The following is a 113,805-nucleotide window of genomic DNA, read 5'->3' as shown; positions in this document are numbered from 1 at the left end:
ATACATTCAGTTTTTTTGCCTAAAGGGCACTAAAACTATGAATACTCTTTGATCCAGTGATACCACTACTAGATCTATAAGAAATCACAAAAAAAGGCAAAATACCCATATTTACAAGAATATTTATAGCAGTTCTTTCTGTGCTGGCAAAGAATTGGAAATTGAGAGGATGCTCATTCTTCAAAGAATGGCTGAATAAGTTGCCATATATGAATGTAATGGAATATTATTGCTCTATAAGAAATGATGAACAGGCAGATAGAAAAATCTGGTAAGACTTACATGAACTGATGTTGAGTGAAGTGAACAGAACCAGGGAACATTGTACACCTTAACAGCAACATTGAATGATGGTCAAGTATGAGAGACATTGCTCTTTTCAGCAAAACAATGATCAAGGACAATTCTAAAAGACCTGCAATGAAAAAATGCCATCCACATCCAGTGAAAGAATTACAGAATTTGAATGCAAATCAAAGCATACTATTTTTAAAATTTTTTTACCTTTAAAAATTTTACCTTTTATTGCTTTTTTTCCCCTTCTCAAGGTTTTGCCCTTTTTATTCTCATTCTTCTTTTACAATATGTGACTAATTTGGAAATATGTGTAACATGATTATACATATATAACCTGTATCAGATTACTTGCTATCCTAGGGGTGACTGAGAAAAAAACTTTACAAAAATGAATGCTGAAAATTATCTTCACTTATAATTGGGAAAATAAATAATAAAAAAAATTAGTGTAGGAAAGTGATCATAGGGTACCACAGTGGTAGCAAAGTGAGTAAAGAGATGGGGACAGATGGGAGAGGTATTAAGGTTTGGTTTTACTTATAACTAATCAGATCCTTGAAGGAAGGTAAAGAAGAATCAAACTGTAATGCCAGTGCAGTCTTATGTATATGCAGAGTAGGTGGATGCTTCAGTAGTGAGTTTTAGGGGTTGTGAGACTTATGAGGTACTCTATCTATTTAACCCTTCCCCTTAATAATTGATACCTTTAATGTCAAAATTAGAGATGCTATTATCTTTGATTAATTCTCTTGTTAGAATATAATTACCCATAAGAATACCTTTATAATCAGACTAATTTATATTGTAGTAAATGAGGCATCAAGATGACCAATAGATTGTGTATTGGACTTGGAGCATGGATGACCTAAGTGTCAATCCTACCATATACAGTTGCTCTCTACACTTTAGCTTTCTCATGTGGATAAAAGAAGGTACAATCAAATAAGACAACATATGTAAAGTGTTTTTTTAAACCTTCAAGTGCTATCTGAGAATTATTCTTGTAAAAATATGTGATAGTCTACTGTACATCTGTCATATTCTTCTGAGAAGGGCATTATAGATTCTATCCAGAAGGGAGGCAAGATAAGGAGGTACATGTCACTCTTAGGTTCTGACTGGAAAGATAGCAGACACCTTTGTCTGATAGGGTATGCATTGAATTGAAGATCATCTTCCTATCTGGCAGAGGAAGATGAAAATTATGATTCAGTCCTAAGTGATTGACATCCTGAATGGATAGCTCTAGAAGAAAATAGAGGATTTCACAACTTAATCCTCAGATGCCTTTTCTGTTTTTCTCTTTAGGAAGTACAACTGAGTATCTTCCCTGTGTAGGACTGATGGAGCAGTTGGTTACTAGAAAAATGAAGGCTGAAAGAAGCCTGAAGGGAATTAAGTTTCCTGCCTCTTTACTGTGTTTTTAGTCACATCCAACTCTTGGTGACATGTTTTGGGAGTATTTGGAGTGATTTGTCATTTCCTTCTCCAGCTCATTTTTCAGATGAAGAAACTCAGGCAACCAGGGTTCAATGGCTTGCTTACATAGCTACTAAGTTTGAGGCCATACTTGAACTACCATTTTTCTGACTCCCAAGTCCAACCCCTGATCCACTGATCACCCACCTCTCCTTAAAATATAAATACTGTCTATACATTTGTCATAAATATATGAAATAAATTTCTTCAACAAATCCTAATATATCCGAACAGGAGACAGTGTAAGGCTTGAAAGATAATTAAAACAAATGAAACAGCACCACTAATTCATACAGAATTCTAATTTACAGAGATCATCCCTCCAGGGGTAATTCATAATGAAAAATAGAACTTGACAGCTATTTAATTTATATAAATTGAAGACTAGAGGTACAACCTCCAAGGTGCTTTTCTAACTTCTTGATGGGAGAGAAAAAATCATTCTTTTTCTAAAGTCTAAATTGAGAGTTAAACAGGTAGCTGTCAGGAATGAGTAGAGTGTACTGTTTTTAACCTTCCTATGGCAACGCATTCCTGGAAAGGATCTCAGGGATTTCAATCACGTGCAGATTGTTCTACAGGGGTTACTGGACCAGCGTGGCGGTGCTGGGTGCTGACCACTGTATTAGCAGGCAATGTTCATGCCTCTATATATTTGTCACAATAGTCATATATAGCCAAATGAGCTACAGAATGTGTTCTACAGGGGTTACTGGACCAGGGTGGCGGTGCCGGGTGCTGACCACTGTATTAGCAGCCAATGTTCATGCTTCTATATATTTGTCACAATAGTCATAGATAGCCAAATGAGCTACAGAATGTGTTCTACAGGGGTTACTGGACCAGAGTGGTGGTGCCTACCACTGTATCAACAGCCAATGTTCGTGCTTCTATATATTTGTCACAATAGTCATAGATAGCCACATGAGCTACAGAATGTGTTCTACTGGGGTTACTGGGCCAGCGTGGTGGTGCCCACCACTGTATCAGCAGCCAATGTTCATGCTTCTATATATTTGTCACGATAGTCATAGATAGCCACATGAGCTACAGAATGTGTTCTACAGGGGTTACTGGGCCAGGGTGGCAGTGCCCACCACTGTATCAGCAGCCAATGTTCATGCTTCTATATATTTGTCACAATAGTCATAGATAGCCACATGAGCTACAGAATGTGTTCTACAGGGGTTACTGGGCCAGCGTGGCGGTGCCCACCACTGTATCAGCAGCCAATGTTCGTGCTTCTATATATTTGTCACAATAGTCATAGATAGCCACATGAGCTGCAGAATGTGTTCTACAGGGGTTACTGGGCCAGGGTGGCAGTGCCCACCGCTGTATCAGCAGCCAATGTTCATGCTTCTATATATTTGTCACAATAGTCATAGATAGCCACATGAGCTACAGAATGTGTTCTACAGGGGTTACTGGGCCAGCGTGGCGGTGCCCACCACTGTATCAGCAGCCAATGTTCGTGCTTCTATATATTTGTCACAATAGTCATAGATAGCCACATGAGCTGCAGAATGTGTTCTACAGGGGTTACTGGACCAGGGTGGCGGTGCCGGGTGCTGACCACAGTATCAGCAGCCAATGTTCGTGCTTCTATATATTTGTCACAATAGTCATAGATAGGCACATGAGCTACAGAATGTGTTCTACAGGGGTTACTGGGCCAGCGTGGTGGTGCCCACCGCTGTATCAGCAGCCAATGTTCGTGCTTCTATATATTTGTCACAATAGTCATAGATAGCCACATGAGCTGCAGAATGTGTTCTACAGGGGTTACTGGGCCAGCGTGGCGGTGCCCACCGCTGTATCAGCAGCCAATGTTCGTGCTTCTATATATTTGTCACAATAGTCATAGATAGCCAAATAAGCTACAGAATGTGTTCTACAGGGGTTACTGGGCCAGGGTGGCAGTGCCCACCGCTGTATCAGCAGCCAATGTTCGTGCTTCTATATATTTGTCACAATAGTCATAGATAGCCACATGAGCTGCAGAATCCGCACACCTATCATGGAGAACGGCTAGCATTCTATAGGGCTCCATCTCACAGGCTGGAAGGGAACCCTTATTTATGTGTTTATTTGTTTATGGTTTTGCTAGGCAATGGGGTTAAGTGGCTTGCCCGCGGCCACACGGCTAGGTCATTATTAAGTGTCTGAGGCCGGATTTGAACCCGGGTCCTCCAGACTCCAGGGCCGGTGCTCCATCCACTGCGCCCCCCAGCCGCCCCGCGGCCCCGTTCTTTAGCAGGCGCGGGGCCCCTCGGCCCGGCCGCCCTCGGGCGGCATGCGGGCCCGGGTCCCTGGGGCCTCGGCCCGGCGCTGCGCTCCGCGGCCTCGCTCCGGCACGCGGGCGCCCGGGGGAGGCGGGACTCCGCTGCGCTTCCGCGCGGGCCCGCACGTGCGCGGCTTTGGGGGGGGAGGGGAGGGCGAGGTATCCCCCGCCGCCGCTGCCGCTGCCGCCGCCGCCGCCGCCGCCGCCCCTCCCCGGAAGTGACGCAGGCCCGTCCGGAACCTCCTGGCCCGGCGGCTGCGGCGTCACCAGCACAGCCGGTGCGAGGCGGGGCGGGCGGAGTGAGGGATCCGGCAGCCAACGAACCGGGCACCGCGCGCGAGGCAGCGACGCCGGCCGGGGGGGAGGGGGCCCAGCGGCCGAGGGCGAGGGGGCCGACGGCGGCGGCGGGGGGCCGGAGAGGCGGCGGCGGCGGGCGCGGAGGAGGAGCCCCGAGCGGGGGTGGGGGTCGGGGCGGGTTGGGGGGAGGGGGTGGGGGGGTGTCCCCGGGGTCATGGAGCCGCAGGAGCGGGCGGGAGGCGGGGAGCCGCCGGAGCCCGGCGGGGCCCCGGGGCCCTGCTCGCGGGGCTTCGTGCCCCAGAAGGAGATCGTCTACAACAAGCTGCTCCCCTACGCCGAGCGGCTGGACGACGAGTCCGACTCGCTGCTGGGCCAGATCAAAGGCAACCTGGGCCGGGCCGTGCAGCTGCAGGAGCTGTGGCCGGGCGGCCTCTTCTGGACTAGGAAACTCTCCACGTAAGTGCGAGCGCGGCCCGGCGGGGCGAGTGGGGCGCGGGTGCGGGACCTGCCGAGGGGAGGCCGGGGCGCCTTTGTCCGGCCCGGGCCGGGCCCCGGGGCCGCCCGCAGCAGCAGCGCCGCCTCCTCCCGGCCCGGCCCCGGGGCCGCCCGCAGCAGCAGCGCCGCCTCCTCCCGGCCCGGCCCGGCCCCGGGGCCGCCGGAGCTCCTGCGCTCCTTCCCTCCCCGGCCCGGCCCGGCCCGGCCCCGGGGCCGCCGGAGCTCCTGCGCTCCTTCCCTCCCCGGCCCGGCCCGGCCCGGCCCGGGGCCGCCCGCAGCACCCGCACGGGCCGGGGGAGGGCCGCGGCTTGGAACCCCTCCTGGATGACTTCTCGGCTTGGGGCCGAGCCTCGCCTCGGCGCGCCCCGGGTGTCCTCGGGCTGTTGTCTTTCTAACTCCTGAGGCCCGGTGGTGGGGAGGGAAGAGAGCAAAGGCCCCCCTCTCCTAGCACTTGTGAGGAAATCCTCTACTTTGATTTCCCTCTTCTTTCTCAAAGGTAGCTCAGATCTCTGACAAAGTCTGTGCTACCAGTGCCTCGAGAGAGAGAGCTGTGGTAACAGCAACGCTCTGTTCTCCTTTTTAGTCCACTCCAAAAAGTTTGACTTCAAAATTCACTCTTGAGGCATGAGTGTTGGAATAGTGAGTCTACTGTTAGAAGTGAGTGAATCAGCTATTAACTAAGGCAAGCCAAACACTGCCTGCCTCTCTGATGGGATATTTTCCTTCCATCTGAACTTATTTACTGAGGAAAAGTGGGAAAGGTATTCTGTAGCCCCTGGTTTTTTTTTTATTATATATCAGGATTGTGTTAAGTTTTATGAAACTCTTAAGATGTATATTGTACCTAAATTAGTAACTTTGAGTAATTAGTTGAAGTTTTTCAGTTACACAAAATATTCAGCTGCAATCTAGAAATGTTACTTAAATAAAAGTCAGTTTATAAAAACAGTGGAAAAGCATAACACATTTTTCCAACTTTTCTGTGATGGAATAAACTTTTAAAGTGAGAATTATTTTTTATTTCACAGCAGCCTCATTTTAAACTTAAGATCCTTTTTAAAAAAAAATCTTCTGGCTTTATAGCCAAGTACAAGTATGGGTGAGTGAGCCCAAGAGATAAGTCACTTGGACAGTGTTTACTAAAATCTGCTGGATACATTGAATGACTCAGGATTTTATAATGTAATGATCCTTTAAATTTTGCCATAGAACCTCAGTGAAAAAATTGCCTGATTTGGGAGCAGTGAGCATCTCTCTTAATAAAAAAACAAAACCAAAACAACATCAAAAGCAGAACTTGGGAAAATTTGCTGCTTTTTTTGAGAAGCTGTAATATCAAGATTAAATAGATCTCACTTGACTAGAGTATGTGAAAAGTTTGCAGAACTGTGACTTAGGAAATCTTGTTCTGGACAAAAGTACAACAGGTAGAAGTATCAGTTACTCAGAAGTTTAAAAGCAAACAACTTGCAGGTGATTAAAATCCCAGAGATTTTGTCAAATGAGCTTTACAGTGTTGTTATACTTTGGTATAATTATTTATTGATGATAGTTTTCTGTTTTAATTTTTCCATTTAGACTCACCTAAAGCATACCATTTGTATGCTAGCAAAAGCAGTTAAAATATGTAATACATAGCCATATGTAAATTGATATGTAGTTTTGAGTTTGAGTCCAGAGTCCATATGGATGTGAATAAGCATTGGTTTGCTTAAAGTTTTGATTGTCATATTTGGTAAAGGGGATATTTTGGAATTATCTTGTTTGTGAAGTGTCTTTTAACATAAATAGGGCTAAGATGAAGGCTGAATAGATTTTCTGGTACTGACAGAGAATTATCTATATTTGAGAGCATAACAGTAAACATTTTACCACTGACAAACATGCACATGTTTACCAAGAAATAATCTCGGGTAGAATTCTGTTTTGGAGCAGTGGTTGAATCTTGCAAACTGATTCTTGTGATTGCATTATGTGACATTTTGAACTTAGTTGGACACATTGAGATCTAGGGTGTACGTTTTCTCTTCGTCATCTGTTAAGTCATAGTTTGCAGTTAGACTTATTTTTTGTTTTGCTAGCTATAGTGTATATACAAATACTATTGAAACTTGTGCCGGCTGTCAATTACTGAGTGTTTCCAAATTTAGAACTTTGCAGAAAGATGTTAATAAAGTATACTAATGAGCTTTGTGACTTGCCGCAAATCATTTGTCCTCTCTGTTTCTACTTCCTCATCTATAAAGAGAGAGATGGTTAAAGGTTGCATAAGATACCCTTTTGTTTGAAATTTCAAGATTTTTTTTTATCTTACTGCTCTAATAAAAACTTAATATATAAAATAATTAGTTTTCCTGAAAAGTTTTCTTCAAGTAGAATTTATATATTTAACCCTATTTCCCCAATTATATTAAGGACAGTAGCTAGCCAGAGCAGAGTGACTGCTGGACTCAGATTGGAAGAGGGAACTCAGGAACCAGTGAATGGAAATCCAGAGATGCTGCATTGATTCTATTTCTGACCCATAAATATATTTTCCAGATTGGGTATCATAGAGCTTTTCAGTCATCAGTTACACTTAGAAGCTATTAATTGGTTTCTGGATTTAATTCTAGCTTAGGAGGTGCCTTCTAGTCTCTTTTAATTCTGTACTTAGTCTTAGCATTCAATATTTTAAGTTCTGATCATTTTGAAGGTGTAGTTCCTGGAATTTGCTCTTGATAAAAGAATTGTTGGTTGTCTTTGGGAATAGGTCTACTGAAATAAATGTGGCCTATTGCAAGGGGCAACTAAGGTTCAATGAATAGAGCAATGGACCTGGAGTCTGGAAAGCTCATCTTTGTAAGTTCAAGGCACTAACTTTGTGACCCTGGGCAAGTCACTTAACCCTGTTTAGTATAGTTTTCTCATCCATAAAATGATCTGGAGAAGGACATGGTAAACCACTCCAGTATTTTTGTCATGAAAACCCAAATGGGGTCAGTAAGCCATGGACATGACTGAACTATAACAGCAAAAGTGATACAGTAAAAAAAATAGTAAGAATGAATTTCTTTCTTTTTTTTTTTTAAGAAAATGAATTTCTTAAAGGAAAGCTAATGGTACATGGTTAGAGTACTGGGCCTGGAATTGGGAAGAGCTGGTTTCATATGATACTTACTAGTTATGTGACCCTGCAAGTCACGTGACCTCTGCTTCAGTTTCTTCAACTAACTATCTATCTATCTATCTGTCTATCTATCTATCTATCTATCTATGTAAAATTTTTTTGCAAGGCAATGGGGTTAAGTGACTTGCCCATGGTCACACAGCTAGATAATTATTAAGTATCTGAGGTTGAATTTGAACTCTGGTCCTTCTTACTTCAGGACCAGTGCTCCATCCACTGCACTACCTAGCTGCCCTTGTTAAGAGATTTAAATGAAATAATAAATGTAAAGTCAATGCTATTTGAGCTTTCTTCTCATAAAATGTGAGCTCCTCGTTTCATTCTATGCATTCTGTGTATCCTTTGCTCCAGCGTATCTTCTAATACAGAGCTGACACTTAAAAAATACTTTTTGCTGGACTCTATCCACTGCACCACCTAGCTGCCCTGTTTCAACTATAAAATAAGAATAATAATAGGACTTAACTTCACCTTGTTACTGTCAGAATTAAATGAGATTTTTTTTTTTAAAGCTCCTTCCCTATCCTTAAAGTTCTAACAGGCTGTTATATGATGTGTGTACAGAAGTAAATAAAAGGGTATTTTCAGAATGGATCAGAAAAAACTCCATGGAGGAGATGGCATTTGAACTTGGCCTTGAAAGAACATCAGGAATCTAAGAACCAATTCAACCTAGGTGTTAAGGTTAGATTGGGGAATAGGTTGCAGTCCACTGTTCCTGGAAAAGGGAGTATGTGATGGGGGGTGGATTATGAGCTAAGGTTAACAGAAAGATGAGCTGGAGCAAAATTTTTCAGGGCCTTTAAATTTCAGGTTTTTCCCGAATTATCTTAGAGGCAAAAGATTCAATTATTTTCTTAGTTGAAAGAGACCTCAAGGGTCAGCTAGCCATTCATAATTAAACAAGAATCCTTGAGGACATACCTGGTAAGTGGTAATCTGTCTTTACTTGAAGTCTTCTAATGAGAGGCAATTTATTACTTCCCAGAGTAGCCAATTCCATTCTTGGAATGGAAAACAACTAAAGGTTTCTTTAGTTCTAAAATGAAAAGATTGGCCTATGTGATCTTTTAAGGACTCTTGGCTGTAAAAATCCCATGTTTCTGTGACTCTTTAGCTAGACTTAGTAGATGGAATGGGAGCACCAGCTATTGCCTAATCCAGGCACTCCCTTCCTTCAAATTGTGAACAGTGGTGAGAACACAGTTTACTTGTTCAAAGAGGACTTTTAGAAAAGTAGAGATGGAAAAAGCACATTTTTTCCTTCTTTCACATTTGTGTTTTTCAAATTCTGGAAATGTGAAGTTGATTCAGTGTAACAAATTTAATCTGTTAATGGTACAGTGAAATTTTCTTACCTTGAAGTGCTTTATAATAAAGTATAATTGTATGTACTATATTCAAGAATGATTTCATTTATTAATTAAAGAGTAGTTCCTTTCAGAATGAACCACCAATTGTTTAATTATGATCAAGAGCACTGTGTAGCCTTCTTGAACAGGAAATAGATTATCCAGTTGAAATGACATAATTCATTTAATTAGATTATATAACTACCTGCAGTTTAGTCAAGATAGTAGTTAACAAATACTCCTTTTTGTGAAAAGTTAAAAGTAATAGTGGCTGCAGAGGCTCTGAAAATCAGAATCTTGGATCTTAAGTGACATGACATCTTTATCATCATTAGTCAAATCATATTAAGCTGTTGTTTGGTTCAGCACTTGGAGGAAGAGTATAGTAGAGCAAAGTGATGGACTTAAAAAGAGGCTAAAGGTTTTTCACTTAAGTTATAGTTCAGCTTTGCAGTTTGTGAAGTTCTTTTTCTCCTCACATGCCTTAAAGGCACAGGGGAAGTATTATACACTGAGAAAACTTAGACACTGAAGAGAAAAGTGAATTGTTCAAGGTCACTTAATAGTAAGGATTAATGGAAGGAACTGAACTCTGGTCATCTGATTTCAGGTTCCCCATGGTCTTTTCACCACACCATGCTGCAATAGAATTTTGAAATAAACAAAATAGGCAATATTCTAAAATTGAAAGAATTTTCTAATAATTGATATTGTCTAGGAAGGGAATGCAACAGCTTTATGAAATAATGGATTCCCTTTCCCTGGAGGTCTCCATACTTTCTTACTCCACCTATCAGAAAAAGATATTCTAGAATAGTATGGTTTTGAACTTGCTGCTCTCTGAAGTCTGTTCTTTCATTTATTCCCTAGTGCTTTAAAATTTTTATTGTCATACTTAATTTTTGAAAATAGGGTAGGTGCCATTATACTTTTTATTAATAATGGACACTGAACAACAAAGATTTCAATGATTTGCCCAAGGTCACACATAAGTTAGCAAAGCCAGCAGTGGAATAGGCATCTTTTCTCTCCCAAGCCAATATTTTTTCAGCTAGACTTGATGTTCAGAGGCAAAATACCTGTTTTGAAAAAAATTTAAAATCAATTTTGGGTTGTAAAAGCATTCACTTTTTATAAACCTTCATGAATGAGACATATTTTAGGTAAAGTGATTTAAAATGTTAAAGGAGGATACCAAAAGTAGTAGTATTTAAAAAAAATTATGGTAAAGGATTTCTGAAGTTTCCAATTGAGTTGCTGTAATTTATTTAGTGCATTAAAAGCTCTTCAGATAATATTTTTTCACTTGATCTTCCATAACGTAGGGAACAGGTTTAACAGATGGGGAAATCTTGGCTTGCACGTGATTGATTCTAAGAATTGCCTTAGTGATTCCCTTAGTTTTTAACATGTATAGGTGTTCAAAGTGGGATTTGTCCCTAGGTTTCTGGGACTTTTGGGATTAGAACTCCTTTCCTTTATACTACTTGAAAATATTACAATAATTTCCAGTTTCTACTCTGATAAATAGTTATTGAATGAACAAATGAAAAACCATTATTAATGTTGCATATTGAATAAATGAGATGGAAGGCACCAAGCAATAACACATAACTTAATTATTTTGAAGTTTGGATGTGTTATTTTTTAGCAGTACATTGTCCTAACTTCCAAACGTATGTCTTTTGTTCAGTTCTAATTGTTTCGCTGTTGTTAGGGATACACAAATGGCGAAGACATTACTAATTTTTTTTTAACTGTTATTATTACTTTTTAAAATGGTAGACTAAGAAGAATTGTTAAATTTTCCATCTGTTGATTTTTCAGAGTGCTGGCTTTATTAAATTGACAAACAACTTCTAAAATAATTAGATTCATTTTATTTTACTTTTTTGTATTAGATTGTGAAATGAGATTTGTATTTTCTATGTATAAAGTAAGGAATGGGCTTCTAATTGACATCTTTTTCTTGACAAAATTCAGTTTATTACCTTAGTTTAGATTTTGATGCCCTGGGCCAGTCTTGACTATATTCCCAACAAACTTCTTTTTTTTAAAGCAAAATAAGACCAGAAATGTAATTATTTTCCAATATTCTGGAGTCAAAATGAAGAAGTCTTCCTCTGGGAAATTTTTCAGGAAGTTTCTGGGTTAAGATTCATTTTGAGCCAACTTTTAGGTGATTAGACAAAGAAGGAGGAAGAGGGCATTATAAGTAGAAAAAGTAGGGGATGTATTATAGCATTGACACTGGAATGAAGTGATAGAAAGCAGAATAATTTAGAGTAGAGCTTGTTTATCTTGTAGTAAATCAATTGCTTTTATGAGAAACGATACTATTAATTTACAATTTTAAAAGTTTTATGGTTTTATGATTTCATTTATTTAAAATTAAATGAGAAGTAGATTGTGTATTATAAACAGTCTGGTTTACTCTAGATATATGCTTTTTTTAAAGAAAAGTTTTCAGTTATTTGTTTTGGGAATTTTTTTTAGAACAATGACAATACTACAATAATTCTATTAAAAGGTATGTGTTTGGTTTTTTTTTAGTGTACATCAAACTGTTAAAACATAGATATAATGTTTGCCGTTTTACATTTTCCCTTATTGGTTTTATGTTCTAGTTTTAAAAGGATAATGTTGAATTTATTAAATATTCACTTTTATATTTATATATGGATATTGTAAATAATTTCTTCCCTGAAATCCCCATAAGCCTTATTTTGGCATGGAAGTAACCAAAGGCAATTGAAATTTGTGCTAGTGGAATGTGAGCTCTGGGAGGTCTTAACAAGCTGAAAAAAGACTTCTTGTTCAAACCTGGTGATAGTCTGTCATGCCTTAGGTCTAACCTAGTTGTGTTTTGAGTGACTCATCACCACGTTAAGGTGCAGAGTGATGAAATTTTTTTAGCTACCATGAGTCTCAAAAACGGTCTACCAAGTTGTATATTCTAAGTCATTCATTCAGTGATTATTTATTATGTATTGTGTTGGGTATTAGATTATATACGATATGAATAGTTGACCTCTTTGTTCGGTTGCCTCTAGTTTAGTTGGTAGGTAATAGTGTTGCAGTGGATAGACTATTGGACTTGGTCTCAGGAAGTGCTGATTTGAAATCCACTTCTAGATTAGCTATATGAACCTGGGTAAATCATTTTAACTTTTCTGTGCCTCAGTTTGCCTCTCTGTAAAATGAAGATGGTGATGATTATAGTGCCTGCCTGTCAAAATGTCTGTGAGGATAAATTTTTTTTTTAAGAAATATTTTATTTATTTTGAGTTTTACAAATTCCCCCCCCCCCCCCGTTCTTGCTTCCCTCCTCCCACCCCCCAGAAGGCATTCTGTTAGTCTTTACATTGGTTCCATGTTATACATTGATCTCAGTTGAATGTGATGACAGAAAAATCATATCCTTAAGGAAGAAAAATAAAGTATCAGATGGCAAAATTACTTAATAATATATATATTTTTTCTAATTTGACGGCAATAGTCTTTGGTCTTTGTTAAAAGTCCATAATTCTTTCTCTGGATTCCCCATTGCAAATAGCCCAAAATTGCCCTTGCTTGTTGCACTGAAGGGATGAGCAAGTCCATCAGGGTTGATCGTCACCCCCATGTTGCTGTTAGGGTGTACGATGTTCTTCCGGTTCTGCTCATCTCGCTCAGCATCAGTTCATGCAAATCCTTCCAGGCTTCCTTGAATTCCCATCCCTCCTGGTTTCTAATAGGACAGTAGTGTTCCATGACATACATATACCACAGTTTGTTAAGCCATTCCTCAGTTGAAGGACATTTACTTAATTTCCAAGTTTTTGCCACCACAAACAGGGCTGCTATAAATATTTTTGTATAAGTGATGTTTTTACCCTTTTTCATAATCTCTTCAGGGTATAGACCCAGTAGTGGTATATTGCTGGATCAAAGAGTATGCCCATTTTTGTTGCCCTTTGAGCACAATCCCAAATTGCTCTCCAAAAAGGTTGGATGAGTTCACAGCTCCATCAACAATGTATTAGTATGTCCCAGATTTCCCACATCCTTTCCAACATTGATCATTGTCCTTTCTGGTCATATTGGCCAGTCTGAGAGGTGTGAGGTGAGCATCTCAGAGATGCTTTAATTTGCATAAAATGAAATATTTGTGAAGTGCTTTTGCAAGCCTTACAATGCTATTATTACTAATGCAAGATCAGTTGAATATTAATATCCAATTGATACATGGCCCAGTACTGGGTACTGACAACATAAAGATAGATAGTTTTTGTAATCAGGAAAAAGAAATCTTTCTTATCTTTCTTCTATTATCTTCATATTATATTATATATATACATATAAGAATGATAACTGGTAGAATGTGCTAAGGGCCAGGGTAGAGGTCCAGATGACATACTATAAGAAGGTTTGCGAAGGAAGAGACTCTATTGAGCTTGGGAAATCAGAGAAGGTTTTGTGGAGGAGTAGAATTTGAAATGGACTTTGAAATAAGAGGATTCTAACAGAATGAAACGGAAGCTCCAGGTATCAGGATAATCTACTCAGTATGATGGTATAGTAGATTGGGATTTGAAGACAGAGGACCAGAGTTCAAATTTTAGATCTGTTATTTATTTCCTGTATATGTATTTGATCTCTAATGTCTAAATCATCTAAAGAAGATTAAATCATCCTTAACTCTTCTTTTCTCCAAAATAACCTATTAGGCTTCTTTAGACCATCCTATATTTATATTGTTCATAAAAATTGGATGAAAATGGAAAGCACCTACTAAGCCCAGTTTGGCCAAAGACAGAAGTTATTAATGGGAAATATGACTGGAAAAATATATAGTGAAGGACTTTAAATCCTGGATAAAGTGTTTTAAATTTATCTTATACATAATAGAAAGCCACTGAGTGTTTCTGGAACAGAGTGCCATGGTCACACTCAGACCTGAGAAAGACTTAGCTTTTAAAAAACCAAAGTCTCCCACTACATCCAGGGGCAGTTGTCCTGATCCTTATCTGGCTACTGGACTCAGATGACTCTAGAGGAGAAAGTGAAGTGGTGACTTTGCATAGTACCCTCTCATGGCTTTACTTCCCTGATATCAAACAAACAACAAAAGCAACAAGATCTGTAAGCTGGCCATTGCCATAGTATATCAGAGGTGTTCAGTACCTAAACTAAGGTCACAATAGTGTTGAATGGAAGGGAGAGGATGGCTGAGAAACATAGGTAGAATGGATAGTATTTAGGGACTGATTTAATGTGGAAATGTGGAATAGGGAACTGTCAAAGATTTTAAGTTTTTCTTGACAAGGATACTTGACAGTATCCTGTGTGACTCTCAGGAAAGTGGTGCCCTTAGGAGAGATAGAAAAGTTAAAAGGAAGGACAGATTTGAGGGGTGATTAGTTAAGTTTGAGTTTTTTGGGATTGTGGTTCCCAAGGGAACCATGTGGCAATCATTTGTAAGATAGAGCATAGTTAAGTTAAACTAGATCAGTGATATAGATGCCAAATATCCTAATTTTGGGAAGCCTTATTGCCTGGAGACTTCTTTTTGAAAGAAGTGGGATTTGAGTCTCTTGAAAAAGATATAGCATAGGCAGCTAGATGGCATCCTAGATAGAGCACTGACCCTGGAGACAGGAAGACTTGAGTTCAAATTTGACCTCAGACACTTAATACTTAGATATGTGATCCTGGGCAAGTCACTTAACCCCATTGCCTTGCAAAAAAAAAAGAAATAAGATTTAGATATATGATTTGGGGATTGTAGTGCTGGGAGAAATTGAACAGAGGAACATAGATTGGAATATATAAATTGAACAGAGTTGGAATTTTGCAAGATTTGGAAGATAGTTCAGAGTCCTTGTCTAATCAGAAAGGAGTCCTCTGTACAACATCCCAATAAGTGAGCATAATACTTGAAGACTTCCTTCAAGTTAAGGGAAACTTATTCCTGTCAAAGCTGTTCATTCTACTTTTTCATGCTCTAATTGCTAAGAAGTTCTTTCTTATACTTAGCCAAAATGTATCCCTCTGCAACTTCTACCCTATTGTTCATGGTTCTACCCTGAAAGACCAAGTAGAACAAGTGTAATCCAGTTTTCCATATAATAACCCTTCAAAAATTTAAAGATAGCTATTATGGGGCTTCAAATGTTATCTCAGTCACTTTGCTAACTGTGTGATCCTAGGCAAGTCACTTAAACCCTGTTTGCCTTAGTTCCTTATCTATAAAATGAGTTGGAAAAGAAGATGGCAAACCACTCCAGTATCTCTGGGCAGCTTGATAGCACAATGGGTAGAGTGCAGCCCTGAAGTCAGGAGGATCTGAATTCAAATTCAACCTCAAACATTTACTAGATATGTGACCTTGGGAAGATCGCTCAAATTTGATTGCTTCACATCCAGTGCCATCTTCAATTGTCCTGACTCATATCTGGCCACTGGACCCAGATGACTCTGGAGGAGAAAGTGAGGCTGGTGACTTAGCACAGCACTTCCCTCTCAAATCCAGTTCATGTGCTTGTCATGGCATCAGCTCTCTGATGTCATGGTTTAAGGACAAACATCATCATCACTGCCAAAGTGGGGGTCACAGAGTCAGACATTACTTAGCAACAGCAAACTCCCCAAGTCTTCTTTTCTTGACTAAATATTTCATCAGTTTTCATATGCCCTAATCTCTAGTTTTCCCTCTGTTCCAGGGGAGGATTTTGTAGAAATTGCATTTAAGCTTAGACCTTAAAGGATAAATGGGATTTGGAGAATGATGAATAAGTTAGATGATGTCGAAATGATTGATTGATTGATTGATTGATTGATGTTTATCCTTCATTCTCAAAGAAGAACATGACATCAGGGAACTGATGCCATGACATGCAAGTGAATTGGAATGGGGATCCCCAGGCTCACTTTCTCTTCCAGAGCCATCTGGGTCCTGTCACTGGATAAGAATCAGCATGACTAGAGATGGCCCTATATGTAATGGGAGACCTTGGCCTTTTAAAAACTAGTTCTTTCCCAGGTCAAAGTTTGATTGAAGCAATGAGAAGAAGCCAAGAATGACAACTTCCCCCTGAAAAAATCTGGGAAGGGAAGACTCTACATGGTTTCTGGCCCAAACAGAAACAATTGCTTGTTTACATTCACTCTGAACAATGCAAGAAATCTTGCTAAGCCTTTGGGCAGAGCACTCTTCCATATGGCACGAAGGAAAGGAGGGGGGAAACTAGGGAGCTGTGAAGCCCAATTTGTTAGTATTGCTAGTCAAAATGAATAAATTGCAAAATACCTGAGAGAGATGAAAAAATAAAACTTCAATGGGGTGCATGTTTTAATTTTTAAAGCATTTGTAGAAATAAAAATATATTTACTTTATTTGGCCTAACCAGGAGAGATTGATGAGGTGGAGAAATTACGGGGAAAATTGAAGATTATCATTTCAGTAGTTTATGAATACCAAATGGCTAAATTGTTTTTTCTCCCCTACAGAACCTTCACTAGAGGTTCTTATGAATGTTTGTAATTATAAAATTGTGATATAAGCTATTGAAGTGCTAGTAAACTAGTATACTTAACCAACTGTAGCCTTTTTGTAATTGTTGAACCAACATTGAATTCTGACCTAATTGTTTAACCAGTAATGAAGTCTTTTGCTGTGCCAGATTTGATAGGCTTCAAAGTAACTTCTTTAAAATCTTCCCCAAAATAATGGACCTGTTTGAATGATGTGTTGTCTTTGAAACATACACTGTGTTCCTATGATGACTTTTCCTTATTTAGACATATTATTCTTTGTTTTCAAGTCTGAAACTTTTTAAAAAGGAAAACAGCGGTCCTCATGAATTATTTATTAGTATTCCAAACTGCTATATTGAATAAATGACAAAAATCTTAAAATGATGACTTTGTTGTTTTCTTTTACTGTACTATCCTATTATGAAGCTCCCCCTTGCCCTCTTTGCCCCTAAGGTGAAAGTTTTATTATTGACATTTTTCCTTGGCTTTAGTTAGTTTCCTTGTTTGACAGTGTCTGCTCACCATATCTTGGATTATAACTATTTGTGTTTTAGTACTGGTAAAGGCTAGAGGCCAGAGAGATCACAAGTACTTTTGAACAGTCACATATCTATTGATATCTACAAGAAAGACTCTTCATGAGATCTACAACAAGAGACACTAGCTTACTATGTTCATCTTCCTTAGTAGAAGGAAACCAAATTAAGAAGTTTAAAATCATCTCCATCTTCTTCATTATGGAAAAGAAACTAAGACATCTAGAAAAAAGTAATTTGTTAGTAGCAGAACTGGACTTAAAAATAAATCAGTCTCTTTTCTCAACTGCATTGGTGTCAATGAAACAAAATGTCCCCAGAGAATTGTGTCTTTTTTTTCCTTTTGAAGTGTCTATCTTTTAATGATCTTTCTGCTGGTACTCATTTAAACTTCTTATTTTCTTGATTATGATTCTGTTCCTCCAGGGTCTTCCCAGCTTCTGTCCCCTAAAATCATTTTGTGAATAGGAGATAAGAGCAATCATAATATTCAGATTTAGCAATAATAGTTAAGTGTTTCTTAACCTTTGTAAAATGTGCTACTGTTAGATTTTTTTTTCAATGTACTACTGTTAGATTTTTTTTCAATGTACTCAATGTATCTCTGAAACTTCAGGGTATAAATATAAAGCACACTTAAAGGTTTAATGATTTCATCAGTCTGTATTGCTTCTACCACTATAGATCCCAGACTACTTCACTTTTCCAGTTCTTCATTGTTACTGTGGTCATTTCTCTTAACTAATTCATATCACTGGGTTGTAAGGTATTAAAGATAACTTGGATCTTCTTTCAGCTCCTGCATGCCTTCAGGCAACAGTGTGTTCTCAAAGAATTTAAGTCCTAATGACTAACAGTTTATAAAGGACATTTGAATAAAAACATAATATTAAACTCCTAATTATTTTGTGCCTTTTTCCTCTTTTTCAGCTTATTTTTGTCAATTTACTACTAATTGAAATTTCAAACTAGAGGTGGACGGATGAATAACCAATTAGCAATAATTTATTAAATATTTTTTATGCCCCAAACACTTTGCTAAACAATGAGAATACTATGGCAAAAGTGTAACAGTTCCTGAACTCAGAGAGCTTACTTTGTAATGGAGGAGATATATAATAAGGATGAAAGCTAGTTTTGGGAGGAAGAGACTTGATAGCTGGGGGGGGGCATGAAAGGCTTCATGAAGGAGGCTTCATGAAGGTGTCAACTTCAGCTGAATTTTGAAGGTCACTGGAATTCTAGGAGGTTGTCATGGGGGACAGCCAATGCAAAGGCACAGAAATAGGACAGTGAACATCATGAATATATCAACTGATAGGGCCAGTATGACTGGATCACAGAATGCAGAGGGGAATGAAGTTAGGTGAGAACCAAGTTGTTAAATCTTTAAATATTATCAAAAGAGTTTAAAATTCTTCCTTATGGTAAAAGGGGATGTTTTCTGGAGTTTGTTGAGTGTTAGGAGGAGGGGAATGATGTAATCAGATATGCACATTTGGAAAACCATCTTGGCTGTAGTCATATTTAATTGGAATAGGAAGAGAGGTTTGAGGCAGGGAGATCAAATAAGCTTTTGAGGAAGTCCAACCTGGACTAGATCAGGCAGTGTGAGTAGAGTAGTGTGGGGAGAAGAATGTGTAACACTTGGAGATAGAAACAAGATTTGGTTGCAATAGTGGAGTGAGAAAGTGAGCAGTGAAGGGCATGCTGAAGTACAGTTCAGTATTTGGGAGGATGGTGATGGCATCAGCCATTGTTGAAAGTTTGGGAAAAGAGTGGGTTTGAGGGGGGGGGAAGCTGAGATACTTCCAGGAAGAAAGTATGTTTTGAAATATCTAATAGCATATGGTAATGAGGTACTAGAGCTTGGGAGAAAAACTGGGTAGGGCTGGATCTGTTGAAAGGAAAAATAATCTATATCCAAGTGATAAATCCGTGGGAACTGATGAGGTTACTAAAAGAGGATTTAGAGAGAAAAAAGAAGTTAGTCAGTAGTCAGTAGAAGTCTGAGCAGAAGAGACCAGGAGAATAAAGAGGCCATTAGATTATTAGATCATTGGTAACTTTAAAAAGATTAGTTTCATTTGAGTGATAAAAGATTGGAAGTCAGATTGAAAGAGGATTTTTAGATAGAACTGGAAGAGAGGAAGTTGAGGCATTGATTACAGGTGGTTTTTTTTTTTTTAACAGGAATTTAGCTGAGAAAGGGAAGAGAGATTTAGGACTATTGTTACTGTGAAATGGTAACAAGATCTCTTTTGGATGAGGGAGACTTGGGCATTTTATATTGCAAGGATATTGCAAAAACCAGTAAGTAGGAGAAGAGTGAAGATTAGAAAGAGAGAAAGGGAGTAATAGTAGGTTCTATCTTCTGAAGGAGACAAGAAGGATTGGATCAAGGCTGCATGTATAAAATTGATCTTAAGAACAGGTTCCCTTCTTCATCAGCACCTTGAAGAAAGGAAAGAAGAAAAAGAAATTTTCTTTCTTTTTTCCAGTGAGAAAGTATAAAGCAAGGACTTTGGCTAAGAGGATGATGATAGGGTGTGCTAGTATGAAGCTTGAAAAGAGGTTTCCCAAAGGTGAAACTCGTTTGAACTAGAGAATCAGTTGGGGAAGGGTTAAAAGATTATTGAGATAAAGTAATAAATTTATAGTGGATCCAATCAGCTTGGTTTAACCTAGAAATTGTGTGAGTAGTTATCTGATTTTCAAAAGTTCTACTTTATTCTCATTGGGATTAATTTGTTGATTTTTTTAATTGAATATTCACTTCATTGCTCATTTTCCTTCTTTTGCTAATATATGTGTTGAGTGATAAAATTTTTTCTTTGAAGGTTACTTTAATTCTCTTTGAGATTTTGAGTTAGAAGGGATTTTGGAGATTGAGTACAAAATCCCTGAAAGTACTATGTCACTGTACCGTGTAAAGCATTTAAGATACAAAGGAAGATATACACTCTAGAAGCCAAGAAAATGAAACCTACAGAGGTGACTTGGGCTAAGTATACAATAGAATTTAGAATCAAACTCTTTTTTGTTTTTTTTACTTTTCCTCACCAGTACTCTGGTACCACTATTCCTCGCTCTTAAAAAAAGATAGGTGCATTTTAAGCTGTTTTGAAGTAAAGAGGGGAACTTGGCCTATTTTCTCACTTTTGACAAGGTAGAAAGAGCATCCAACAAGTAGAAGATTTGGGTTTGAGTCCTGGCTCTGCTACTTAGTACATGAATGACCTTGGGCAAGTCAGTGCCTGTATAGGCCTCAATTTTCACATCTAGAAAATTAATGTCTTTCTTTGCATCCCCAACACTAGGACAGTGACTGGCACATAGTAAGCGTTTAATAGGTGTTTGTTGATTAATCAACTAACTGAATGTATAGGCTAAATGGAGGACTTAAAAAGGTCCCCTACAACTTAATCTATGTTACTGCTGTCATAAAACTTGCTCTAAAATTAAATAATTGCTTAATTGTATAGTTTATTGTAGAACTTTACTCCCAGTATGGGCTTTTAGACTACTAGCAAAAATTTTGAATTTCATTACACTTGACCATTTCTACATTGTGTTTTAATTTGATTCGTGTATTAGTTTATTTTAATATATATTCTTTTTAATTTGTTTCTGGGTTTGTTTTTGAGGTTTTTGCAAGGCAAATAGGGTTAAGTGGCTTGTCCAGGGCCACACAGCTAGCTAATTATTAAGTATCTGAGGTCTGATTTGAACTCCTGACTCCAGGGCTGGTGCTCTATTCACTGTGCCACCTAACCACCCCTAATATATATTTTTAATCAGTATTCTGAATTAGGCTAACATCCTCAATACATAGTAGAAACAAATATTTCGCTGCATTCAACATTTTATTAAATAGTGACTTTCTGGCACACATTTGAATGTTAACTTAATTGAGACTAAAAAAGCATTTGCTAAATTCTAAAAGGTTGTAAGGGGGTGGCTGATAAAAAGTGCTTTGTCTGTCACTTTTTTATTGTGGGAAGGTAGAAGATAATGAACTTGTCATCACTGACTTTGTGAAATATTTTATGAAAATTCCTCCTAATTATCTTTAGGGCTTTCAGATATTTCTAGGTAGGCAATAGTGTGAGGATCTTTGATTAGGCTATATATAAAGACAGGAGTCACTTTAATTGTGGAAAGGGAGAGGAGTATTGTAGAAAACAAGGGAAGACTTAGTATATCTCAAGAGTCTCAAAATTCTGTATTTTAGCAACAAAGTACTACTAGGCTTCAATTCTCCTAGTCATCTTGAAGTTGATTTTTTTTTTTTTGCTTTGAGACCACTTAGAACCCAGAATTTGAATTCTTTTCCCTAATAAATGAGGAGGTAATGTGTTTCTATAGATTTCTCTTTTAATGGCCTAGTAAAATTCATTTCATGTAGGTTTGTGATGTTTTAAGAAGGGGGAGATCCTATATTACTCAGTTTTAAAAATGTAGGTTTTACAACAACTCCTTTTTTAATGTCAAAATTTGTGCTTTAAAATCTTTTTTGATCTCATCTCTGAATACTGATTCATTCATTTTTACATAATTATTCTCCTTGAACTTTATTATCTCTTTTATATGATGTTAAATATTATATTGTATATGTGTCATAGTAATTAGCCGACTTAGTTGCATCATTTGGTTTAATAAGCTAACATGAATAAGGTCACCAGAACAGAGAGCTTGTTGAAGAGTTAACTTCATGTTGTTCATCTAGTGATAGTTGTGCCCCATTCTGTTTTGCATACAGTCAATTGACTTTAGTGAAAGTGGCATTGGGAAATGATCAGCGTTAATTCAATTATACCATTACTAGACTTATGTGCAAAGTAATATATACTAAATGTTTATTATTCCAAGGGACCACATTTTCAATACTTTTAGTTAGTTTAAGATCCACTCCTAGAAACCATTATAAACTCTTGACTTAGTTGTCTGAATCTTGGGTTCAAAACTCAACTTCACAAGTACAGAATGGAAGAGACATGACAGTTTTCCTGAAAAATATCTAGATCCCTTTTTGTGTGAACTCTTTTATTTGGGGGGGGGTGTTATGAGGCAATGGGGTTAAATGATATCCATGTTAGGTATTGAATAAAGAATTCAGCAAGAGGCTATCAGGTATGACTGTTAGCCTGGGCACAAGAAAGGACAAACTATCGGGAGGTGGTGGATGGTAGTTCACGGTGGCTAGAATTCAGAGTACATGAAAAGGAATAGAAGACAGACTGAAAAGCAGGATTGTGGTGGAGTTAGAATATCCTCAGGGGCAGCTAGGTGGCACAGTGGATAGAGCACTGACCCTGGAGTCAGGAGAACCTGAGTTCAAATCCGGCCTCAGACACTTAATAATTGCCCAGTTGTGTGACTGGGCAAGTCATTTAACCCCATTGCATTCCCCCCCCCCCCCGAAAAAAAAGAATGCCCTCCTAAGAAATTAATGCTTTATTCAGAAAGCATTTGGGAAGCCAGTAACAATATTGATTTTGAGTACAGGAATGATGTAATCATTAATTAATGATGTAATCTTAAATTAGGAAGATTTTGTAGCATGATGAAGACAGGGACCAACGAGACTGCAATGTTTCTAAAAAGAAAGGTAATGGAGTCTTGACCCTGAAAGACAGAATGGAAACAGAAAAGGATTGGAAAAATGTTAAGAAACTGGCAACTGATTGCATGTGGGTCCTGAGGGAATGTAAAGGCTCTAAAAGCCTGGGAGAATGACGAGAAAACCAAAATGTTAGAGACCTGGAGAGAGGAGGGAAGCAGGCCATGGAACTTGGAAAGTGTGCCTATAATGTGCGAGCTGCTGGGCTAATATTATTATCTCATTTGATCCTCACAAGCACCCTAGAAGGTAAGATCTGTTTTTAATTATCATTTTAGTTAAGGAAATAGCTAGTAAGTGTCCAAGGCCACATTTGAATGCAGGTCTTTTTGACTCTAGTCGCTATTAAAAGGAAGAAACAGAGTTTCTGGGGAGCTTAGCTTACAAATGTAGATTTGTTGATTTCTTTGTAGAAATGATGATTAAAATTATAGAAGTAAATGAGATGTGTTTTAAAGGAAAGTAAGACTAAGGACAGAGCCTTGGGGAATAGCTATATTTAGTGAATTGAAGGATGAGAAGGAACTGGACAAAGTGACAAAATTAACCATCAGGAAAGAAGGAAGCCATGGGAATTAGAAGGTTAAAAAAATGGATGACTTTCTTCACTAAGATGAAGACTGAAAGAAGATCTATTAGATTTGATGATTTGGAAATCATTAATGACTTCTGAGAAGCAAGAGTATTGAAAATAGAAGTCAGATTGTAGGGTTTGAATAGTTTGAGGTAACACGTATAGATTTGCTTTTTGTAGACATTTAGTGAGTTAGCATGGAGCAATATCTATACAGAACTGGCACTGAAAACCTGTAATCAAGTTCTGCCTCTGACACACTATGTGATCACAGATAAGTCTTGGAATCTCTCATTGCTTTTAAGACTACATGTTATTGAGAAAGTGCTGGTCTGCATTGGTAGAAATTTCTTCATCTGAGAATTTGCATCACTAGTGAAACTCTTGTCAAACTATCTTTGGCAATAGAGGAGAGGAATTATTTCTTGGGATGTGTCTGGAGCAAAATTACCTTTTTTTTTAAGGATATAGATACAGATATATCACCTTAGGTCTTCTGTTTGGGGTTAAAGAGAAGCCAGTAGAATAGGAGACCGAAAATAACTGATGAAGCAAGGTTCTGAAAGAGAAACTAGATGGTGCAGTGGAGGGCTGGAGCTCAAATCCAGCCTCAGACACTTGGCTCTTAGTAGCTGTGTGACCTTGGACAAGTCTACTTAATTGTGATTGCCTTGCATCCAGGGCCATCTCCAGTCATCCCGAGTCATTGTCCTGGGTCACTGGACCCAGATGGCTCACTCAAATAAAAAAAAAACCCATCATACAGGTTTAGTAATATCAAGGAAAAGGCCATCTTAAGGCAGTGGTTTTTTTCTTTGGCCAGAAGGAGGGGACCACATCATGCTGTATAATATTGTAATGCAAGAAGAGATGTAGTCCATTCATTGTCCAGTCAAAATTGTTTTTATTAATTATTGACAACATTCTATAATCAATTTTCATTGATAACCTGCACTTCTCAGTCTGTTCTTTTTCTTCCCTCTCTCAGAATGCCATCCCTTATTAGTAAGAGAAAAAAAATTCAGCAAAACTCATCAAAAGATTGAAAATATCAAACAGAATATGTAGTGTGGCATATCCTTAGTCTCCCCTTCTGCAAAGAAGAAAGAAAGGGTTGTCCTCCTTGGAAGAGCATATGAAATTTTTTGACCCTCCCTTCATGTCAGAGAACTCATTGTAAAATTCAAATTAAGTTTTTGTTTCCTAAGCTTAGTGTTGCCTGCTAACCTTCTGGTGTCCTCTGGAGCTTCCATAGAACTGCCCCCCAAATTCCCATTTAATTTCTTATGCCAACCTGTGTTATATCAAAACTGTCAAAGGGAAGGAATAAGTAAATTTTCAAGGATAAAACGAGGTGATCCTTTACATACCTTAAAGTGACACAAATGCTGTTGTACTTATGTTATTATTAAATGTCAAGTAATAATTTACTTTAAAGAAAACCAAGATACTTTTGATGACTTGTTAATGCTATTTGAATTCAAGCAAATTTAGAGGGGGGAGATTTGAGGCTTTTAAAATTTAAAATTTTTAATATTTACTGTATAATTCAAGCATATTTTTTTCCTAAAGTTCAGAACCAGCTACTAAAATAACCAAATAATTGTATTTTAAATATGGTTTAACATTTGGAAATCAGTACCCCAGATATATATAATACAGATATGATAAAATACATGATAAAATCATATGCATACTTCAGAGTTCCTGTCATAGGAGATTTAAATTGTGTCTTCCACATTTACTACTATGTATTCTCTTCACAATTTGTATTATGAGATATGATTCCTATGCATCGACTTTGTTTTTAAATCCTTCAGGAGAGGTCTACAATTATATTATTCACTTGAATGAAGTTTTGTCTTTTAATGAAAATAATTCTGAATTTATGTTTTCAAGAAATCTTGGAGTAAAATTAAAATTAATCCACAGAAGTAGAATTTTAAATTTTGCATTAATTAAATGTCTGCCTAGCATAATTAAATCTCAAATACTAAAATACTTTAACTACTTAAAACTAGAATCACCTGCAAAAAGGTAAGTATGAGAATTGTTGCATGTTCATATTTTGAAAGGAAATGGAATTAGGGAAAAATTATATGGGAATAAATACATAGAAATGAAATTGTTACCGAAATGATTAGTCAGACATACGCTTTTTTTAAAAAAAGTCATTATATTAATTATATGTTTCTATAATATGTTCTCCCCTTCTTTAGATATATTCGGCTTTATGGAAGAAAATTTAGCAAAGAAGATCATGTACTTTTTATCAAGTTATTATATGAGCTGGTATCAATTCCAAAATTGGAGATCAGCATGATGCAGGGATTTGCCCGTCTCTTGATAAATCTTTTAAAGTAAGTTGGAATCTGCCTGGGATTTTTTCCCTAGAAAGGTTTTAGAAGATGAAATACATAGTCTCTGATGGGGAGACCAAAGAAAGAATTTCTATTTGGAAACTCTCTGGTGAATACATAACTTTATTAGTGTACTACAACCTTTTATCTTATAAATTCATCTATTTTATACCCTTCCTGCTTCCTCCAGTGAAAATTCACTACTTTCTAAATTCCTTGACTCATAGGCATAGTTTCACAGAATTGAAAGGAATGTCAAAGGACATCTAGTTCAAACTGTGCTCAAGGCAAGCACCTTCTCTGTGGCATACTCATTGTTATTTTTCATTTTCCATTTGATAACTTTCATTTATGGGACAATTTTACTCCATGAAGCTGCCTATTCCACTTCTGGGCAAATTTTTTTTTTCAATACTTTTTCCCAATAGTAAGTAAAAATAATTTTTAATATTTATTTTTTAAAATTTGAGTTCCATATCTTCTCTCTTATTTAAAGGCAGAGAGTTTTAAAGTTATACATGTGCAATCATGTAAAACATATTTTCATTTTAGACACGTTATAAAAAATAACACAGACCAAATTTATAAACCACACAAAAAAATAAAGTGAAAATAGTACGCTTTGCTCTTCATTCAGACTCCCATCAATTCTTTCTCTGGAAGTGGATGCCATTTTTCATCTTGAGTTCCTTTGAATTGTTCTGGATCATTGTATTTTTGAGAATAGCTAAGTTATTCACAGTTGAACATTGTATATGGTCTTGCTGTCTCTGTGTACAGTGTTCTAGTTCTGCTCCCTTCACTTTAGATTATTTCATGTAAGTCTTTCCAGGTTTTTCTGAAAGCATCTTGCTCCTCACTTCTTACAGTAAAGTCATATGCCATCATAATCATATACCACAAGTTTTTCAGTCATTCCCTAGTTGATGGGTATCCCCTCAGTTTTCAATTCTTTGTCACTACAAAAAGAGTTGCTATAAATAGCTATGCACAAATAACATTTCCCCCTTTTTAAAAAATTTCTTTGGGATAAAGACAGTTGTGGTATTGCTGGATCGTGCATAGTTTTATAACCCTTTGGACTTAGTTCCAAATTATACTCTAGATTGGTTGGATTAGTTCATAGCTCCCCTAACAGTGCATTCATTAGTGTCCCGGCTTTCCAACATCCCCTCAAACATTTATTATTTTGCTTTTCTGCTACATTAGTCGATCTGATAGGTGTGAGGTGGTACCTCAGAGTTGTCTTAATGATAATTTTGGAAAGTTTTTCTTTATAGAATGTTGAAGTCTCCCACAGGTTTCATCTGTAGATAAAAATTATGCCTGCGGGTTAATGAAAACAAACATGATCTTTTGTCTATATAACAGTCCTATTAGGTTTTTGATAACTTTGTTAAATCTTCTTTACACTAAACATTCCCAGATTTTTCAAAGAATACTTTTATGATGTTGCATTCTTGGATATATTTCTGTGGTTCTTCAAAATAGACTTTTGTTTTTACCTCATTATTTCTCAGGATCCTTCTTAAAAACGTGGTGCTCAGAACTAATCCATATATTTCTAACGTTTTTAAGCATTTAGACTAGAATGAACCTTAAGGATCATCTAGTTAGACTCTCTCATTTAACAAATGAAGAACCTGAGGGCCAGTGTTTTATTTTTTCCAATGTTCTGCAGTACAGTGATTAGGAAAGCCAGGTTTCTCTGACATTAAACCTAGGACTCTTTCCAGTTCATCATACTACCTATCTTAAAATGTGCTGCTCTGCCTAGAACACTAGAGTCAAGTATATTGTATTTGACTTGCTCTGTACTTTTATGACAGATGAGGGCTATGAACCCTTTAATATACTCTTACTAACATTAATCCATTAATCTCCAGTCTGTTGATCCCTTCATCCAGTTCCAAAAATATCTAAATGTATTATCATTATCATCTACTCTCTCTCTCTCTCTCTCTCTCTCTCTCTCTCTCTCTCTCTCTCTCTCTCTCTCTCTCTCACCATCACTGTCACTGTCTTTCTCCCCCTCTTATACACAGATTTGGGTGGGGGGAGACTTTGTCAGATGTCTTCCTATAATTTGAATATACAATGCTTGATGTTTCCTGTTCCTCTAGTAACTTCTAAAAACACTATTTTAAGAGGGATGCCTGGGGATCACCAGACTGTCAAAAGGGTACATGATACAAAAAGGTCAACAATTCTTGCTCTAAGCTCATAGGCTAACAACCTCAATTCTTGATTGCCAGGAAAATTCATAGTGGCTTATGAACATCTGGAAAAGGACTGATTGCTATATGTGCTTAAGAATAAGTCATGCCAGGTTTATCTTATTTCCTTTTTTGACATTTTAAAAGTATATAAAATAAAGTACTCAAGATTTGGGGAAAAAGCTCAATCATATTGAAGTACAGTTATCAAGATATTAAAACAAAAACAAGTTCATGCACTCAGGGTTGAGAAATCCTTTGAATTAAAAAATTTATTCTCTTTCCCCTCTTGTAGGAGATTTGTTTATAATCAGTCTTTGAACGTTTTTGTTTTCCCTATTCTTACTCTTGAAGGATGAAGTTATCAATAAGGCAAGACTTTCCAAGCTAGTATATTTTTAGCATTGATAAACTATCCAGAATTATCTGGATAGTTGGAGTTCCCAAGCTGTCCTTTGTAGTCCACTTCTATGTTAGCTATGTGACCTACTTTTGGAAGTAGGAAAACATTTTCTCCTTCTGGCTTGGTTCTATAATATATTCCAACCATAATATCTATTCCATTTTTCTCTTCCTTGAACTTTGTCCATGCCTCCTTCCACATAGGCGTGTTTTTTTTTAATATATAATGATATTCCACAATTTCACTGTGCCTTTAAGTTTATCTGTGCCATAGACAATTCATGAATGGTGTGATCTTATAAGTTTACAACTGGGAGGGACTTTTTATAGAAGATCTCTTTTAGCATCCTCATTTTCTCGATGAGGACTTGGTCATCCTGAGAGGTTGCCTAAGCGGTCACATTCTTAGAAACAATAGAGTTAATTTCAAGGTAGGTATTTTGGTTCCATATTGAGTGGTGCTCTCATTCGCTCTTCTTTTTCACTTTGTAGCCAATATTCTGTACATTTCTGTGTAAATATCTAAAGCCAAAAACATTAATCCTGGGCACCTCTCCTTTTCTATTTTTCCTGGTCAGTCCCTTGCATTTGACTCAGTTTCAATATACAGGAACATTTTTCTTTCTCCTCCACTATTTTCATTTTAAGATTTCTCTTGATCACATCACATGTACAAGTTTTCAGTCATATTCTGCCAGGCTACTGTTAGATGCACAACCTATCATCCCTGACCAAGACATTCTTCTGTCTTAAGCCAGGTCCAGAATTCCAAATCTAATTTCTGACACCACATTTTTAGATAGCTGTTCTCTTCCTTTGTCCTCCTTTCTTTTTTGAAGTCCCTAACTTCATTTTAATAGCAGTGAGGAAAATAGCACCAATATTCTGAAGGTCTTTAATTTCAGGACTGCTTTCTGAAAGAATTGTTTCCAAATGTACCACTAAAAATAGGTAGTGGTCATCAGGTTTGACAAGTCCTGTGTAGATGCCAGGAAATAAGCATACCTCCTGATTATTCATGTCAGGTTAATAAATGGGTTACCTTCATATTCCTTAAGAGGAATCATGCCATCAGACCTCATTTTGTCCTATGGCTTCTAATTCTCTTTAGTTTGTTGTCATTATTTTGGAACATAGAAAATTGGTTTTTTTTGGAGAATTAGCTCTGTATGCTGAAACCTTTTCATTTCTTACATAGTTTGAATAGTTTGATCTCTGTCCTTATCTTATGTTTAAAACAATTTAGAATTCTTCTTTGATACTTCTTCTTTTTGGTTATCCTCTTAAAGCATTTTCCCATTACTTCAAGGTAGCATAGTAGATAGAATACTTGATGGGGAGTTAGTAATATCTGAATTCAGTTGCTACCTCAAACACTTAAAAATGCTACCTTAAACAACTTGGGCAAGACACTTAACCTATCTGAGTCTGTTTCTTCACTTTACTGTAAAATGGCAATAATATCTGCATCTACTCCCATAGGATTATTTTAAAGTTTTAATAAGGTTATATACCTTAAGTGCTTTGTAGATCATAAAGTAACATATAAATATTATATCTACCAAAGACTGTTCCTTTGTCTCTAACAAGATGGGGAATTGGAAGGTGTTCCTTTATTTAACTTTCTGGCATGGATATCAGTTGGGCATTAGAAGAAAAGTAGTTATTAATTTGCTCTAAAAGAATTTAAACAGTAATCTGTGTCATTGAAATGCTTCTCATTTTTCATACTTGATCATTTTTTTGTAGCTCTAAATAATTGATATGCAGAACTTGTAGGTTAGAAAATCCTTAGGGAGGCTTTAGAAATTAAAATCATAGATTTTCTAAAATCTTTTCTCTATTTGATAGTACTTCAGATTATTTATTAGTCTATAGTTAGCAGATTCTTGTCATTTAGTAGAAGTAGCTCAGTTGGGGTTATTTTAAATAAGATCTCTTAAAGAAATACAAGCTTAATGCTATTGGTCAGTGACTAGTAGCTTATATCTTAACTCTTCATTGGGTCACCTTATTGCTGTCCCATTGTAGTTACAGTCACTGCCCTAAAGATTTTTTAGCATTTAGTTGATCATTTATGATCATTTTATGTCTATTAGTTCTGTTCTTCCATCACCTATGTTCTAAATCTCTAGAGGAAAGAGCTCACTTTTTTTGTCTTTTTCAAAGCATTTTTATTAAGTGCTCAATAGTATCTTAGATTTAAAATTAGAAAAGATTCTAAAAATCATCAGACCCTTTTTTTTTTAAGGTTTTTTTGCAAGGCAAATGGGGTTAAGTGGCTTGCCCAAGACCACACATCTAGGTAATTATTAAGTGTCTGAGGACAAACTTGAACTCAGGTACTCTTGACTCCAGGCCTGGTTCTCTATCCACTGTGCCCCAGACCCTTTCTTTTAAAGATAGGAAATTGAGTGTTAGAGAAGTTAAATGACTTGCTCAAAGTCAGATAGATAGGCACAAAGGCAGAAGGGTGATTAAGTACAATTCAAATAATCCAAATTTTTCTGACTCTATTATACTACATTGCTTCTCAATAAAGATTCAGTGTATTAATTTTTTTATCCATTTGTACTTGATGCTATCTGAGTAACAATATTCTGTCCACTTCCTTCATTTAAATGGTGATAAGGTAAAACTTCCAAAATAAAATGTTTTCAAGGATATCTTATGATTTTCTTTCCTTTTTGAAAAAAAATAATGCCTATTAAATGCCCACACCATCCTTGATTTAAAAATGAAATTCTAATTTATTTTTAATTTAGGAAAAAGGAACTTCTTTCAAGAGATGACTTGGAGTTACCTTGGCGACCACTTTATGACATGGTAGAACGAATATTATACTCCAAAACAGAACACCTGGGATTAAATTGGTTTCCTAAGTAAGTATTCTATTTCAAATACCTTTTGGAGGGCTATAAACTTTTAGGGAACTGATTGTGATTAAAAATTAATACCTGGAATAGAAAATCATCAAGCAAGTTTACATTTAAACATTTTTTCAATATTAATTTTAAAAAGCATTAAGTATTTTCCTTGAGATAATAAATTATTTGTATTCCTTGGTCTTAGTTCCTATTCCAAGGTTTTATTGACTTTTTACACATGCAAATTCTGGTTTTTCAGCACTTCTTATTGTTGCCTTAGAATCTCATGCTAGTCTTTACAGTATATGTGGATTTTGGGGGTTAATGATGATTTCAAAATTTATTGCAGAATTCCATAATTATGATTATACTTTACTTTCCCCCCTTCCCACTGATCTCTGGTGGGTATCTTTCCTAGTCATGCCTGTCTTCATTTTTTTAATAAAAGTTTTGGTACATTGGGGTCAAAGTAGGATGAATTATTTTTGGTTAGAGCTTCTAGGAAATCTCCCCTGCCCCCATCTTTGTTTTTTTGCTTCTTTACCTCAAAATTTGCCTCCATTTCCCTCCCTACCTCACCCCCTTTCCATCATACAGTTCAAATCCCTGTTTTATAAAGATGAAATGACTTGCTCAGGGCCATTTGGGTCATGTCAAGAATTGAAACCTAGAAAGACTTTTCAAATTCTGTTTTTCTATTCTGTGCTTTGTATATCCAAAATATATTCCTATAATCATAATATAATTCCTCCAAACAGTAAGGAATTTTTGTAGGGTTTTCTTTGAATTTATTTCCTTTTGCTTCGAATGTATTTAGTTTAAGTTGATGTAAATAATTCTCTTATTCAAGGAAATGACTCATAAATATGGTGAGTATATTTGTGTTGCTAATCCTTGAGTTTCATTTTAGTTAATTGTTTAAGCTATATCCATTATCCTATTGCTAACAGGTGGCATATTTTCAGTTCATCAGACTGATTGGTTACCAAGACAATCATAATTTGTTTATGTAATGTATTAAGACTAAGAGCAGGTATTTTTCCATGAAACCTTTCCCAATTCTATTCCCACTTTCAGCTATAAATGTTCCCTTCCTCTTTTATTGTGTGGACCTCTCTTTTGCTGTTAAAATGATTTATGTACTTATCTTATTCCTCCTATAAGATTGTAAGCTTTTTGAGGCAGAAAATGTTAGTGGTAACATGGGGATAGTAGAAAGAACACAGATCTTAACATTTGAAACTTTACTCCATTGATAACTTTGTGACCATGGGCAAATCATTATACCTTTCTAGACCTCAAGTTTCCTTTTGTGTCAATACTTATACTATTTTACAGGGTTTTTTGAGGACACTTTAAACCTTATAACTCTTAGTATAAAGTACTATAAAAATATAAGATGTGTGTATACACACAATATATATTCATATATATATGTGTGTGTGTGTGTGTGTGTGTGTGTGTGTGTATATGCAAACAGACATGCTCACATAGTTAAATATTTTCTATTAGGGAAATAGGTGAGGAGAGTTCAGTTCCCATAATGGAGGACATGTTTAAAAGTACAGAGGGTAGGAACAGTCAAAATATAAATAATTAATACATAGAATATAAGAAATGGAATAATGCATGAGATAAAATTGAAAAGAATAGTTTGAAAAAGGATTATGAAGTTTCAAATTTAGGTTAAGAGTGTATGTTACTACAGTGTCAATGGGATGCCTTTGAAATATGAATGAGGGAGGAGTGATATGATAATCCTTGTATCTTAATAATTACTTTGTTAATGATGTTAAAGAAAGATAAGAATTGGCATTAGGGAGATGTATCTGAAGACTATTACAAAGGTAAATAGAAAAATAAAGGTTATGAGGATAGTAAACATTGTAAGTATTCAGGTAAGAGAGATATTTTGTAAATAATGAGTCATGGGGGGAAGTGTTCGGATAAAGAAGAAGGAATCATTTTTTGAGCTTTATAGAAGGTATTAAATCAACAGAAATAAGTTAAAAGTAAACAGATATGGGAATGGAGAGAGTTCAGTTCTTTACATATTTAGTTTGAGTTGCCAAGAGGATGTCCAAGTTAGAGCTGTCCAGTAGGCAGTGGAAAATTGCCCTGTAACACAGGATAAAGGACCAACCTGGAGTTGTAGACTTGAAAATGATGAGACTATTTTTTAAACCTTGTACTGTGCTAGACTGGCAGAAAAAGACAAAATAATGCCCAGATTTAGCCTTCTTCTTTCCTCTTCAAATTCCCCTTCCCTCCAATTGATTGAGTTGTAAGGATTAGAGAAAAAAAATATTAGAGCCAAGGTCATGATATGTAACATGTTAGTATTGCAGCATGACCTTGGCTTTGTTCTAAGTCAAAATTATTACAAAAATAAAAATTTTTGAGCAAGAAGGAGTCATGAAAACTTGGAAATCATTTAGTCTACAAATAAGAAAACTGAGGCCTGAGTTAAAAAGACTTAGCCATAGTCACATGGTCATGTAGCTGGGGCAAGATTTCAAGACAATTCATGAAACTTCCAGGTTTTCTGACTCTTCATATTTCTTCTGTCCTGTACTGCTTCTACTTAGATGGGCATTTTGTAACTATTATAAACCAATGGAATCATAAAGAATATATTCAGAGTAGGACATTTAAAAAACATTAAATTCTTTTTTAGATCTCATCTGACAGAAGCAACACTTTGAGGAACAAAAGTCCTCATAAATTTCTTTCTAAAAATGCTGAAATATCTGAACATTTTCCTGCAAATCTTTTAGTCATTTTTGTATAATTCTTGCCTCTAATCTTTTTTTCTTGTAATGAGATGGATGAACTGTTCAACCATCCGTTTTAGCAATTTGGCATTCATATTTTTTGAATTATAAGTGAAACTTTTTAAAATCATATATATGCCTCTTACTTCCTAAAATGATTTGTTTTTTTTTGTATATGAGTTAACATGTATTTAAACTACTGTCCGGAGGATCAAGTGCCATGTATTTCAGTGATAGGACTAAAGCTGATGCCATTTCCTAAAATGTCTTTATCTAAGACAGAGGAAATCCTGAAAAGACTTTTGAGGGAATAGAACTGTTAGCATATGGAGAAATTTATGCAATGATTGACAAATATATAGGTGTATTAGATGTTGATATAATATATATTTTGAAATATCCTTGTGCCATTTCCAGAAAAATCAACTAGAAAATTAAAATATCTCCACATTTACTGGAAACTTGAGTTATAATCTAGGCTTGTTATAAGAATATAAAGACTTTTTAAAAAGTATGCATTTTTTCTGAGACTTTTCAGTGGATCTACAGATAAATTCCTTGGATTTCTTGCATTATTTTGTCATTATGGATATATTTTACAGAGTAGTCTAAATTAAATAAATAGTTAAACAAAACACTTTGAAACCCATTAAAATAAACTTTGTAAAACTAATAGATATAACAAAAATCTTACAGAAGAATTACTGAATAGCACAGTTTACACTTTAAAGCCCAGAAGTTATTATAATCAGCCTCAGTTTTTAGTGATGCTATTTTCTTGTGTATCCATGTTTTTCTAATAGGCATGTGCTTCTGAAGAAATTATGTTTGTTTTTTTTTCCTGGTAATAGCTCTTCTGAGTATTGGACATTTTATTGATCTCTTACATTACTATTTGAGTTTGAAATCTTGTGCTTAAAACTGCATTTAAATTTTTAGTGTGAAATTGCTTCTTCACATGCTACCTGAATTTCCTCAAAGGCCACATCCTTGAACTTAAGCCATTGCCAGAAGCACAGTGAGGATTTATAATGACATATTATTAGCCTAATGAAATGAAACAAATATTTTCTTTAATGGTTCTGTGGTAATTTCATAGGATTTTCAGCTGGAAGGGAGATTTGAGAGATCATCCAGCTCCATGCCCTCATCTTATAGATAAAAAATCAAATGCTCAGATCCCTAGAGCTAGGTTTTTGAATCTAGAGCCTTCAGCTCTAAGTCCGGTAGTTTTTCTATTACAACCACAATTTAAAAATAGAGTGCGGAGGCATTTAGTTGATAGGCAGTGCGATTAGTTCTCACATGGTGTTTTGGGAACATTGTATTTTCATTTTTGTATATTTATTTGGAAATTAAAAACTAAGCATTTGATTGTTGCCAAGATGATGTAAATATATCCTTCATAAATTGTCTTTACTGCGATTATGATCTTTTAAAAAAATAAGACTTCATTAAAGTTTTTATGTACATATTTCTTTTTTCATATTCAGTTCAAGTCGACCAGGCTTGTCTTCACCTAAAACAATTGTCCTTAATGTTTTACATAGGTGGTAAGGATTATTACTGTTTCTTTTGCATGTTTGGTTGGTAATATTATAACACTTGTCACACAGGTATAACTTTTTTTCTATAAATAATTGTAATGAAAAATCAATGTTAACATTACACCACTGTTGATGAGAATGTCGCACTGTATTTAAACCTTTCTAATAGTGAAATTATTTAGAACTATTATTTTGTGTGAAGTGGCAGTTGAAAATGGCTATCTGCTAATTTAACTGACAAACATCAGAATTTGAAGGTTTAAATGTAAAATGGATAATGTTTGACTAATTAACTTTTGGTAGGACTTGGTGTCCATTTAGGTTTAGAAAAAGCATGTCAAAGTGAACGCTTCTTCATAATGAAGTGTTTGGAAATTGCTTGATGGAGAAGATTGTGTGAGTAGTAACTATGTTAAGTTATAAGAGAATTAAGGGAAATATGAATAGACTGTAGTTTCTGATATTACCTTATGTACATTTACTTTCTCATAGGCAAAGTTCAAGTGAAGAATTGTCTGTAAAACCAAAAGCTGCTCTGAGCCACATGCATGGTCTATCCTTTAAATTTGAATGTTATTTGTGATGGTAGCATAGCCATCAAATTCTACACTTGAGCTTAGAAAGTAAACTTTTGTTTCAGGGGCTTAGAAGGTAGATCTCTCAGGAAGCAGAAACCTTCAAGTCTGGTTTAGCCTTCCTTAAGCTTGCTCCTGATAGAAGGGAAGTATCCTTATGGTCACTCATCTCCTGGATATGGCATTAAGTTTGATGATTTCCTAAAGGAATTTATAATAGTACCACCATATTTGCTTACAAAAAAGCATTGATTGAAGGGGATTACATTTTGTTTTAATTTTAGCATATCTTTTGTGAGGAAAAAATGTGATGTGGGGGAACCTATCTGTAAAGCTAAAAGCTTATTTTCCCTAGTTACTACATAGATCATTTTTAATAATTATACCATCATCATCAAAAGAATAGAGGTTAGAATTATGTCTTCATGGTCATAAAATAATTTTCCAACTTTTGGAAAAACTTTGTGATATATTTCACTTCCTTTAAAAATTAGTGAAATATAACAGTAGCATCTAGTCTTAACCTTTTATTTTATTTTTAAACAGAAACATTGTTCCCTCCATCTTGAGAGATTACAAGAATCACAAAAGGTCAATATACAGATATCACAGGTTAGAGAGACTATACCCTTTTCTGGATAAAGAACCTAAATCCAATGATACAGACATTTTATGTAAGGATGGGTTTGTAAATTGGCTTTATTTGGAGGAAATTAATCACATTCACACATATCTCACTGGCTTCTATTATGTTGTTGGTCACCAAGTAGAAGTAAGATGCCATCCTTTCTATAATGGGGCAGAGAAAACCAGATTACTAGAAAAACTGTGCAGCATCCAGTGACTGCCTTTTTTTAGAATTTTTTTTTTTAATTAAACTTCCTATATTCAGTGGCCTGAAAGCACGTAACAAGCCTGCTGGTGCAGTAACAAAATTACTGTAATGAAAATAGCAGGATAGTTGTATGGCATTCAAACCACTTTTAAATGTCATTTATCTACTGAAAAGCAATAAAATCAATTTTAAGAAATAATTTTTTAAAGCATTTTGTACATTGTATTATACTCTGACCTGGTGAATAGTGTTACCCATTTATTCCCTCAGTTTGCCATTTTAGAATTTTAAAAGAGTGTCTTATAATATTTTGTTTGACTAGGAACCTGGATGATTCTCTTCTTTTCTCTATAATGAAATCTTATTAGTTCTCTAGGTAATTTCCAAATTTAGTTTTATGCTATAAACTAAGAGAAGAACTAACAATCTTGATTAAAATTCACTACTTTTGACTTGTGTTGGTTGACAAAAATGTATTGTATGTCCATTCTGTACCCAGCATGACATTAGGCAATTTTAGGGGTTCTAAAAAGGTAAACCACAGTATCCTTTACCCTCAGGTATTTAAAATTTATTGAAAAGTCTGGCCATCTACCAAGGCAAATAGTCTTGGGGACCTGTATACCAAACTCTTTATCATCATTTTTCTGCCTTTCTGAATTTTTAGCTTTTTTGGAAGAGAGAATGCATTCTTTTTCATAGCAATATCATACAAAAGTTTTATGAATGTTCCATGATAGCTTTCTGGCCAAGGCCATCTTTTCTTTTTCAGAAACAAATTTTAACAGAGATGTATCCAGGTTTTCTTAAGAGTTTGTCTTATCTTAGAATACTTTTAGTTTTGAAGAAAATTTTCTCCTCAAGTAGTGGAAATCAAAGTTTCACATCCCTTGTGATTATATTATTTATTTGTCTGCTTAATTTTATTTTGTGATTTTGTCATTTGGATATCTCAAAATTGTTCTTAACTTTTCACAGAAATTGAATAAACTTTCATGTCACTTGGGTATCAAATGTAATTTAATACAGACTTTTGTAAGAACTTCAAGTTTACATTTGGGGAAATTACATGAAAACTTCCCTAATTTAAAATAAATAAGTGAACGAGTAATAGAAATTATGAAAATATTATATATATATATATATATGTATGTATATCTTGTTCTGCAAGTGACATAACATCTGTAAGATTTCAGGTCAAAGTCCTTGAACTACCCCTTTAGACATAGGTTAAATTCTTCTAATTATTTGTCCTTCCATATTTTGTCATTAATGAGGAATATTTTATCTCTTTAGTGTCAGCTGTTATAATCATATTACCATTGAAAATCTACCATTCTGGTAATACATGTTAATGAAAGGATACTGTGACTCAAAAAAATACAGTACTATTGGTTATATATAATTTTTTTTAAATTGCATATAGAACTCTACTAATAGGTGGACATATTAATCATTTTTTAATTTAGAGTATTGGTTAAGCCCTCCAGACTAAATTAGCAAAATGAATAGATATTATTCTTGATTCAAATTTATCATTGTCAACAAGTAACAGACTTGAATAGTTAACTGGTAGGTTACAGGAAAAAAATTCATTTTCTGGCAGTAGGTATAAATGCATGCACAGCAGATATGTTTATTATTTTTTATTTTTGTAGAGGATTTACTGAAAACTAAGAATTAGCTTTTGAAATTAAAACTGTTGTGTACTTGATGTGTACTGTGTTGGTGTATATATACCATATGCAGTGTTTAGCTATGGAGATTGTTATAGTTAGTAAAGAATGAAAATGATTTTTCTTTGCCCATTGGATTAGTTTTTCCCTGCATGTAATAGCAGGGAGAAGAAAGATTTCATTTTCCTGATTATGCCTAAATGTCTAAAGGATTAGTTATTGCATGTACACAAAAGTTGTCTAATTTGCATCAGTGTCATCATAGATTTAAAACACAATCATTTGTTAACTGATTTAAATTATGTTGCTCTTAAAATACACCAATCTAATTGATTCAATGACTTTTCCCCCCCAGTTCTGTAGAAAATGTTCTAAAAACACTCGTGAAAAGCTGCCGACCGTAAGTAATTTTTTTACTTTAGTGTTAATAAAGTCTAGCTGCTTTAGTGTATGTGTTTATTGTGATTTTCCCCTCTACTAGATATTTCATTTTGAAGAGGCAATAAGAAGTTTGCATAGTTCGTAAAAAAGACATAGATAATTTTCTAGGTAGAACAAATTTATTGAGTTCCTTGTTCTTTTAACTTAGCGGCAAATAATTTTTTTAAATGCAACTTTACCTAGAAAGCATCAATGTGTACATATTAGTAAACATCCCAAATGAAAATTAGAAAATCCAGTAAAACTGCTATATTAATTCAACAAGTATTTATTGATGGTTATACTTAAAACAATAAGTATTAATATCATTTAATGGTTGGATGTTTAAGGACAAGACATTAATATTTCTGCAAAATTGTTCAGATTTCATTTTGATTTTTGGCATTGCTATTGTGTGCCGTTACCCCAAAGTAAAATATGCACGTATAAATACTTCACTAAATTTAAGTTGTTATTACTATCTTTACATCTAAGTTATAGAGCCACATCATGTTAAATAATTTAACCCCAGATGTTTCACTATAGTGTAGTTCTTATTTCTTTGTCATTTAGATCATATACATTTTCCATACAGAGAACTATAGTATCGTGCTAAAAATGTGAGTGATGAAGAGCAGTTGGTGAGTTGGGTCAGTTTCTCTATGGAATGTCTGGTTACAAATATTCCTTATTTTAAATTTTATTTTTCCTAAAATGAAAAATATGCTTTGCTTATACATAACATTAGAAATATAAAACCAAAAGAGATAGAATTCAATTTAAATATCATGATAACATCTATAATGGCCCATTCTGAAAATATTTTGCTGTCACAGATTCAGAGATCTGTTGAATGAAGCATTCTTTGTATCTGAACCATTAAGTCTCTTTATAGCATTTATTATGTATTCAACTAATTGATTAGGGCCAATGTGCTTAGGAGTTGTATGTGCATTACTAGAAAAGCCTTTGAATTGTTCTTTGCCCTTAAAAAGTTTATGATCTTTTGTCGAGAATAATGTCATAAAATAATTAGAAAGCAATAGACCCTGTATGTAATCAAGTATAATAGTATAATTTCATAATAGAAATATAGTAGATATGAAGAGAAAACAAAAAGCACAGGGGGAAGAATTTGAATAATCAGGGAAAGATTTTCTGGGTTTTTTTTTTGTCTTGATTTTTGTTTTTGCAAGGCAATGGGTTTAAGTGGGTCATGCAACTAGGTAATTATTAAATGTCTGGGGCTGGATTTGAACTCAGGTTCTCCTGACTCCAGGACTATCCAGTTCTATCCAGTACCACCTAGCTGCCATCAGGGAAAGTTTTATTAAAGAAGTAGAAATTTAAAAGAGAACCTTTTTATATGTATGTTCCTATGGAAAAAGAGATGAGGTTGGGTAGATAAAGTTGTACTAGATTATGGCAGGCTTTGGAAGCTGGGCCAAAGACTGTCCTTCATATTAAAAGGGTAAACTGAAAGAAGAGACAAACTAAAATGTGAAACTAAGAATACATAGCGTAAAAAGCAATTCATGATATTTTGGGCTCCTTGTTAGCCAATGAGTTCTTAAGAACTCCATCAGTAACTAATAGGTGCTCTATCATTTTATATCCTTAGTAGTCAAGAAGTGATTTTTTTTTAGTTTTTTTTTTTTTGGCAAGGCACTGAAGTTAAGTGACTTGCCCAGGGCCACACAGCTAGGTCATTATAAGTGTCTGAAGCCGGATTTTAACTCAGGTACTCCTGACTCCAGGGCCGGTGCTCCATCCACCGTGCCACTTAGCCACCCCCCAAGATGTGATTTTGATCAAATCCCTGCCTAAATTACAAAAACCAAAATCAAAAAGTATTTTGAAAAAGAGTTTAAACTTTATTTAAAATACTTTTAAAGTTCCAAAAGTACTTCTTTGGAATAGCCTTTTTTTCCCTTTTTTGGTTTTTTGCAAAGCAGTGGGGCTAAGTGACTTGCCCAAGGTCACACTGCCAGATAATTATTGTATCTGAGGCCACATTTGAACTCAGGTCTTCTGAATTCCAGGGCCAATGATTTATCCACTGTACTACCCAGCCCTATTCCACCTAGCTGCCCCTAGAATATAGCCTTTTTTAAAATATATAAGAAGCACATATTTGTATGTACCATTATAATAAACTGTTATTATAACAAGACTTAACTATAACATAGAAGTTTTTAAATTCCCATCAAACCCACTAACGAATTGTAAAGTAGCTAATGAAGTGTATGAGAATGCATGTGTGCTACAGTCTTTGTTTGAAGTGTCTTAGGCAATTTAAATTGTGAATTATCATTCTAAAATTCAATTGCCTTTAGTTTGATAAAACTTATTACTCTTATAAAAACACAGATCTACTAATCATATGAATAATCTCTAAATTGGTGATATTCAAATCTAAGCTTTTATATAATATAGCCTGTTTCTTAAGCATTCTAATTTTTTTATTTCAAGATCACTCTGTAGGGATAGAGTTTATTTCTGTTGGATAATTACAATTACAAATGTGATTTCAGAGATAAATGAGAATCCATTGGTCTAAATGAAAAAAAGACTTTTTGAAAGTTGTTTATATTGCATAAAACCAAAAATTTGTAACAGTTATTTTCATGGATAGTACAGTTTAAATAGAATTGTTTCCTGACTATTGTGGGCTGTCTTCTAACAGCTCTCTTCTGTTATTCATGCTTACAAAATGGTGCATGTATTGATTCCAATATTGAAAGTAACTTCAAATAATGATATTGAATTATTCAAATGAAATCCTAAATAAGCACCACGAAGAAATTACTTCAGGTACAAGCTAAACATTTTCCATATAAAAATAAGGTTCCATTTTATGTAATGAACCAGGGTAATTTAAATAATTTAGAGATACCTTAATTATAATTAGGTGATTTGAAATAAATAGCCCAATTGTATATCTGGAATGTTTCTTCAGCTTTTCTCCTTTGAACTGTACTAAAGTCAGAATTTTCTTCACTATTATTCTAACTTACTATTTTGAACCACAGTTGGATACATTTTTAATATGTTTTATACAAGGCATCTTTCCTCATTCCCCTTTAACATGTTTTTAGGTCATAATTTAACTTTTGTCAGTTTTCACTACCTCAGAAAACTGCCTGTTTCTTTACTAATGAAAATACAGTTTTCTCTCACCTGGATTTTGTGATAGAAGATCTTAATGTTCCTGGATAACAATGAACTTTTCAAACATTATAGATAAATAATGAATTTATGGATAAAATTTGTGAATTTCATTCAGTAGTACTCAACCTTTGTGGAATTAGTCAAGAAGAATAGATTTGCTTAATGTTTACTCATGACATTTTTCCTTACAGGCTGACCTTAAAATTAATTTTAAATTTGTATTATGATTTTTGTTTTTGAAACTTTAACTTAACACAAAATTTTGACAATTCAATGGGGATATTAACAAAATTTCCACGATTACCATTGCTGTTTTAGGTAAATTTCACATGAAATGATTTTAGTCATTAACACATTCATCAGCTTTCCAATGTTATGTGGTACATTTTTATTTCATGTTCAGAGAAGCACCTACACACTTAACTCTTAAAAACTGAAGCATATAAGTATAAAACAGGTAAAATTTTCCTGCCTTATTAGGTACTTTCCTGAGGATGCTACAGCAGAGATGTTGGAAGAATGGCGGCCTTTAATGTGTCCTTTTGATGTTACAATGCAGAAGGCTATCACTTATTTTGAAATATTTCTTCCTACCTCTCTTCCTCCAGAACTTCATTATAAAGGTTTTAAGTAAGTATATCTGTGAGGATGGAAGGCTACAGTGTCAAAATCCATGATGCACTATTGTTCCAAATTACTAAAAAATTTATTTAGAAAAATGAAAAGTTCATTGCTTAATTTTATAGGAATTAAAGCAGAATAATATTTAAAACCATTTAAATGAAAAGTATCAATAGACAGTAATTCTGTTATTGAGGTAAAAATCATTTTCTGGGTAAAATAAAGCTAGTGTGCTATGTATTCACATAGATAATGAATTAATAAAGGCTTTTAATAAAAGATTTTTATTTGTTGGATGTTAACAGTGTACCAGGTAGGCATTTATTTGCTCACTATTAGATAATATTTCTACTCAGCAGACAGTGAGGTTTAGCACTTAAGGGTTGAAAAACCTCCATTCTGTGTTTCATGCCTCACCTACCCCTATGGACACTCCATCCCTGCTTAGGAGATAGATAATGGTATGTCTGGGTATGCAAAGTATGGGGCTGTTAGGTGGTACAATGGATAGAGCCTTGGAATAAGGAGGATAGGGAGTTTGAATACAGCCTCAGATACTTGATAATTACTAGCTGTGTGACTTTGGGCAAGTCACTTAACCCTAATTGTCTAGCATCTTGGGTCATCTCCAGTCGTCCTGATTCACATATGATTAGTGGACCCAGATGAGATTTGAGGAGAAAATAAGGCTGGCGACTTAGCATAACATATCCTTACTGAAATCCAATTCATATGCTTATGATGGTATCACCTCCCTGATGTCGTGGTCTTCTTCAAGAATGAAGGACAGGGGCGGCTAGGTGGCGTAGTGGATAAAGCACCGGCCCTGGAGTCAGGAGTACCTGGGTTCAAATCCAGTCTCAGACACTTAATAATTACCTAGCCGTGTGGCCTTGGGCAAGCCACTTAACCCTGTTTGCCTTGCAAAAAAACCTAAAAAAAAAAAAAGAATAAAGGACAAACATTATTATGCAAAATAAATGTTTTAGAAGGAAAATCATTAATGGAAGAATGAGGAGAGAAATTCCAATCGGAGGTATCAGGATGATTTTTAAAATTATTATGTATTTCCCTCTATGCCTCATGTTTGTGTAACTTTTTTTAACTTTTTTTAAATTAATTAAAATTAATTTAAAATTTAAAAATTAATTTAATTTAAATTAATTAAATTAATTAAAAATTCAGAGAATTTGGTTAAAAATTGCTTTGGTATTAATAAAAATGTTTTCTTTTGCAGACTTTGGTTTGATGAATTAATTGGCCTTTGGGTTTCAGTACAGAATCTCCCACAGTGGGAGGGGGTAAGTTCTCAATTTTTCCATTCCATTGGCAACAGATCCAACAAATTCATTTCTTAGATTTTGATCTCAGCCACGTCATGATAAATATTTACTTTTTTTTTCTCCTTTTCTCTAAATTAATAAAATAAGCTTGATTTGTTGTATTATTTGTTGGCAACTAGTAATTAGCTTATAATTAATATTATGACATATAATGGAAACAGGGACTGTTGTAGAGTTTTTGTGTCCACATTAGCCACATAGGTATTTAATGAATACTTATTCAATTTTGGTTTGTCTTCTGAGCAGTAATTTTAGAAGTTTTATTTGTTTACAATTAATTTTAAATAGGTAATAGTGTTGGCATTAAAAAATGTAAGTTTAGAATTTCAATTTGTATTTAGATTTCTTTAGTTTTGATGGTTTACAGCCTAAAACAACTATAAAAATAAGTTATAGTTAAAATTAATCTTTGTTGAAGAGAATTATTGATGGAAAAGGGGTGGTGACACATTAGAATAATGTCTTTTTTTCTTCTTAGAAGCAATTTTATTGATAACCTTCTGATTTTCTGTCTCTTTAAATGCCCTCCCTGGAAAACCATCCATTTTAAAAACTTTTAAAAGATGGGAGGGGGGGATAGTTCAACACAGTTAACACATGAACATTTCTGACTGTATTCATTCACTGTCCTCCATTTCTACTATTAAGGGAAGGAGGTGTATATTCTCAATTCTACTTTGGGACCAATGTTCAGTTTTGTTTTTGTTGTTATGTTGTAATTCTTTCATATCTTCTTAAGCACATAGAAATGCACAGAATGTGTCTATTGAACTGTCTTCCTTTTCATTTACTTTCAGCAACTTGTAAATCTTTTTGCTCGTTTGGCCACAGACAATATAGGGTACATAGATTGGGATCCGTATGTACCAAAGGTAAACAAAACTGATCATAAAATGACAGTTGCATGTATTTGATTTACTTATTACTTTATAAAATCATCCTTTACAACTTACACAAAGAACACTGATATTATAACATACCAGACCTACTTGCCTACAATTTGTGAAAATTAACCTCTTTGCAGGGACAGGTTATTTATTCACTCCTCCCAAAGTGATCATAGTATTTTGAAACATTTTATGAATATTGATTTATCTTTGGAGGTCCTTGCACTCTAAAGACTATGGAATCTTACTTAAGAGATATTTTTCAGGGAGATTCTGTTATTCATAGATACAAAAATAGTTGGAGCGCAGCTCTTTGTGGTGACAAAGAATTGGAAATTGAAGAGATGTGCATAAGTTGGGGAATGACTGAATAAGTTGTAGTATATTAATGTAATGGAATACTATTGAACTATGAGAAATGATGAGTAGGCAGACTAGGAAAACTTAGATGGACTGATTTTGAGTTAAGTAAGGAATTTCAGTAGAACATTGTACACAATAACAGCCACATTGTATGGTGATTAGTTATGATAGACTTAGCTCTTCTCAACAATACAAAGATTAAAGACAATTTAAAAAGACTCCAAAAGATGCTAACCACATCCAGAGAGAATTATGAAGTTTGATTCTTGATTGAATCATACTATTTTCACTATTTTGGGTTTTTTTTTCCTTTCCTGTGATCTTTTTGTTTTGATTCTTCTCTCATAGCATGACTAATACGGAAATAAATATAATATGATTGTTCATGTATACCCTGTATCTGATTACTTGCCATCTTAGAATGTGGAGAGGGAGAAAACTTCACAAAAATGAATGTTGGAAACTATATATAATTGAAAAACAAATATTTTTTTAAAAAAAGTTTTAAATGAATACATTAAATAAAAGATATTTTGGTTACTTTTATCTTTGTACTGTGGCACTAGACAATGGATGTATGTTTTAATCTGCAAAAAACCAATTTTAGTACTGAAAATTTCCCTTGAGTCAAAGGTGTCCAACCTTTTAGCTCCTCTCCAGCAAAAAACTGTCAAGGGCCACATATAGAATTCAGTGACCATTCATGAATACAATGTAACCTCCACCACCAATGAGCCCTCAGGTTTTCTCCTCGACCACATCTGCTCTGGGAGAATTTAGGATTGTGACTTAATTCATATGCTCTGTGCTAAAATACTGTTTCATTACATGAGAAATTGCATTATATGATCACTTTTCCCTACTTGCTAGAAAAAATAATAATATTTTAATATTTATTTAACATTTTATTATTCTTTCTCTTTCTCTCAAAATAAACAGATATTTACAAGGATTCTCAGAAGTTTGAATCTCCCAGTGGGAAGCAATCAAGTTTTAGTTCCAAGATTCTTAACAAATGCTTATGATATAGGGCATGCAGTAGTGTGGATCACCGCTATGATGGTTTGTAATGCAATGTGTTTAATTTAAGAAATTCAGCTAATTCACTAATATAGAAACTCTATAAGTATGTTTAGCTAGTTTTAGTATCTTCATTTGAACCTCAGTAGTAATGCCAGACTTTCTTGAGGCAGAACATAAATCTCAGTTCATGGCTTATTTTAATAATTGGTGATGTGTTGATTAAAGCAATAGAAGCCTAAACTTTGAAAACTTTCATTCTGACTTCTGATTTTGCAATTCATGAAAATCAATCCCAGAGAAGTAATATTCCAAGGCTACTACATATAGTAGTAAAAGTGGAACTACAATTCGAAGATTCTCTTACCAGTCTAATAATCTTTTTATCTTACAATTCATTTGATTTGGTCAGAACTTTAATTGATAAATTAAGAAACTGAACTGAAATAAAGGTTTAATGGATTATTTTACTGAATTGACCCTGGAAGGAAATTAAATTTTGGATTGATATATTCCATCTTAGCTGCTTGTCTCCCAAACTTTCAGTCTCAAATACCCTATTACTATTGGGCATTTCAAGTAGATATCTTTTTTTAGACATCTCACACTCATCATGTCTGTTAAAACAGAACTTGTATTTTCTCAAATAGACCTTAATCTGTTTTCCTCTATTCATTGTTGCATCATCCTAGTTTAAGTCTCTTATTTCTCTCCTAAACTAATATTAAAACGGCCTTCTAATTAGTCTTCCTATCTCAAATCTCTCCCCTTTCTGATCCATTCTCTGCCAAAATGATTTTCCTAAAGCACAGGCCTTAATATTTTACTCCTTGGTTTAATGAACTCCAGAAACTTCATATTTCACTAACATCAAATATAAATTATTTGACACTTTTAATGCTCTTCACAACTTACCTTTCCAACTTTATTATATATTAATCACCTTTTGGTATGCCATGGTATAACCAAATTGGCCTTCTTAACTGTTTCTCATATATCACATTTCATTTCCTGTGACTTTGCATTGGTTTATTCCATATCTGAAATGCATTTTTCTTCCTTACCTCCTGAGAAACCTAGTCTTCTTTAAAACTAAGAATAAATAATACCCTTCTACATGAAATTTTCCCTTGTATTCTTCCTCCTTCCCCTTGTCTGATTTTCATCTTTCACATAATCTTACAAATATAAATGTGTCCGTGTTGTCATTTTGTATATTTCGTTCACAACTTGCTTTGTCTTTTCCTTTATATTTTATTGAAAACCTCATTTCTGTGTCTGTGTTCTATTTTCATGGAATATCAATGTGGTTATTCTAAAATTCAGGTCCTGAACTTAAATTGGATAGTTAAAGTATACTAAAAAAAAATGAATCTGACAGGCTTTGTTCTTTGTTCTTTTGTTTGTTTATTTTTGCTTCCCCTCTCTCTTTTTTTTAATTGTCACTTTAAGAATCTTGGATTAGGAATTAAGAAATTTGGGTTCAAGTTTCAACTCTACACCTACATAGCTAACAGCTGTGAGAACTTAACCTCTTTGGCACAGTTTCCAATTTTGCAAAATGTGGTTATATTAAAGATTATAAATAATCTCAGAAAAATAATAGTACTGCTGTTCTGTGATTGCAAATGGAGTGGAAATGGAAGTCTCTTGTTTTTCTTATATTCAGTAAAAAATGAAGCCATTAAAAACAGACTTAATTAAACTTAAAACTTAAAACACTAAGACTTTTGGAACAGTATCTGTTTTGCCCATTGTCTCTCCTAACAAAAGTATTGTACTTTCTACGTTTTGGGAGAGAATTAGGTGGTAGGCAATATCTCCCCTAATTCTATTAATTACAGTGTAATACACCAAAGTACTATAAGCTGATCGTTTTTGTATATAGTTTTATTTTACTAGTGAATTGACTAGTACTTTCTCTTTAAAGTGCATAAGTAATTTTAAAAGTATTTTTCATATTTAATTGGGATAGGCTTAATAGCTTTTATTTGAAAGTCAGTCTGAAAATAAATTTTTGCTTCTTGACCCCAAATTGAACCTCTGAAATTATGGTTGAACCTTATGGAGTTATTGTGGATTTGCACACATATCAGAATGTATTGAGTCATATATTGGGTCTGTTAAGATTGGAATTACTCTTTGTGTGTGTGTGTGTGTGTGTGTGTGTGTGTGTGTGTGTGTGTGTGTGTGTATCTGGGTGCTATAATAAAACATTTTTATTGAATTTGTTCTTTTGAACAGGGTGGACCAAGTAAGTTAGTGCAAAAACATCTGACTGGACTTTTTAATAGCATTGCATCTTTTTACCATCCTTCAAATAATGGTCGCTGGCTGGTAAGAATCTTTAACCTTGATATTTAGTTTAAGTTCAGTATCTTTGTTGTGTTCTTTTTTTTTTTATACAGTTAAATTCAGTATTTTTGAAAGTATTTTCTCATTTAACTAGTATTATCTGACAGTTTTTCTATTTTATGTCAGTATTTTGGTGTTGTGAAGTAAATTACTATATGCATTTAGTGCATAAATGAATAAGTTGCTGAGAAAATATTGCTGTGAAATTTTAAAAAATTGTTAGCAGCCTAAAATAGTTTAAAGTCATAGATTTTCTTATTTGTACATTATCAAGTGAATATTAGATGGGGGTGAACTTATCACAAAGAGAATCTCTTAATTAGAAGAGTTTTTTTTTTTGAAGGCTAGGGTTGAAGCACATTTTAGGAATCAAATAATTCAAAATATTTTGGAAAGTAAGTTTAAAAAAAAATACCTAGATGTGCACTGTTGGTCTATTTTATCATAGAATTTGTTTGGTAATAAAAAAAAACCACAACCGTATGACGTTTTTTTCAGAGGAGAAAATTTTGATACAATAGTAAATGGAGCCCACCAATGTCATTTGTTTTATGTATCCCCAGAACAAATTAATGAAACTGCTCCAGAGATTGCCAAACAGTGTTGTAAGACGATTACACCGTGAACGTTACAAGAAGGCTTCTTGGCTAACTCCTGTGCCTGATAGCCATAAACTTACTGATCAAGATGTTACAGACTTTGTACAATGCATTATTCAGCCTGTTCTTTTGGCTATGTTCAGCAAAACGGGTAGCCTAGAGGCAGCTCAAGCTCTTCAAAATCTTGCCCTCATGAGACCGGAGTTAGTAATTCCACCTGTTCTTGAAAGGTAAATTGATATTAAAGAATTGTTTTTGTTCAAGCAGAAATTAAGACTTGATTATTTTGATGCTGAGTATCTAATGTCCTTCTGTTGTTCTTTTTCATGTAAGTGTACCTTTTGACTCAGACTTGTTTATGTCCTTTAGAGCTAGCAGGGATGGATTAAGCAAGTAAGGGGTTTTTTAGGATGAACAGGACATGACTAAATTTGTAGGCAGTAGGAAAGTGGCCAGTAACCAGTGAGAAACTGAAGATTAGTGAGTAATTGCAGTAATAGAAGGGGGGGGGTAGTCTGCTGCAGAAGATGGAATAAAATAGGATCAGTTGTACATGAAGAGAAGTTAGACTTGAAAAGTCACCTAATATGTAAGGTATGAAGGAGGAGATAGTAAGAAAAGGCATCTGAATGAAGTAAGATAAGGAGAGGATAAAAGGAAGCTCTTGGTGAGTGTTAAAATATTAGACAAGGGTGGGAATGAAGAGCCTTGCCATGGTGTAGTAAAGGCCCTGTTGAGGCTACATAACTTAAATTGGAAGTAGACCCAGTTGACCTAGAGGATTAGAAAAATAATAGTTCCCTTGATAGAAGTAAAAAAATTTGAGGAAGGGTGGGTTTAGGAGAAAGATAGAGTTCTGTTGTACATGTTGAGTTGCAGATCCCCAATTGGAGGTAGAGATTTGGTAGTCATTTGCATACAAGGATGATAGTTTGATCACTGAGGGTTGATGAGATCACCAAAAAGAATAGAGTAAAGAAACAAGACCCAGGATAGAGCTCATTGTGTGACTAGTTTGTCATGCCAAAAAATTGTCTGGTAACCAGTCTTCTGCTCATAAAGTAGACTCCACATTTAACTAGGCTAATCTTAAACAAAAGGAACAAGGGGCAGCTAGGTGGTGCAGTGGATAAAGCACCGGCTGTGGAGTCAGGAGCACCTGGGTTCAAATCCGGTCTCAGACACTTAATAATTACATCGCTGTGTGGCCTTGGGCAAGCCACTTAACCGCATTGCCTTGCAAAAACCTTAAAAAAAAAAAAGGAACAACATTTATCTTTGGACCTTAAATTTTAATTCTTTCCAAGTTCTTTGGATTTTCCAGATATTACATGCCATTGATTAGTCTTCCAGAATAAAAACATCACCACCATACCACATTGAAATATAAGATAATGGTATATACTTTGAGAAATCATTTATTTTTAACATAAGCATTTCCATGACTGTATGATTTTTAAAAAAGATGATTGCACATGGAACTGCAAATCTAATATATACACGTTGTTATTCCTTTTAAGTATATAATAAAGTTAGTGATTCCCCAATTGACCAGCATCCCAGAAATTTTTTTTCTTTTCTTTTTTTCCAATTACATATATAGGTAGTTTTTGACATTCATTTTTTTGTAAGATTTTTAGTTCCACATTTATCTACCTCCCTTGCTTCCTTCCCCCCCTTCCCAGACAGCGAGTAATTTGATGTAGATTATACATGTACAATCATATTTAACATATTTCCATATTAGTCATATTGTGAAAGATTCTGGACTGAAGGGAAAAATCCCATGAGGAAAAAAAACCTAATTTTAAAATGTGAAAAATAGTATGCTTTGCTTTGCTTTCAGACTCCATAGTTCTTTCTCTGGATGTGAATGGTATTTTCTGGATCTTCTTTCCCTTACTGTTGAGCTGTGAAGAATTTTTCAACTTGCTTTGTTTTACCTTATTATCTTTCATTCATTCATTCTTTTTGTAACTGATCAGTTACAGTTAAAGTAGAATGAACCTCCTATCCTCAAACTTTTAAAAGACAAATTCAGTTATTAGAAAATTAATATACAGAATTCAGCATGTTTTACTTTAAAAGAACATTTTCATTAGTCTTCAGTATTTTTACTTTTACAAATTAAGAGAAGCAAAATGTGTAACTGTTAAAATATTTCTTCAGTAGTTTAGTAGATATTGTTTAGAATTTTTAACTTGAAACTTAGCATTTTAAAAAGTGTTATAGTATCACTTTTTCACTCCTCTATTTGCTTAGTTACAGAGATGAGGAAAATTTATACTTTCTTGCCTATTGCCTTTCTGTATTATAATCATTGAAGGACTATGTAGAACTATTTTAAACTTAAACATACCATCTTTTTGTTTTTCCATTTATTAGAAGAATAAAATACCTTTTAGTTGTTGTGATTGCTATTTATAAGGTCATATATTTTGAGCTTAAGGCTGTTGAATTCCACCCCCTAATAAAGGAAGTTAGACACAAGTTAGGTTATTTACTCAGGGACCCACTGATAATAAATATTCTTGGAATTGAACCCAGACTTTCCTGATTTCAGGTTTAACCTCTGCCTGTCTTAATCTCTATCATCTCTTCCTATTTCCATATAATATCTGGCCACCGCAAGTACTATTATCCACAAATATTAAAATATGTTTGGATTTTAGAAAAAAAATTTTATGACTAAAATAATGCAGATTTTACCATGGTTTTTATAGCTCTTGTCCAATCCTATAATCCTGTAGTCTTGTTTAATCCTCTAATATTAGTATTTTTGTCTCTGGACCAGCTTTCAGAATCTGGCAACAATGTATTAAACCAAGAAATTAATTATTTGGCAATAGAGGTTGAAAAATACTTAAAAATTTAACTGTACCTTGATTTTTTTTTAACTTTCTTGAATGTTTAAAATTATTTTTACTCCTATTGTCACTGTTTTCATACTGTAGAACATATCCTGCCCTAGAGACATTAACAGAACCTCATCAACTCACCGCCACTTTAAGTTGTGTGATTGGAGTAGCCCGGAGTCTAGTGTCAGGGGGCAAATGGTTTCCTGAAGGTCCAACACACATGCTACCTCTGTTGATGAGAGCATTGCCTGGCGTAGATCCAAATGACTTTAGCAAATGTATGGTAAGCATATGTACTTTCTGTCATGTTAAGTGTGCAAGTATCATCTGATTCCTTTAAAGGACTCTTTAAGGATCCTTTACAGTGTGTTATGTGTAAGCATTGGTGACATTAATGCTTTTTTCCAGAAGTAATTGAATGCTGAACATAAATCTGTGAAAAAACAATATAATGAAAGCTTTCTCCTTAATGGAAAAGTTGTCAAAATCAACATGCCTTCTCTGTTCATTATTCAAAATTTTAATTCATTTCAATATGTGAACATTACATATTATATATTTTTATTTATTATGTAATATTGAAATTTCCCATGCTACCTGGATTTCAATTTGGGGCAATAACAATTTCCAGCCATGTGACCTTCTCTGTGGTGACCTCTTTGGAATTTCCAATCAGAAAAGGATATTGTTGGAAGGCCTTTATTTGAAATATTGCACCAACACAAACCTCCCTACTTATCTCAGCTGGGTAGCAAGACTTCCTTCTTTGGGAATACCCCATTTCTTCCTACTCACAATTCTGTTATCAATATTATTCCATCCCTAGATGTTGTTTCAAGTCAAGAGAGGATTAGCCTCACCACAACAAATTTAGGAAGTTTGAGAATGCACTTGATAAAATATAGGCATAGTTAAAAACAGGGTGAACTTAATGGAAGCAACACTAAAACATAACTGATATTTTAAAGGTAAAAATGTTTTATGACTTAAGTGAAATGCAATAAATCAAATTATTTTAGAATTTTTCTTGGAATTTATTAAGCCAGTCTTTCTTTTACAGTATACTTATAGCCTAAATCTGAATTGTGTACTTAATGTTGAAAACCATTTGCATCTTCCAACAGATTACATTCCAGTTTATAGCAACATTTTCCACTTTGGTGCCTTTAGTAGATTGTTCATCTGTACTTCAAGAAAGAAATGACCTCACAGAAGTAAGAATATTTTCTGTTTAATAAAAAGGGAATAGAAAATGGTAATTTCTATTTTTCATGCTTTTCCACATTTAATGATGGTTAAAACAATGCAAACATTCCCCAAAACAGTAAAATTATTCAAAATCTTGTAAGGTATTATGCATAGCCTCCTTGTTATGTAAAAAACACTGTATGTTTTGTAGAGAAAAGAAAATTTCACTTGGGTGACAGCTGGCAAAGTTGAGGTTTTAGTTTAGTTTAGTAAGTACACATCTGAAATATGTATGTGCTAATGAGATGCATGTTCAATTCCTACAAAATTTCAGGATTATCTTCTGAGTCAGGAGCTCTGCACAGCTAGTTCTACTTTCAAATTATTAGGCTATATTTTTTCTTGCTTGACTAATTCAATATTTAGTTGTGTAATCTTAGTGTATTAGCAGTTCTAATATTGATTAAAGTAATTAATTTTTGTTATTTTGATGTATATCTGAATTGAATTTTTTTTTTTTTTTGAGCTTTAAAAGTAGATTTTTCACAACCCATTGTTAAAAGTTTTTTTCTCACAAAACATAATTCATGTCCTACCCAATTTACAGAGAAAATAAAGTTTTAATATATTGAACCTTATAGGTGGAAAAGGAGCTGTGCTCTGCTACAGCTGAATTTGAAGACTTTGTCTTACAGTTTATGGACAGGTGAGTATGTAGTCTAGTTTTGTTGTATGACTGATATCTGGACCTGTTTCTGATCTACTGGTCTTTACTTTGTCTTTCTATCTCATCCATATCCTTTTGATGACCATTTCTCCAGGTTTTGTACAGAAAATATTTTTTAATCCTCATAAAATGCTCAGGAAAGAATTGAGTTTATATTAAAAATGTTCATTTCAGTTTTAAGTTATTTGAGCATATACTTTCTTTGGATCCTTTAGGTGCTTTGCACTTATAGAAAGTAGCACATTGGAACAAACAAGAGAGGAGACAGAAACGGAGAAGATGACCCACTTAGAGAGTTTGGTGGAATTGGGCCTCTCTTCTACTTTCAGTACGATACTCACACAGTGTTCTAATGAGATATTTAAGGTACAGAGAATATTGTTATACAAAATAAAATTATATGCTTGCATGTAATAAAGCTTTTTCCAATATCAGGTTACTTTAAAGTTCTCCTTACCACCACCACCACCACCACCACCCCCCGCTCCATAAGTAAGTTTTTTATATAGCTATTTTTTTTTAAATAACCTAAAAAAAAAAAGAAGGGGCAGCTAGATGGTGCAGTGGATAAAGCCCTGGCCCTGAAGTCAGGAGTACTTGGGTTCAAATCCGGTCTCAGACACTTAATAAATATCTAGCCTTGGGTAAGCCACTTGAACCCATTTGCCTTGCAAAAGAACCTAAAAAAAAATAAATAAAAATAACCATGCATGCCATGATAAGAAATTGAGTTTAAAAACCACTGAAATTTTAAGTTAATATTCTTTTTGTGACTTCAGGATTAATGTAATCACTCTACATTATTTTGATGCTATATAGTGAGAAATAACGTTTTTTATCTAGTCCTAGTTGTCTTTGCATCATAAAAAATATCTTTCTGAAACATTTAAAAATTTTTAATGATTTGTTTTTATCTTAAATCACTTTCCAATAAATTCCTTATCTTTTCTTCCCTAGAGAACCATCCCTTGTACCATAGAATTAAAAAAAGACGGGGTGGGGGGGCAGCAGGTTAGCACAGTTAACCAATATATCAGGACAGCCAGGTAATGCAATGGATAGAGAGCACCAGCCCTGGAGTCAGGAGGACTTGAGGTCAAATCCAACCTCAGACACTTAATAATTGCCTAGCTGTGTAACCTTGGGCAAGTTACTTAACCCTATTACCATGCAAAACAAAAACAAAAAATCTATATATCACTTGAATCTTGATAGAGTATGCAATGTTCTATGCTATTGTTCCCCCTATGCAAGGCTATGCAAAGAAGGAAAGTACATTTTCTTACTTCAACACTGTTTTATTGTTATAATTACACAGGGTACAGGGGAACAGTTTTAAAAGTTTTTACGATGCAAAATAATAGGACAAAATACTCTTTTATTAGTTCTTAGCAAATTTTCTTTGATTCAATGATTTTGGAAGAAAGTCTTCAAAGTTATTTTAGTTCTGGAAAGTTACTATCTAAGCCTTTTTATTTGATAACGAAATAAAAAGTCATTAGTATATTATAAAATTCATTCTAAGTATAATGTACTTAGCACTATTAGCACTACCAGGACTGATTATTTCTTTTTAATTAATGCCTAAACTTTTCAGCATGATACTGTATGTTAAATGAATGAAACATTTCCCACAAAATACCATTTAAACCACTGACCTACTCAACCAACTACATACTATTGACCACATCTGGTCATGTTTTGTGTGATTTCTCTGTATCTCACAAAAGCAGATTTGTATAAGTTTATTTTGTCTCTGCCTCTTTTTTTAACACCATTTAAAATATGAAATAATTTTTAGCGTGAAATGGCTTAAAATATTTGTAGAAGGTACCCAAAGTTTTAACTCTTTGATTAGTTTGTATTGTGGAATGGTTCTCTTTAAAAGATTTAGTGAGCCAGGGCAGCTAGGTGGCGTAGTGGATAAAGCACCGTTCTTGGAGTCAGGAGTACCTGGATTCAAATCTGGTCTCAGAGACTTAATAATTACCTAGCTGTGTGGTTTTGGGCAAGCCACTTTAACACCATTTGCCTTACAAAAACCTTAAAAAAAAAAAGATTTAGTGAGCCTAGGGGTGGCTAGGTGGCTGCAGTGGATAGAGCACTGACCCTGGAGTCAGGAGTATCTGAGTTCAAATCAGGCTTCAGACACTTAATAATTACCTAGCTGTGTGTCCTTGGGCAAGCCACTTAACCCCATTGCCTTGCCAAAAAAAAAAACACTAAAAAAAAAGATTGTGAGCTTATTTTTATATTTTGAAATAATTGCCTCATGTATAATTGAAAATATATGCTTGTATATTTTTCTTAAATTTTCCATGGGAAATTTCATTCTGTTTTAAAGAAAAATTAACTATATCTTCCTCTTAACAGGTAGCCTTGCAGAAGGTTTTTAATTTTGCTGTTTCAAACATTTTTGAAACTAGAGTAGCAGGCCGCATGGTGGCAGACATGTGCCGAGCTGCTGTAAAGGTCAGTTGTTACTTTTTAAACTAAAAAACCTAAAAGATAATCTTGTGGATAATGATTTATATCTTTACTGGATATTATGTTTTAATTATAAACTTGTCCCAAAAGATAATTATCTTCTTTACTTATTTTCTGAAATAGTGATTACTTTGTAACTTAATGTTGACTGCTTCTCTTTTAAAATCATTTATACAATATGTTTCAGTGCTGCCCAGAGGAGTCTTTGAAGATCTTTGTTCCACACTGTTGCAATGTCATAACTCAACTTGCAATGAGTGAGTCATGATTTTGTTGATTTATTTATTTTCATTTTGTGTCTTTAAAAACAATTTAGTTAAGTGCAGATTAATTTGCCTAGATAAGAAGAAAGAATAGATTTCTTCTGTTTGACCCAAGAAGCCAGGATTAGGGATATAGAGTGGAAGTTACAAAGACAGCATTTTTAGACTTGATCTCAGGAAGAAATTCTTAATTAGAGCTGGAATGGAATGTTCTGGGAGATAGTGGGTTTTTACCTCCTTAGCAGTCTTTGAAGAAGATGAAGAAAAGGCCATCTGTGGGGTGTAATATTATAATTCTATAAAAAATAAATATTAGGTGCATTAATTAGAACTTTTAACCACTGGTACTTCCCTGACTGTAAAACAATATCTGTCCACTTGATGCAATAAGAAATCCAGACTGGATTTTTAATTAGATACCATTTTATTGTATCTAAAAGGAATTTCTTCAAGTTAACTTGAGAAATTAGAATGGACATATTACATGTGGAAACATCAGGATTCCCGATCTTTGAATTGCTACATTTATTTACTTTTAGGACAGTCTTTATTTTTCTTCTGGACAAGGAAGAGTAAAAAAGAATTTCTAGAAGATGAACCAGGAAGTCTGTTGAAATGCAGGATTGCATATAATTTTTTTTTTAATTTTATTTATTTTGGGGGCAGCTAGGTGGCACAGTGGGTAGAGCACTGGCTCTGGAGTCAGGAGGACCTGAGTTCAAATGTGATCTCAACTTAATAATTGCCTAGCTGTGTGACCTTGGGCAAGTCACTTAGCCCTGTTGCCTTAAATAAATTTTTTTAAAAGTTATTTTTTTCCAATTACATGTAAAGGTATTTTAAAAATTCATCCTTTTTACATTTCTAGCCTTTGAGTTCTACATTTTTTTCTTCTACCCTCCTTTCCCTCCCCCTTCCCTTCCATATAATCTTTTTGTTGTTGTTTGTTTTTTATTTTTAGGTTTTTGCAAGGCAAATGGGGTTAAGTGGCTTGCCCAAGGCCACACAGCTAGGTAATTATTAAGTGTCTGAGACCGGATTTGAACCCAGGTACTCCTGACTCCAAGGCTGGTGCTTTATCTACTATGCCACCTAGCCGCTCCCCCCTTCCATATAATCTTAATAGAAAATTTAACTATAAATTTTGAAAGCTTATATTTTTATTAAGAAAATATTTTCCTCTCTTTAGATGATGATGTCTTGAATGAAGAAGAGCTAGATAAGGAATTACTGTGGAATCTCCAACTTTTGTCTGAGGTATTTTCTTTGATCATTCTTTTTCTTGAGGAAAAAAAATTAAGAATTACTTTGTATACATGGACCAGCAATAAAATGACCAAAATGTACTAAAGAGAGTAAAAATTATGAAAATTCTAGGGTATGATGGATAAATCTAGAATTATGTTCTAGTCTCTACTTTGCCCTTTTTCTTCCTGACTTTATATTTCAATGAATGTGATTCTATTAATGTAGAGTATTGCCCCCCAAAGATAGAACAATCCATGACTTTTCATCCTCTTACTTCTGTCCGTCCCTCCCACAATCTTTTATGTAAGATACCCAAAATGCTGGAGACCATCCAACATTCTGTGGTTCCCATGCAAATTTGCCTTTTAGTCCTATATTCTTTGCTCTAATTATGTACCTAGTTCATTTCTTGAAGCATGAATTTCTTTGATACCTTTTATGCCACTACTTATGTTTACATCACCTTTAGTACTATCTTTCAGTTTAATTCTGCTCAGAATATGTCTGCATTGAGCTTTGGTTCACTTGTAATCATACTCTTTAGAGATTGTTATGTTTTTGTGATTCACAACAGTGTAGCTCATTAAAAGAAAATTTGAGATTTTTCAGTTATGATTTTTATTTTTTAGTTCATTTTCAATGTCTTATTAAGGCATTATACAAGCTCAGTGAATTGTTTGTTCAGCTGTGTGTCAAAATCTTGACAATAGACATTTTTCATGCATTTTCTTTTTAGTGTGTCAGTTGTCAAAACTGATCTCTTTTGAGAAACTATTGCACTCAGGAGACTCTTTCGTATTCTGGGACTTGATACAATCAGTACAAAGTCATCTATAAACAGGGGGACCTGGAAAGTGTAATTGTCTGTAGGGAATTCTTTCTTTATTTGGACTTAGTACATCTTATAAAAGAGGGGCAAAGATTTTTGGTGAGTTTTCATTTTGCTGTTTTATGCTTTATTTGATACTTATTCTTACTCCTGAAGAATATTTTTCAACATGTTTACTGTCTTCTGCTTTACCCATCTTATACTGACATTCCTGAATATCAATATGTTGACTAATTTTGTAGTAGCATGTCAAGTTCTTTATAGGATTTCTCTTGCCCATTATTATGAGATGGCACATAAGGTGCAATTTTTTTCCTGGTCTTTTTGCTTATGCTCATCATTAGTCCAGCAAGGTGAAATTACCCCATATCCTTATGAAATACTTCTAGCTTTTGTGCATTTAATGAAGCTAATTTCACCAACTCATTTATTTAATTCTCTCAGAATTTATGAACCATCCTATATAACTATAATTTCATTATTTCTTGTTTTCATTTTTAAAATAATGATATAATTCAATCTTCTAGTAATATCTCAGTTCATTTGTCATTAGACAGAAATCTTTTAACATATAAAGTTGTTTGTTTATGGATGGTTTAAAAATTTTTATTCTTTAAATTCCATCTCCTTCTCTCTGCTGCTATAAAAGGAGGAACTCAAAGAATTATTTTTCTTTCATAGTAGTTGAAACTGGTGGTGAAATTTCTGGTGATAGGGATCCTTTAAGCTTAGTTTATCTAGCTCTCTGACATCTGATAAGTCTTCTTGCTTGACAGAACTTTCCTTTTTTGTGTGCTATTCCAGAGTTTGTACTTTACTGGTATATCCTTTGCAAACCAAGGGTCATCTCCATGCCATCTCCATGTCAGAAGATTTATAGTAATCTGTTTAATTTTATCAGTATGTAAAAATGAGACTAATACATAATTCACAGGTGATATGTGCAATGAGGTCTTGAAATTGCTTCATAATTTTGAGCTACTTTTAAATAATTCTAAAGCTACTGACTTGAATAATATTTTGAAGATTTATGATAAGTTTTGGCAACTAATTAAAATTTTATCTTTTTATTTTTCTTGCCTTTGGCTATTAAGAGGTTCAAATCTTGGTGCTGTCATTACCTAATTTAAAAAAAAAAACAAAATGAAGTTGGAAAGGACCTCAGGCAACTTAGCTCATTTTACAGATGAGGTTAACTAAGTAAATAACTGGTATAAAGTCACACAGGTGAATTCCAACACAGGTCCTTCAATTCTTAAGTCTAGTATTTATTATAAAGAAAGTAACTTTCTTAAGCACAAAGTACTTTACAAAAATGACTCATTGTTATTATTACTATACTTGAAGCTAAAGGTATTTCAAAAAAGAAAAACTTAATGAAATTCAATGTACCATGAGCCAGGTAATACTTGACTGTTCCTCTACTATTAGGGAGCCTAAAATTGTTAGATGAATCATTTTACCCCAGAAATTCTTAGTCGCCTAAACTAATTGAGTATCTGCCTTAAATCTATCTGGGGAGACTCTTTGAGAGGGGGACTCTATACTCCATTGCCTAAAGAGGAGCAAACTGGCTAATGTTAGAAACAGAGCAGGTTCAAACTCCCATGTTGCTCAGTGGTGGGATTGGACCCAAGTGACTGATCTACATATAGCTTGGGCACAGTGATGATACAAAAAGTAAAAGAGAGGAAAAAAACATACTTTGACCTCAGAGATAGAAATTTTTTGAAAAATCATTTTGTAGATAAGGAAACCAAGACAATCTTTGAAACTGCTAAAATATCACTCTCAGTACTGAAATATATCAATCTAAATGGAAACATGGGCTTAGATGTTAAGAGGAAGGATGATAATTGGCAAAGGAATAATCAAAAGCAAAACAGGCTTCCTGATCCTGAAGGGGGAATTAAAAGGAAAAAAGAAAACAGCTAGAATCTAATGATCTTACTATAAAGTACAAATTGTGGTATAGGAATGTAATGGAATAGTATTGAACCATTAAAAAGAATGATTGCAAAGAATCCTGTATATCAACTAGGACAGAATGATCATGAGGGTTATTTATATAAGGAGAGGGAGAAAAAAAAATTTAAAAGACATAGTAACTTGTAAATATAGTGACTATGTCTTCAGAGGACCTATATGAAATATTTTTTTTTTCAAGACAATGGGGTTAAGTATTTCTCCAAAGGGCAAAGTAAATATTAAGTGTCTAAGAGTGGGTTTGAAATCAGGTCCTCCTGACTATATGAAACCCCCTATTTGAAACATTTGTTTCTTGACAAAAGTGATGAACTCAAGGTGCAGAAAGAGGCATACATTTCTAGACATGGCCATTGGGTAAATTTTGTTTTTGTTTGACTATGTTTATTTGTTACAAGGATTTTCCTTTTTTTTTTTTTTAATTTGGGGAAGGAGGTTTGGGAATAGAGTTGGCAATACTGTTGCCCCCCCTTGCTACAAAAAGTCACCATTGAACCATTTTTTAAAATGAACAAAAGAGACTAGAGGGAAATATAAAAAGAGTAAATAGTTTTGGAAAGTAATGTGTAGAATTTATTAAGTACTTTTTAAAAAATTCACAGTTACATATGTAGTTCTGTTTTTGTAGATGAATATGCTCTTTTTTGGTGTTTAGGTTAAAAAAATTTTAATTTAATTTGTTTAATTGTAGGTAGAAAAGGGTATTTTTGGTTAGAAAAAATGAAACTAGAGATGTATTTTTAGATGGGCAATAAAAGCATCTCATACATGCTAACATTTCTTAAAATGCTAGAAATTAATATTTCCTTACCTTTAAATTTGAATTGACAGTTATATTTTTCTGAGGTTAAGACTGTCCATTGTGCACACTACTGAGGTAGTTCATTTCTTTATTCCTTAAATCTTGTCGATGTGATCACTTATTGGAAAAGGTATCACTTCTCCTCACTAAGGTTAATCTTTCTACCTGTATCTTGACCCTGTTCCCTCTCAGGTCTTCAAAGAACTTGCTATATGATATCAATCACCCCTCTCTTTTATATCATCTTTTCCTCATTTGACTCATTCTCATCAGTACAATAACAATAACATATTAGAATGAACAGTTTGCTTTTCTTTAAAGTAGATTATTTATCCCCATTTTACAAATTAGAAGAATGGGGAATCAAAGAGGTAAAATAAATTAATCATTTATGGATTTCCATCTTTTAAAAGGAATCTCAGTCATTCACTATTCACTAAATTGCTTAACTTCTTGAGAAAGTTGTGTATAATCAGTCCCTACATTTTCATACTATCCAATCCCTTGTTTATGATTTCCTAATTATCAAGTTCAGTATACTCATTTCCCCTTGTTTTCTTCTTCATTGACTTCTCAGATTTTTTCCTTCATCACAACCCATTTTCCTGGGCTCTTGTCCTAATTAGCATGTATTTATTAGTTTTAACAATGGATGATAGTAGCAAGAGGAAAATTTACACTTCTTGTTAGGAAAAATTTGCTAATAATAACAGCTGTCACAGTGCAGAATGAAATAGTTTCAGAGATTGTGGGTCTCTTCTCATTGATGGTCTTCAAGCAAAGACTATGTTATGTACAGATAAATGGCACAGTGGATAGCACGCTGGTCTTAGATTCAGGAGGATGGAACAATTGCCACTTACTAACTGACCTTTGACACGTCACTTTACCCTGATTTCCTGGCACTAAGGGCCATCTCCAGTAACCCTGATTCTTATCTGGGCACTGGATCCAGATGGATTTGGAGGAGAGATGCTGACTTAGCACGGCAGTCCTTCACTCAAATCCAGTTCATGTTCTTGTCATGACATCACCTCCCTGGTGTTGTGGTCTTCTTCAAAAATGAAGGGCAAGCATTTTTGAGTGTGTTAGAGCAGAGATTCTATATGGGAATGAATTTTAATCAACTGACCTTTTTTACTTTAAAATTCTGTGAAATTCAAATGAAATATACTCATTAGCATGATTTCTGCCTTTGTCAAAAGCAAAAGATAACTATGTTTAAACAGGAGCTCTTCATTCATAGGCTCATATGTAGTGATTGTTTAAATTTTATCAGGTATTCCTCTTCTTGCAGTTGGGTTACTAAAGGATAATTCACAATGCCTCTCATCTTTTTGATTTGTGCCTTGAGGCTAGTTCATTCCCTTGCATTCCCAATGTGTGTCTTTCTTTATATTTTCTATATCTCTTTATTACTATCAATTTTCTTAATTACCTCATTTGGTAAGTTTGTCTTGTATCCCTCAAATACAATAGGCAACAGCCTATGCCTGTTTTGAATATTTTACTTTAAAGTGTAAAAACCTTTCTTAGTTCACAGACCTTACAAAAATACGTGGGGCTGAAGTTTACCAATCTCTGGTTTCTATTTTGTTGTGTATTAATGTGTTCTATATCTGTGGCATATTCTTCTGTTACAATGTAAGCTCCCTGGGGTCAGGAACTTTGTCTTTTCTAAATTCTTCATCTCCCTGTCTTTAGTGTTCTTTCATTTAGCATGCTGGTTCCCAACCTTTTCAGAGGAGGATCTTTTTTAACCAAAATATTAATGGAAATATATGACAAAATGAAAATACATATAGGGAATCACAAAGTCCTTAAAATAAAATGATACTCTGGAAGTACATGACCCTGGTTATTGTTGTGTTGTTCAGTCACTTCCATGTCCAACTCCTTGTGATCTCATTTGGTGTTTTCTTACAAAGACATTAGATTGGTTTGTAATTTTCTTCTTCAGCTCATTTTATAGAGAAGGAAACTGAGGTAAACAGGGTTAAGGGACTTGCCCACATTCACATAACTACTAAGTGTCTAAGGCTGGATTTGAATTCAGGTCTTCTTAATTCCTGGTGCTATGTCACATATCTGCTCCAGACCCAGATGATGACAATCATTTATTTAGAATGTTTTCAGATGATTTTGGAAATCTATTTTTAAAAACTTTGTCTACAATCTGAATTTCTTATCACTGTCATAACCTTGTATTAATCTTTTTTTTCTTAGATTACTCGAGTTGATGGAAAGAAGTTGTTGCCTTATAAAGAACAGCTGGTAAAAATTCTCCAGCGAACCTTACATTTAACTTGTAAACAGGGTTACACTTTGTCTTGTAATCTTTTACATCACCTTCTGCGATCTACTACACTTATTTACCCTACAGAATACTGCAGTGTGCCAGGTGGCTTTAACAAGCCTCCTTCAGAATACTTTCCTATCAAGGTAAGTTTTCATTAATTTGGGGTTAAAGAATTATTTTAATCAATATAATTGTTATAAAAAATAAAATTCAAGTGCTGACATGGAAATGTTTGCCATATTTTTTAAATATATTATTTATTTTTTTTAAGTTGAATTCTAAATTTGATGATTCCCTTCTTTCCTGTCCTGTTCCCTCCTTTCCTTCTCTCTCTCTCTCTCTCTCTCTCTCTCTCTCTCTCCCCTCCTTAAACAATTTATTGATATAGGTCATACATTTATAATCATGTAAAACATTTCCACATTAGTCATTTTGTACAAGGAAACTCGAAAGAAAAAAAAATGAAAAATAGTTCATAATTCATGTATCATTTCTTTCTCTGGAGGTAGATAACATTTTTCATCATGGGTCTTTTGGTTTGGGATTGTCTTGGATGTTGAGAATTGCTAAGTTATTCACATTCATACTGTATTGCTGTAATTGTATACAATGTTCTGCTCACTTCATTTTGTATCATTGATGTTCATATAAATTTTTCCAGATTCTGAAATCATCCTGTTATTTCTTATAGTAACAGTATTTTATCATAATCACATACTATGATTTGTTTATCCATTTCCCAATTGATGAGCATCCCCTCGGTTTCCATTCTTTGTCACTCCAGAAATCACTACTATAAATATTTTTGTACAAATAGGTCCTTTTTCCCTTTTTTGGTATCTGTAGTATTTTAGTCCTAGTGGTGGTATTGCTGAGTCAAAGGATATGCACTTTGGGCATAGTTGCAGGTTGTTCTCCAGATCTCTTCATCATTCCAACAGCAGTGCAATAGTGTCCCAATTTTTCCACGTCCCCTCCAACATTTATAATTTTTTTTTTTGCATATTAGCCAAACTGATAGATACTAATTGGTACCTCAGAATTGTTCATTTGAATTTCTCTAATCAATAGTAACCTATGTCATTTTTTTAATATGACTGCAGAGCTTAAATTTCTTTGTCTGAAATTATCTGTTCATATCCTTTGACCATTAATCAGCTGGGGAATGAATTGTGTTCTTGTAAATTTGACTCACTATTCTATGTATTTGAGAAACGAGAACTTTATTAGAGATAACTTGCTGTAAACCCCCCCCCCCCCCACTATTCTGTTTCCTCCTTATTTTGGTTGCATTGGGTTTGTTTGTGCAAAAAGTTTTTAATTTTATATAAGCAAAATTATTAATATTATATTTTGTAATGCTCTCTGTATCTTGTTTGATCAAATTCTTCCCTTCTCCATAGATCTGACAGGTAAAACATTTCATGCTCTTCTAATTTTGCTGTTATTTTTGCTGAAAAGAGTTTTAATCCAAATTTAACTTCTGTGGTGCACCTTTCTTCTTAGGACTGGGGAAAACCAGGTGATTTGTGGAATCTAGGTATCCAGTGGCATGTACCTTCACAGGAAGAAATAACCTTTGCCTATTATTTACTGGATTCCTTTCTTCAGCCTGAGCTTATCAAGCTTCAACTCTATGCAAATGGAGAATTAGAAATGTCCAGGTTTGTTTTATTAGTGTTATCCATTTGTGTCATTAGTAGCTATTTTGAGAAGTTTCACTTTAGAGTTTATAAATTAAAATTAGTTTTTTCCCTTTTAATGAAATTATTAACATTCATGATAGGAAGTTTGCATTAATTGAAAATTGTGTCAGAACAGTGCTTAAAAAATTCTTGAATGTACAATATTTTTAATGGAAATTTTTTTCTTTGTATGACTTCATAACAGTTCATTGTGTTAATGAAAAATAAGGAGATGCTAATTTGAGTCACTGCTAAATTACTACTTTTAATTTTAAATAGACACTTTTGAATTTGACTTACATTTACTTTGAAGTATTATATTTTCTTAGGAATACTGCTTAGATTTTAAAAATCTTACTCGGTATTCTCAGTCCAGAGTGGTTTGGTTTATGTTTTAGCAACTATGAAAAATAAAGACTTCTTAGAAAATATTCCGCAGAAAAATTAAATTAATATTTGAAACTACTGTCTAGAGTTGCACAATCTAGGCTTCCAGATTTCTGATGAAACACTAGATGACAGCATGCTAACAATGAATTAGCAAAAATGGAGGGCAGGGAGCACAGGACAGGTATTGGGAATTGACCATTTAGATGTTAATCATTAATGAACTTAGTTGGATAGGAGAGGAGATGCCTATTTGACTTCTAGTCCAACTCTTATTAAAATTAATAGAGATAAAGAATAATTAATTTTCGTTCCTAACAGAAATATCATGAACATATGATTAGAAAGCAACTATAGGATTCTGAATTGCTTTTGTAAAGTGTTTTTAAGGGATCAGTGGGTCGTTGTTTCATATGATAAATTATACAGTAGCTGAGTAACCCTCAGCTGTCTGATATAACCATTTAAAATTCATCATCTGTTTAATTACCTTTTGCTGACTTAGGAGGGATTTGTCTTTTTCTCATCATAATTTTAGGTGCCTTGACTTACATAATAAAATCATATACTTTTGACTTCTAGAAGTTTGAAAAATAAAAAGATCTCATAACTAAATGTAATAACAAAAATTTATTACTTATGAAATATTAAACTACCTCAAATTTTTAATTTTAGAGATGATGTACAGCAGCGTTTGACCATAGTTCACAACTGTTTGATTGGTTCAGGGAATCTTCTACCCCCTCTAAAAGGAGAGCAGATTACCCATTTGTAAGTAGAATTATTTTGCCATTTACTTTACATATTTACAATTTTATTATTTTTAAAAAATAAAAGTGACTTGGTTACTTTTATCCTTGTGTTATCATTGTTAAACCAAAAATATCTAAGGCACAAATTAAGTGAATAATTATTTAAAGACTGTCATTATACAAATATATTTGTAGATAAAGTGACATGAGAATGCATTGATTGGAATGTTTTAACAACAATTTTTGTGCATCTCAGTTTATTTAAAAAGCTCCTTTGCCCCAAATATAATTGTTTAAAGATATTTTCATTATTTGATGAGCAAAGCTAAAATCGATATATTTTTGCCTACAATTTTATCTCAAAACTCTTTTGATAGTAAGTATACTGTGTGGACAAAAGAAATTTGTTATTTGAAAGAAACTTGACTTAATTTTTTTTCTCTTGACAAAAATGGATCCTTGATCCTTTGGATTTTTCTTCCTTTAACTACCCAAACTGTTGGGGCTAAATGGTTTATGATTTTAGGAGGATTGGCCATGTGAATTGGTATATTTTGGTTTAATATAATACCATTGTTTTTTGCCTGCCCCTTGGTTTATGAATTGATTTCAAGTGGAATCTGATGTACTTAACTCTTGCTCACCTAGAAAGTAGATCCTGTGTTTCAGTATGCCATCTCAAGCTGCCATTTTCTTTTCAGCATCCACCCCTATTTCTGACCAACTTACTAAGAGATCTCTTTAAAAAAAAAAAGCAAGACCAAATTTGCTTGATAAAATCTTTCTGGATTCTGGTATCTAGATTCTAGGTACTGGTGCTTTTTAAAAGAACTTGAAATTAATTTGCCAGGAATGAATTAAATATACTGTTTGAAATTCTTTTTGTTGGTCGATGACAGGCCTACAATTTTCTCAGTTTGTGGGTTGCTTTGTCCATTTTGATGAATGAGAGATTATTATCACCTAATTAAGTATTGGAAAAGTACTTTAGGCCTAGCCCTTTAGAAGTTTAGTTAATTTCTGATAAGGATATCTGTTTTTAAGTTTTTCCAGAAATTAATGGTTTTTTTAGAAGTTTTCTTTTATTTCTTGTCAGGTGAATAAGCTGTTTGAAATTACTAATTTTTTTCATATTCTGTTGACAGAATAATTTGATGTAAAATATCAATATTTAAAAATAAGAATGATAATTTTAGAATAATGCAATATAACAATGTATAATACCATTTGGGTGGTTTTTTTATACAGCAGATAAGTTGAGTAATTGGAGTTCTTCTTGAGGATGTTGCTTTAAAGATAAGGTGTAAGGTTTTCTTTATCTGGCCCTAGAATCTCTCTTGTGAGGCCAAAAGGATGTTCCCTGCAGATAAGATAGTGGACTTTAAGATCAAATGAAGACTAGGAAACTAAACTATGGTAGCATCCACTTGTTCCAGACGTAGCTACGTTTTAACCTTTTTCGCTTTTATAATGGTTAACTGAAGCAAGAATGAATTAAGTGTATTTAAATATTGGTCCTTTATGTATTGATGAGGTGAATGGGTTTCTATTGTATAATGGCCTTTTCCTTAATAAAAATGTAATAGGACTCTAATACATTCTAGGATAAGTAAATTCAGGCTAGGTTACTTTGTAGTACATAATCATATGTTCCATGAAGTTGATATTCCATGTCCCTATTCTTTTAGGTCTGCTTTTCTTTTTAAAAGCTGAACAGCAGGAAAGTATTTGACTGGGGAGGTCTTCTTAAAAAAAAGTGAAGGTGTTGACTTTTTGTTGGAAATTAGACTGAAAACAATCAATAAATACTTGAAGGGATAAAATTGGTTATTTTCTGTTTCTTGTGTTTTTTTAAGATAAAAATTGAAATTATTTAGCTTTATATGTTTTTAGGATAGTACGTATTTTTAAGAAAACTTACGAAATGTGAAATACATTATACAAAGTAATAATGACATAGGTTTTTCTTCTTTTTTTAAACCTTTTTTTTTTTTGCAAGGCAAATGGGGTTAAGTGGCTTGCCCAAGGCCACACAGCTAGGTAATTATGAAGTGTCTGTGACTGGATTTGAACCCAGGTACTCCTGACTTCAAGGCTGGTGCTTTATCTACTGCTCCACCTAGCCGCCCCCCAGCCTTTTTCTTCTGATTGCTGAAATAAGGTCAATTTTGTTTTAGAAAGATTTGTACAACTTTCTAAAAAAATTTTTCTTTATATTTAAATTCATAGTAAATCTATTAAATTAGCTTCTAACTTGTATTTTTTTATCTAAAATGTCACTCTAATTAAAAGTATGTTTCATACAAATGATAAGGTTTTATTTTAATTGATACTTCCCCCCACTACTTTAAAGGTGATAATTTCTTCAGGTTCGGTATTTGTATCAACATAGCTCATAGCTCCTCTGTAGCTCTGAAAATGATCTTCTAGAGTTTCTTTGACTAAACAGTTCATCCACCCACTCTGATGAATCTCTTCTTAATTTAACTAGGCCAGTTCTCAGCCAGTAGACAGACAGCACACATTGTCACAAAGGCCCACATTCACAACCTGTCTAGTTTGGTGTAATAGGACCTGCCTAAATTTGTGTGCTCTTCTAACATGGCCTTTGAGAAAACAGAATTACCTCCACATCATGATGAGACACCAAAGTAGGACTTCAGTGGAGTTGACTGATTATTTAAATGCAAGAAGGAATATAGTTCTCATGTCTCTTCTCCTTCCTGAAGGATCCCATGTGATTATAAATAAAACATTGTTTCTTTAACAGTTGAATGTCCAACACATACCCTAACACATTCATTTCTATATAAATATTTTTTAAATGATTGAGTAGCCTGGACTAATGAATTTATTAGACTTTTTCAAAACATGCAACAAATCTACAGTAATTTAAATTTTTTAAATATTTTCTGATTTAAAATAATGTTAAATTTCAACTTGAAAATGTTCTTTGAAATTAACAAGTTTTATTTTCTTAGATTAATCTAGATTGGATGTACAGGATTGTTGAGGTCTTTCTTTGTCCATCATCTATTATTACAAAAAAGAATAGGAAAAGAAGTTTTCTATATAATTATTCTTTGATATGAATGAGTCTATTTATAGTAGAAAAACAATTTTACTAGCAGTGTTATTAGCTATTTGAAGGTAGTAGAAGTTTGAAATAAGTTCTAGCTAGATGAGAAAAGAAGATAGATGTCTCTGATATGGATTAAAGAAAGCTTTTTTAATGCCTTTGTATAAATATATTTGTAGGGGCTAAGAAATTTTTCTTGTTTGTGACAGAGTAATCAAACAGATAGAAGTTGGAATTTCTCCATTCTTGGAAATAATAGACAGAAATTGGCTTCTTTTAGAAGACTGAGAAGCTTTTATTAGTGATACAGTTTTTCTTAAGCAGTTAATATTGTAGTTCTGGTCTTATTTGTTACTTTAAGCGTTTTCTCTCAGATACAGTTAGTTTTATGGTTTACTCTGTGCATACAAGGGATGGTGTCCTGTTTGAAAAGTAATGCATTTTCTGATTCTGAATTTTGCTGAGGTTTCCTATGTGGTATACAGAAGTGACTGGAGGATTGAATTGTTTTAGAGTCTTAAAGTAGCTGTTGAGTGAGAATTTATTTTGTATGCTTTGAGGTTTTTGGGGGGTCTGACAAAAATCAATGGACTTTGATGATTTTATACACCTCTAAGTATTTAGCTTGAAATAGGTATATTAAATGTTACTCAGCTTGTACTTTTGTTTTAGACATATAAGGTTACTATGATAGTAATCACTACTACTAATTGAGCTCAGTTGTCTCCTATTTCGAAAGGCTTGTAAAACATCATACCCATGGGACTGTGAAGGGCAAATAATGGCCTAACTACAACATTTTAACTTCCAACCCTTGTAATACAGGATGCTCACCTTGCCTTTCAAAATAGGAGCATCAAAAAACATGTTTTGTCATTTAGAATTAAAACTTTTGCTCTCAGATCCCCAAATGAGTGGTATTAAGTAACCTAAGTAGTCTCTTATACTATTTGTCAATTGTAAAAGTTAGACTAGACACCTCTCCAAGGCTTAAGAACAAATGTCCTTATCCAGTATACAATCTTCATTAGTTGCCTAGGGATATTCCTTTGAAACTATAACCCACTTTAACTGTCCTAACCAGTTTCATGGGATATGAAAAACAGGGTTACTCAAGGTAGAGGAGTTCCCATTTTTCTAATTAAATACTGCTTTATTATCTCTGGTATCCCTTTTCCTCTTGATAGAAATGTTATAAAAGCATTCTTAAGAACTCAGCTCTTACTATCTTTTCACTTGAGATCTGATACTTAAGGTCTAGAACAAGACCATTTCTTTTATATGTGAAAGGATGTGATGTTATGCAATGAGGGGCAGGGCTAGCTAACCTCTCTTGGCACCTCCAGGAAACTACCCAGCTCTGCTGGGGGAGCTGCACACAGAAAAGGAAACAGTTACTACTCCACGGTGAGTAACCCTGTTTTCTCCTTTTTTTTCACCTTCCAACTGTTTTCTTTGATTTTTAAAATTTTGTATGTCAACCATAGAAATAATGACTATGGCCCACAATCTACTCATAAGCTTAGCAGCATGTAAGAATTTTTTTCTTTTTATGTAGAAACAGTGTACATATGATAGAATAGATCCAACATTTCATTTGTGTTTATAGATTTTGTTAACAAGCAGTTCATAATAAAAGATAGAATTAGCCTAATTGTGTTTCATAAAAGGCTAGTATTAGTAAATCTAGAAAATAAAATAACCCAGTAACTCCTAGTAACTTTATTTTTAGCATTTTATAAGTTTATTTTTAGCATCTTCAAGATTAAAAAATAGTTTTACACTAATTCATGTATGCAATTTCATCTAGCCTCTCTATTTAATTTGCATGTATGTTTTGTTTTTATATTGAATCATTTTACCTCTCCATCCTGTTTTCCTACATTAAAGGATTTATTGACTTGAAGAAAATTATCATTGAATGGCAAAAGGCACACTTAAAAATGAAAGCATATAAGATCTAATTCAGCAGGGGAAAAAATGGTATCCTTTACTAAAAGACAGACAGACAGACTTGGTAGCCAAGTGTTACTCAATACAAATATAAAGCTGATCTTGCTATAGTTGTTGGGTGACTATTTTTAATTTCTATGCTGGAATTCTTAGGATATCTTTTTTAGTGATGGTATATTTTTCTTGGTATCTGATTTAATTGAGAGGATCCACTTTATGTATGTACTCAACAAAGAACAGTCAGTGTGGAAAACACCTTAAATAATTTCTAAGTCTTTTTATCCTGCCTGTATACTCATACAGAATAAATAGAGAATATGTTTAAAGTGCAAGCCTATCTTATCAGTTCAATTTCTAGGCAGACCATGACCCTAAAGTGAGAATTATTGGTAAAGAAAAATAAATGTACTTAAGTGTTTATATACCCAGAAAAATAAACACATAATTATAATATTTTTAAAACAGTACCATATTTGTCTATGTAGGAGAAACCTGTTTTTTCTTTTAATAAACAAATTATTGCCTTACAAAAAATGTATAACGTTAATGTTGTAGCAAATTAAAGAAAGTTAGGTGGCAAATGAGAGAAATTGAAATTGGAGTTATAGGTGAAAACATGTTAAATACTTAAATATATGCTTAAATGTAATAGCATACTGACTTCATGTAAAGAAATGTTAATATTTAATACAGTTTTTTACAAGATGCTGCCATCTTTCTACTGAAAGTACCTCTGCTATCTTGTAGAAAAGAAATGGTATAGTTGGACCCCAACAACCTACATTAGTAGGTATTTTGATGCTAAGAAGAAAGCTAACAGAGGTGGTTTTCTCTCATTCGGAAAGCTTGGAAAACTTTGATACTTCATGGGATCTACAACTCCTACCTTTCCTTCCAACTATTATTCCTATGGCAGATAGAGTACTAATTCTTTTGGCAAGGAAACTCCAAACATATATATCAGGGATATTGGGGAGGATTGTCTTTGCATGAAATCAGTGAAGTGAATTTGTTTCCCTTATGCTATTATACCAGCTACTCTTGGCATAGGCTTCTTTTGCTGGGTGCAAGCCAGCAAAAAAGCTGTCGCTAGTGAGTGTGCTTGCTGCTGTGGGTAAATCAAGTAGGGCTTTAATTGTATCTGTGCTCCTAAGAAAGCAAATTTGTAAACCCAACTTAGATTTCATATATAAGCACTGCAGCCTATATAGTGTGTCTCAGATTTCTTAGTGCTGTTTTCAGCTAGAAGTTTAAAACACTGAGATATTTGATACACTTACATTTGGACCAATGCAGCATAGGGATAAAGGTGTACAAAAGTATATTTTGTGGCTGTGGTTCAAAAAGTATATGAATGTCAAGTTTTTTTTAATCTATATTTATCTTACCTACCAGTGAGCTGTCCTAGCTGTTTGATAGAAAATCAAATAGGGAGGGATGTATTTGAGGGACCTTTCAAAGAGAGTAATTTCATGAAAAGAAGCCCTAGCCGGGTGGGAACAAAATAACTTAAAATAGGAATTTTAATAGAAAGATGTCAGCTTTCTTCCAGTATCCTAAAATCTTTCTCTTAATTTAAGTGTGTGTTTAATGCAGAATTTTTATAGTGACTAAAACTTTTTGTTTTAAAGGTTATTTCAGTTATTAATTGTTAAAGGATTTAAATGGTAATTGGTTTGTTCATTAAGTTTAAAGATTTTGTTTAATTTTTTTAAAAATCCCTTCCCAGTGAGTATTTTAGGAAAGCTGAGAATTGAAATTAGAAATCCTGAAATTGTAACTTAATGAAAGCCATACAAATGGACATTATGAATTTGTTCTTAAAATAATGTAATTAATTACCTGTTTACTGGTAAGTGGCAGAGTAGGAATTTCAACCAAGATCTGTTTTCTGCACTGACCTGTACACTGCCAATTTGCCCAATTTGCATTGTAATGTGACAACATTGTCTTGGCGGGGGGGGGGGGGGGGGGGGGGGAGATCTTTATTTGTAGCCAGTTTGCCCTTGGTATAAGAGGGATTTAGGTACATTGATTGGGGAAAGAATTCAGCCTCCTTTTTTACATTTCATTAGATTGGAAAAGGTCTGTTCTCAAAAGAACGAACACACACACACACACACACACACACACACACACACAAAGAAAGAAAAAATGATTTGGACATTCTTACTGAGGATAAATTAGGAATTTAACATAATACTTAGCTTTTATTTCATTTGTCAAATTTATATTCTCTAGACTCTGAACTATTTCTCATTTGGTTGTGATAATGCCCTTTAAATGTATGTAATTTGAGAGATTCTTATGTTTTCAGATAATTTCTTGAGAAAGTTTGACATTCCAAAAAGTACTTAATAATTTTTAGTTTTGTGTGTCTTGAAATAGGCTGTCTTTTATATAATAAACATTCACAGTTGAGTCCCTGAACTTTGCAAATGAGAGTGTCTTCTCTATTCACTGCATTGTGTTGAAGAATTAATTAAGAACTCTTAAAAGTTCCATGTAAAATTGAGTATTTAAAACCAAAAAGTTCAGTGTCCCAAAATTTTGTAAGCTTTGAAACCAGTCTGTTTGCAAAAAATACTCCAAAGTTGTATTTGTTGAATTCATGTCTCTACAAAGTTACTGACTTCCCAGAGATCAGAATAAAGAAGATAATATGGTTAATCATTGTATTTTAAAGGGTCATATAAATATATTTAAGTAAAATTCTAAAATCCTAAATTACGTAAAATCTAGATTGATGAAGTATCCTATTTTACTTCCATTTTAGTTGCTTTCTATTTACAATACTAATATTGATTTGGTGTGTGAAACCATATTTTGGCAAAAAAAAAAATCCCCTCCCTCCCCAGTACTAAGCAGTTTATGTATGAAGGCCATGCAGATCTTACCTTTTTTGGATTTAGATGTGCTTATCCCTAATTTGCACATGATATGCTTAACTGTGTTCTTTAATTAGTGTCTTATGTGGCATTTCTGCCTAATTCTCTTAAAATACAATTTCATTTTGATTATATAACATTAGAAAAAATGAATTAGAAAAGTTTTGAAATGAAATGTTGAAAAAATAGTTTAAATTGCTTATCTTTTACGTAAGATATTAACCATTAACTTAATAAATTCTGTTCCTTTAGCGTGAATAAAGATCCTAATTTATAATCCATAGAAACATATGGAAAAACTTAATTGAGTGTCAACATTTATGAAAAATATATTTTGAATTTTTTTTAAATTTAGGAACTCTATTGTTTTTATAGTTGTGTATGTCTTAGAAAATTTCAGGCTTCAAAATGTAGATATAAACATATTATGATGTGACACACCGAAGGGTCAGAGTTACCTAAAATACAACTTATTTTCTACTTATTGAAAAAAGTTGAAATACAATGTCTAGTTTTAGTTGCCATTATTGTGCAATTGAAAGCAAAGGCAATTTTTCTAGTCTGTCATTTAGGTAAATGTATGTAGCAGTTTTCAAATATGTAATTCTTAAATACTATTGAATTATGTTTAATTTGAAGTTGAATTTCTTTTGTTATTAAATTTAAAGCTTTCCTTATTTAAGGATGATTATAGCAATTACTTTGAATCATCAAAAGGATCAGGTAAAAATCCCTAATGTTCATTAGGAAGTATTAAAGACATATAATTGACAGTTTTCTGAATAGTATTATCTGTGTTTTACTAGAACTATTATAGCCTTAAAATTCCTTTATATAGTTTTTCTCTCTGGTATTATTTCTAAAAAATTTATTTTTTTGTTTTTATTTAGGGTGCCAAGTATGGTATCTTTGGAAGAGACAAAACTGTACACTGGCCTTGACTATGGTAAGCAAATTGTTTCTAACCTGTAGCAATTGTGAAGGAGGGGTATAAATCTATATTAAATTTATAGTTGTGATTGAGCCTGGGTAGTTTCAATGGGCATTTAAAATTAGCATAAGACTTTTGCTGAGCCCATGTTTCTTTTTCTAAAGGAACCCCAGGGGAGAGATATGACTCAGAAGAGCCAGTAAAATTTTCCTACAGTGAAAGTCATAAAATCTTCAAAAGAGAATAAAAGATATCTATACTCAAAATAGTTCAGTATAAGAAATGAGGGCATAAAATAAAAGGATAGATGAGATAAAGGCTTTGTTTAGTAGTTCAAAGAAATTAATATAGTAGAAAACTTTAGGCTTAACAATATGGCAGTATTTTCTCCAATTCAGTTAATGAAACAAAAATCAGACTGTGTTCACACATTATTCATGATTAATAACAACATCCTTTTTTAGTTAAATCCCAAATATAACCAATAAATGGTATTAACATCTTCAAATTAATCAAAATTTGTTTCCTTTTTAGATCATTTGACTTAATACTGGAACTAACTGTATTTATCCCATTAGGAAACATTCATAGCTTCTTTATTTTTGAGGTCTCTTCAGCTAATCACTAAAAGTTATTCTAGATTAAATATTATAATCATTGATCTCTAATTCTTCAGAGGAATAGCAAATAAAATTGAAATACTTTGAAGCCATGCCCAGTTTTTTTTTAAAAGTTCTTTCCACTTTGAACTATAAGGCCTCTAAAATATTTTCCCTGTTTTTATTTATAGATCTTTCTAGAGAGAACCATCGAGAAGCAATTGCTAGGGTTATAAGGAAGCTTCTCCGTAAGTGCTTTTGTGTTTTCTATGCTGTGACAGGTATTTAGAAAGTTTTGCTCATTATTCTCTCTGATTCATTTAACATTTTGATTGTTTTGAGGTTTCTTCTATCAACACCAATTGAGACATTTTTTTCCGGTGTTTAACTGGGGTACTGATAAGTTAAGAGATATGCCTGGGTACATGATAGTAAATATGTCAAATGTAGGACTTGAACCCAGGTCATTCCATCATCCTTATGAGAAATTGGGGACCCTGTCATTCACCTCCTTCAAAGTAATGTCTGCTGTGACTTAGCAATTAAATCATAAGTAGAAGTGCTTGAGGGACATAAAAGTGAAGGGAGTTATTGTGGTAATTCAGCTAATCAATGACAGGCAGGATCTGAGCCCATACTTACTGGATCCAAGCTGAGCACTTAATTCACTATGTCACATTACTTCTTTTCAAGATTCTCATAGTGAATTCAAATAACAGTGGATTTTGCTAATATGGTATTAAATTTTAACCCAAACTCTTGCCGTCTAATCATAGATCACATACTTGATAACTCTGAAGATGATACGAAATCATTGTTTCTTATCATAAAGGTACAGTTGCTATTTGATAGATTCATAATTTGATGTATAATCAGTCTTGACTTTTTGATAAAATTTATAAATTGTTTAACTACAGATCATAGGGGACCTTTTGCAATTTCAAGGCTCTCATAAGCATGAGTTTGACTCTCGATGGAAGAGTTTTAACCTAGTGAAGAAATCAATGGAGAATCGGGTTAGTATTTTCACAATTAAATCATACACACTTTGTTTTAAAAAAAAAAACCTAAATGCTTAATGGCCACATAGTTTTGAGGATACTCTGTAGGAACATTGTATTTAGGAGTAAGTTTTCTGTGAACATGAAAATTAAGCTTATTGATATAGAATATAAGAGTGTTAATGGAAAGGAAATGCCTAATTTAAATTCAAATATGTAACAAAAGTCCATTGTTGGAAGACTTTGTCTCATCTTTGAACTCACAGAGGAAAACTATTTTAGAAAAATGGATACTTGTTTAAATTAACAAGTGCATCTTAATTGTAAACTGCAAGGCTACCAGAAAACTACTTGATTTTTAGAAACAGTTCAGATATTACATAATCTAGAAAATTAAGATATAGTATCAATAGATAAAATTAATCAGTCTTAAGGGTTTAACTCATGGATACACTGTGTAGTTTTAGTTGTTAGATTTTGAGAAAGAAGCACAGAATTATTATATGTAAGGCGTACTTTTATGGTAAAAAGGAAATTTTCTTTTATACTAGAAATTGAATTTTATATAGATTATACAAATAGTGGAGCTTTCCACACATTTCTTTTGCTGTGACTTTCATTTTAATTCTGATATTTGCTGCCTACCCATTTATGTTATCTAGGGAGTAGTACTACAAGTTTTTTTGTCATTCCTTAATATGGGAGGAGGCAGTTCTGTGTATTATAATGTTTTTTTAAAAGGGGTTCCCTTCCCTTTTTAGTCCTAGCATTATAGAAGGGAACTTTTATCATATTTTGATTCCAAATGAATCATGGCAGTGTTGAATATGAAACATTTAAACTATTTTTATTTATTTTTATCTGCATTATATATCTGATTGTATACATATCATATTTGATATATATATCTATGTGTGTGACAGACATGTCTATGAACCTGCATTGATTATCATAATCCTTTCACATTTTGATAAACTGTCCATAAGTTTATTTCAATATACTGTTATTCTTTTTAGTATTGCATATCGACTTTTATTAGTTTCATACAGATTTAAAAGTTTTACTTTTGAAATTAAATGGGAGTTTCTTGGCACAGGAGGTGTGGAATGTTTATGGTAATGAATGTGGAAAGTTTAGAAACTCTTTTTAGAATATGGAAAGATTTTTATGTTTATAAGAATCTCATCACCTTGGTTGAAGGGAAGTGACTTAAAAGTCACATGGCTAGGTAATTGAGTGTCTGGGGCTAGATTTGAACTCAGGTCTTCCTGACCCCAAGGTGCTCTGTCTACTGCACTGCCTAGCTGCCCCTAATAATAATTGTTTTAAAAGACTTTGTTATTTTAGAATGGTATGGTAATTAAACAGGGAAGACTGTTTAAAGCAAGGTGACATGAATATAGACTAAAGAAGTTGGAAAGAAGAAGGTCTGAGGGAAGATGTATGATCAAAACCTATGAAAATAGTATGATAGCAACACTTTTAGACTACTGGAGGCTATTTGTATAAGCCTTTTGTAAGGAGAGCAAAATTGTTACCTTAAGAAGTTATAGGGTGGCTAGGTGGCACAGTGGATAAAGCACCGGCCCTAGAGTCAGGAGTACCTGGGTTCAAATCCAGTCTTAGACACTTAATAATTACCTAGCTGTGTGGCCTTGGGCAAGCCACTTAACCCCATTTGCCTTGCAAAAAAAAAAAAACCAAAACCTAAAAAAAAAAAAGAAGTTATATAGCCTAAAAATTTATATATTCAAGTAGGTGGGTAAATTAATTGGAGCTGTATTACAGAAATTGAGAAATAGTTAAGGTCCTTAAGCAGTCCATCCTGCAGATTTTGAGTTTGCCTTGATAGAAAGCAGGTATCATTCTTTTCTCCCAGAAGATCCTCTCATGACTGTCAGAGATCAACTAATTAGGTGACTGGAGTATTTTCTGTAAGGATATGTTTTTGGATCTAGAGCAATCACAGTTCTAACTCTTTAGAACGTAAAGAATTTGCTAGTATTTATAGATTGGGTAACTTAATGACTGCCATTTATTGGCTAAAGATTGCAAAGAAATTATAGATTATATTTAAGTAACTTAGGGGAATGTTTTCTTGGTATTTCTTGTTTTCTAGCTCCAAGGGAAAAAGCAGCACATCAGAGCATTGCTAATTGATAGAGTAATGTTGCAGCATGAGGTAAATTTTCCCCCTCTTATTCATTTCTGATCAATATACAAGAATGTATAATTCTTAGATAAATGTTTAATCATCTGAATTCTTATACATTACAATCTTATTCTAGAAATTAAGCCAGTATGAAATTTTTTGAAAACTTTCCATTTTAAGTTTTCTTCTTCTGTTTAGCTGAGAACACTAACTGTTGAAGGTTGTGAATACAAAAAAATACATCAAGATATGATAAGAGACCTTCTTCGTTTGTCTACAAGTTCATATGGTCAGGTATGAATTCTTTACAAGATATTCCTATTCTAGAATTGCCATTCATTACTTCACCATTGCTTTTGTGAAAGTCATTCTAGCAAAGCATAACACAGCAGACTCTATAAAGCTAAAAGGAATTTAGATATGGACCAGGTCATAAGACAGTTTGTATCATAAGAAGATCAACCAGGCTTAAATTAAAGAGACTAACCACTAACTAACTTCATCACTGTTCATGATTTTTTTTGGCTAGGATAACTCTGCCAAGTTGTTGAAATATAGTTATATTCTACATTGTTGGAGGGGAGTACAAAATCACGGAGCTTTCAAGGAATGTGGATTAAACAAGATTTATATAATATGAAAATTTCATGTTAAATGATGCGATTAAACTAATAGAATCTGAATACTTACCCCATTAGAAATATAGTATTTCAGACCTAAAGGGGGCATCATATAGTCCAGCTTCTGTGATAACTAAGGAAACTGAAGCCCAAAAAAGGTCAAATAACTTATTCAGTATTAACCAGCTATTTAATGAGAGGGACATCTCAGGGGCTTGAGAAAAAAATATTTACACTTTTGCAGATTCTTTTGGAATAATATAAAATGTAATTTATATACTTAATAGCCTGTCTTTTAGCTACAGAGACCATTCTATTTTATCCATCAGTTAGTTGGACATATTTTTTGCATTATTCTTAACAACCATTTTGATAACAATATCTTATTGATCCTCTCCCTAGGTTAGGAATAAAGCACAGCAAACATTTTTCACAGCTTTGGGAACATACACATTTTGCTGCAGAGATATTATTCCCTTGGTTTTAGAGTTCTTGCGGCCAGACAGACAAGATGTCACTCAACAACAATTCAAAGTAGGTTCTTCTTTCTCTCCTGCTCTTCCTTTCTCCTTTCTGAATTCCACTGTTATTTATCTTTATTTGAAAAGTTGGAGATAAAAAGGATTCATTGCCTGAGAATTGAAGATGCCACCAGAAGTTTTTTCTTTGTTTCTACTAAATATACTTAAACCTTGGATTCTCAGAATTTTTCTAAACGGAAATCTAACAGTTTTATAGAATCCTTGGAGTAAAATTTTTTGGATGATTTTTACAATTTTACCTTCTACTTAGTGGTACCAAATAACAGAATGGTGTTTTGTATTATATTTCCAGATCAATTTTGTTTAAAATATAAAATTTTTTTAGACTAGTTATTGTCAAAAAAATTGTATAATGTTATCAATATTAGATATATGATGGTTTATTTATAAGAGTATTATTATTTCCCATTGTTAGGGGTAAATATTTCATTTCCTTATTTTTGCTTTAGTATTTTGGAATCCACTTATAAAGAGTGTAAGGGGAGAGTCCCACTAATCAAAACTAGAATTTTCTTATTCAAATTCATGATATGATTGTCAGAATCTCATAAATGAATAGAGATTCATAATAGAGTAGAGGAATAATATATACTTTCAGTCTTTTTTTCATTGTATCTCAGAGTGAAAAATAAATCACTAAATCTTGGAGATGATTACAGTAAGCATTTGTATTGAATGGAAAGAAACTTGAAAAATTTTGTGTATTTAGTTTGCCTTTATAAATGCCATTATAATTTTCCTAGATCCATAGGACTATTTTTTTTTCATTTGGTGACATGATCCCCGAATAAACAGAAGAGATAATTTTAATATATTTGGGATTTTCTACATTATAGTATGTGGAAATTTTTAGAAGATCAAAATCTTGATTATTAATAGTTCTGTTTTTTTGTTCTTCAAGCTTTCTGATTTTATAATATTTACAAAGGGGGAGAAGTCAAAATACATTAATTATTACGTAGTTATTCTGTATGCAGTCCATAGAGACAAATTGACAATTAGTAACTGGTTGGGCATCTATACTAATGAGAAAGCAACTAGTCTCTGATACTTCTCTGCATGAGACACTGGCATGTTGCAAAACACAAAACAAAGCTGAAATGCTGTTATGTGTGGTTTTATGTCATTATGACTTTATGAAATTCCGTTTTGCTGTGAAACAAGCATTTATATTACACTGACTTAAATCAGGAAGCAGCAAGCAATAGTGAAATAAAGTCTACTGAATTGTGATCTATCACATAATAAATGTTATTAAATGCTTATTATATGCCAGTCACTTTGCTGAGCCCTGGAAAGCAGATATTCAGATTTCTTGTGGGAGAAGGCCAGTAAAGATTTTTCCTTTCTAAAAACATAGAATAATTAAAGGAAGTTATATATTATGAATGGTTAAAATTAAATTAGATTTAGAAAAATATAAACCACCTTTTCAATTACAGTAGAAGATTAAAGTACATAAATTATTTAGCTACATACTTAGCTATAGTATCATCTTATTTTTAGTATTTTTTTCAGAAGTCAATTTGATTACTATTTTGGTCTAAAAGTACTGCTTCAAAAATATTTATAATATGTTGGTGGTACTTAAAGATATTCTCAGGAGCAAAAGAATATTCATTCTTGTTCACATAATAAAGTTTTCAAGTTCCAAATGCTGCATAGATAGGTAAGAGACTATTGCTTAGTAGTAACCTGATTAAACAACGAAAACTCAATTTTTAATTATTTCTTACTTTTAATCTTCTTGTCTCTATTACCAAAATTTTTTAAATATACATTTTTATCTTTTAAGGTATGTGATAGAGTGGTAGGCATATTATTTACTTTGAACTACAAAAGACTTATAAATAAATATATATAAATTCTTAAATTTTTCTAAAATAATATTTTGAAAAAGTAGACATTTGCCTTTATCAGAAATAGTTTAGTAAGTTAAGTTTTGAAAACTCTTTAAAGAATATTTCAGTGAGAATATATGATTAATTCTAGTTAGCAGTATGGCTTGCTTAAAATTGGATAATAATTATACATATAATAAACTGAATAGAGTAATTCTAAGGGAAATGCTTTTATAGAAACAAATCTTGGGTTAAAATTTCAAATATTATTCATAGTTCTTATCCCTTTGGAAATCACTGGCTATGATGAATTAATTATTTTGAGCAGTTATTCTCTCAAAGATCTCCTCATCATGTTCACTTAGTAGCAGGGCCTTCTTTCTCCTTTAGGCTAGAAATAAAACTACCACTCACAAACCCTGTATCAGGATTGGTCAGTCCTGGGGTTTTGATCTGCTCCGTTTTTGACCTTAGGTTAGTGACTTCTTTTTTCTGAGGGTTCAAGATATTGAATGGTATGCTTTTTTAAATTTGTGAAGAATAACAGCTTTCTCTTATAGTCTAGCTGTGCATTCTAAAATTATCACTTGTAAAATTATTGCCAATGAACTTTTGAAGGATAATTTTTTAATTAGGGGATGAGATATAAAACATTTTAAAGAAGACATAAACTCTTTCCCTCAAGAAGCTTACGGTCTTAAAAATGCACCTTTTTTTTTTGTTTGTTTGTTTGTTTCTTCAGGGTGCCTTGTATTGTCTGCTTGGAAACCACAGTGGAGTGTGCCTAGCAAATCTTCATGACTGGGATTGTATTGTACAAACCTGGCCAGCAATTGTTTCTTCAGGACTAAGCAAAGCAATGTCCCTAGAAAAGCCATCAATAGTCAGACTGTTTGATGATCTTGCAGAAAAGATTCATAGACAATATGAAACAATTGGATTGGATTTCACGGTAAGCAAAAAGCATTTTATTTACAAGAATTGTTTTCAGTCCAACTATACCTTATTTATATTACAAATTTATTCCTTTGTGCAATTTGGAGTCAGAAACCCTAGATTCAAATCCTGCCTAAACTAAAACTACCTCTAAGCACACATAACTCAATTTTATCCCCTCTGGGCCTTGGTTTTCCTTTTTTTCTCTAAAATGAAGCTTAAAGATTAAAAGAATCATATCTAGAGCTCAGTGGTACCTTAGACAGAATCCAGTCTGACACCTTCATTTTATGGATGAGAACATCATTGAAATTCAAGGAAGTTAGAAAACTTGTCTAAAAATCATTTAAATCCTGACTGAGCCAAGATTAGAGCTAGTGTTTGAACTGGGGTCTCTACTACTTTCTTTTAAAATCCCCTTCCAATTCTAAGTCCCATAATCATTTTTTTCCTTTTAAAAAGGTTCCCCAGGCATGTGTTGCAATAGGAATCTTAATCCAACAGTCGAAGTACCCCTCTGCCAATCAGTCATTGCTTAGCCCCGAGGAGATTCAATTAGGAATCCAACGACAGCAGGAAAAGAATGCTGAGGCCTTACAGTAAGTGATTTAAGTTAATGTCAATGATAAATTTTTAACAGTCTCTTAAATTCAGGGAGGGTAACTTCTTATCATGATTTCAACAGCTTAAACCATGTTAAAATCTGCTTTTTTTTCCTTCATTAAATTTTCTTTGATTTTTACTTGACACTATTTTGAAAGCTATTTCTACTGCATTATTTTGCATATGTGCATACACACACACACACACACACACACACACACACACACACACACACATGAAAACTCAAGTTCAAAGATTATGGAATGCAAATCTTATCTTTCCTGTGTATTAGGTACTGCTTAAGTTCTTTGGTCAATTTATCATTATGTTTCATGATAACAAAAGAAGTCCTTCAATTAGAATACTAAAAGTTATTTAAATAAAACCTTCCTATTCAATTACTAAATTAATGGAAAGTATTCATAAACCAATCACTTTTTCTAAGATTAAGTTTAAAGAAATTCAAAGCCTCATGTTATGGATTAACATGTTTGCCTGAAAATTCTAAGCATGTGCCTGATAAAATATTCATGTAGTTGTCATGATTGTTGAGTTGAACCTAATTGAAGACTAGTTATCCTATGTGATTTGGTGCTTAACTTTGTTATATTATGCGGTATTTAAATGTAGATTAACTGGTATGCTTGTTCTTTTAGGAACTATGAAAATTTGGTACATACTTTGCTAGACTGTGTGGATCAAAGAAATCTGTAAGTATTTTGTGCATTTAATTTTATATTATACTATTTATCATAAACATTAGTCTTCAGTGTTCCTAGCTTCATTTAAATTACATGCAATTAGAGACCCTTATGGCCGTTGAAGTCCCGATACCTGAAGCAGATAGTTCCAAGAACATGACTTGTCTTATCTTCAGATGAGATTTTTTTTCTTCTTTGATCTGGCCATGAATTAATGAAACCTGCATATTGAACATTACAAAATAGAAAGAATTATAAATTGACTTAAATATAAAGACCACTTAGAAAAAGTCAGGAATGAAGGAACAAGAAATATGTAGAGGAAAAATCAGATAATTGTTATTCATTTTTAGAAAAGTGTGTGTGGTATTTATCATTAATAGATTTTTTTTTGAGTTTACTATAGTGGAGGTTGTATTGGTGGTTTTAAAGTAATGAGTTTTATTATATTTCTTTAAGCCCATGGAAATTTGAACATATAGGTATTGGCTTTCTGTCCCTGCTCTTGAGAGATGACCGAGTTCTGCCTCTACGTGCCATAAAATTCTTTGTGCAGAGTCTTAACCATGATGCAATTGTGGTTCGCAAGGTAGGCACTTTGGTTTCAGATAAAATCGTAACTTTTAAGATTTTATTTAACTAAAGCTTGAATATTTTCCCATTAAAGAAGGACCAGGATTTAGGAATATCTCAGTGGGCTACATTGCATCAATTGTTGCAATACATTTCGTTTTAATCTGTAAGGCAAAATAGAGTAGCATGGAAATTTTCGTTTTGACATAAAATTATCTGCTTATAATTGTTTTTAAAGTATATTTGCACAGATAGGAGAAATTATAATAGAACTGTTTTGTTTTTGTTGTTGTTGTTGTTGTTGTTTTTTTTAGTAAATTTTGAGACATGATGCACCTGGTTCTTCTGATGTTAAAGTATCTCATTTTCAGCTGCCCATTTTTACATTTGATTTCTCTGCCCCCTTTTGGCAAAGGTCATTTTTAAGATAGCAGTTTAGATATCTTGGATTTTTGGTTCAAATGTAAAGGGAATATATTGAAACAAATAAATTATCCAAACCTACATGTAGTCCACTTTCTGATTTTTCTGTTTATTAGTTGCATCTGAAATGTTTTCTTCTTTTCTTCATTGTGAAGGAAATATAACTAAACGGAACCAGTCATTTGCACTTCAAAGGCAAATTTTCTACATTCTTCTTTGAACTGATTGAGACAGATTATGGTGGGAATGTTCCATGCCAAAGTCTTGGATGGAGTTGCATGCTAAAACCATGCCACTGAAAATGTAGAGTTTGAGGGATTTCCCTGTTCTCAAAAAGAAAGAGAATCTGGCCTCTGCTGATAGCATGATATGCAAATACTTATTAGGTTTTAAAAAATTATTGAAGTCAACTTAAAGATTTCTTTTTCTAGATGGCTATCTCAGCAGTTGCTGGCATTCTCAAGCAGCTGAAGAGAACACACAAAAAGCTTTCCATCTGCCCATATGAAATCAGTAAGTGCCACCTAAGATAATTTAACTACTCTTTGATGTTTTTTAAATGTTTTCACTCATTTTCTCAGTTGATTCACTGAATCCATAAATAACTTCTAAAAGAATGAGTATACTACTTTTTTAAAAGTGTTTGATGCTTTTTTATTTTTTTAATCTATTAAAAGACATCATGAAAACTCTTGAGTTCACTTTCAAAATAATTCATTGATAAAATGAAAAGCATTGGTTAAAGGAAATTAAATATTTATTTACTTCTCGATGTTAGATATAAGTATGTTTTGTGCATGCTTAGTGTTCTGTGCATTTAGCAGTAGAAGTATTTTCTGGTTTGATTTAGGGGATAATTATGATTATCTGTTAGACTTTATTTCAAAAATTTGAAATATTCTTTTTATTTTATTGCCTTTGGTTGTCAGAGCTTCCTATTATTACTATTAACTACTCTTTGATATTTCCAGCAGTGGAACCTAAAGTATTTATTTTACTGGACTTATTTCTTTTATCAAAGCAGCATATAAATTTGTCTCTTTAATTTGAATTTATTTCAGTAGTGATAACAAAGGAGTTTTATTTATTTTATTTGAATGAAAGATAATACAATATCTATTCTCTTATTACTTGACACTCATCCAGATTTGTTTCCATACTCATGATATAGAATTAACTTACTAACTTTGGATATTGAATAGCTATACTAAATAATTGATGGAGTAGTGTTGGTACATCCTACAAGAAACAAGTCAGTTGACTTCTGATCCTCAGGTTTTTCCTATTAATAATAATAACAAATAATAGCATTTGTATAGTACTTTACTGTTGCAAAGTGCTTTTAAAATATCTATTTTTATCTTTACAATAACCCGAGGAGGTAGGTGCTCTTATTATCCCCCTTTTTATAGATGAAAATAACTGAGGCAGATACAGGTTAAATGACTTGCCCAAGGCCTATATAAAGTCACATTTGGACTCAGATCCTAGGTCTAATGCTCTATCCACCATACTTCCTAGCTCCTTTTTACCTCTAAAGTAAAACTGTTTTAGGTAATCTTCCATAATTGATCTGTGAATTAGATAGGTATTATCCTTGTTATACTGATGTAGAAATTGAGGCTCTGAGTAGCTGAGTGATTTATCAAAGGTCACACATCTAGGAAATAAAAATACTTGAGGCAAATTTTTCAAATTTCAAAATGTCAAAGTTCACTTCAGTGTGATGATCTCATCCAAGACTACCCTTTCCATTCCCACTACTTCTAAAATAAAATGACACATGAAGGTTTTACAGAGGTTTCTCCATTGTTTCATGATTTCATGTAGTTAAAAGATTCTGAAATACAGGAGAGATAAGTTTATCTTATGTCATTGAGTATAAATTTGAAAAGATATGTCCTAGGCTATTCTTAAATCATATTTGAATTTTTTTATTAATAAAGCAAATACTTCTGGGAAAAATAGAAGTAACTTTAGATGACAGGTGAAATAAAGGACACTCCAGATGATAAGTTAGAAATAGGTGTTGGAAAAGGATTTTAAAATTAAACCAAATATAAATTTTCTTTTTTTAGGTAATACTACTAAATCCTCCTGCATTCTTGCTGGTGACAGACTGGATAACCAATGGATGCATTATGATAGTAAAAATATACCAAGAACTAAAACAGAATGGGAATCAAGTTGTTTTGTGGAGAAAACACACTGGGGATACTACACCTGGCCTCAGTAAGTCTTATTCATGTGGATGTTTATAACTTCATTTCATTGAACAACTAGTTTTAACTTAAATGTGTAGTATTTTAAAAGGTATGTCTAGATAGCCTTTGTCAGAGATAGGCATAGATTCCATAAAAAATAACTGGTAGTTCTTTGTAGCACTTCTTTATTTTTTTTAATTTTTTTTATTTTTTAGTTTATTTAGTTTTTTCTGCCAAAAAACCAATAGACCAATCATGGAAACTAATTTCTTAAAACCATTTTTCTATATGGTAAGATTTGAGGATTTCCTGAGTTTTCCTACGCCTTCTTCATTTGGTGCCTTCCCTTTGAGATTGTCTCCTGTTGTTCTTGCTTGTATATAGTTCATTGTTGTTCACAGAGTAGGGAAGGTATTCTCCCTTTATTTTTTTCAGTAGTACCTGGACATTATACATGCATAATAAATGAGAGGTGATTTACAGACTGTTTTCTTAGTGATATGGATAAAGACATAAATGTCCTGTAAAAACCTGGCACAAAAGGTCTAATAAGCATGGTGGAGCCAAGACAGGCTACAATGCTGGGCCAGATCTAATCAAATAAAATTTAAAAGAGATAAAGTAAAGTTTCATTGCTATGAATAAACCACCCTCAAAAGGGTAATATAACTTTTCAACACCTTATTTGGTAAAGATCTGGGTGTTTTAGTAGAATAAAAAACTGATACGAATCAGTAGTGTGACATAGTAGCTAAAATTAATGCAAATTTTCATTCTCTTGAGTGTAAGCATATGTATTTATTTTGTTCAAAACACATCCATTTTTAGAGTGTTATCCAAGGCACTGGCAGTTTAAGCAATTTGCCTATGATTATGGCATTCATCTTTTATAGGCAAGGCTTAAATTAGCTTTATATCTTAAATGTCTGAGATCTTTAAAGCCAATAAATCATGTTCAGAATTAAGGGGGTCATAGTAACATCATGCCCTAGTTGGGCATATGTTGAGAATTGTGTTTGTTTCTGGATAACCAAGAAGGCACAAGGATAGTGAAGGATTTTGTGATGAGGCAGAATGAGAACTTCTTGAAGGAATGAAGGTGTTTATCTTGTAGAAAAGAAGACTTAAAGTGGAAATGATTTGTGACTATTTTGGAAGGATGTCTTTTTAAATTTGGAAGAGTGATAAAACATGTCCTGCTTAGCTCCAAAGTGAAGAACAGGCAGCAATGAATAAATATTGAAGAAGGGAAAATTTAGCATTGATATAAAGAAAAACTTCCTACAGTTTGAGCTAAAGTAAAGTGAGAATGGTTTCATTCAAAGATATTCATGCCAAGGAAGTTTTCTTGTAAAAAAGAGTTTCAGCTGTGTATTGGACCAGATGGCATTCTGTGACTTGTTCTCTTGCTTTTCTTACCTGTGTTTTAGGCCTGCCTATAGGTACTGCTTGACTTCTAAAATAGAATAAAAAGATTGCTGATTTCTCCTCAAAACCATTCCAGTAGTCATAGTGGAATGTTTTACTTGATCATTATTTGAAAGATGATGTTCATTAGAGTTAATTCTAGTAATCTATTATAGCTTTCTTATTATTTTCTTTATTCTTTTATTCTATTATTCTTATTATTTTCTACAGTTTTATTTTTATTTCAGTTCTAAAATTCATATCCTTTTATCAACTGTCCATATGTTGTCTTTCTCTACCTGAATTCTGGGCTTCTAAATGATTGGAATTATTTATTTTACCTCTTTCCTCCCTTGTAATTTTGATCCCTGCACAGAATAGATATTCAAATATTTCTTGATAATGTTAGCACATACTTGTTAAGCTACCTGTAGCTAATCCAATAATGTTTTCCTTGGCTCTTTGCTAATGTATGTACTTTTTATTTAGGAATATGGTTGTATATGCACCTGCAGAAGAGCAACCCAAACTTGGCAGAAGTCGGGAAGATATGACTGAGGCAAGCTTTTATTATATTATATATTTATTATTATAATATATAAGCAGGTATTCAGGATGACTCAGTAGCACCTTACTTTTGACCACAAATTCATCCTTTATCTCAGGCTCTTGGTGCCCAGAAGTCATTATTGAATTCATGTTTTACAAGCTATGAAACTGCCTTCAGTATTCCTTTCTCTGTTTTTTAACCTGTTTTTTCCTTGTTGGTAGCTTTATATCCACAGGTACTCCCAAATTAAAGTCTGTAAAACCAGTTTAGCTCTTGATTATTTCTCATTTCATTGTGGGTTTTGTTGTGTATATTAGTTCTAAATTCTGTAATTTTTAATGCAAAAATCTATAACCTTGAGCAGTGAATTGAACGTTATACTTAACTGGTTGTTGTGAGGGAAAAGCATTATAATCATAAATTACTATGAAACCCTAAACTTTTGTTAGTTGATTGATTCAAATTGAACACTTTATATTATGCATTACCTAGATCAGTGCCATCTCTATATATAATTGGTTATTTAGAAAACTTGATTCTATTAGAATCCAGCATTTTGGGTAAATTCATTTATAAAAATGAATAGAGATATTAGAAAATAAATGATATTGAGATTATTATTTCCCTGATTCTGAGAAAATTACAAATTTTAAAGTGTTTCATAAATGATGAATATAATAAAATACTTGGGATTATTTAAGTTATTACATATATATATATATGTATGTATAGGCATAATTGCTTAGTCTTTGAGCAGAAAAAAATACCTATAGGTCTTATTCACAGTAAAAGTTTTTGGATCTTATACTTGTGACTTGAAGATTTGAGGTTTAACTGTAATTGAAAACTTTGAATTTAAAATAGTTCCTCTTAATATAGTAGAAAAAGTGTGGCTTTATTTCTAGGTTAAAATTCTCTTGACAGCAATACAATCTTCCTCTTGAGTAGGTTAATAATTAACCATAAGCCAATATTAAAAGTAGAATTTAGAATTTGTATTAATGATTTTGTGCATTTTAAACTATTTCAATAATTTTTTTTCTCCTCTTTAGGCAGAACAGATTATTTTTGACCATTTTTCTGATCCTAAATTTGTTGAGCAGTTAATAAATTTTCTATCCTTAGAAGACAGAAAAGGAAAAGACAAATTTAATCCTCGTCGGTTTTGCCTCTTCAAGGTAACTAAATTGTCATTACACGTCAGTTTCATGACTTTGGATTGAAAGGAGCATCTTGTGGGATAATTTAGGACTTAGACTTTGGAGTACTTAAAATTCTTAGTTTTCTATATAGTGAGTGTGATCTTTTTTTAAATCATATCTGCATAGAAAATCACATTAGTAAATGTAGCATGAAGTTAACTGTCTTTTTTAATAAAAGCTACTTAATGTAGTATTTGAACTTTTGCTCTCATCTCTCAAAATGCATAATGCACACGTCACTTAATACTTTTGGTTATGAAATATCAGAACATTCATTAATTTTAGAATATCTGTATGTCTTTTAGGGGAATAGGTCAGTAAGGCTTTTTGTTCTCCAATTTATAAGTAAGCATAAGATTTCAGTGGTAACCATAATGTAAATCTCCTAAAGAATTAGACTATACATGAAGGTATACTTTTGAATAATTATTTTTTTCCTTCCAATTATTCTAATAGGGTGTGTTCAGGAACTTTGATGATGCCTTTTTGCCAGTTTTGAAGCCTCACTTAGAACGTCTAGTTTCAGATTCACATGAGAGCACGCAGCGGTGTGTGGCAGAAATTATAGCTGGCTTGATCAGAGGCTCTAAGCATTGGACGTTTGAAAAGGTAGGGTGTGTGTGTGTGTGTGTTTTGTGTGATTCATTTCCTTATCAACAGTGTTATTCGTGTACTTTATAGTTTCCCAAGTAATATAATGTGGTATTTTAAAAAATGAAAATAGCCATGTAAAAATATGTATCTATCTGTGCTTTAGACTTTTCAACTTTTTTATTTAACCCACTTCTGATCTAAGATCAACACTGAAAATATTTCTTTTCTTAGAATATTAGAATTTAACCTTACTATAAGTTGATTAAACTCTTAACAGTTGTGTTTAAGTTTCTATTTTGTAAAACTTTTGAAAAAAAGCTAAGAAGTAATCCAATGACACTTCATTTTTTCCAGGTAAATGAAAATTTGGCTTTTGAAAATAGAATGATTTGAATAGCAATAACCTTTACCTCTTGTTTCAATTGAGCAGGTAGAAAGACTTTGGGAGCTTCTGTGTCCTCTGCTTCGAACAGCATTATGTAACATTACAGTGGAGACATATAATGATTGGGGAACTTGTATAGCAACTTCCTGTGTAAGTTCTCTTACTATTTTCTTTTTAGTTTGAAAATCTTGAAAACACACACACACACACACAACTTGATAATATTCTTTGAGACCTGATAATATAACTATATAACTATCTGGGCCTCAACACCTGTTATAATGTTGTGTATACACACTTGTATGTATGTAATTTACCTATCACCAAATACTGCATAGAGTTAAGATTTAGAAGATCAGTAGCATTACATTAAAGACTACCTTCCAAGCTAAGTCATTTAGTTAATGGACATTTCACATGAATTGGCATGTTCTAGTGTGAGAGCTTTCATAAATGGTGAATTTACTTTCTTAATTAGTTCTGACCTAGGCCCAAGAGACATATGTTTTAATGTATTGATTTTACCTTTGTATTCTGTCTTTCTATTCTAAGTCATAATGTACTTTGCAGAATTGTAGATTCCTTGAAATATGATATTTGGATGTATTTTTCAATACAGGAAAGCAGAGATCCTCGGAAACTTCATTGGCTGTTTGAGTTGTTATTGGAGTCACCATTGAGTGGTGAAGGAGGATCTTTTGTAGATGCATGGTAAACCATAACAAACCTAAAAATGAGCTTTTGATATATAAATAGAAGTAACACAGGTATATTGCCTGAGTAATCTTAATGAATCTTTTTAATATCTAGTACAAAAAAAAGTCAGTTAACTATATAGCCATCTTTATTGTGGAGACAGAAATAACAGAAGAGTATTTAAATTAAATCTTATCCAATTATTTTAACCTTCTTTACCAAATATTTCATCAGAGAGTTGTTTTTGGATTACAGTAACAGTTGACCAATTGTTTTGGTCAGTTGAGTATAATCAGTACCTGTGGTCACCCTCTATAGTTATAAGGGAACCACTGAATAAGGCAGGAAAAAGAGTAAAACATCTGGGGTGCTTAGAAAAACAAAACCAATAAGAATAAGTTCTGCAGCCTGGTATATTTACTTATAAAGCAAATCAACTAATACTTTGGTGAATGAGTTTCTTTATATATTTTACCTTCTTCACAGTATATGAAAAGTAAATGAGAACTTAGGAGAAGATACTTTATATAAGCATACATTTTTTCGTCAATTAAGAGTCAGTGATATCTGTGATCGTGATTATTTTCTGAGAAAATTAAAGTAAGTGTAATGATGATTGTCTTTATTAATGTATGAAAAGAAAAGATGAAGATGAAATTTTATTTTCTAGTCGACTTTATGTACTACAAGGTGGACTTGCCCAGCAAGAATGGAGAGTTCCTGAGCTGTTACACAGGTTACTGAAGTACTTAGAACCCAAACTCACTCAAGTTTACAAAAATGTCAGGGAAAGGATAGGGAGGTGAGTATTACTTTGAGTTTAAATTTTTTCCCATGTTTTCCCTTTTTTGATTTTTTTAATCTATAACCTATATGGATTATCTTGTTAAAGAATAACTTATTTTCTAATTGACTCCTTCAGCATATTTAATATTTGTAGATTATTCGAACCACTTATACATTAACTTCTGTACCTACGTATTTATATGAATGTTCTTACATTTTGTTTTAATGGTTTTGAATTTTGCTTCATCAACCAGAAAATATCAATTTCAAGCTAACTTATATTAATGGCTTTTCAGCATTTTAAAGTTTCCTTTTTGGAAAGTTGACTTGAGAGGGCTATCATGTTATGTTGCATGAAATGGTTGGAGTAAAATGTGTTACCGTTGTTTCAAGTTACATCTTAAAAAACATTCTGAAAACATTTAGTAGAATCATGACTTCTGAGAAATAATTTATATTCATTCATCTCTATTAATATATTTGTCTACTTTGTCTTTTACTTTTCAGTGTACTGACTTACATATTCATGATAGATGTTTCTTTGCCAAACACTGCGCCAACAAAATCTCCTCGTGTTCCTGAATTCACTGCCCGGATTCTGGAGAAACTAAAACCCCTCATGGATGTAGATGAAGAAATCCAAAATCATGTTATGGAAGAGAATGGAGTTGGTGAAGAAGATGAAAGAACTCAGGGCATCAAACTATTGAAAACTAGTGAGTCATTAATTTGTCATTAACACTTATGAGATTAGCAAAAACTCACTGAAAATTATGTTTCTTTTTGACATAGAATCTTTTGAATATTGATTAAGTAAATTCATTCTTTAGCATATCCTTTGGTATTGATTTGTGCTGGTTCAATAATGTATGAAGTTTATTTTATTTTATTTTATTTTTGGTATGTAACATTTAAATTTTGGGTAGACTTGTAAAAGCAGTTGCTTCTTTCAAAAGTTGATTTTTCTGAGACTCGAATCAGTGTAACAGAGGATTTGTAGCGATATTTGTGGGGTACCATTGGCTCAAATTATGCCTCTATGTGGAAAGATTATTGAGTGTCATTCTTGTTCCCTGGCAATAATATAGTTCTGAGACTAATTCTGAGACACATTAGTCCCTCATTCTTCTCATACCTATTGTCTCATACCTATGACTATTGTCTCATACCTATCACATACCTATGAGTCTATAATTCTATCCCCAAACAGTACTGAAGTGGCTGATGGCAAGCGCAGGACGATCCTTTTCTACAGCGGTCACAGAGCAGCTCCAACTTTTGCCCTTGTTTTTTAAGGTATTAACTATTTGCTGACTGTGAGAGTGTATGTCTCTCCCTCCCTCCTAGGAGTGTGGGGATGGGTGGTGATTGGATATGTATCTACTGATAGTTCTTGTGATCATAGTAGACGAAAAAATGTGAGAAAGGTTGGGCACATAGTGCAGATGAGTATCTGTTACAATCAAACACTTATAGAATAAAAGAATGAGCATACTGCATTGATTTGATCTGTTATAAAATGTTGGTCATTTATTGATAATGAATAGCCAATTTCTGAACTATTTTAATTGGTTAGGTAAAGGATTTCTAGAAGAAACATCATTAATTTTGATTTTCTGAGTCATAGTTGTTGATTATGGAAATGATTTGCATGACTGTACATTAATAACTTAAATCAAATTGCTTTCTCAGTGGGGGGGTAGGAGAGTGGGAGGCTCAGAATTTGGAATTCAAAAGTTTTAAAAATGAATACTAAAAATTGTTTTTTGTGTAACCAGGAAAAAATAAAATGCTAAATAAATTTTAAAAACAAATTTGTCTTATAATCACTGAAGTATAAAATCATAAGCCTTTAGTAGTATCTATGAAAATTTAGTGCTTGAAACCATAAAATAAATATCCAAAGAAAAATGTCTTTGGTAGCATATAATGACTTCTCCTCTCATCTAAGAATATCAGCTCATTGCAATACATGAATTGTAGAAGTTTAAGTATTGCTGCTGCTGGTTTTATATTTTTATTTTTGTTTTATATATATTATATATATATATACATATACACATATTATATACATATTTTTATCCTTGTATAACTTGAGTATTGTCATAGAAAGAAAATATCTCTGTAGCTTATGCTGCTTTTTTTTCTGGTTGTGATTTACAGGAAAGTAAATTGCCTCTACCAGTGCAGAGTGGCAACTCTTCTGTAACTTAGAGGGTTGCATGGATAGTAATGAGAATTAAGTGGTATGCTCAGTGTCCCACAGCTATTACATGTTAGAAGTGAAATTCCTGATCCAGGTCCTCCTGACTCAGTAATTCATTCTCTGTCCAACTCTGTCATGCTGTCTTTATTCTATTCTATCTAAAAACTTAATTAAAAAACAAAATATGAATATAAATAATTTTATTTGGTTAAAAACAATTTTGTAAATTTAGATGGAACCTGAATTTCATTGTCCCAAACAGCAATATGACTTGCCTTATGATAATCCTGAAGTTTCTGTTCCTTATTCTCTTTCAACCTCTCCCACCCCCACCCTCTGATTTTCTCTCTTTTGCTTAAAAAAAACTAAAAAAAAAAAGAAACAATTTGTTGCTTATATTTTCTCACCTATACTCACCTCTCAATCTGTTACCATCTTGCTGGAGACCCCACCACTCTTATCAAAACTGCTCTTTTGAAATTTGCCAGTGATCTGAAAATGATGGTTCTCCTTGACATCTCTGTAATTTTTGATGTTTTTGTCTTTCTTGTTGGAAGTATATTTCAGGACAGTTAGGTGGCACAGTGGATAGAACACTGACCCTGGAGTCAGGAGTACCTGAGTTCAAATCTGTCCTTGGACACTTAATAATTACCTAGCTGTGTTGGCCGTGGGCAAGCCACTTAATCCCATTTGCCTTGCAAAAAACTAAAAAAAAAAGTATTTTTCAATATTTTAGATCTTTCAGAAATAAGATTTTTTGTTTTGTTAGTCAAAGATGTTGTTTAGGTCTAATTGTCCTTATTTGTGTTACTTAATAACAGATGTTTTTTCAGATATTTATTATTCGAAAACTTTTTTTAACTGATAACTTCCTTTCCTGCAAGATGAAGAATGTTACCAGTCTTGATTGTTTCACTGTTATTTTTATGTCCCAGAAATTGAAAATGGGTATCATTTAAAAGCAAGTGATACTTAAATTTGGTTCTACAGATTGGCCAAGACTACCTAAATGAATAACTTAGACTATTCAAAACACAAAATAATCTGCACTTCAAATTGTTTCCCTGGGCAGCTAGGTAATGCAATGAATAGAGTACCAGCCTGGAGTCAGGGAGACCTGAGTCCAAATCTAGTCTCAGAAACTTGATACTTTATTAGCTGTGTGACCTTAGGCAGGTCATTTAAACTTACTGTTGCCTGGCCCCTCATAAACACCCCCCCCATTTTTTTTCTTCTTAGATTCTTGTCACTAGGTGATACACAATAAACTAACCTTATCACTAGGTGATTCGCAATAAACGTTAATATTTAACAAACTCACTCCTCCTGGTTGGCATGACACTTTCTCCTAGTTCTCATCCCAGCTAATCTTTACTATTCTTTTTCTGTATCCTTTGCTGAGTCATCATCGAGACTTTTCTGTTAAAAAAAAAGATTTGAGATAAAAAAGTGGTGGGAATACAATTAGTGGCTTGGTAGGACGACATTTGTAAAGAAGAGTAACAATATTAAAACAACTTGATTCTAAGCACCGTTAAAAACATTTTTTAGTACTTTATACATTTTCAGATATTGAAATTCAATAAATTAGGAGTGGAACAAGAAATCTAATCATTTAATTCAGCACACTTATCAGGTGTCTTGTTATTCCATTAGTCAAGGCTGACTCTTTGTGATCCATCTTGGGGTTTTCATGATAGAGAGACTGGAGTGGTTTGGCATGTCCTTCTCCAGACCATTTTACAGATGAGCAGTGGAGGCAGACAGGGTTAAGTGATATGCTCAGGTGTCTAGGAAGTATCTGAGGTCGAATTTGAACTTCGATCCTCCTGACTTCAAGGCAACACTCTAGTGTGCCAGCTAACTGTCCCTATTTTACTCTACTATGTGACAAGATACTGGGAATTCAGAGAAAGATTTTCTCAACTCTGAAAACAGAAAAGAGTGGACTGATTAGGATTTCAATGGAAAAATTAGGCTATTTTTTAATCATTTAAAAAATTCTTTATAACCTAAGTAGGTGACATTTTCAATAATGTTTTAATAAATATTATTTGTAAAATAGAAAGTTGAATTAAATAATCACAAAATCCCAGTTGTCTCCTAGTGGCCTATGATTCTAAGTCCAGAATCTTCAGGTTAAAGGCTCTCTAGTTAGACTGTAACCTATTTTTCCAACCTTTATTCATTTACCCTAAGCTATAACCAAATTTTAGATTTCTTGATTTTTTTTTTTACCCCCTTTCTCTGCCTTAGTACCTTTTTATTTAAGCTGGCTTCTCCTTCTAGAAATCTCAGAATCATTCAAGGCCTAGCTCAAATGAATCCTCTTCTTTTTTTAATTCCAGCATTCAATTTCTCTCATCTCATTCCTTCCTCGTTATATTAGCAACCCATCCCACTCCCAAAATTGGAAGTTATATTTTCTAACTTTGAAATTTTTTAGAATTTGATACTTCTTGGGCCTCCCAAGAATCTTACTGTACTTAAACATTCTACCCCATAAGAATGCCATTTTATGTGTCTTAACACAAATACATTGTAAATTTCATAAGGAATATTTAATAATGTTATGACATTACAATATTATTTTTGTAACCCTATAACTCTTAACACAGTGCCATCCAAAGAGCAGACAATCAGTAAATATTTATTGAATGACTAGATAGTGTGTATAATTTAATAAAATTACATATGTAGGGGAAGAAAAGAGAATAGAATTTTTAAATCCACAGGAATGGAATTTAAATATATAATAACAACTATTCTGAATTAGTAGTCAATCTAAAAATTGTTGAACAAGTAAGAATACTGTTAGATGGTTGTATTGATTTACAGTAGTCTAGCCATAAAGCATTGGAAAAATGACAGACAGCTAAGACTTGGTTGGGGTGGGGAGAAAAGTGTATAGTAGAGATCAAATTGTGAAGATCAGTAAAATTCAAAATTATATTGAGTTTGATATTAATAGATCATATTCTCTTTTTCACTTGAAAATTCTTAAATTATTAGGTTAACATATGTTGTGACAACAGCATTTTATTGCTCATTCAACCTGTTATGAGTCAGTGGTTTTAGAATAAATCTAAACCAGTCTCATTTGAAGGAGTAGATCAATCAAAAAGCCTTCAGTTGGATTTACTATGAGTAGATGCTGCACTAAGCACTGGATATACAAAATCATCCATTTAAACATTTATTAAAATAGATGCTATGCTACACCCTAGGAATAAAAAAAAGGCAAACAGAGTCTGTCCTCAAGGAACTCAACATTCAGATGTGGAAGATGACTGCTATGGATGTACAACTATGTGTATGTGGGTATAGATAGATACAAAGAAAGTGAGAATAGATGGATGATAGACTAAGAGCTGCAGTTTATTTTGGTTTAAGGCCAGTAAAAACTGGTCCATAATGGCTTGCTGAATTTGACCAAGTCATCCCAGTAAAGTCTAAGTCATAAAATAGTTACTGATTAATCAATCAATCAATAAACTTTTCTTTGTACTAGGAGTTAAGGATACAAAGATTAAAAAAGGAAGGGAAGAGTTTTCTCATGAGGGCTCCCAATGTGTGAAGTCATAGATACATATATGAGAAGGAAAAAACAGTCAATAATTGTGTAAAATTTAGTTCCCCGATGTTAACCACAGATTTTGTTTCCAAGGATACAGATCTCAATCCATCTGTATCTTCACCTCTGCAACTCTTAAAAATATCACTGAATTGATTTTTAAAAAAAATCTTTATTTAGTATTGCTACTCAGCAACAACTGTTCTCTTAAGTTTTTGCTTATTTTTTTATTCCCTAGATTGCCCCAGTTGAAAATGATAATAGCTATGATGAATTAAAAAGAGATGCAAAGTTGTGTCTGTCACTAATGTCTCAGGGGTTGCTTTACCCTCAACAAGTGCCTTTGGTGCTTCAGGTGCTAAAACAAGTAAGTGATGACTGAACTCAGAAGAGTAAGTTCCTTTTGGGGCATGTGGAGTTTGGGGTGCTTATGGAACATCCTGTTGAAAATGCTGAGTAAGTAGTTTATGTTATGGACTAGATCTCAGGAGAGATGAGGTTCCATATAGATGAAAGTTGTTCGCATAGAGTTGAGAATTGAAAAACTGAAGTGAGCAAATGTAGAAAAAAGAGAAGACAACTTTGGACAGAATCTTTGGGAAACACCCCAAGTTAGGGATCTTGCTATGAAAGAAATCTGGCAAAGAAGACTAAGATAGGAGAACCCAAGAAAAGGCAGTGTCATAAAAACTCAGAGAATATCTCTATTACATAGTTTCTTCTGAAGTCTACCAAAACCACACTTTGAGATTTATTGTTGAAAATAATAATAGTTAAATTAATTTTTGAAACTCATTGTCTTGTAAGACACTTTATATACATTCTCTCATTTGATCTTTATATAACAACCTCATAAAGAGATTTTGCAAATGAGGAAATACACAAGTGTCGCAACAGAATTAATTCATATTGTTTCATCTCACTTTAAATGCAGTGGTTTCCCCACTACTTCTCCCACTCCTATCTTAATCAATAACCAACAATTCCCACTGCCTCTTTATCATTCCTTCCCTTATGTTTCCAACTAGTCATTGTACACTTTTAAAGATTAGATTATTAAAATTTTTGCTTATTTTGCTTTATTTTTGTTTCACACATTGACCTATTTAAACTCACTGAAAATGAATTACATTTGGCTAAGGATAAAGTGCCACCTGAGAAAATCAGTAGTGTTTTTCTTAAACTTTTAATTAAACTTTAAAGTTATTTTTTTTTTTTAAACAGACAGCAAGAAGCAGTTCTTGGCATGCTAGATACACGGTACTGACCTACCTCCAAACCATGGTATTCTATAATCTCTTTACTTTCCTAAACAATGAAGAAGCAGTTAAGGACATCAGATGGCTTGTTATAAATCTCTTGGAGGATGAACAGCTAGAGGTAAAATTAATATTTTTCTTTTATTCTAATTAAACTGATTCTTCTTTTGAAAAAATAACATAAAATACCAGCAGTCAGTAAATCCTAGTATATTTTAAGGATTTGGCACAATGAATTGCTTACCCTTCTTAACATAGTACTTGCTGTGTAAGAGTTGCTATGCCTTATTTTGAAGTTTAAAATTTATTTCTCATTGGAATTGTCTTAACTCATCTCATGAGGAGTGGTTTGGATGCCTCAATTAAAATTTTCTGTACTTCTATACGAATATCAAACTGAAAATAAAAATTCATAGGCCCTTGTCTTAGACTCATCAGTAATACATGTATTTAGCCTTTGGTGAATTGCTTAACTTCTATGAGCTCAAGTTTCTTTATTTGTTAAATGGAGAATATTAATATCTGCCTTATCTCATAGATAGCTGTACAAATGATAGGTGAAAGGTGAAAAGACTTTGAATGATCAAGTTGCTCAAATGATTGTATTCCTGGGTGTGTGTGTGTGTGTGTGTGTGTGTGTGTGTGTGTGTGCTTTGAGAGATTTCTTTAGAAACTAACAGAAGGGAGCAGCTAAGTGGCCCCAGTCCTAGAGTCAGGAGGACCTGAGTTCAAATTCAGACTCAGACATTTGATACTTGCTAGCTGTGTGACCTTGGGCAATAAAGTTTTCTTATACTATCAAGTAGTAAAGGACACAAAATTCTTTCTATATTAGTTTAAATGAACATGGAGAGATTATAGATCAGATTTATCCAGAATTTTAATTTCCTTCTCCCAGTTTTGACTTGCTAAAATTCTTTACTATAAAAAAGAGCAAAAGTTGTTTCCACCTTAAATTTAAATGATGAAATTAAGAACAAGCTTAATTAGCTTAAAGTTTCCTTGTAGAAGGTACCTGATGGTTTTTTCATTTTTGTTACCTTGACTTGGACAATCCAATTAGTAGAAGCAAAGTTCAGGCCTTTGTTTTTCTTTTATACAAAAGCAGAACCTGATGTTTCCAAAAGCCTGTTGGGGAAATGGGGGAAAATATGTTACAATAAATGATTTTTCCCCTTTGAATAATCCCTGAATTTTTCTTGAGTTTTAATGTGTTTTTTTAAAGGAGAGGCAATTACCAAAACCCAGCAATTTGCATAGGTCTGTATATAATTTAGCCTCTAATTTTATGAACTTTTTTTAGGTGCTCCTTGAACTAAAGTCTTGTAATTAGTTAGATACTAATCAATAGCACTGGCAAATGAAGCCCATGATTAGGAACCAGATGGAAATTACCACTGCTCATTAGTTTGTTCATTTTGTAGTCCAGTTCCTTCCACTCCAGTTCTGGGATTTGTATCAACACTTTTTTCATCTTTAGTAACCTAGATTCTTGATTATTCAAAAATTGCTAATGCAGTCAACAATTCTGTTAGGCTTCAGTTTATGCTTTTTATAGCAATTAATATAGAGTTGTTCACATTTCAATAACTTTTAGACATGAAAATAAAGAGATAGAAGTCTCAAGCACTCATTGTTAACACACTAGATTTAAATTCAGCCTCATTGAGAATTAGAACATTATGATCAAATACTTATAAAGAATCTTTGACTAAATATGAGTTATCACATTTATTGAAAGTATCATTTTGTGTTTGTATTTGCACAGGATGTCTATTATTAAATACCATGTCCAAATGCCTAATTACAAATGCTGCAGGGAATACTTAACAGAAGTATAAAGGGTTTTATGAAGAAGTATGAAATGATACCATTGAGACCTCTCTTCTGGAAGTTCCAGGTGTTTTACTTACTTAAAACTGAATCATATCCTTCGTAAAACCCTTGAAACTGACTTTAAAAAGTTGTAGGATAGGGGCGCTAGGTGGCATAGTGGATAAAGCACCGGCCTTGGAGTCAGGAGTACCTGGGTTCAAATCCGGTCTCAGACACTTAATACTTACCTAGCTGTGTGGCCTTGGGCAAGCCACTTAACCCCATTTGCCTTGCAAAAACCTAAAAAAATAAAAAATAAAAAAATAAAAAATTGTAGGTTAATTCTGAAAGTTAATATGAATTGTTGAGGAAAAAGAATGGTTAATTCTCATAAATGTGAACTGTGATGGAAATTAGTTCATAATTTTTAATTACTAGAAACTAATAAGTTTCTACTAATTTCTAGGACAATTTTAAAACTTTTAACAAGGCATATAGAATGTATTAAATTTAACTTTGAAGTACACATTAGTATATACAAGTACCACTTGTATATTTTCCATTCTTCTGATAGAATCTTCCTCAGCAACACCAAAAAGCCTTACACTTTCATAAGAATTTTTTTGCATAAAGTGATGTAATATTTCTATTTTCATATTTTCTGTTTGTTTTGAAAGGTAATCTACTCTGATAAACATAATTGCCTTTTCATAGGTTCGAGAAATGGCTGCTACCACCCTAAGTGGACTACTGCAGTGTAACTTTCTTACCATGGACAGCGCTATGCAGATTCACTTTGAGCAACTTTGCAAGACAAAGCTACCTAAGAAAAGAAAGCGAGATCCTGGCACAGTGGGAGACACCATTCCATCCGCAGGTGACAGCTCATGATTTCCTAGAATCTCAGGTCTGGGAGGAATAGGAGGGGCCCCTTGGTCTGACTTATAACTAGAACAGAATGCTTCTACCCCAGACCTTACAAGTGGCCATCTAACTGGAAAACCCCTTCCAATAGGGGGTAGTCCATTCTATTTTTAGATAGCTCTGATTATTTGAAGTTCTTGATTGTAGCAAAAATTAAACTTGCTTCTGGGGCGGCTAGGTGGTGTAGTGGATAAAGCACCAGCCTTTGAATCAGGAGTACCTGGGTTCAAATCTAGTCTCAGACACTTAATAATGACCTAGCTGTGTGGCCTTGGGCAAGCTACTTAACCCCATTTGCCTTGCAAAAACCAAAAAAACAAAAAAAAAAAAATTAAACTTGCTTCAAGATCCATCCATATTTTCCACTTTGACTCTGTAGCCAAAAGGAACAAGTCTAATTGTTCAAAATATAACCCTTGAAAACTGGAATCTTGTTTTCTTGTGGTTGTTTTTATCTTGGTTGCCACCAGAACTGAACATAATATTCAAAGTTTGATCTAACTTGAACATTGTATAACATCAATTCCCTCGTCATGTGGGAAATAAAAGATTTTAGAACATGTTGGTTGAAAGATTACCATATGAAAAGAGAGATTTTATTCTCCCCACCTTGCCCCCCCCCCCCCCCCAGTGCACCAATATGTAAAAATCAAAAGGATAGGGGGGCAGTGGTGTTAGGCAGTGAATAGAACACTGTGCCTGGAGTCAGGAGGACCTGAGTTCAAATTCTGCCTCAGACACTTAATTACCTATCTGGGTGACCTTGGGCAGGTCACTTAACCCCATTGCCTTAAATAATTAAAATTAAAAAGAAACCCAAAGGGATGTCGATTCATAGCAATGAGAAATTTATATATTACCTTTTGTTGGAGGTGTTCAAGGGCAACATTGACTGCCTCAGCAAGTGGTGGGTCTCTGTGGTTAGTAGCTTCTTGGAGACATTGTGGTTAGTTAGCAATGTGGTAAAGGGATTTTAGGCTTCGGGTCTGAATTGAACTTTTTTTCTAACTGCCCTTCTAACTTTCCTTAAATTCTAAAATTCATTTACAAGGTAAAATTAAAATGAAAAAAAAAGTGAAAGCGACATTAAAGATTTTAGACTGTATTATCAAGTTGATTGGTTCTATTAGTTCCCCTGTTTATTCTGTGTGCTTTAATTAAATATTTCACATTATAATAATGTTTATATAGTACAATTAATATAGGATGAACTAGTAAGGAGAGTGAAGCAGCTTGGCTTTCACAATTTTATTGACAATACAGTTGACTGATCTAGTTTTTATTTAGAAAGATCTGAAGGTAAGAGAAATCTTCAAACGAATTAATTTATTTTCATAATTTGAGTAGCTTGAATAAGGAAGAGACCTAGAGATTAGCTTCTATTTTTCATGCCCAAGGTCTCTGCTACTCCAAATAATACCTGAAGGTCAGAAATGTTGACTTTAATGGACATAGAATTAAATCCCAAAGGTAGGATCATCATTACGAGCAAAGGATTCTAGGATCCTAAGGACAACTGACTGAATCTTTCTTAACTATCTAAATATATTTACTTTAGCAGTTGTAGCTCAGACTTGTAGTAGTCATGCTTTGTACATCCATTGGGTGGTGCATTCATGACTTTAAAAAAAAACAATAATTTAAAAGAAATCACTTTCTTTTCAGAATTAGTCAATCGCCATGCTGGAGTGCTAGGAATTGGTGCATGTATTTTATCTAGTCCTTATGATGTCCCTACCTGGATGCCACAGCTTCTGATGAATCTCAGTGCACACCTGAATGATCCCCAACCTATTGAGGTGAAATTTTTAGTTTTCTTACATATTCCATTTCATTTTTTTTAACTCTTCCCACTTGTCTTTTTCCCCCTTTCAAAACAACATCAAAAAATTATGATTGGGGTTTTTTAAACTAAAAATTGATACTTTTTTGTTTCTAATAACCCTTTTCTTGCTTTTATTGTAGCAAAAAGACACAAGGAGTTCAAAAGGGTCCAGTATCATGCTAGTTTTCATTCTTAAGTATCACTTTTTTCCAAATGCAGAATAGCTAGTGTTGGATAATATTAAGAATAAAAAAAGAGTGATTGTTGTAGGATTATGGCATGCATCATGAGTTGTTCTCTGTAAACTATCATGTGTAATAGGATCACACACTTACCATTCTATCATAAGTATGTTGAGAATTATTACTATTAAGGTTATTTCTGATTGGTTTTCATTTAAAACAATACTATTCCTCCCATTGATTGAGCTGATTGAGGTTTTTTTGTTATCAAGAGGGGAAAAGTATGGGATAAGAAGCTTGATTTGGTCAGAACTGCTATATTGGAGGATAGATTTTTTTTTCCTATTTAATAAGCCTAAATGTGTTCAGAAAGGGTTAAAAATCTTTGGATTACCTGTTCTTTAGATGACTGTAAAGAAGACCTTATCCAATTTCCGAAGAACACACCATGACAACTGGCAGGAGCACAAACAGCAATTCACTGATGATCAGCTGCTTGTGCTCACTGATCTCCTGGTGTCACCATGCTATTATGCATAGAAAAGTAAGTAAAATTCCAGATTTTAATAACTAATCTCAGGAGGAAGTGCTCTTGAATTTTTAAAAATTTGAAATAACAAATTTTTCTTTGTATTCTTGCTTATATTTTTAGATGATAATCCAAAAGTAGGATTGTTAACTAAAAGAATATTTTACTTTAGCAACCTTACATTTCTTTAAAACATGATTAGCAGTAGCTTTAACTGTATGGTGAAACATATATCTGAATCCCTTCCATTTGGAAACAGCCCATTGAGGAATATACACATTTCTTCTAAGCTTTGTCTCCTTTTCACCCTCTCATGTGGCTAACGTATATGAAATTCTAGGGAATTTTTCTTAGCCTTTTCACCTTGATTATTAACCAGATATCATACATATGTTATCTGTCACCTTTTCAGCCTTTGCTGTAAATGAGAATACCAGCCAAATGTTATCTTATTTATCTTGTGGAACTTCTAGGCTATTGGCACAGTTCTTGTTGGCAATTTTAGTGTGATAAACAATCTTTTCATCTTAAGTCCTTTAAAAGTATAAAAATATTTAATCTAAATTATTAACTATTTGTTACAGGTTCTTCATTATTGAGGGAGGCCTCAGAAATCTTTCTGCAGTGATAGAGGCAACTCAAAGAAATTTCATGTATAAAAACTTTTAGACTTGGAAATCCTGATGCCTAACTGAAACTCTCCCTCCTCCTTCCCCAGTACAGATGAGTAGCCCTAACTTCAGGCTCTTTTCATCAAAAATTCCAGTTCCTCAGGTACCAGCTGTGGGAGTTCTTGGCAGGTTTCTGAAACTGCCTGTCAAGCCTAATTGCTTTTGGTGGTTTTCATATTTGGTCTCAGTTGGTCTGCGTTCCATAGGTTCTCAGCTTTCATTTGTTATCTTCACTAGTTGGGATACATTCCCTGATTTATCAGTGTGTGCAACACCTCAAAAAGCTGCAAACCTTCAGAAAATAAACACTTGTCCAATATTAATTTAAGACCATGGCATCCAGGACCAGAATCTGGGAACCCTTTGAAATACTATTGCTCCTTGGGATCAAAAACATCCATTTGCTGACAGGTCCTGTCATTTCACTCATCTCAACTTCTGTTGAACTTTTTCTAAATCTTTGTTGACTTTAAAGCTGTGGGCTATGAAAAGCCTTGTAACCTTTTCAGCCTGAATCAGGGTAGCCATAGTTAGAGAAAAGGGAAAACAGAGGGAAATATCTATAACCTCATCCAAGACCTGGTGGAGTGCTTGACCAAGATACTGAATTGAAGCCCATGTCCACCTGCTTCCTATAGTTTAGAGTTTTTGGTGCTGAATAGAGCCAATAGATGAAGGGAGGGAAGGGGCTGTGGGGTGGGGAGGCCTGATGAGTAACATTTTAATTGATTGGAGTGTGTGTATACAGTTGTGTGTATTAAAAAATAAACAAAAACAAAAAAACTGACTTTTTTACCCTGTATTCTTTGCATATGTTTGGCCCTCCCTGTTACACTTTGCATAAACGGAAGACTGCTGAGTTTGTTGAAGTTCTGTATATTTTTTGCCTGCAACATCGTTGAGAGGCTGATAACTATTGGCTATTTAATTGATCTATTTAATATATGTAAAAGACTGTATAAACTGTAGAGGTATTGCATTGGCAAGACATTGTACAGATTACAACCTTTTACACAACACCCTTGTGAAATTAATTTGTAAAATTTACATTTAGATGTTTATACTAGAGTGATTATGGCTTTTGTATCCAATCAAATGCCATTATTTGTGTGTTTAAATTATTCTCCTTAATTATCTTTTCATGTTATAAAAACTAAGGTGGGTTATGGGAGGGATGGGAGGGGGGGTTGGTTTGAATTTCATTTAACTCATTAGTGTGTCTCATGTAATTTCATGTGCATTTCTAAATTCTAACATCTCGTGTTCTGTGGCAAGTTTGTAGATGCAAGGTACCTCTTAAGTTGAAATAATTCACAAGTCAGTGTGCTTCATCTTTCACACATCCTGTACAGTCTTCCTTGCAGGAACACTAAAAATCTGTTTTTGAATATACCTACCTTACTGAGTTAGTGACTCAATACAGACTCGAAGCACAGCAGTGTTCCTAGTGCAGTATTTCCTAAGTAACAGCACACAGACGTAATCACTGTATAGAGTAGTGCCAAAACTATTAATTTCAATTGTGTACCTAGTTCAAAACCCAATAAATGGATTGTTTTTAACATTTGGTTTTTGTCTTAATTCTGGGAAGAAAATTGTATAGTGATATTTGGTACTTTTCTCTACTTGTTCTTTTTTTTTTTAATCTCATAAAATGTTCGTGTTATCTGACAGCTTTAAACCAAGTACCTAAGTACAAGGCTATCCTTTAAAGTATATTTGCACAAAATTTGAAGGCTACTATACTAGTGACATTTTTTAGGATTGCGTGAATTCATTCACTGAGAAAAAAGCCTTGGATCACAGTAATCTGAACAAATAGTATACAAAGCATCAGGAAAAGACTATACTTGGGAAAGCACACCACTTGGAAGATTAAATCAGGTTTTCTTTGGGTTATGACATCACCTTGTAAATGAATGTGGCTGTCTCTACCAGGTGGTGCTTGTCTTTGTAGGATCTTACCTTTCCTGTGCTTATTTCACCTCATGATAAAGAAAGTAGAATTGTTTGACTCTTGCAGATTCTCTTCTACCCCATTTGGGGACATTGTTCAATTTTTCAAATTTTCCTCTTTTTCACTTTCTGTTCTTCAGGTAATCTGTTTTCTTTAAATGTACACCTGCATCTTTTGTGGGTCTACTTTTCAATGTTAGTTTTTCTACAATATTGCTTTCAGAAATATTGTTCAGTTACGTTATGGATAAATTATATCTGCTAGACTAGGGAAATGATTACCATTTCTAACATATTTGAGAGGAAAGGTCCAAATTCCATACCAATGAATTTTTGAAACAGCCAATTTTTTTTTTGTATTGAGAGTTCTATGCTAGTAGTATATAATGCTAGTAATAATTTCATTTACACTTTAAGCTTAAAAATGTTTTGTAGCCCAAAAACCTAAACAATTTGATATGAAATATTATTACCATAGAAAAATATTATGCAAGTTACAGTTGGCTTAAGAATCAGTAAGAAGATCTGATACTGCTTTTGGAACAAACACATTTTTAGGAATTCCATCAATAATATGCATCAGGGTTTTTGCAGATACTTAGTTTCTGTAACTTTTTTTGTCATTCACATTTTTGTCATAAGAGTTCAATCAAGCTGCTGTCCTTTTAGAAGAGGAAGGGTAGGATTGCAGTTTATGCATATGATCTCTGTATGATATAACACTATTGACAATCCTTTCTTCTCTGAGTTTTTATGACACTCTTCTTTTTTCCCCCTCCCACTTGTCTAATCACTTCTCAATCTCCTTAGCTGTACATGTGGTTTCATGCTCAGTAACAGTGCATGCTATCCAAGACTCAGTCCTGGATCCTCTTCAAACTACTCCTACTTCACCAACTGCTTAATGCACATTTTGAGCCAGATGTCCCATGGACATCTCAAACTCTGGGTCCACGAGTATTTTCTTATCCAATTTACTCCTCTTTTAAACTGTCTGTTTCATTGAGAATACCAGTCCACCTGGTTCCTGAGTCATCTGAGATTTCTTAGGTTTTGCACATCCAAGGAGTTGCCAATCTTGTCACTTCTACCTTTGCCATGTCTCTCATCCCTATCTCCTCTCTATTCATACAGTAATCACCCTAATTCAAATCTTTCATTTGAGTATTATAATAGTCTCCTATTTGATATCCCTACCTGATATTTACTCAATTTAATTCATTTCCACACAGCTGCCAAAATTATTTTCCTAAAATATGGGTCTGGTCATCTTATTCCTCCTACTCAGGACCTCCTCGAGGATCCTAATAATCTCTATGATCAAATATAATTGTCTATTTCACATTTAAGTAACACCTTTCATAACTTGACCCTAACTTCTCTAGCCTTATTATACATTATTCCCATTCCCATACATATCACCAAGTCAAACTGACCTTATTATTCCACATATATAACCCTTCATCTCATTCCTGAAGTGTTTTACTTCTTCACAGCCTTTTAAAACCCCTAATCTTCGAGGATCAACTCAAGTATCACCCTCTCTACTTGAAGTCTTTGATGATTTCCTCAACTTCTGATACCTCTCTTCTTCTCCATCCTCATTATGGTATGTCTGTGTGCCTGTGTCTTTATATTCACTAGTTCTCAAGCTATATTTTTCCTAAGTTGATTGTAATCTATGCCTAAACTTAGTTAGGACCTGTTTTTATTTACCTAATATGAGCCTCATAATAGTCGGTACAAAGTTGCAATAAAGATGTGCTCTGATAGAAATAAACTATAATTTGGTTAAAATAGTTTGTGAAAGCTGATAGGTTAACTGAAAATCAAAGATCTCAATTTAAGAGATAGAAGGAATATTAGCAATCGATATCCCTTTATTTTTGTAGATGCAGAAACAGGCTTGGGGGGGTAAGTTTATTTACACAAGTCTCCCCAGTTTTAGCATGATGTACTTTCCATTATGCTATGCTTTAAGGGGGTTATAATGCCTTTACTAGTTAATTTTTTCATGCATGAAGCCTTTATCCTTTTTTTAAAAAAAAACAAGATTCTTAATCTTTGTAAATTTAGCAAAGGCAATGGTGTGATATGTTTAATATATAACTAAAGGAATTTGTAGAAGCTATTTTTTATAACATAAATACCAGGTCATTTAGTGCAGTCTGGTGAGCCTTATAAAATTTCCTCATTTCAGAGAATTTGGACTGGAGATAGCACCTGAATTCAAGCTAAAGAATTTCTTTATGTGAAACAGGTTTGTTTTAGAATTACATTCCTCTGTGTGAAGAAAATTGTAAAAGATTATAAAAGTTCATTGGGATAGGCCCTGCTGAGGCTTACTTATTCTTTTGTCTAAAGGTAGTTTGCACTTTTCTCAATGTTGCTGACCAATGTAATTGAAGGAGAGCAGAGCTAGGAATAAGGCAATTGAGAAGTGTTACTGTTTTCCTATCCTTCGAGCTTTCTACCAAACAAATGAATACTGAGATTCTATTACTAGAACTCAGAAAATTTTATTTTCATCCTGATCCATTATGAATGAAATGGACATGAAACCCATCCACCACAAGGGATGGAGCCAGTGATCAAAATTTCTGCCAAAGATTACTTGTTTTTCATGCATGAAACTGACCCCAAGGAGTAAGGCATTAGAGCCTGTTGACTTTTAATTAACTCAGACTTTTCCTTGGAGCAAGTAGGGGAACAGCAATAATCTGTTCCTGGAAGTTTTCCCTAAATAGATAGCCATCAAAGAATCTTTATGGCCTAGTTGTGGAGGTCATTCTGCCTTTGCTCAAATGACTGAGAGTACTATAATTGACATTTTTTCATAGCAACCTTTTTTGATGAATCTCCTCTAAACTAATTTGCCAACCTAGAAATTTCTACTTATCACAGGCCAAAATAATAGGCATGGTTTTTCTTTTTTTAAATGCAATTGGTAATATAATATTCACAGGCCACTTATTTTTAATGCCAGGTTTAGATCAGCACATTGATTGCCGAGTATAGTTTTTAGCAGCTATAACTGGAATGTATTCTTGCTTTTGGCTTCTGTTGGTTGAGTTCTCTATTTCTCAAGTGAAGTCTTTTCTTGGAAAATCTCTGTCCTTATGTCCTCTGTCACATACCAGCTTTCTGACCCTGGACAAGTCACTTCATTTCTCAGTGATCTAGACAACTGTCCAAGAGTATTAAGTTGCAAATTGAGTGCTTGGTAGAGGAAATTTCCTTAATGATGAAATGTCCCTATACCAATGAAATCACAAGTCAATCCTCTCCTCCCCAAAAGAAAAAAAAATTACATATATTTCCTACTTCCATATCAGTTAACTCAAAAGTGAACTTAATGAACAAAATCCATTGTGTATTGTATAAGTGAATCATATCTTAGTTGATTAACAAGCCATTCTATTTAAGAAATGCAGAAAAAATGGAAATAAAATTATCCAAAAATGTGTATCACTTTACTGAATTAAAAAAATTGCCCAAGTTCAAATTAGTCTGTGATTGCCTTTTTCACTGATTTTTGTTTTGTTTTGAGGGTGGAAAGGGAAAGTTCTGGTAGTTGGAAAACTAAGATTTATACTAGCATTATACTGAAAAAAAATGGTTTTTAACAGAATATATCTAAATTGTCACTAAATTCAAAAGACCTTAGAAATTTCCACTTAGGATAGAGAGCTAGACCTAGAGTCAGGAAGACCTAACTCAAGTCTTGCTTCAGATGCTTAGTAGTTTTCTGTCCCTTGTGTCTTCTTCAGTTTCCTCAGCTTCCCAAGGTTGTTGAAACTCAAATAAAATATTAATCGTAATGCAATTAGCACAGTGTCTGGCACTGGGCACTTAAATTCTTATTTCTTTCCTTCAAATCTTCCACCAGGCCTTTCCTTCTGGTCTGCTCAAAATTTGCCTCCTTTAAAAAGCCTTCCCTGACCAAGACATATCTAATACTTTTTTGTTCTGAATCTCTAACAAGTACTATACACAATTGATACTGTTCATAGAAATTTTAAAAGTTGCTTTACAAATCTTCATACATCTTAATAATATACATGTGTTCTTATTTCTCTATTTTATAAACTCCTTAAGGGAAGTGACCAAGTTATTTTCTTTTTTGCTTTAAAGTACCTTCTGCAGAACTTTACCCCATCTAGGCACTCAGTAAAGTCTTGGTTGTCTTATCTGTTCTCCACACCTATTGCCACAAACCTGTGTATTATATACTGTGTATACTGTGAAAATAACTATGTGCCTTCAAATGATGCTCTTCTCTCTAACTTCACTATTTTCCTGGTACCAGTATTCCCCGAATCTATGTCTAAAAACCCAGGATATGTCTGTCTGCCTGTTTTTCTTATCTTTCACATTTAATCCATTGTTTATTGATTCCACCTCTTCATTTCACATGTGTCCTCTCTTCTCTTTCCCCCATCACAACCCCTAGAATAGTTCTTGTTCAGTCATTTTTAGTCAAGTCCAACTCTTCATGACCCTATTTGGATGTTTTGTTTTGTTTTGTCTTTAAGCAGAGAGTAGAGTAGTTTGCCATTTCCTTCTCATTTTAGGGAGGAAGAAACAAAAACAGGCTTAAGGGATTTGCACAGACAACTAGTGTCAGGTCCGATTTCAATTCAGGAAGATGAGACTTCTGAATTCTATCCCCTGTACCCACCTATCTGCCTCCACTACTTAGGTTATTATTGCAGTAATTTTTCATCAAATCTTCCTCTCCCTCCTCTTTCCATTTCATTTCATTTCATGTCTCTGCCAAACTAGTTTTCCTTAAACATGTCACTTCTGCTCCAGAAATTAAGTGACTCTTTTTCTGAGTAAAGTTCAAATTCCCAGCTAAGTGTATGACATATCCAAGTCTCCTTAGAATGTGCATCCCAACCATTCTAATCATAATAATCCTACCTTAAATTCTGCATTCCAACCAAACTGGATTTGCCTCGGTTGTTAACCTCCATAATATCCTCATGCTGGTCTTCATTTGCTGCTAGCTACTTTGCTTGGTTTT

At 33.7% G+C, this 113,805-nt stretch overlaps 1 protein-coding gene across 4 annotated transcripts; it reads left to right on the top strand.

Moving 5' to 3' along the window:
* Window positions 1–4,569: 4,569 nt before the first annotated feature.
* On the top strand, window positions 4,570–108,382 carry PSME4 (proteasome activator subunit 4). Of its 4 annotated transcripts, none has more exons than XM_074206164.1 (48): window positions 4,570–4,813; window positions 25,844–25,984; window positions 31,368–31,484; window positions 36,912–36,977; window positions 39,232–39,276; window positions 42,948–43,097; window positions 44,326–44,389; window positions 45,229–45,303; window positions 46,621–46,743; window positions 48,946–49,038; window positions 49,620–49,885; window positions 52,610–52,796; window positions 53,638–53,727; window positions 54,343–54,407; window positions 54,644–54,794; window positions 56,802–56,900; window positions 57,103–57,172; window positions 58,368–58,435; window positions 64,270–64,485; window positions 65,849–66,006; window positions 67,090–67,185; window positions 75,977–76,032; window positions 76,808–76,864; window positions 77,393–77,448; window positions 77,534–77,632; window positions 79,737–79,799; window positions 79,968–80,063; window positions 80,792–80,923; window positions 83,515–83,724; window positions 84,171–84,307; window positions 84,968–85,021; window positions 85,472–85,601; window positions 86,440–86,521; window positions 88,087–88,240; window positions 90,109–90,178; window positions 91,222–91,347; window positions 91,828–91,980; window positions 92,396–92,500; window positions 92,970–93,061; window positions 93,717–93,848; window positions 94,340–94,548; window positions 95,043–95,128; window positions 99,854–99,982; window positions 100,840–100,995; window positions 103,404–103,566; window positions 105,279–105,412; window positions 106,026–106,164; window positions 106,734–108,382. In XM_074206164.1, the coding sequence occupies exons 1-47, from the start codon at window positions 4,572–4,574 to the stop codon at window positions 106,158–106,160; spliced, it is 5,598 nt and encodes a 1,865-aa protein (XP_074062265.1). In that variant the 5' UTR covers window positions 4,570–4,571; the 3' UTR covers window positions 106,161–106,164; window positions 106,734–108,382. The 4 variants fall into 4 exon arrangements, with proteins under 4 accessions (XP_074062265.1, XP_074062270.1, XP_074062280.1 ...); XM_074206169.1 differs by lacking the exon at window positions 36,912–36,977 and adding an exon at window positions 35,737–35,796; XM_074206179.1 differs by lacking the exon at window positions 36,912–36,977.
* Window positions 108,383–113,805: the final 5,423 nt, after the last annotated feature.

Source organism: Macrotis lagotis, chromosome 1 (genome assembly GCF_037893015.1).
Source record: "Macrotis lagotis isolate mMagLag1 chromosome 1, bilby.v1.9.chrom.fasta, whole genome shotgun sequence".
NCBI classification, from domain to species: domain Eukaryota; kingdom Metazoa; phylum Chordata; class Mammalia; order Peramelemorphia; family Peramelidae; genus Macrotis; species Macrotis lagotis.
The sequence above is the reverse complement of the archived record's forward strand: the minus strand, read 5'-3'. Positions and strand labels throughout refer to the sequence as shown.

What these genes read in the sequence shown, in the direction of transcription:
- PSME4 (XM_074206164.1), top strand. Translation starts at nt 4,572, where the DNA reads ATGGAGCCGCAGGAGCGGGCGGGAGGCGGGGAGCCGCCGGAGCCCGGC. An exon ending in CAATTGGATTGGATTTCACG is followed by an intron (nt 83,725 to 84,170) that starts GTAAGCAAAAAG and finishes CCTTTTAAAAAG; the next exon opens with GTTCCCCAGGCATGTGTTGC. An exon ending in ATGCAATTGTGGTTCGCAAG is followed by an intron (nt 85,602 to 86,439) that starts GTAGGCACTTTG and finishes TTCTTTTTCTAG; the next exon opens with ATGGCTATCTCAGCAGTTGC.